General features: G+C 37.3%; 1 protein-coding gene and 1 long non-coding RNA gene across 9 annotated transcripts; both read right to left on the bottom strand.

The window, feature by feature from the left end:
- Window positions 1–29,339: 29,339 nt before the first annotated feature.
- Window positions 29,340–133,376, bottom strand: UBE2E3 (ubiquitin conjugating enzyme E2 E3). Of its 8 annotated transcripts, none has more exons than XM_033423672.2 (7): window positions 132,229–133,376; window positions 129,817–130,035; window positions 128,002–128,052; window positions 50,130–50,262; window positions 46,088–46,235; window positions 32,209–32,244; window positions 29,340–31,751 (listed from the first exon to the last, which is right to left on the bottom strand). In XM_033423672.2, exons 2-7 carry the CDS (start codon window positions 130,008–130,010, stop codon window positions 31,651–31,653), a joined length of 663 nt encoding a protein of 220 aa, XP_033279563.1. In that variant the 5' UTR covers window positions 130,011–130,035; window positions 132,229–133,376; the 3' UTR covers window positions 29,340–31,650. The 8 variants fall into 8 exon arrangements, with proteins under 8 accessions (XP_033279563.1, XP_049568550.1, XP_033279560.1 ...); XM_049712593.1 differs by lacking the exon at window positions 132,229–133,376 and adding an exon at window positions 131,510–131,648; XM_033423669.2 differs by lacking the exon at window positions 132,229–133,376 and adding an exon at window positions 131,075–131,459.
- Window positions 33,340–39,817, bottom strand: LOC117200512 (uncharacterized). Its single transcript, XR_004482099.2, has 2 exons — window positions 36,622–39,817; window positions 33,340–33,643 (listed from the first exon to the last, which is right to left on the bottom strand). It is a non-coding gene; the product is annotated as an uncharacterized LOC117200512 (long non-coding RNA).
- Window positions 133,377–144,179: the final 10,803 nt, after the last annotated feature.

The raw sequence follows: 144,179 nt of genomic DNA, 5'->3' as shown, positions 1-144,179 counted from the left end.
CTATACACTCAAGTATGACAAGTAATCATAAATTTTAGGAACAAAGTGGCTAATCAAATTTAGTTTTAAAAAACCAAGCACATAAACAGCTTACTGATGAAAATCCCACTCTTGATTAGCGAAAGTAATAAGGCCATAAATAAATAAAATACAGATGGTTCTCATGTATAAAAAGCAAAACATTTAACCATATCCTCTAGTGATTCTTTTACATAAATAGCAGATTCAACCACAACTTTATCCCACTGAACTCCGAGTGAAATTATTTTAAAGAATAAGGAGGCTGCACTCTGGAAACGGCTGAATTCATGAACTCATTTATTCATCCATCCAACAAATATTTTTGCCAGGCACTCACTTTTCTAGGCACTGGGCATCTATCTGTGATCAAGATAATCTCTAACCTCATGCAGAGGCAAATCCTAAACAAGAAAGTAAACAAATAAATGAGATAAATAGAGACTGTGGTAAGAGCTACAAAGAAAATGAACAGGTAATATAATCAAGAAAAACTGAGAAGAGCTACTTCAAATAGCTGAAGACAATTCTCTTCCTGGTGTGAAAAGTGTAATATCATTTACTTATGTCATACTCAAAGACACACAAATCAAAGAGTCAAATCTTTGCAGAGCTAAAAAGGGCCTTAGAGATCATTCAACATTATTCCCTCATTTTATACAATAAAACTAAATTTCAGGTGGGTTAAGTGGCTTACTCAATGTCCTATAGCTTTAGCTGAACAATTAGTTTTCACTGTTAAAGAGTGAAGGGAAAAGCCCTGTTGGTATTTATTTATTTACTAATTATTCTATGTTGGTGAGACGTGCATCTAAATGGTATCACTAAATCTGGTTATCAATCTAGTTACAATGGGAAGAAACTATATAAATAATGATCTTCATCTCATTAGATTGTTTTATAACTGTTATGCAGTACACAGACCTGAATATTTGATATCAAGTTTTCACTTTTATTCCTTCATAACAATTTTTCTTTCCAGAATGATCTAAGGAGGCTGTATTCCTTGGATACTAGATACATAGGCAGATGCATAGAAAACAATAGCAACAAAACGCTTTCCCAAACTTTGTAAGAAAGAGCATCACAATATTGAAAATCTATGAGTAGCAGATCTTAAATCTTATTTAATAATAATAGTAGTAGTAGTAGTAATAATAGAGGGATAATGCCATCAAACACCAATAAAGCATTTTATCATTAGTTCCATAATCTAATTTGACCCTCAAACAAAAGAGAATGTCATAAGTTGAATGGATATTATTATAATTCTTCTAGAGGTGGTAAAGTGAGATTCAGAGAGGATAAATGACTTGCCCAAGGTCAAAGAGCCAGCAAGTATCAAAAAGAACTGAAACCTAAGCTTCTCGACCCAAGCTTTGTGCACTTGCACTAGAATACCTATCCCCTCACAAACATGCATTACAAAATCATTGGGTACTTAACACAATGCCAAGATCCAAGGCAGAAAAAAAGACATGGTCTTTGCCATTCAGCAGCTCACAGTGTAAATGTACACACACACACACACACTGAAATGGATCAACTTGCTTGAAGAATGAAAGAAGCATTGGCCCTCGGCAGCCAGTGACTCACTCACAAATATTTTTTTCCCTATAAAATGTCCCATTAGTACATTCTCAGGCGTGAAGGTATTAATAGGTCCCAAGCTAGCTATCTGCTAGCTTTTCTTCTTGCTTTCAAAGGGCCATACGAAAGAATATACCAAAGAAGCACATGTGAGCAATTACAACAGACTAATTTGCTTCCATCATTAACCTAAATGCAGTATATTTAAACTATAATGGACAAACAGAGGCAGCATGAGCTAGAGAAGCGCCCCAGGCATCAAAATGTTTTCATTAACTAGGAAATTTGTCCCACCAGGCTAAAGAAATCCACTATAGAAAGATCGATTATTCCATCATCTTGTGGCCAATATGGCTATTATGCGAGTCCAGCTCAGTACAACATCTCTAACTGCAGATGAACTTAGCCGTTGGGATTGCCAATTGCTCGCTCAGAGACTTGCATGTAAAGCTCTAAAATGGCCCATTACATTAGGTGGTTCGGAGGCATTTCATGATCCTGACTTCTAGAACAAGCATAGATAATTAATAAGGCTGACAGAGCCCATTATTTTTACACTCAAGTGCATCACATTAAATTAACAGACAGAGGCCACATGATGTGTGACATTTTTTCCACTGGTAATCATGTATGTGGTACCACTTGCGCTACCACATTTTTCTCTTTCATGGGCTGAACTCCAATAGCCGGTCACCATGCAGCAATTCTGTCAGCACCCAGTTTTCTTTTTTGTTTTCTTTTGATTTTTCTTAACTGGGAAAGTTATTTTGAGTCATTCTCACTGGTGGGACTCTGACGTAGCGGGAAAAAATTTGAGATAAAATAAAATATTAGCATGAAGAGAGACAAAATATAAAACTAACACTGGGCCAAATGATGCCCAATATAGATGGGAAAAATATATGGCCTTACTGTGTCTGTTAGGAAATAATTTTTGACTATACCCTCATATTTTCAGAAATGGTATTTGCTGCTCCTACTGAATTTTCTCATAAAATGCGGCTATCCTTTGAGGAACTGAAGAAAATATTCTCACCCGCTCTGTACTTTCCAATGATATAATGTGATACTTTATAGATTCTAATTCTCATACATAAAAAAATCAAACTGAGAATTTCTATTTTCAGTAATGATGGAAATAGTGCACTTGTATATATAATGTGGCTCTCATTACAGAAATAAATATTGAAAATGATTGCTAAAATCAAGTAATTCATAAGCATTAAATCTGACTGCAGAACAGTGAAACCTATTTGGGACAAACACACTGAAACACAGATATTCAAAAGTTTGCTTCCATCACAGTCTCTTTGAAAGGAACTGTAAAGCTTTACTGCTGCCATGTGGAACTAAAGGGAGAATGTAATACAAATGTGTAAAAGTGTTCTTATTTCATAGTTACATGGTCTTTCTTTTTTCCCTTTATTCTTTCCTTCCTTTCATCCATTCTTCCATCTTTCTTTTGACCTAAGGTAGTTTACTAGAAATTGACCACCTGACTCATTTATAACATATAGCTCCAGACGACTTTCATAAGTAAAATATCAAATCTACCCTTAAATGCTGAAGATTTGCCACCAGCAAAATATTCATCTGTGTGTACATAACTCATCTTTGTAATGCAACGTCTTCACCCATGAAACGAAAGTTATGAGAAGTATTATCCTTGAAACACTGTACATTTACAAATGCTCAGTACACCTACTATTTCATTTGATGAGGGGATATTTCTGTGGCTCTGGAGAAAAGGTTCATCCCAAAACAGGTTTGTCTAAATTATTAAAAAAAATTATCACTTTGAAAATATCATTTCAAATGATTAGATCAATTAATCTCAGTCTGCAACAAAAATTTCACCAATGGACCCCATCTCCAGCTAGAAAACTCTTCTTCCATACCCCTGCATCATCACTCTCACATCTCCAGCTTCCCATACTTACTGATAAAGAAAAAAAATGCTGGACTTATCCAACAAGTTGTCTTGAGACACTCTCTGCAGAGAAAAGAATAACTTCTAACAATTGTGCTGATACATTGGAAACATCAGCCTTGAAAATGTTCACATGGTGTTCTCTGAGCTTTGTAAGGTAAACTTTGTCCGGGACACTGCTCTGGGCTCTGTGTCTCACTGATTAAGTCTGTCAGTTACTGGAAAGCTGCAGGCTTCTCCCTGTCAGCTCAGGTTTATGTGCAGATAAGTCATGTGTGTAAAGCACACTGGATGCCACACTAACAGATGCCCATAAAACATGAGATACGGATGTTGGGTTTTTTTGGTTACTTTTTAATCTTTCTTTTGGATGGATGTCATTTTTAAAGCCTCTCAGAAATGAAGTCATTTGCAGAAGCAGTCTTAAGCGCCTAATAAGCCAATGTAAATTTTTTACGATTGTCACAGGATTAATTGGGTTACACAGAATTGCCCCCACCCCAAATGCTTTCAAACTTGAGAATGGAAGCATCCCTGCGTAGAGGATGGACCTCACAAGAGGACAGAAACCACTTGACAGAGTGTGATTCAAAAAGATGCACTTGAGAAGGTCACCAGTCCCTCAATAATATCCTCATTGACTTTTGCCACAATGGTATCTTTCTTTCTTTGTGTGTTCGAGACTGCAACAGCTGAGCGGAGGGAAACAGAAAGCATGATTAAGGCACCACAGATAAAATTCATTTTCTCACAATCTTGGTAGGACCTCGCTTGATTATAAAGACACAACTCTATGTAGATAAAGATGTAAAGAGGCTTTTTCTCCGAAATAACTCTCTCCATTAATTCTGAAGCAAGATTACTGATCCAGTTTACCGAATAACTCCTTTTTTCCCACATCTAAGGTCTAATAGATTATAGGCGTTTTAGAAAAATTGGTGTATATAAGATGCTATAGCTTGATTTATATCTATTATTGACTTTCACTACAATTTTAGGATTCAAAAAATATCAGCCCTAAAAATTAATTTAAAAATCACCTTTGAGGGCTTCCCTGGTGGCACAGTGGTTGAGAGTCCGCCTGCCGATGCAGGGGACACGGGTTCGTGCCCTGGGCCAGGAAGATCCCACATGCCGCAGAGCGGCTGGGCCCGTGAGCCATGGCCGCTGAGCCTGCGCGTCCGGAGCCTGTGCTCCGCAAGGGGAGAGGCCGCGACAGTGAGAGGCCCGTGTACCGCAAAAAAAAAAAAAAAAAAAAAAAAAATCACTTTTGAAAACATTAATGGTTGCCTCGACATGCTCTGGATAAGGAAGCCCCACCCCCAGGCACTGCATTACCATTGGCAACGTCTCCCTACTTCTAGAGTCTAGAATGTAAATCGTTCTGCCTCCTCTGAGCCTTGAATCTCATATTATCATACTTTATCAATCACTACTCCTCCCTGTGAATCATTAACCAATTACTGGATCATTTCCCATCATTTCTTAAAGTATTATTTCCAACTAGCTTCCAAAACTTTACATCTTGAGTCATGTTTTAGATTTATAGCTAATCCTCTCTGCTGTAGACTGAATGTGATCCCCACCCTACCCCCACAAAACTTCATATGCTGAAACCTAATCACCGACGTGATGATATTAGAACGTGGGGCCTTTGGGAGGTGATTAGGTCATAGGAGCAGACCTAATCATGTATGGGATTAGTGCCCTTATCAAAAAGACCCCAAAGAGTCCCATTGTCCCTTCTGCTATGTGAAGGCACAGTCTATGAACCAGGAAGCGGGCCCACAACAGACACCAAATCGGACGGGCACCTTGATCTGGGACTTCTCAGCCTTCAGAACTGTGTGAAAGAAATTTCTGTTGTTGGTAAGCCACCTAGTCCATGCTATTCTGTTACAGCAGCCCAAACCGATCAAGAAAGCACTATAACCTGCCCAAATGTGTCTTCCTTCCTCTTTTAATAAAACTTGGTGACTTCTACTTATTTCAGCTTCTCTATAAAGCATTCCATAATCTTTCTGGCTTTTCAAACTTCAAGTCACTTGGGCATCTTGTTAAAAATGCAGATTCTGACTCAATAGTTCTGGATGGAGAGATTATGCATTTCTAACAAGCTCCTAGGTGATGCTGCTGCTGCCAGCCCTCAGGTACACTTTAAGTAACAAGGCTCTAGCTGACAGCTGTATCTACTTCCTCTAAATTCATATAGGGCAGGGCAGGCACCATGCATGACTTATTCATCTTTATATCTCCAGTGAATCACAGAGTACTTGGCACATCACAACATTCAATAAATATTCGTTGAGTAAATGACTGACTGAATGAATATATTCAATGTAACATACACTCAGTGTAACATTCAGTCTGGCGATTAGAAATTCTGCTTAAAATAGAGTATTTTTTACGTACTTTTTCTTTGACTGAAATTTAGTTTTGTGCGGGTATCATATTGTAGTCCTTTGCACCTTTAAAGAGCTACATATGCCCTTTGGGTCCAAAGAAAATAGATACTCAATATAAACATTGATTAAGCTGTCAATTGCTAAAAGGATGGATTGAATAAGTAACTGTCAAAGGCCAACAATCTGCACATGAGCTACCTAGAATGCAAGGGTCATTTGACAAGCTGACCACACTAATAAATGGAAAGCTTCATGTTCATCAAAAGGCTGAGTCAGGGGGCAGAAATGTTAAAATGAGCAACCAGTCAAACACAGACACAGTCAAACACAGACACACTCTAATGAGAAAAGTGCTTCAGTTAGTTAAAATGCCAAGCCAGTGGTTGATATGCTTGGGAATAAAACCAAGCATTATTACTCGGGTAGGCAGATGGTGCTCTTTTTTTTTTTCTTAATTCAAAGCTTCACTTTTGTAAATAACAATGGAGATTGAACAACTGGCACATACCAAGCTTTGCAGGCTGTGTTAAGGGTGTTCAGCAATGAATTTCCTCAACAATTTCTGCCTATGGAGTATTTAAATGTATACTGACCTGCAGTATGATTTATTCAGTATTTCCCGTCTGTGTGTTATCTTCTCAATCTGGACGTAGCCGCCCAGGAGTAGGGACCTTATCTGTGCATATGGGGGGCACACAGTAATACTTGTTGAATAAATAAAATATTTAGATGAACTTGGATAGCACACAATTCTGGTTCCAGATATGGATCTGGTATTAAGCAGAGAAGAATAAGAAAGGTTCAGGAAGCGGAATTTGAGGCATGTAACTTGAGTTGATTCCCAGACTGGAGAGAGACTTCACGTACATTGGATATGAATTTCTTTTTCTTTTTCTCAGTTATACCCCCAGAAGATGAACTAGCTCAGAATTCTGCCAGTGACTAGTTCTTTAAAAATATCATGTCATGTAAATAGATGAAAACTGCAGTGCCCTGAAACTTTCAGAACCACTTCACCATAGTCACACTGACTATGCCATGAGATTACAAATAAACAGGTAAAAATCATTTATCAGTAGGGGCAATGTGCTGTTATCTTCTCATTATATTTGTATATGTACTTGTATAATAATATGTATATATATGGCTCAGATTACTATATGGTTCAAAATATAATGCTTAGAACTCATGTTCTGATCTATTAACTACCTATTCTGTAATTCCTTAGACAATTATGCTTTGATTCTGCTTAAAAAGCATTCTGCAAAAACATAGGGGCTTCTCATACATATAGGATTTAAAATAGAATGGAAATAGCAATCTGTAACTTAAAATTATACATAACGTTTAGCATCATTTAAAATTAGAGCACCAGAAGAAGCAGATTTCCATGGCATTTTCATTATGCAGAGAGGTAAACAACAAATAAGTCATACATGAATATGAAATTAACAGCACGATAATTGCCTTATTCCTAGAGTGTGTGTGATATTAAATCCTCAAATAAACACTTACTTAACCTCATTCTCACATACGGCTATTGCTTTTATCAAAAGCAGCATACCTGGAACACTCAAACTAAGACAGCTTCCGCAAGTCCACAGAAATCACTGCCACCCCCTGGAAATTTCATAGCGGTTTCTTTGCAAGCTCTAGTATTGGAGGGATATTAGAGAATCCATGGAAGTGAGAGGAAATGTAAAAGTCAGTAAAAAAATGCATTTAACATATTATTATTTTGCATGTGACATCATACTTCACTCCTCTGCTAGTTCTTTAAAAAGCCTCATCCGGGTCATCAGCCCAGCCATTTGCAGGGAAGTACTACCACCCCACCAAGGCCAAGGCCAAGCTCTCCCTCTCTTGCACAGACCCCTGCTGACTTGTTTTACAACATTTATGCAGGAAACTGTTAAACCTTATATCTGCTGAATTTTTCCTTCTCTGCAGAAATTCTTTTTTTGTATTTTTCTTTTGACTCTTAATAGCAGCTGAAGTCTATCTTGTGCTCTGGGCCCAGCTTTGCCCTAAGTTTAACCCAAAGTAATGGTTTCTCCATCTTACTCAGAGCCTGAAACTTACTCATTTATAAAGAGGCTTCTGACACTACTGGAGTTTTCCAGTAAGCAAGGGTTAAAGGGTCAGTAATAATGTTACCTCTACGCTTCGAGTATGAAACTGTTAATGTTCAAAGTTGTTTGATGTAACCTGATAAAAACATCTCATCATTTTCCACAAGGCACTCAAATGTAAGGTTCGGAAGGGATGTATAGCCCATGCACTATGACACTATCTTTCCTAGCAAGAAATACCAACCACTTCATTGGAAACCAAAGACTGAAAAATAAAATAAAAGGAAAAACATGAGACAATTATGAGATCCAAAGAAAAGAGAATCCTGTTATCCCGAATAAGCATGTTCAAAAATTATTAAGTTCTATTGTTCTAGTGATGAAATTAGTATGTCTTTGTTGATCTAAACTTAAATTTGACACAATGGGTAAATTTAAGCCTGAGGCTTTTATGCCATTATCAGAGCCTCTGTCAGTGAGTGCTTTAACCTAATTATATTTGATGCAGCAAATCAACAAAACCACTGCTGGTTATGACCTCTGCCAAGAGCACTAGCGAGCTAGACAAATGGAGCTTAAGATGCTATTAGTTGTTCTGTTGCAAAGTTCCAGATACGAGCCGACAGGAGGCTGTTGCTCGACTGGGGCATGCATCCACCAGATGGCATTCTGCACTGGCTTGTGGCAAAGCTCACAGGGATACTGGCACATTTTCTCTGTCAAAATGAAGGTTTTCCAATTACAAGGAGATAATGCGAGGAGATGCAAACTTAATCTCTTGAACAAAAGGTTGCAAGCTGTGTAATAGCCATTTCAGGGGAGTGATTTCACTATTGTTCAATTGATTTAAACATAGCAGATCACAAAATAGGCCATCTTTCCTAATAAAACCAAGGAATTGGCTGCAGTTGATTTTATTTCCTGGAACAATGTTGTAATGGTTTCATCATCTGAGCGAGGCTTCTTTTGAATTAATGCTCTACCACTGAATTGAACCCTGCAATTATTTTTGTTTTTCCCTAATGTGCGGCCAGGTACAAAGAAGCCATTTTTCCTTTTCGTGAGACACAAAATGCCTTAAATGAAGGCTTCAGGTGTGATGTTATAACAGACCCCTGTTGTATACCAGACCACAGAATTTCATTAGGAAGACTAGACATGTTAAATGGTAGGAAGGCACCATTATCATCAAAACCTGTGAGACACTTTAGCAAAAATGTTTGTTTCTTCATTTTCTAACCCAGTGAGCACTGGCAAAAATTGTATGTAGAACTATCAATAGCTATGGAAATAAGGTGACATGCCTCAACACTTGTCCAAAAATAACTGACCCATCAAAGCAAGTCAGCAGGTACTTTGTTGTAAGGTTACTTCTCAGGAAGGGGTGAATTTGCCACTTGACATGAACACGCTGTGACAAAACAGGAGAGTCATTGTATATCCACTTCTGCAAATCCAACGGGGATGAGAGCTTGTGTGTGCGTCTTCCAGCAGAATGTTTCACAGGATAACCATACCGAATACTTTATACAGAATTTCAGCTATCCTTCAATATTTATGCTGGATTCGTGTGTGTGTGTGTGTGTGTGTGGTGTGTGTGTGTGTGTGTGTGGTGTGTGTGTGTGTGTGTGTGTGTGTGTGTGTGATTTAAGAAGGATCAACCAATCCCCAAAATTTTAAGCACAGATTCAGGATATTAAAAAGGACAGGGTAGACTTCCAAACATTAATTAAGCAAACACATACAGAAAGTACTTTCACATCAAATTCCAAAATCATTTAAAACACCTGTTTTACTCATTTAGCTGAAGATCAATGTTGCAAGGTTGTATAAAACACCGAATTGCAGTCAATAGGGTAAAACCACAGTAAGCAGATGCCTTTTTTCGTTTCCATAGGAAGGAGCTGGGAAGTGTCGTGTTTTTTTTAACTGAAAATTCAGTCAGCTAAATAAAGCACGATTATAAAGTCTTAGTCTCCACCGTAACATTGTAAGATCTGTAAATCAGTCAGAAATAAATGCAAGTACTTCAAATCAGAAAACTTAGATTCCTACTGGAGAGCTAAAATTTTCAAGCCATGAGCATTTTTAAAAAGTCTCAACATCAACATAAAGTGGTCTATAACAGCTGTTGTAAAGCTCGACATCAATTTTATGTTGGCTCAACTGCTAAACAGCGATCACAACGACATCCCTTAGGAGGCATTTAAGGGCCCAAGTGGATAGCAATTTAAAAACTGAGCAGAAAAAAAAAACAACAGCAGGAAATCAAAACTAATTCTTAGTCTGTTTACGAAAATACTTCTCCCTATGTTCTTGTACCACCACCTAGTGGTTACGTAGCTCCCAATCTGCCCATTAATATAAACCAAATAGAAGCTGTTGTGATCTTAACAAATGGAGAGGAGAAGAAAGGAAGGAGACAGGAGGAAAAAAGGAAGGAAAACGGGAGGAAAAGAAAAACAGAAAAGAGAATATAAAAAGAAAAAAGGAAAGAGGAGAAGAGGGTAAAACCAAGCAAAAGCAAGTACACACACCATTTCCAGGTCTTAAGATCTAATTCCTCATAAAAGCTATAGAACGCTATCAATTGAAATTAAAATATTTAAAACCATTTTGTTTTGTGCATTTATCAAGTACATGAGAATTCTGTAGTTGAGATGACAACAGCCTGTTTAAAAAAAATGATTGGTGAATTTCTAGAGATTTATCCTACACTACAAAACCTACGGATATATTCCCCTGTGTTTCTGAAGTGCTATAAGTACAAAATTACACAGGTATTTGTAAACCTCACTGTTGATCAGGTTACGTAAATTATGGCACATCCATAAAGTAAAGCATGAAATAGAGCTTTATGTTGCTGTGGAACAATCTCTAAGATATTTGGTTAAGTTGGGGGAAAGCAAGATGTAGAACAATGTGTTTTACAAACTACCACTCGTACGAAAATATGTTTTCTTTTATATGTATACAGTCTCTCTGGAAGAGTAGACAAGAAGCTGGAAAAATTACATTCACAAAGGGGCCCGGGTGAGTTGGAAGCCAAGGTGGGATGGACACTGTTGTTTTGTAGTTATTGCCTATTTAAAACCAAATACATTTTAAACCTAAGGAATAGTACATGATTAAAAGAAACTAAGTATTAATGTGGCTTTTTTAAAATCAATGAAACCACCTCTGAAACTTTCTGTTTGAAGAAAAATTTGTCACATTGAATGTGAATATAAATTTAATCTAAATTTAGTGTAACTGTGACAAAACTGAAGTTTCCATTTTTCTCTATAAAAAGAAATACAGTGGTCCGAAGGAGAGAAATTATTTGTAAAAGGCATAAAATTAAAGTAATGAAATACTAAAACCATTTTATGCTCACAGTTTGACACTCTCTAGAGACCTGGGTTGGGGAATATTCTTTCCAAAGAGTTAGGATGTTTTGGGCCCTCTACTCTGGGCTGAACTGCTTGGACAGTGAGAAAAGGACGTTGGAAGTAGCAGGAGTTGCTCACCAGATATCTCAAAGTAGAAAAGTCAAGAACTATTAGGAGTAAAAAAAAGTAGGGAAGGTATATATAGTCTTTAGTAGAGAAGGAATGCGATCTGGACCATTTGGACTCAAATCAACCTTGACAAAGAACTGTGCTTTTAGACCTTAGCCGTTGTCTTCCAAATGCAGCCACACCCACAGGCACAGAAAGAGGTTGATAAAACTGGCAGAAGAACAAGGTCTATTACAAATTTTTGTGTTAAAATGTTCATTTGTTAAATACAAACATTTAACGTATGCCATTGTTTCTGTAATCCTGATTTAGTCGTGCTTCATTTAGTATTATTCTAGGGGCCTCACAAAATGAAAATATCTGACAAACCCTAGAGAAGACCCTGAGTCCTCAGGAAAGCTAGAAGATAGGTTTAGAAAGGAAAAAGAAAACTCAACAGGTTTTGGATCATGAGAGCTGGGGAAACTGGGACTGGAGAGGGCTATAAGAGGACTAAAGGAATAAGGCCGGCGTGGGTGAGGCACAGACAAGGCAGTGCTTCTACCTTCTACCTAAGAAAACCACCCTAACAAAAAAAGAAATGCATTGGAATCTTTGACTTTTGTTTCATGACCTGATAAAAGCATTCTACCCTTGATACGCCTCTTTTCTTTTTTGTTGATGTTCATATTATTCACTATATTTCAAAGGTCAATATAAGCTATGCCACTGAGATGGTTAATTGCACGTGTCAACTTGACCAGGCCATGGGGTGCCCAGATATTTGGTTCAACATCATTCCGGGTGTGTCTGGGAGGGTGTTTCTGGATGAGATGAACGTTTGAATCTGTAGACTTGAGACAGGCTGGGACCTGGGACCCTTTGCTGCAGAGCTGCAGTGCTGCACTTAGACACACCTCTCCTCCAGCAACAAAATACAAAGAAACGATAAGGGACTAAAAATAACTGTAGGCATGCGCAGTTGGGGCAAATTCTGGACAACAGGTACAAAAAGACCAAAAAACCCAACTGCCACTTCTGAAGAGCTGGGAGCAAAAGCAGGTGTTGGGAGAAAAGCAGGGTACTGCACATGCCTCCCGCATAAAACACCACCAAAGGGGTGGGAGAAACACCTAAGCCTCCCCTCCGGCCCAACTCCTGGACACACCCCTACCCTCACTCTTGGGGAGCAAGCAAGGGAAACTGTTACTTGTTTTCACTCCCCCCTGCTGCAGCAGGGGCCCCAAAAAAACCTTGCCTGAATTCCCTGTCTGGCCTCATCAATTTCTATTGATTAAGGAAGGCCAAGAACCCTGGTCAGTATCAGACTGAGTAGAAGATTGCCCTCCCCAATGTGGGTGATGCTTATCCAATCATTTAAAGGTCTAATAGAATAAAAGGCTGAATAAGAAAGAATTCTCTCTCGCTGACTGTCTTCAGCTGGGATATCAGTCTTCTCTTGCCTTCTGGCTCGAACTCAGACTAGAAGTTACACCATCAGCTTTTCTGGTTCTCAGACCTTCAGATCAGACTGGAATTTCACCTGGCTCTGGGCTTCTCAGTCTCTGTAGTCACGTGAGCTAATTCCTTACAACAAAGAAATACCTACCTACAAACATATATACATACATACATACACACATATGCCCTATTAATTCTCTTTCTAAGCAATCAGAACCCTGACTAATAGGTGCTTAGCACCCTGACTTACAGGTGCTAAGTTCTGTAAAAAGTTCTTAAATAAGTAAACATATAAAATACTTAGTCTTTAAACTACGAATAGATCATTGTTGGGAACTTGGTGTGAAATCAATACTACTACATCCTGTTGAGGGTAAAAATATTCCTTAATTAACATATTATGTGACCCTAACATTGGACATATTAAAATATATTGTTTAATATTTTAGAATATTCAATAATCGGAAGTGACCAGGTTCTCTTTGGGCAAAGGTATGGGGAAGATGATATGTCCAAGAAGCAAAGCAGCAAAGAGATACTCCCATGACGAGGCTGGTCCAACCTCATAGCTTTTGTATAAAATTAGATCAGTGCTCACTAGCATAAGCACTGACCCTTGAAAACAATATAACAAATTTATTTCTGCATTAAATTTATATCATTCCTTCTTATTGCAAAGTAATATTCCATCATATGGATATATCACAGCTTGTTTAAGTGTTCACTTGTTTCAGGACATCTAGGTTGCTTCTAATTTGGGGCTATTACCAATAAAGGTACTATGATTATCTTTGTATAGGTTTTTATAATTCTTTATTTCTCTGAGATAATGTCTAGGAGTTCAATTACTGGGTCATATAGAAGTTGCATGTTTAGTTTTTTTTTTTTAAACAAAATACCAAACTGCTTTCCAGAGTGGTTGTACCATTTTACATTCTCACCAGCAAAGTATGAATAATTCAGTTTCTCTGAATCCTTGCCATCATTTGATATTATTACTGATTTTATTTTAGCTATTCTATTAGGCGTGTAGTGATATCTTCATTGTGGTCTTAATTTGCATTTCCCAAATAGCTAGACTGTTGAATATCTTTTCATGTGCTTATTTGCCATCACTATATCCTCTTCAGTGAAATGCTTCTTCACATCTTATGTCTATTTATATATTGGATTTTTAAAAATGTTTTCAAAGTTTTTTACATATTCTATGTATCAGTCCTTTGTCAGATATGTTTGCAAAAACTTTCTCCCAGCTTTTTTCTCTGTTGCTTTTTTTATTCTCTTAACAGGGTCTTTCCTAGAGCTAAAGTTTTATTTTTGAATTTTGATAAACTGTCTTTAGGGATTGTGATTTTGCTCTTGAGTTTAAGAACACTTTGCCTAGCCCTAGACCCTGAAGATTTTCTCATGTTTTTTTCCGAAAAGTTTTAGTGCTTTATGGTTTACATTTAAGTCCATGTGTTCAAGTAATTTTTGTATAAGGTGTATAAAGTATTTTGTATAAAAACTTAATCCAAAGTTCATTTTCTTTTTTTTTCTTTTTTCCCCATTGATGTTCAATTCTCCAGCACCATGTTTTTTAACATTATCTTTCCTCCATTACATCGCTTTTGCACCTTTGTCCACAATTAGTCGGCATATTTATGTGAATCTATTTCTAGGTTCTCTATCCCTCTGCCACTACCACACAGTCTTTGCTGTGGCTATTTAATAAGTCTTGAAATTAGGTAAATTCCTCCCACCTAGTTTTTTTTTCAAAATGGTTTTAGCTACTTTAGTTCTTTTGCTTCCCATATGTTTTAGAATAATTTTTTCTATATCTACAAATAATCTTGCTGGTATTTTGACAGGAATTGAGTAAAATATGTATAACAATTTGAGGAGAATGGTCCTTTACTACTATGTTGAATTTGTCAATCCATTAACATTGTATGCCTCTACATTTATATAGATGTTTGATTTCTTTCATCAGTGTTGTATAGTTTTCAGCAACAAGTCCTGCACATATGTTAGATTTACATCTAAGTGTCTCTCTTCTTTTGAATGATTTTAAATGCTATTTTATTTTAAATTTCAGTGCTCATTGTTAGTATACAGAAATGCTATTAATTTTATCTTATATCTTATGTTTATATGTTTATCTTATATCTTTTGACCTTATGTTTATATCTTTTGACCTTACTGAACTCACTTATTAGTTCTAGAGGTTTTTTGTAGATTCCTTGGGATTTTCTACAAAAACAGCCATGTCATCTGCAAATATGTACTGTTTCATTACTTCCTTTCTAATCTGTATTACTTTTATTTCCTTTTCTTGCCTTAATGCATGAGCTAGAACTTCCAGCATTACGTTGAATAAGGGAGGTGGGTGTGAATATCCTTGTTTTTTTCTGTCTTATAGGGAAAGCATTCAATCTTTCACCATTAAGTATAATATTAAGTATAGTCATTTTATAGATTATCCTTATCAAGCCAAGGAAGTTCCCCCTCTATTTCTATTTTTCTGAGAGTTTTTATCATGACTGTTTACTAAATTTTGACCAGTGTTTTTTCTGTATCAATTGATATGATCATGTGACTTTTTTCTTCTTTCGTCTATCAATATAGTGGACTACATGGATTAATTTTTAGATGTTGAAACAGCCTTGTATACCTAGAATGAAACCCACTTGGTAATGATGAATTCCTTTTAGATATTGATGAATTCATGGAGCACTGATTGAAAATTAAGTGTATCTAATTGTCAATTGGACACCTGAACTCCCACCCCCACCCTGTATGACCTTCCACCACTCTCATGTAATAGGTACTTCCAAGACAACAGACAGCTAAAGAAAGGGTGAGGCATCTATGGAAAAAGGGGGTATTAAAAGAAAGCCTGAATGCCAACAGTAATATTCCAGTCTCCCCACCTCCCAAACCAGACCATGCTCCAGTCCACATGCAGATTCCAGTCCACACGCAGGCAAACAAGATATACTCCCAGGCTGAAAACTGGAAGATTCCTTTCATTACTAAACTAAACCAAAGAGGAAAATCCTACCTAAACCACCATTTATGTGTTTTTACCATGGAAAATCCTTTTTATCCTATAGTGAAACCCACACACTCAGCGAACACAGCCATGCACACAGAACTTCCAATCAGCTTTTTAGTGACTGACTCTTAAATATAAACAATCAAGAATCACCTGGCATTTAAGGAAATCTGCTGATGTGAAAGAGGGCAACCAAATGAAATAAGCAGAAAAATAAAAATTTGGAAGAATCAAGAACAATGCAGTAAGCTGAAGAAAAGTTAAAAGAGAGACAGGAGATACTGCATTCATGAAGAAAGAGAGCAGGAGACCAGAAAAAGGAATATTCAGAGAACAAGAACGAGCTCTTAAAAACCAAAAACATAATAGAATAAAAGATTCAAAAACAGGTTGGAAGGTAATGTTGAGGATAGAGCTTAGAAAATTAAACAAAACAAAATCAGAGAAAGTATGAAAGCAGGAGAGGAAAAATAAGAAAATAATAGAATCAGATGAGGAATTCTAATATCCATTACTAAGAGTTCCAGAAAACTATTTCAGAGAAAATAAACAGGGAAGATATTATTAAATAATAACTAGTCTGTGATTAGGACTGGAATAGGAGACAGAAGTTTCAAAGTGCTGACTTTGAGGAAAACATTTAAACTGATATGTTAGCTATGTATGAAACTATATTAAGACAAGTTTTAGAGATGTAGTAGTATGGAAATGAGTTAACCATAAGAACATAGAAAACTAAGTAAACAAAATAAAATTAGGCAATGAGGGGGGACAGTAAGTTGTATAAGAAAGGAAATTTAATTATAAAATAATATATTGCATTGCTGTGGAAGATATTTATGCTATCATAATAATGCAACACTAAACATATATTTAACACAAATGTGATATGGTTTGGGGGGAATGGAATGAGGGAAATTGGGAGAAAGTATGGGAGGGGGTAGTGTAAAACTCCATCTTCCATGGTAGAGTGTTGTATCAATAGATAATGTCTCAAATTTGAAAGCCAAGACTGTATAAATGTGTTTTTGGAAACAGAGCTGTATAAATGTGTATAAACTCTCTGTTTTTGGAAACAGAGTTTAAAATCAGAAGAAAAAAAAAGTTACAAGAGTTAAAATTGAAAGCCTGCGGGAAATGGGAATCAGAAGTTGGGGAGGGTTGGAAGAGACGCCTGGGAACCTCCTCATAAGCTTTGTACTATTGTTTTACTTTAACTATAGGTATATTTTATTTTGATTAAAAACTAATTTGAAAATACAGTTGACCCTTGAACAACACAGGTTGGAACTGCTCGGGTCCACTTATATGCCGATTTTTTTCAAAAAATGCTCCAACACCTCATGATTCATTGTTGGTTGAATCCATGAATGCGGAACCATGGATATGGAGGGCTAACTACTGGACTTGAGCATCCGTGGATTTTGGTATCCATGACAGTCTTGGAACCAATCCCTCAGGGATACCAAGGGACGACTGTATAAGTAACAGTGATCACAATGCACTCTGAAAAAAATTTAAGCAATATAGAGTGGTCCGACCAAAAAAGTAAATTTCTCCCCCTTTCCCACTGCCCAAGGTGATGTATCCTCTCTAGTTGTAAAGTGTGTATACTTCAGGGCATTTTTTTCTGCACATGCAAATGTGCACCTAGGTAAAAGAAATGGCTTGGGGGTAAGTAGTTTTTATGCTTAATTTTGTGTCAACTTGGTTAGGCCATGGTACCCAGATATTTGGTTAAACAGTATTATAGATGTTTCAGTGGAGACATTTTTTGGATGGGATTAATATTAAATCATTAGACTTTGAGTTAAGCAGATAATGTTCCATATTGTGGGTGGGCCACATCTAATCAGTTGAAGACATTAAGAGAAAACAGACTGAAAGCCCCACGGGAAGAAGAAATTTTGCCTCTGAGTCCATCTTTGAACACAAATTGCAATTCTTTCCAGGGTCTCCAGCCTGCCAGCCTACTTTGCAAATTTTGCCTTTGCTTCCATAGTCATTTGGACCTGTTCCTTAAAATAAGTCTCTCTTTTGATCCATCTTTCTAATTGTGTGTGTATATGCACACGTCCTATTGGTTCTGTTTCTCTGGAGAACCTGACTAGTATAGGAGTGTTTTTAACGATATATTGAGAATAGACTTGAAAGCTGAGAGGAATGAGTCTGAACTAAGTAATACAGGATATGAGCTAAAGAAATCCTCAGACAGAAAACAGAAAAGCAGAGATAAACTGATTAGGTGTTTCGTGTGATTGCAGTACCAAGAAATGCAGAAAGAGGATCGTTAATATGAAGCATATTTGTAATTTTAATAGTAATTTAAGAGATGACATGCTGGTGGTTATGTTCACATTAATACAGCTGCAATTCTTCTTTCAGTCAAGACAAAAACGGAAGAAAACTTTGGAAGAGAAGCTGAAATAGTAGAAAGTAGTAAGGAGTCAAACTAACTGACTCTCAAATCCCAAGACAGAGCTGGTTTCAAATCCTATTCTGTCTTGAATTTTCTGTATTGTCTTGGACAGGTTATTTCATTTCTCAAATATTGTGCTCCCACACGTATAAAAATGGGCATAATTATACTTCTCTCACAAAGTTATGGAGATAATTAAATAGGAGAAGGTATGTGAATGTAAAACCCACATTATGTTGGGCAAGACGTCATTAACGAGTAATGAATATTAGTTGCTTCCAGGGAGCATTGTAAAGCACACCAGGTCTGAAGTGACTTCTCCTGGCAGGAGGAGTTTTATTCCTCTCTCATCACCACAGGGGAGAGAGGGGAGAAAAGCAGGGAGGGGAGGAGAGGGGAGGTGAGAGGGAGGATCCTGATCACCAGGAAATAAACCAGCTGCCATTTACAAAGCGAATGTAGGTGGAGTGTCCAAGTTAGTGAGACAGAGAGCTTGAGCTATAGGGGCAAGCTAAGAGGACCTGGAGAGAATCCTTTTTGTTCTAGTCCTTGTTCGTCATTGTACGTTCAGTGAAGTTAATTTTTTCTTAGGACTTTCACAGCTGGCACCAGAATTTCTCTTAGGGAAGGAACTGCCTTTGTTCAGGAAGATGTCATGTTTGTGTGCTCTTTCTTTCCCCCTTAGTGCAGAGTATCGTGGAAAGCAAGATGTCAGAGGACTGGGAAGCCGCTCAGCATGGGATGAAGAAAGGGATTTCTCATTTGTCTTTTCCCCTGTAAATAAAAGGAGCAAAGATGGGTAAAGGTCAGAGAGAAGAAGGGAGGAGAGCCAGCAAGATGGAAAGAAACTGGGAAGAGGTGAGAGGAATCAATGAAACCTTCGGTGGTAGAGGGGCCGAGGAAGGACTATCTGATGTGACTGGGCTTTTTAAGGTATTTGCTTTGCAGTGATGCAAATTTGTATCTCCATTGTCTCCCCATTGGACTTTTGTGTGAGGTGATTGCTAAGAGGGGCTTTCATCTGTATGTTGGTACTTTTGCTCTCAGGAGCATATATTTTGAAGATCCCAGGGCAGAGATTTTGCATGTGCCCCATCATCCTCAAGGAAACTGTTTTCAGTGAATTCACTTTTTCAACCTTATTTTTCACTCCTTTTCAAAGCAAGTATTCTCCTACACCTATTTCTCAGCAAACCATCTACCAAACATACTTTTTTCATTATCATCAGAGGTATTTCCACACTCTTCTGCCACCTTCTGCTCCCTATTTAATTCCTATCAAAGTTCAGCCCAATAGCCCTTCTTCCAGAAAGTCTTCCTGATTAGTCCATCCCAGATTCAGTCTCCTCTCCACCACTGCCCCCAACATTAATGGCCCCCAACATTAGGATATATGTATGTGTCATTAATGTGATGATTAATTCCTATCTTTTCATATTTATATACCTTAGTCTCTAGACCAGTTCAGGGAAGGGGCCAGTAAACTCAGTAAAAGTAACCAGGAACATCAGAGCGTGTCACTGTTTAATGTTGTAGAGACAGATGACAAGGAAGTTGTCTGAGTCTCTCAAATTTTCAGCTCTACGTTTTAAGCAGAATCATTCATGATAACAAAATCTGGTTAATTATCATTTCTTTGAGATTTTATACTAATTCTGTGTCACAATGCTTTGGCTGAAACTCCCAAATTAATCTTCATCATCATCACAAGCTACAAAACATGTCACTTGGGGAGGGTAGGACTCGGGCTCCACCAGTGAGCAGAACGGATCTAGTGTGCTTATTTATCAAATGTTCGTCGAGGTACCTCTCAAAAAGCACCTCCCTTTTAGCCCTAAGTGTAGTTTTCTGGGCACAACATATTTTTGGCTGCGGGTCTTCAATCAATACCTCTCACACTTAACAACACGGACGCGTGCATCCATCAAATTATTTTATCGATCGCTCTATCAATATAAAAATAATGGCATTTTGGAGCCAAAAAGCTGTGCACAGAAACACTCTGCTTTTTCTTGGTCACTTTTGGTTTCATATGATACTGTTAAAAAAAATCAGTGATGATATGCTGTGCTCCCTATGGGAAACAGTTTTGCTTCCAGTTTCACTGAGCATTGTTTTGGGGTACCCCTGCACAGCAGTTTACTAGTGCATTACTTGGGAGAAAAATATTCTTGGCCAACTCCAACAAAAATTGCAGACAACTACAGAAATTCAAAAAGGACGCCATGAAAATCAAACACTAGTGTTTTGTAGCATGTGAAATACCTCTCTTAACAAAGCACATATACTTTTAACCAGCAAGAGGAGAGGCAACTTTTTAGAAAGCCATTGCTATCATCTGTGTATCTTGACTGTAGCAATATCACAGGTAAGTAAAAATGACTTCCTTTGTGCTCTTATGAAACCGAGCAGGACCCTGTGGGGCTCCTAGGCATGGAAGCCTTTCAAACATTTGGTAATCAGGGAAGGGAGAGGATGCAGAGACAAGGGAGAAGCAGTCAAGAAACAATTGTGCAGCCTTGGGGGAGGGTCCTGGTTCTGCCTCGAGGGATACACATAACAATCTTCTACAGAACTAAACCCCCCAACAAATGGAAGATGTTAGCATTCTTCATTCCAGAGAAGATCACAGTTTGATAGCATCCAGAAGCTCATCAGGGGACCACCTGAGGTCAGATTAAAGGACTGCAGGCTCTGCACACACCTTGATCCTTATCGACAACCCCGCCCTTGAACCATTGCTGTAAAACTCCTCACCAAATCCTCCTGGGTTGGGACACACAGCTTTTCAGGGCATAAGCCTGCTGTGTCCCCCTATGCCTGGCAAACCAATAAAGCAATTCTTTTCTACTTCACCCAAAACTGTCTCTCACAGATGTAGAGAACATATGGACACCAAGGGGGAAAAGCGGTGGCGGGTGGTGGTGGTGGTGTGATGAACTGGGAGATTGGGATTGACATATATACACTAATATGTAATATGTATAAAATAGATAACTAATAAGAACCTGCTGTATAAAATAATTAAATTTAAAAAAACCCAAATCTGATATTCGATTCAGCACTGGTGCACAGAGGCTGAGTTTTCAGCATCACTTATAGAAGGCAAAAGACCAATAGACGGTTGTAGAAAAAACATTTCTAAGGAGTCTGTTCTTGCCTGTTCCCCTGGGAGGAATCCCTCTGCCATCACCAACACAATTGTAACAGTGGCCTGTCTACACACATCTTGACCAGCTGTTTCAAACAGCATACGTGAAAATCATATGGGACGTTTATTAAAATGCAGATTCTTGGATCACTCTGCAATAATTTCTGTGAATACATCTGGAGTGGGGCCCAAGCACTTGTATATTAGCTTCAGTCCAAACGCAGAGCTGTGGAACCACACTTTAAGAAACACTGCTTTGGATCTTGGACAACATGGGGCCTATGTTCTCAATAGTGAGAAATGGAAATAATGTTGATGGGTCTCCCGCCAATATTGCTCAAAACCTGAGCCAATCTGGGCTCCGAGGTCGTGAATCGTGTCTGCAACAGCATGCTGCGCTAGGGAAGGATGGGCTCTAATTATGAAGACTTCCAGTAAGGGAGGTTTGCTATAACAAGGTCATAGAACTGGCAGTCGATTTGGTACAGAACGTTTGATGCTCAGTGTCAAGGCTCCCGTGCACACTCGTAATTATCAAAACAGCAAAACACTTCAGTGCTGCATTTTTGGTGGTTCAACTGTGTGGATAACTTTCTCTTTAATTAAATAAACAGCATTTGATGTAAATTGAGAAAGTCTGACTGGGCAGGTCGTTGCAGACATTCAGTCCTCACAATAATGATTAATTTGGGGGGCATTTCAATACATAGGATCATCTTTAGAATTGGGGCACAGTGCTAGCAGCATAAGAAGCATCCTAAGATAGTGTGCCTTATGGTCTATTCTCCTTGGTGTAACGAAAGGTCATTGGCTTTGTAGTTGCAGGGTCCTGAGTTTGAATCTTGGTTCTGTCACTTTAGCTTTGCAACCTTGGGCAAGTACTTAGTCTCAATAAAATCTCCTATATTGAGGTTTTTTAAAAAGGAATCAAAGAAATCCCATATGGAGATGACAAGGCATAGCTGTAGTGAGTTCTCACCCTCTCTTACTCTTACTCTCTTCTTTAGTAATACATTTCCTTTCCTGACTGACTGCATGACTATGTAGCAAGTCATCCAAACTAGAAGGTTCAGGGTCATTTTAGAACATTCACCCACTTCTTCCAGTTTTTTTATCCAATTAGTCAGCAAGTTGATCAACTCTGCCCCTAGAAACCTCACCCACACCATCCGCTCCATCAGGCCTTTATACTCGACGCCTCCTTCATCTAGATTGTTCTTCCCCTTCTATTCCTCTATAGGAGAGAGGGTGATGTCTCTTGCTTTTAGAATGTCACAAAGCCTTTGATCATTCAGTGCTGCACAGGCTTCCTGTGGGTGACAAGGCAGCTGGATGCCACACAGTGCTGTCAAAACCACAACACTGCACACCTGCATTGCGCCCTATGGCTCAGCTCCTTCTTCAGCTGGACCCAGGCTCTAGGAGTTAGAGTGACCTTCTAACACAAGCTCTAGGTGGAGTCCTGAAGATGGATACTATCCTTAAAGCATATAGTCCATACCTATCCCTGCCCTCTCTCGAGGCTCCTAAGGCCAGTGCAAAACAATGCCCACTGCCAGCTTACCCCCGGGGCTTACCCCTGAGGAAAGGGAATCACCCATTTCACAGATATCTTAGGTCAGATAAAGTGAAGGCACTGTAAAATAAGTGATTCTCAGAAATCGATATATCTGTGATAAATGATGGGCCTAGATATTAAAGAGTACAATTATACAAAATAGAAAGTGATGACTGAAAGGAAAAAGAATTTCATTGCCTTATTCTTGTTGCTGCCAATTCCTAGAGCCAAGTTCTAAAGGTCTGAATGCCAATTATTTAGAGCACAATTATATACCTGGTGGTGGCACACTTAGAACTGGCAGGAAAAGAAAAGCAGCAGGCACGGACCCCAGGGACTGGTCCATTGTACCTAGTCAGGAAATCTGTCCTCAACTGGGTTAAACACATTTAGGACCTGACAATGGTTAAGAGATTTATTCAGACATTTGCCAAATACAAGACAGCCTCATGAAGTTACTACAAGAAAGTGTTCTGGGATTTGGGTGGAGGCGTGGATCCTTTTGCAACATCATGACAAGGAAGAATTCCACAACACAAGTTGCCTACGGATTTATCGTTCCATCTTCTTTAAGTTCATCTATGGTCAGAAATGCTGATGCTAAGTAAAGAAATAAGCCCCCTATGAGAGGCTGGAGTAGGTGCAGTTAATCATGCAATTAGAGCTAGAAAAAGAACTAGTCAGATTGTCTAGGAAATAGGGTTCCTTTTCTGAAAATAAAGGTTATGAGGAGCTGTTTGCTATTGTACATTCGAAAAACACAGTAACTGACACTGATGGAGCACCTAACTGTGCCAGGCTCGTGTAGAGTTACACTACACTCCTGATGAAACCAAGCGGGACCCTGTGGGATTCCTGGGCATGAAAGCCTTTTTGTACCCTGTTCCTTGTTTGTAGGGAACAGACTCTAGCCTTCATGACCTTCCCTGAGTCCCAAAGGGCAGATTCAAACAGTTGCTGATCAGGGAAGGGAGGGGATGCAGAGACAAGGGAGGGGCAGTCAAGAAACAATAGTGCAGCCTTGGGGCAGGGTCCTGGTTCCACCTCAAGGGAGACACATAACAATATCTTTGACCTCTTTATGATCGTGAAACCCCCAACAAATGGAGTTAGCATTCTTCATTCCAGAGAAGACCACCTGAGGCCAGATTAAAGAAACCAGAGAAGCTCATGGAGAGATTGCCTGAGACCAGATGAAAGGAGTGCAGGCCCTGCCCATACCCTAATCCTATCAGCAACCCCACCATTGAACCATTGCTATAAAACTCCTTACCAAATTCCCCTGGGTTGGGACACACAGTTTTCAAGGGAAGGAGCTCGCTGTGTCCCCCTTTGCCTGGCAAAGCAATAAAGCGATTCTTTTCTGCTTCACCAAAAAATCTGTCTCTGAGATTCAATTCGGCACTGGTGCACAGAGGCTGAGTTTTCAGCAGCACTGACAACCTGTATCTCATTATAGCAACCCTAAAAAATACATACTATTGTGATGTACATCTTACAGATGAAAAATTTAAACCATAGAGAGGTTAAGTAATTTACCCAAGGTTAAACAGCTAACATGGGGTAAAGAGACCATGTGGTTAACTGCCACACTATATGCACCATCTTACTGTGTGATATTGACAAATTTAACTAATCAAATTTTGTCTGCTTCTCATAAACTGGAAAAACAAACCCTTGTTAAAAGCTTTAAGGTAATGATCAAATCATACTTCCTCTCTACGGAGCATAAAACTGTAACTGAGTAGGACACTATGGGGCCTTCCAGGGACAGACCTCTCCTCAATATCCTCTGCTTTAGCTTCTCTCTGAAGTACCTAGATAATAGTATCTGATACACATTTCCTGAGTTGTTTTACAGATGCTAAAACCCACACCATGTAGCCCTCCAGACTACTAGAGCCTAAGGATTGATAATTTTAATCCCTGTAACATGGCCCTGTTACCTCACTATCAACTGATCAGAGAATTGCCCAGAAGCTGATCACATACCCTGGGATGTCCCTCTGTCACCCTGTCTTTAAAAATGCTTTGCTGAAACCCTTCAGGGAGTTCGGGGGTTTTGAGCACTAGCTGTCCTGGACTCCTTGCTTGGCGCCCTGCAGTAAATGCTACACTTTGCTTCACCACAACCTGGTTTCAGTATATTGGTTTTACTGCACGCAGGCGAGTGGACCAAAGTTTGGTTCCGTAACAAAACTAAAGATTTAATTAATCCAGATAACAAGATTATACTGTAAAAACATACACCATAAGAAAAGAGGAAAGGGAGGTACTATCTTGATGAAAACCAGGGTGGGGAAAAGCCAAAGTTTTCCTATTAAAAACAAATTGAAATGGTACAGATGGCCCAAGGTTTTTTTATTTTAAACTCATAAAACTTGTAAAACGTTTTATATCTACAACCCCCTCCCCCAAGTAGCAATAATGCTAAACGTAGAAATAAACTTGATGCAAAACATTTGTTTCTGTATATTTCCTTCATGTCACATTTTAAGATAGGAATGTACATTTTCCTAGTCAAAATCCCCCTTGCCCTCTCTCACAGGAAATTGTGCCAGGGAGTGGGAGAAGTGCTTGCCGGGGCAAAGAGGATCTGGAACATAGGTAGGTAGGACCCAGCCTGGTTGATGAGCACACGTCTCCCTGCCAGAGCTAGGAGAGAATGCTCAGGCTGGGTTGGGTTGAGAATGGTAAGAGACAACTCAAAACAATTTCAGAAGCATTAGAAAGAGTGTGCCTGGCTAGCTAACTCCTTTGATGATGGGCTCCAGTGGAGGGGTTGTGGGCAGGGGGTGGGATGGTGGTTCACCTTTACCAGGAGAAGGAACACAATGGAAGTTTCAAGTCCCTAACACAGTAGTAGAAAACTAACCTCTCAACTATGAAAAATATTTCGTAGCAGATAACTGCTAATCAAAAGTAGTTTGAGCTGCTACCACTATGCTGGGCCCAGGGCTTGCAATGAAGCGTAAGGCATGGTCCTTGTGCACATGCGCTCAGAAGCCCAGGTGAGGACGATGTATAGTCAAATAGACACACAAATAAGAAAATACCTTAGTTACAGACTAAAGCGATTTCTGCTAAGAAAAAAGCCTGCTTATGGAGAGCATATAACAAAGGAAAGTGGCCTGTGTTGGTGGGATATTGAAGTTTTCCCATTTGAAAATCTTTTATAGTGATAGAACAGTTGGTAATGTAACTGAACTACTAACACTGAAAGCTACCTAAGAAATCCATCCATTATAGATGACATAGAGGTTTCTGTAAATATGGAAGGAAAAGAAATGAGCTCTTGATAGATTTATTGAGATTAGCACTGCTAAGTAGACCAGACTCTAAGAAGCAACATTTGACAAATCTTATTCTTGTCATTTCATTGAGTCCATGTTCTTACGTTGTTATGAAACCAAGGTTTCTTAGCTATCTCCAATTGTAATACCCAGCTGTGGCATGGGGTACTTTATTATTGATCAGTTCTCACAAATCTCCAACGAGGTAAGCTAATGTTCTTAAATGCATGCCCGCTGAGAGAAATTTTACAAATCACAACACTCTATAGCTCAAAGAGAGCTACATATTAATAAAAGTAAAGCTGATTTAAAAATGAAAGAAAACCCTATATTTAATGTATTTTTAAAATATATTTTAAAATAATATTTAGCATAGTTAATCTTTGAGACAAATTTTGATAACCCTTAATTATTAAATACTGCTATATGAAGGTCGAGGAACTGTAACCATATTTTCTCATAATAAAGATAACACTCAAAGATACCGAAGGAACTGATTAAAATGGAAAGGGAACTGCTAGTTGCAAACAATAATCTGTTCTGTATTTTAAGCTGTTTCAGTAATAGTTAAGACTAAAATTTCTTTCAAGTTAACTTAAAATACTTTTATACTTAGCCCCATCTTTATCCTTCAGCTTAACCAGAATATAATAAGCATCATTCTAAGGAGACAAGAATGTGAAGAAATTTTTTCCAGTACTCTGCAGATGTTTTTTTCATTTTCAATGTGTTGAATTCTTAAATTCCAAAAACAAAAAACAAACCAAGAAAAACCCCTAAGAATTTCCAAGTTCTTAAAATATTTCTATCAGTTTTTAAGAGATTTTGCCGGGAAATGTCTGCCATATTTAAAACAGTATCAGGGCCTCCCTGGTGGCGCAGTGGTTAAGAGTCCGCCTGACGATGCAGGGGACGTGGGTTCGTGCTCCGGTCCGAGAAGATCCCACATGCCGCAGAGCGGCTGGGCCCGTGAGCCATGGCCGCGGAGCCTGCGCGTCCAGAGCCTGTGCTCCGCAACGGGAGAGGCCACAACGGTGAGAGGCCCGCGTACCGCAAAACAAACAAACAAAACAAACAGTATCATTCCTAACTCCTGCTGTGCATCCATAAGCAGGTTGTGGATTTCAACCAATTCAACCCACCAAGGCCAGGAAACTGATCAAAATGATTTTGAAGTCCCATGCCTACTGAATTTTCTTCTTTATCCTCCAGATACATTAGTATGCAAGACATAATACAAAATCTTGATCCACCTGCGTGTGACTAAGTTTGCAAAGACAAGAAACACAACATCACGAGAGCCTGAAAGGGAGATCTCCTAGATGATACGTTTTGGCAAATATGAGGATGCTGGGCTCACCTTTGCAGCACGTCAGGAAGCGCCCACGACTTAGAACTTCGGCATATGTTGGGGTATCGGGTGCTCTGCCAGGGTTGCAGACGCGGCTCGGAGATGTGCTGTCTAAAGCATTGCTACTCAGTCCCAGGCATCAGCAACTGGAAAGGCAAACTCGCGGCCCTCACCAACTGAATCAGAACCTCTGACGAAGGGCCCAGGACTTTGCTTTAACAAGCTCTCCAGGTGATTCTCAGTCTCACTGAAGGGCAATAACAAGAACTTCTGGGCCCCTGCGTGCTGGGTGTAGGACTTGCTAGAGACAATAGGTGAAGGAGATGAAGCTCCTCCACACCAGCAGCAGGGGCCTCACTTAGGAGCTTGCAATGCAGACTCTCCTGCCCACAACTCCAGTCAGAGCCTGCATTTTAGTTAATTGATTTCCTCTGTGCGCCCGGAGGGTACTCCCTTGGGCAATCAGCCCCTGCCCCCTTCTGCCTGTCTTCTCAAGTAGTAGCTAGAATGCTCTAGGCTTCTTTTCCCTCTTTCCCTTATCAAAATCCCCATTTACCCAACAATTTGCTTCTGCCAGGTGTCAGGGGTGAGAAGTGATTTTTCTGAGCTAATGAGCTTTAGTGTAGAGTTCCTGATAAAACTAATAAAACTCAATGTGTTACTGATTCCTGTAATGTCAGCATTAAAAAGTTAAGATTTCTGGAGATGCCTATATTTTAAGCCCAAGAATGAATCTAATGGTGGGATTCTAAGCACAGTGAGAAACTGGTAGAGAAAATAAAGGTTCTGTGGGAGCTGGAGTATTTGATATGCTACAAATCAGGCATGAGGGAGGCTGAGCTGGTCCTGGTCTTCCCCCTGGATTCCTTACCTTCCTATTTAACAGGAACTGATTGAACAAAGAATTCACCTCCAAATGGGAGCCTATCAACTCCATTCAGCTATCCCCTAGGTTTGTTACAACTACTGAATAACTCTAGCCAACTGTGAGTCCAGTATTCAAGGCGTTTTAGCAGCTCCAGGAGCCCAGGAATTAACTCAAACTGAGGGCACGCCTGGGGTGGGAGTGACTTTGAAGGCCCCATCGGCACCAGTACTTTGCAGCACCTTGTAAAGTCCTGGAACCGCACACTCTTGCGTCCTCCACCCACCCACCCCAGCGCCAAATCTGGAAATCTGTGATCACAGGATGGGATGGTGGCAGGGAAACATGGGTTTAAAAAAGTTTTCTAGGCAATTCCGATACACATGCCTGACTTCTCCAACGGATAATCACTGATCAGTTGTATAAGTTTTATTATTGCCCATGAAGCTTTTATACACAATTCAAGGGTGGCTACACTGTTATTACTGAAACGAGACATATCATAAAAGTACAAGTTTTCTTTCACATATGTGAAATGTTATTTTATACCTCAATTTGATCCATGCATGATTTGAGAAATACAAGTTCTCAACCAAAACATAGGTCCAAGCATGCAAAATCAACAGCTATTCTAATTTTTAATTTTGAAAATCTCTTGAACTTTACTGGCGACTCTTTTAACCCTGCACCGTTTCAAAGGAAAACACAAATTGAAGACAGCTACATTTATTAAACATTTCTTCATCAGTATGAACATCGACAATGCACTGAACATTGCCAGCAAACAGCCTGTTGGGATTGGGGCAATCATTTATTTTCGCTCAAAATTCCCAGTAAGGTTTGAAAATATGTACTTCTGCCAGTTTAACCTTGGTTTCTGTGATTAAATTAGAACAACTGAAGTAAATAAACCAAACCAAATCTTTTGAATTTCAGTTGTTTAGAAGGTACCTCATTGACAGGAAACAAGCCTTTCTAAAGTAGAGATTGTGGCAAATTTTTACAGGACAATAAAAACCATTTTCCCCTTTATATTATAAAAACAATGTTACCACATAGAGAGGGGAAGATTAAATTCACCCATAATCTCACCACCCTAATGTGTTATCTTTTAATCTTTATCCACAAACATTTCTACATAGTTGTAACTTGTGTATTTACACAATTTTGATAAAATCACTATTTAAATCCTCATATACAGGACTGTATGTATACTCTTTAAGAAAATTATACAGTGTAAAACCTACAAAACACAATATGTCCATCAATCCCAAGATACCCAAGAGCTTCAACCTTCCAGACCAAACTACAACTGCGTTTCTTTCCTTCTGCGCTGGAGCATATGAACTATGACAAGGCTAACATTGGTCTGAGTTCACCATCTGTAAAATAGCATAGGTAAAACACTGCTATAAATTTTTAAAGTTATCTACATCGTTTAGCACATTTTCTTTGTGCAATCTTTATAAAACCTTAAAATTACATCTTAATTATCTCCATACTAATTGAATCAATAATCTTCAATCATTCTTAATTATCATTCCACTTTTCTTGAGCTTGTTTTTTAGGCAAAGTGGTTAATACACATGAGAAATAAAGGGCATCTGCACCCAAGTACACTTTCCACGCCAAAGGAGCAAGCAGCACTATTTAGGTAGAGTAGGTTCTGTGATGGCAGAAATACCAGCCTGGGTTTAGCAGATGTCGTCTGTGTGATCTTGAGCCAATCATTTTGTCCCCTTGCACTTCAGGTACTTTACCGTAAAATGTAAAATGAATACTTGCATTCTATCTCTTTGGGGATATCATTGCAAAAACTAGAATATAAGCAAAGCATTTTAAAATCCTCAGATGAAAGGTACAACATTTTTTAAAGATTTCATTTTTATTAGGATTGACAAATATAACTTATTATTAACCTGTATACTAAAAGTTCTCTGTATCATTCTGGTTAAAAAGTAACAGATGAGTTCCCATTTTCAATGTTTCAAGAACAGGTCTGGAGAGCGCGCTGAACTGGTTTCATTTGGTGACACACTGACATCTAGTGGAGATCTATGGTGTGCTATGGAATACCATACACCCCACAATAACTCCACAGTTCTGGTGGGGGCAAAGAGAAGCCAAAGCACCTTTTGGTCTTTATGCGAAGCATCAAGAAAATATACAAATGAATTAAAAAACAAAGGTACACTTCCTGTATATTTAAGTTTTCCCGTGTTCAATTAAAAATACCGGCCAATTCTCAAGACATTTAATCAGAAGTTGTGGGATGATGTGCGGTGGGTAGCAACAAGCTCCTCAGCACTGTAGCTTTGGGAGATGCCAGAAAACCTCCCTCTGATTCAGAGTTTAAAGGAACAACGTAACGATGTGCTCAGCTGCTCTTCTTTTCCTACAACCATGGCAAGCAAAGCTGGGGGTGGGGGGCGGCGATGGGGAAGAAGACAAGGCAGGGGAAGGGAGGGAAGGGAAGGAAAATGTGTGGGAAGTAAGTTTTCTAGGTTTTTCATTACATCCCGTGAGTTAAATTTTGTACCTCTTTGTGGCTAGAATTTTATTAAATCCAGAGGGAGAGTTTCTTTAAGCAAATGTATGTGTAACCTTTCTGGCATATCACGAAACATTTATCTAAACCTGCTCACGCAGTACACTGCATTTACTCTGGAATAAAAATATAAAATAAAATGTTTCTACGATTACACTTAGCTTTCACAAACGTCTAGCACCATCATTAAAGTGTGGCTCTGTGTTTCCTCTTCATCCCTTCCAAAGACTACAAGAAGCATAGCTGAGTGGCCTTGGGAGGAAGTAAATCTGACACTCACATTTTTAACACGTGACTATTTAAATTAAGATAAACAAATATTCACTGGAAGATTGTCACAGTCACATCAGATCTGCTTCAGTACCGATTTAATTTAAAATTTGCCTCCCCACTTCCCCACCCCCTTTAGTGAAACTGGGCAGGTCTGAGTGCAGCTGGTCTACTGGATCCACACCTGCCTGCTTCCTTGTTTCCTACCGAGCTCCAACCACTGGATGAGGCTTCTTGACACCACTGTTTAATGGCTTCGTTATTCCAGTGAACAGGAAAGTTTGAAGAGGATGAATTCTGGAAGCTGGAATAAAGAATTTGTTTTATACTGCTGTGTGCTTAGCCTCTGGTTCTGGCAGACCCTTCCACCACACCTCTTCTGGAGGGAAAAAAAAAAAAAGAAAAAGAAAGAAGAAAAAAAAGAAAGAAAGTGAAAACATCTTACTGTTGGTCTGGAGGAAACATGGGATTAAAAGAAACCTCAAGGATTAGGAAAGTGTGATTTTTCTCTAGAGAAGAACGTGCATGAGTTTGTTCCCACCACACCCAGAATGAGTCTAAATTCTTTAATTCCTTCAGTCTTTCATTTTTGTCTGGGAATCAGAAGAATCATCTAGAAATGATTAGACCAGACCAGCTCTCAAGTGTAAAATCTAGAAGAATCTTACAGCATCTACATTGCTTAATTATAATCAAATACTCTGAAATAGATATGTATCCATTATTGGTCTGTTAAATTTAAAAAAAAGAAATATACTCACTTATGTCCTTCTTGGCAATTAAGAGTAAACTCCAATCTTCAGAGCCCAGAGACAAAAACAAACAAACAAAAAACAACAAAAAAAGATGCGACACAACCTATTAGCACAAGCAAAAACAACGTTCTAACAGTGAAGCTTCATGCTGTACTCAAAAATATAATTATCCATACAATTTGCAATTGTATTGTTTTACTGCTTAAAGTCTCTCCAGACACTTTACACTGCTCAGTGTTTTACTACTAAACAAAATTCTCCCATCATTTTCCCCAACATTTCTGCAGTGTTGTTCATTGTTTTTTGTTCAGTTATATAATTGAGGAAAGTCAGGCCCAGAGAAGTTAAAAAAAAAAATCCACTGACAGAATAAGACAGTACATAAGAAATTTGAAAGCTTAGTTACTCTACCACAGGCTGGTGTTTAATTAAACTATTTTGACCCTAGAGTTCAGAATCTGAAGACCCAGGAGTTAGAGTTGAAATAACTACTATTGCAGTGTTTTACTCATGAAGTAACTATTGTGGATACATCAATGACCTTTAATTACTCTAAGTGATAATACAACTAAAATTTAAAAGTTGTGATCTCTCTATTCATTTCTTTCAAGACAAAGTGTCAAAATATGTCAGGTGGCAACTCTTGGTAATTAGTATTCATATATGTGTAATAAATACTTTATTTGAAGGTAACGTTTTATTTTGGAAATGATGATTTTAAAGATTCCTGGGCAGGACCTGGACTTAAGAGCTAAGGTTACTATCCCTACTGTGTTAAATAAGCAGATTGCAGTGATTTTCAGAGAAGCCGTGAGTCCTTTGGGTGTAAATGTGTCCTCCTAAGTCACTCTTCTAGTTCCGTTGTCCCAGGTATGCCACTACACAGTAGACAGGAACTGAGTCTTCCAGACAACTTCCAGACAAGTTGTAGATGCTAAAGAAGCGGTGACTCTGAAGTTCAGTCCTTGGGTGTGTTATATGAAATGAATCTAGAGAAGTGGTCAGAGTACCTGTGCACAATATATCACTGTCAGAAAAAGAATTTACAGTAACATTATAGAATCAATAGTAATACAGAATGCCCCAGTCTTTGTGATCTTGGCTTCTCTGGAAATGTAGAAAAAATAGAAACAGGTCTGACTTACAGAATCCGAGGAAACTTTTTATTGATCTCTTTATCCTTCCAGAATTAGGAGAGCAGGCAATACAGTATCTTTAGCCCCAGCTCAAAGGAGTAAACCTTTTCCCAAAGCTTAAATGGGATGGACGTTTTCTCCACATCACAGTGCCCTGTCCTAAATCAACCATCAACATCCTCCGTCAACAAACAGAACCCACAACCAAGTGCAGAAGGACGGTGCTTTTGCTGTTTCTCTTCAGATGTCCCCACTGGAGTGTTCTCAGGTTGTGGGCTTTTGGCATCCTAACACCCAGTCTTCCCCTAATGATAACCACAGAATTACATAAATCCTACTTTGAAAATACACGGAGAGAAAATACATTTCCAGCAAATCACTAGGAAAGCTCTAACAAGCTGCAAATAAGGAAGAATACAAAACGATTTCTAATTTAAGTAACAAAATACAGGGCTTTAGAGATGCTATTTATTGCAATCTTCCAGCCAGGCCTTAAATAACGAAATGGCTGTCTTAGCAAGGTGCCTGAGGAGAGGTATTAACCAGGGGAATCAAATGAAACTGAGGAGAGACAATCAACGTGAGACCTAAAAACCTCTGCTCCTTTAGACTCACTTCAACATTTGCAAACCCTCCCCTTTGATGTCAACTCTCCTTACCCTAACAGTTAACTTTAAACCTGGAAAGTTTTGTGCCCATGTTTAAATGTGGCCGAATACTCGTTAATCTTTCTAGAAACATATCACTATCATGAAAATAAAAACAAGTGGTACCATACGCCAAACTGATACACAGTGCTCATCCACTGATTATGTACTTGCCTACACTTGGAATGTCATTTTATGAAGGCGCTTACGTATAGTTAGTAAGTAAGCTAAAACACTTCCAAATATTCAAATCCAGCAAAAAAAAAAAAAAAAAAAAGCACAAAGTTGCCCACTCATCACTGAATTATTCTGGATTGAACAGAAGGCTAAATTTCAGCACTGCCAAATGCTATTAGGCACAGAAGCAATGCACCATCTGTCTTGAAGTAACAAGTATATCAATTCAGATATAAAATACTGGTGTGCCAAGCAAAGTATCTTAAGCAATCTATTTTCTGATGCTTGAAACTTAACACAGCCAGCAACAAGGTTATATGCATCAATACTTTGAACTGCTAGTAGTAAAAGAAATTATAAAAGTGTCAGAACATCAAAGAGTTGTAGTCAGTCCTATGAGCAGGAAGGCCTTGAAGAAGAGTCAGAAGATTAAGGAAGTTTTCTCAATGAGTCACTATTGCTATTTCTCTGAGAAAATATTTTTAAGTGATAGATAGAACGGCTGCCATTGGCCAGAATGACTCTGGTATTTTACTGAAAACCAGTGCATCTGAACCTACTACTGAAATAGATGCTGCTTCATCATATGGGGGCGTACTGATGTCATGACAGAAAGCTGGGCTTCTAAGGAGTTTGGACTGGACTCTGAAAACAGTGGGCAGCCACTGAAGTCTGTGAGCGAGGAGTGTGCTTACTCTGGGAAGATTAATGTGACCTCAGGATGAAGAAAAGATTGGAGTCCTTTGTATAGACAAGAGGGTGACTTAAAAGACTCCTGCAGATAAGGGCCTGAATTAGACCTAGGACTGAAAAATCTGAGAACAGAATCCAAACATGCTATCCTTCAGAAATAAGGTGAAAAGCCAGCAACTATTAGCCTGTATAAGCGTGAGAGATAGTCTAAAGAATATTATGATGATTAATTTAGGTTAAGAAAGAAGAGTCATACCCTATTTAAGTTCAGATAATTAGTTGGGTATAAATGCAATAATCACACAGCAAAAGTACTGTTCAGCAAGACTCAATCAGGAAAAAAGCTGACTAAGTATTTCTTAATTCCTGACTCTCTAGGCAAAATTAAGTGGTTGAGCCAACTGTGATGTTTTGGGTCTGTCACTGACCAGGTTTTCACAGAAAATAAGCTAAGAAGTGCCCCATTTCTTACGTATGAACCTTGGAAGCAGGAAGTCAGGACAGGAGCAGGGAAAGAGAAACACAATAGAAGGTATGAGTCCTGGTCCTTAGCTCACTGCCCCATGGGTTCTCTGGAAATGAAACTTGCCCTTCAAATTCCCTACTTCCTGAGTAAGGTAAAGGGACAGAAGGCCTGGAACTGGAAGTGTCTTCCCATGGAACCAGGGGTAGAAGTCAGGGTAATAGGAGTTGGCATCTCTGCATCCTTCTCTCACTACTACGTTACAAAGTAGACCTGGGGTAAACACTGCTCTATTTTCTAGAATCATCTGAATGGGCAAGAAAGGATTTTTGATAAGCCATTTTCCTGAGAGCTCTCTGTGCTTACCTAGGCCATCTCTTTTCCTGACTAGACTTTGATGAGCTCTTTGGGAAATGTAAGTTTCTCCCACTTCCAGCATGTAAAGCAGCATTAGTTATAAATACTTAAATCTGTTGATTTAAAAATTTAAATCTAGTTAAGTTTGGTGTCAAGGTAGATTCCTCAATGACAAGGAAAATCACTTCAAGGAAAGAAAATATTAAGGTACTCAAGATTCAAGTCAGCTAATATTTGCTAACCATACTTGATGAAGAACAGTCATTCCAGACACTAGCGGAATTTTAATTACTTGTTCATGATTAACATGTAACTATAAAATCAAAGGCCCATCTAGCTAAACAATTCACTTAACCATTCATTTATTCTCTCGACAATAAATGACCACTCTCCTGGGCACAGAGGAGTCACACAGACACATGAGGTCTGGTCCCCCCATCCTCCCTTTCGGCCAATAACCACTTCCTACTTCGTGGAGGAGTAGAAGCCACAAGAAAGCTTCCCATTACCACATCTACCCTCCAGCCTGGACCTATCCCCTTGCCCGCTGCTTGTTCTATTAACTAGGGATGGGATGAGATGTTGCATTCCCAGAAAAGGACAATCACTTCACTTGTGTGCTACATCCCATCTTCTCCTGCCTAACTAGTAGAGCTCAAGTTTCGTGAAGGTCAGTACTGCTTTAAGTGGGGATACTGTGCTTCCCAAGAGCTCCTAGTCTATTCAGGAAGAGAAAGAAATGTCCAAGGGAAGTGCAGGGAGTTTTGGAAACACCCCCAGTAAAGCACAAATGATTTTCTCGAGGACATTGCTTCTCTGCCCTACTCATCCGTTTCTCCCTCTCTGTTTATCTTTCCCATCAACATACGGTATAATTCTCCCCCATCTTAAAAAAAGAAAACTACTCTCTATTGCAAAACTGTCAGAAGTCTACAGTTTCTATTACCTTTGGCACCTACTCCAACAGAGCTTTTGATCTCGCCACTCCAACAAAACGATGCTTGCCATCAGTCAGTTGCAATAAAATGGCCATTCCGGTCCACATCTGCACCTTACGTGGCTCATCAGTCGCATCTGAAGCTGTAGATCATTCCCACCTCCGTGAAACTTTTCACCTCCTTTTCAGGTCCCCACGCTCTCCAAGGCTTCTCCTTTTTACTTCCTGATTGCTCCTTCCTGGGTTCCTTTGCTGATTCCTCGTGTCTGTCCTCAGCTTCTTAATGTTGGAGTGCCCAGACTTCTTTCTTCTCTAGCAGCACTCATTTCCTTGATGATCTCATCCAGTCCCACAGCTGTAAATATCACCTATCCACTCATGAATCCCAAATGTTGTGCCTGGCCCAGAACTCACTCCTGAATTCCAGGTCCGGATGTCCACTGCTCTGACGCCTCCATCTGGATGCTTAACAGGCACTTCCAACTTAACCTGTCAAAAGCGAGGCTCTTCATCTGTCTCCAGTCCTGCTGAACGCCACCACCCCCCACCCGCTGCCCCCAGGTTCCTCACCTTAATTAACTACAACTCCAGGCTTCTAGTTTGCTCAGGCGCCAAACTTTGACTCCTTTTTACACCACATAGTTAGATCTATGAGCAAATCTTATTGGCTACCTTGAACCAGAATCTGATCGTTTCTTACCATCTACACTAATGCCATCCAGGTTGGAGTCATCAGTATCTCTAGCCTGGCTCCCTCTCCCCTCCCCCCCAAGTCTTTTTCCTAATGGTAATCAGAAATTCTCAAACAGGTCATAAACCTATCATTCTTTGGCTAAAAAACCCTCCGGTGGCTTCCATCTTACTTAGAGTACTACCCAAACTCCTCACAAGGCACTCCACACACTACGCGGCCCTACGTGACCTGTTCAGCTGTCATCTTCTTGACTTTGCCTCTTGCTGTTCTAATTGCTGCTTTCTCTGCCCCACCTTCTCCGGGCCCTTGCTGGTTTCGGCAAACACTGAGCATGCCCCTGCCCCAGGTCTTTTCATTTGCTATTTCCTTTGCCTGCAATTCTCTTATCCCTCACCATCTTCAGCTCTTGACTCATCTTTTTGGTGAGGTCTTCTCTGATTACCCTTTCACAACTGCACTGCAACCTCCCCCTTCTCCCTCTCAGCACACTCCCTATTTCTCTTCCCCGTTTTGTTTCTGACATAGCACTTACCGTCATACATATACACTTTTCCCCCCTTCTTAAACTTTGTCTGTCGCCTTGAACTGGAAAGTAAACGCCCTAAGGATAGGGATTTTTGTGTGGTTTGTTCACTGCTAATCCTAAGTATCTAAACCAATGTTAGTGAAATGAATTGGATCCCTGATTTCTAGGGGCTCGTGATCAAGGGAGGTGACAATACAAATAAAATGTGTCATTAAAAAAATTACAAGGGGTAAGACAGGAATAAAGACACAGACCTACTGGAGAACGGACTTGAGGATATGGGGAGGGGGAAGGGTGAGCTGTGACAGGGCGAGAGAGAGTCATGGACATATACACACTACCAAACGTAAGGTAGATAGCTAGTGGGAAGCAGCCGCATGGAACAGGGATATCGGCTGGGTGCTTTGTGACTGCCTGGAGGGGTGGGATAGGGAGGGTGGGAGGGAGGGAGACGCAAGAGGGAAGAGATATGGGAACATATGTATAACTGATTCACTTTGTTATAAAGCAGAAACTAACACACCCTTGTAAAGCAATTATACCCCAATAAAGATGTTAAAAAAAAATTACAGAAGAAAAAACTGTCCCACATGAATACTTAAAATGACCTTTACTATTTGGGAATTGTGTGGCCAGGGAAAGAGTTCAGCAGAGGGCTAATGTGCTCCTAAAAAACGATAAAGGAATCAGGCAAGGGGTGCCAGCAATATCCCTGCAATACAGCTTTACTCCCTCACCTTGTGTTTCTTATAATTACTCTTCTTCATCACTAGGGAGATGAAGGAATGACATGCTCATATAAAGACTTGTCATAAAGCACTCCGGTCTCAGTCCTAGAGAATCTTTAACGTTCCTTACACACTTGCCCCGGAGTATCAGGACCTCTCTTGGTGACCAACAACGCTCAGTAACCTGTTCTCCATGGGTTTATCTCTCTCCCCTCTCAGTGTGAGATGGGCCTGGAGCAGTAAGCAGCCAACATACCTGAATTTGCTTAGCCAACTTACAAAATACTCATGTTACAATGAGAAGGCGGAATTACACTTCTGGAATTAGGGAGCTTCTACCCTGTCACCTTTCAATTACACCTATTGGCTCAGGAATAACGGGGCAATAAAGAAAAAAAGTGACCTGTTTGGTTCTTTGTCCTATTCTATCTCCCTTTCTCACAGAAGACAGAAGTGGGAAAGAAAAACCAAATGAAGAGATTTGGATAATATTTCAATGACTAACTTTCAACACTCCAGGACTGCCCCCCCCCTTTGTACTACTATACAGTACAGTATACTTGTTCCTCTTCCCTAAAATATTTCTCTTAAAAGAAATTTTTTCAAAAGCTACCACTTTTCATTTTTCCTATCAGATACCCCTAAAAGAATACTGTAAGCAGACACATATATTCCATTGTCTTCTTCCTTTTTACCAGTAAAAAGGAATAGGAGAAATATATCAATTAAGACAGTAATGATAATGGGAAATGATGTACATTTTGTAGGACAGAAAGCATTTTGGTATATTTAAGGACTTTTAAAATTACAAGATTCATTCTCCATTTAAAACAAGTAGGCATTAAGTAGGTTATGAAAATAACCCATTGCTACTTCTCACATTTCAAGTTTACAGGAATATCACCTACCAAGTACAAAGCACTGAATCAGTATAATGGGGGATTAAAGAAGACATGACTTATATGCTTTACATGGTCCCTGGATAACCTTATGGAGAAGATTACACCCATGATATAATATTCATTCTTTCAGCAAACGTATATCATGTTATATACTGGGCTAAGATACAGAGACAAGGACTATAGATATTATCCTCCAAAAGCTCACTATCCAGAAGTATGCATAAAGTGTTAAACTGAATATAATAAAGTATCAAAATGCACGCTAGAGATATTGGATATTCAGAGTAGTTTGAAAGACAGTAATTATTTTCAAAGCATCAAATAGTATTAAGAATGTTTAACATCATATAGATTAGATAAAACTTACCTAATTATTATACTAATATTTTCATAGCTAAATCAGCAGGGACATCTGTTTGATTTCTCATTCAGTAGAAAATGGATACACATTAGCAAAGATGTGTTCTCCTCTGCTAACAAGAGGGAAAAATCTATTTGGACAGGAAAAAAACTATTTAAGAATGTATTCATCTCTGCATGCATCACAGTGCCTGAAATGACCTTCAATTAGCAAACTCTTAAAATTTGTAGAATAAACTCACCATGGAGGTCAGTTAAGGTGGTATATAGTATAACCACCCTCCCCCCTCCACCCCTTCCATCCAAAAGAAAAAAGGAAAGAAAAAAGAATTCTTGCCCAGAAGGGCACCTGGCTTGTTTGATCACACTTGGAAATATGTACATGCTTGAATTGCTTCTATTATTTCCGATGTTTGTACAGATGGTGTCTCAAGAGAAACAGAGAGACTGACAGACTGAAGGTACATGATAGTAAAATGGAAAGGTTTCATTAAAAGAGCTGGACTTGAGATAAACTTTAGGAATTGGAAGATTTTGGGGAAAAACTGCTTTTAATGTTCTATGTTAAAAAGACCTGCATAATTGGCTTTAGCCTCACTGGATTTCAGCAAGGTAACCTACAGATACAAAAGATTTAAAGTCAATTTATAGTTCTCTAAATGCACTCATTGGTAATATCTAGGTTGATTCTGTCTGACAAGGTTTTAACACCACTTATCCACACCAGTCCTAGAAATTCAATTCATAACCACTTTGAAAGGACTATCATTCCACTGTGTAGAAACATCCCATTACGCACTGGAGCGGTTCACTTAAATCACTGAAGAACTTTACCAAAAAAAAGGTTAACAAACTAGTTACAAATAATTGTTATTTCAAATAATGCCTATCTACTAAAATGTAATTATGAATTATTTTTTATTATTTCGGTATTACTCGAAAAAACTTATTAATTGAAACATGAAACAAGGGATTTATTTACATATTCTATTCATCTAATGTAAGAAACACTAACTGAAATATAAGTGGATAATTATTGTAGAATCATTAGCTCAACCCCTTCAAATCATTTGCAATGGTTTTATGAAAATTATTAATGCTTCAAATCATGCCATGATTCTGTCCAAAGACCACAGTATGTTAGCTGAAGATGTGCAAATGTACTGCATTAACATGACTAGGACACAGGTTACTATGTGATGCCACAGGACTGAAACTGACTTGAGTTTTACAATGCAGTCATTCTTGTATTGCTGTAAGAACACACATGGGCAAGTAGAGGACTGACTCCAAGTACACAGCACCTCCACGTCCTTATTAGAAAGACTTAACATACACACGGGCCAAATCAAACCTACGAATTTTATCCCTGTGACACGTTAGGATATCCTAGTTTAGGAAAAAAAAAAAAAAGGCAATGTCTAGATAACTAATGTATCTTATTTTGAAAAAGGTCATCATTAAATGATTGATAAATTTATCAATATATATCTTCTGATGTGGTCATGTGATGCACGGTTAAATAAATTTAAAATAACATCGTTTATCTCATTTTCCAAATTAAAAAAGGGAAGCCAGTGATATTAAAAGTATTATGATCAATGTCTGAGACAGAATATAAATAAACATACCTCGTATTCATTGGAATCAATTAGTAAAGGCTTATTTTGTAAGGTTCCATTTGAGACTAAAATAGAAGATTAAAATAAGGATTGACTAAAATGCAAAATTGTACTTTATCTTATAGATTACCTTTCAGAAGGTTTCTAATTTATGTATACCCGCTTTTACATATAAACATATATATATTAAATACTAACCGTAATGCTATAAACAAAAACTCTTAGCCTAGTGGTAAAGAATGGGGGCTGTACTTCCGCATCATACTGGTTGTGTAATCTGCATCCAGCTCTTTAACCTGTCCGTGAATCAGTTCTATTCTGTCAACTGAGGATCATCAGAGTGTCTCTCTCCTGAAGCTTTCTGAGGGATATTAAACAAGATGAGGCACCTCAGTAACTAAGTGGGGCCTGGCATGCAGTGGTTTGTGCACTGCATGGCCCCTCTGAGGGCACACAATCATAATTAGAACACTCCAGGCTCAACAGGGTACATGGTGCTGTGGCCATTCTTGAGTACTTACAACATTACATTTGGACTTGTAAAATTTGCTCTTAATGAATAAGAAAAGGTCTAGGTTTTAAAATATCACAATTTACATCTAGAACAAAGTTCCATGGGGAAAAAAAAACCTATTTGTAGTACACATGGATGGACATCTACGTAACTGGGAAGTGGATCAAAAAGAGAAAAGATTTTTTAAAATTCAGAATTTTAAAAGAACCTAATAGTAGGAACCGAAATGATGACTTATTACTCAGTCCATTTGAAACTGTGGCCTGATCCCGGCAAGAGAAAGTGGAACAAGCATAACAAATTTTGTAAGATTTAGGATGACTGAGTTTGAGGACTAAGGACTAGTAGAGAACAGGGAAATAATGAAATTAACTTCTTTGAGTTTTACATAAGAGATGAAAGTGTCTTATTTAAGGCCACAAAGGTAGTTTGTGGAAGAGCCACAAATATTTTTATGTCACCAGTTCTCTCCACTCTGTCCCAGGTGAGTATGGGACACAGCCTACAAGTAAACAGTTTGGTGGTAGTAATTAGGCTGATAGCAAGTGAAGGAAGTCAAAGGATAGCATCTCCAAATATCCTGATATTCAGTATGATGAATGCTTTTCTAGGACTAAGAGAGAAGTTTATTAACCTAGGATGCAGAATGTACAATATTGGAAGTGGATAAAAACTACTTTCTACAGCTCATCTACATAGAAATCCTTATAGCTTACATAAAAGATGCCCATTCTCATCACATTAACTTGAACTCAAAATAGTAAAGGCTCAGAGGTTTTCATAAGCCTAAGCCTGTTTGGTGTACCTCTGTAACGTGGAGAGATTCTTTTTGGGTTTTTTTTTGGCGGGGGGGCGGAGAGGCGGGTGTGCGTTAAGTGAAAGACAGATATAGAAGTGTTTATTTTTACCCTGATTTAAGACTTCTACTAACAAATACTCAAGTAGGAATCCATTATTCTTTGTGAGGGTATATACAACTAGAAATGTTTTACTTTATTATCCTGGAGCAATGTATTTTTATGCTAATAATTCCAGCCTATAAATTTTAGGGTAGTATTTTATTTCCATATTTAGGACTGGAGAAGACATTTGCCCATATTCCACAACCTTGGTTACATGACCAGAGAATTACCTCAATAACTATCCCAGTCATAAAAAAACCATTTATACTCTGTTGACCAATCTGAATATTGAAAAATAAACTCCTATAAGAAATCTAATATTTAATAATTATAACTAGAAAGAAGGAATTCATATAACCTATTAAACCCTTAAAATTCCCTATTCTTTCAACTGAGAAATAATGCCACAACTGCACAGTAATCCAGAGTTCTAGTCTACCTTCAGGGCAGACAAGGGTTTCTATGTTCATCTCTGTCTCTGCCTATATCTGTTGGACAAGTGCATAATAAGAATGGTAACGCACACCAAAAACACCATGAAAATTCAAGAACAGGATTAGAAGTCAAAAATGCATGAAAGACACAGAAGAGCTACCAGATTAAAGTTATTTGACAATGCTGCCCAATGGTGGACAGAAGTCATCATTCTGGAAACAAAATCTTGTAAGCCAGGATTTCATGTTATTTTTGGCTCAAATATCATATTATCAAAGTAGAGCTTTATGTTTTTTTGAGACCAATGGTTAGAAAACGCAGTTTTGTATATTTAAACTCATGTATTCTCTCATTAGGACTTAAAGGAAAAAAACTCTACACATTTATACGATTTCAAATGTTTTCAATTTAATAAATGATTTATTTATACTAGTCCTCTGTAGTTAATCTTCATATTCACATTTTTATCTCATCAACAATCATCTCAGACACACCTTCTAACAAGACTGACTTAAAATATTACGACAGGAAACTATGCCTTCAGGAGCATGTTTATTGTGTTTGAGATGATACATCAGGTGCTCTCTGAGCTACAAAGGGTAAAAGGAAATCCTCTCGATACAAACTGACAAAGGTAAAAGGTAAAACATTTTTCACAACAGCATGAACCACATACTCAGAGATAGATCTGGGTTTAATACAAATGACGTAATTCCTAGTCATCTACGGCTACTATTATAACTTCATACAGATAATGAATTAGGCTAAAATGCACTATAATATTTGGTAGACTTCAGGACCAGTATCCTTAGTACATCACAAAATACACTTTGATATCCCAAAGAAGCAAGACTTGCAAGTAGGCGTTTTAAACGTAACTAATCTACAGCTACAAAGTTCTACTCTTGATAGCATTTACCTTTTTGGGGAGTCTCCCAGTCTCCAAAGGATAAAAGCAGAGAGTAGAATCAGTATAACATATACACAGAAGTCCGTATTGTAAAGGCTATAAAGATTTGCAGCACAGTGAGAAGATGCCTTCTGCTCCTTCACACTGCATACAAATTATGTGAATTATGTTGCATATCGCTTGGTCCACTGTCTGGCTATCCTGTCATGTTCTGCTCTGTTGGTCAAATACTGAGTGGCTATGCTTCCAACCAGAGGATCCGCTGGAAAAGTGGAAAGAACATTAAAAGATATTATATGGTGTCTTAAAGGTTCAGTTCTAATAGTCTACTGAACTGAAATGCTGATATTTCAGCAGCAACTTGATATATAATGGCTAATTTCTCAGAAGAAAAATGTTTAAAGTAACATAATCATCTTTATATTTTAATATTAAATTAGAAAAGCCTCTTTAAAAAATAAATGTTGAGTTAATAAATCTGATTTTTAAAAATGTGTATGCCTTTAATATACAAAAACTATTTCACTCAGCATTTTATTGAACAATAAAAGTGTGCTAGATGATTGTATTTGTTTTTCTACAGATATTTAAAAATTAATTTTTCCAAACTCAGATTCAGAATGAAATATTTCCTTCATTCTGTACAATAACACGACTTAAATCATTACCCTTACCTCCATTTGAAAGCTTACTTGCCATTTTGCTTTAAATAGTACTGAGTGAGAAATTGAATCTGAGATGTAAATTTTATTTTGAATTTATTTTTCAAAAAAGGTGTACTATGTACAACATTTGAAGTACACCAAACAACAGCCAGTAAAACGTAAAGCTTTCTTCCCTCCTGACTCCAACTACTCAGAAGTTTCTCTTCCTGGCAAATAATTTATACCTGTTCACAGCATTTCTACCCAGAGACATTATACACATTTATAAGCATTTAGAATATTGTTACGCATGTGTGTTTTTTTTTCAGTGCCTTGCTTTTTTACTTAATATATCTTAGAGAGTTTTCTCTATCCATTCACATAGAGCTACCTCGTTAAGCTACATCCTCTATTAATGGATATGTAGGTTATTTACAATCTTTTGCTTTAATAAAAGATGCCACAATGAATATCCTTCTATATATCATTCTATCTATCTATCTACCTATCTACCTACCTATCAATCTGTATTTTGGGTATATGTATAACTGCTAGGCCTAATATAACAGTAATAACCTTTGGTGATTGATTAAATATTTAGGAAAAATAAGCCAACTTCTTTAAAAAATGACCACTTAGTAAGAGAGCATATGTGAAATCCCAGGTCTAAACATTATTTTTTCAAGTCAGCTGCCCACATTAAAGATCATGTGTGGCTGTTAGGCATTTCTTACAGATTATGCACTAATGACTTTACCTCTGAGTTCTTATAATCTAGTCTAACTCTCTCATCGGCTGTCATTTTAATATCGACTATTACCACATTTAATACAACCAACCATAATCCGAAAAGGAAGGGAGAACAAGAAGCCCTTCATTACTGAGAGGCTGCGTTAAAGCACATGGCAGCATGGAGGAGCAAGAGAAGGTGGCAGTGGTGTAAGAAACATTACTTTACTCGCGTCAAAAGTGGTTTGTACAACTCCATTAATTTAGAAAACAGAGAGTCACCGATGACAGGCAGAAAATAATTATAGGGTAGTATGCCATTAACAAATTAAAGGAAGTTATTGTGAAACTTCTGGTCTATTCTAATTGAAATGGCATTGATAATTTCCTCAAAAAGTGTTTTATGCTGATCTTTCTACCAACAGCATTTACTTCTCAAATTCACTTTAAACTGAAAAAAAATGCAGTTTTTGTAGCCTCACTGTATGTGTTAATAAAAATCTGCTTACCAGGGTTGCAGTCTGTCAAAAGAGAACAAATTGACAGCAAAACCTTTGAAATAGTCAAAGCAGGACTCCAGTTGTCTTTAAGGATGTCCAGGCAGATGACTCCCTGACTATTGATGTTGCAGTGATAGATTCTGGTGCGGAAAGTAACCTAAGGGCAGTGACATTAAAGACAGAAAGAAAATAAAAAGCTTTATTACCAACTAAAACTCTCACTAGCAAAAATTAAGTGGAACATATCACAGATCATAGCAAACAGCATATAATTTCATCGAAGAGCTAACAAACGCTAGGTTTAAGTAATAGCAAAATTAAATGGTTTTATTTAATTCAGTTCAAAGAAATTGTTTTTACCCAGTATAGCTGGAACTATATTGCTTTTAAACCAAATGAGTCGCTGAATTGTTTAAACAAATGATACGGTAATTCTATGAATGTATGTGTGGGCATGCACTCATACACCACTATTTAAAGACAGGAAGTGAGGGAGAACAGAAACGTTTTGGTGCAAAGGTAAGAGAAACTAGTGAAGAATTTTTTTAAACATAAAACTAAAGTTACGTTAGTTTCTTAGTAGAAAAAGGTCACCAGCTTAGCTAATCTCTTGCCATGTGTCAGAAAATACTGGAGAAGGTTGGTGAAATCACCAGCCTTTCTATTTCTCAGACTTTCATTTCCACAAATGGCTCACTGTCTTGTTAGACTGAGACAGTAAAATGAAACAAGTAAGGTCTTAAGCTACTGAATAAAGGAAACTATTATATCCTTGAGATATGTGAAAAAAGAGAATAAACCATAGAAACAAACACCAGTTTCAAACAAACACAAACACAAATTGGGTGGTTAATTCTTAATTTGGAGTTGCAAAGAAAAAAGACAGTTCCTGATCCCTTGGAACTAGCAATGTACTGTGATCTCCCAAGTGGAGTCTGGGAAGAAAATGTTTAAAGCACTCAAAAGTGTATTTCTGATAAGGACGCATAATTAAAAACAAGAAAGAAACCACTGGTGTAGTGGGGAAGGAGGAGAAAGAGACCACAGTAGTCCTCATTTTATCCACATTTTTGCTTTCCATGGTTTCAGTTTTGGACCCCTGAGGTCAACTGGGGTCCAAAAATATTAAATGGAAAATTCCAGAAATAAACAATTCATAAGTTTTAAATTTTGTGCTATTTTGAGTAGCATGATGAAATCTTGCACTGTCCTGATCTACCCTGCCTGGGTGTCCAGCATAATCCTGCCCAGTCAGTCTACTAAGTAGCATCTTGGCTATCAGTTCAACTGCTGCAGTATCGCAGGGCTTGTGTTCAAGTCACCCTACTTTATTTGATAATGGCCCCAAAGCTCAAGAGTAGTGATGCTGGCAACTGAGATCTGCCAAAGAGAAGCTCTAAAATTCTTGCTTTAAGTGAAAAGGTGAAAGTTTTTGACTTAATAAGGGAAGGAAAAAAAATTCTACACTGAGGTTGCTAAGATCTATGGTAAGAATGAGTCTTCTATCCATGAAATTGTAAAAGGATAAAAACACTTGTGCTAGTTTTGCTGTTGTACCTCAAGCTGAAAACGCTACAGGCATAAGTGCTTAGTTACGATGGAAGAGGCATTAAGTTTGTACAAGATATTTTGAGACAGAGAGAGACCACAATCACATAACTTTTATTACAGTATATTGTTATAACCGCTCTAACTTTATTATTAGTTATTGTTAATTTCTTACTGTGCCTAATTTATAAATTAAACTTTATCATAGGCATTTATGCATCGGAAAAATAGCATCATATAGGGTTCAGTACTATCTGTGGTTTCAAGAATCCACTGAGGGTCCTGGAACATACCTCCTGAGGATAAGGAGGGACTACTGTATATAACTCTAGAACTGTTCTAACACAGTACATACTAGTTACACAGAGCTCTTAAAGTGTGGTTGTAAGAATTAAGATGGGCTAAAAGTGTAAAATACATACCAGATTTCAAAGACAATATCAAACAGAATGTAAAATATGGCGTTAATGATGCTTCTATTGATTACATGTTGAAACGACGATATTTTTGGATACACTGGATTAAGTAAAATATTATTAAAATTAATTTCACTGTTTCTATAAAAAATTACACATGTAGCTTGCATTATACTTCTATTAGGCAGCCCTGCTCCAGAATATGGGAATAACGTATGTTCATATCATTGACAGCTGACTACTCAATAGATACGCATGGCTTACAAACACAATTAATACTCTGATTCCTTTCAGCTTCTAACAATCAATGAACAGAAGAGAATTAAATTTCTATTATTCTTCAAGAAGTTCAACACCTTATCTGAACTTCAAAAATAAGCAGAACTGTAGAGAAATAATTATACCTAAACCAAGATAACAGCAGAAGTCTTATTTCTTTTTCACTTGTCCAACTATAGATCTGAAGAATGCTTCATAATACTGCATAAGATATCTTAGGGAAGAGGAAGGAATCAACATTAAAGGGTTAGAAAATAAAAATATTGAGACTTTAGCAAAAAAATTAACATGCTAAATTAATAGCCATATTAACCAAAATAATTATGACAAATCATATACAGAAGTATGCTAGTCAATCTCTATTTTCCATTAAAAGATTCTAAGAAAAATGTCTCTTCCTTTAACAAAGTTTCCCTCATGTATAAAAATTTCATAAAAACTAAAATCTTGCAAACTTTTTTCTAATTTTGCTACCACGTTAAAACCAATTTCCAATATGAAAAATGACGGAAGTAGAAATAAGCCTCACTATAAATACAGTCATGTGCTATTTTGCTAAGGTTTTGTTTGCTGTAATACAGAAAACTTAAGCACTGAAGGCAAACTGAATAGTTAATGATATATTGGCTTTTAACATGTGTCATTTTGAATGTGAATACAATCTGCAGTATTGTTAACATGAGGGTTTTGTCCCTTTCTTTGATTGATCTAGCAAGAGATACTCGACATACCCGAGAACATTAAATAAGACAATCATTTAAAGATCTTAGGTTCTGATGGGACCACAAAGTAAAGCACTCAAAAACTGACAGCTGTAGTTGAGAGCCAATACCTCTAGGTGATAGGGAAACTTGGTATCTGCAATTTGAGGTAAATACCACTAGGTGGAACTGTTGTTACCTCGTTAGATAAGGGAGAACCGATCTGCCTTCTTTAAAAAAAAAAATCCTTTATTTTTACACACACACACATAACAACACACGTGCACGTGAGGCAGGCATTAAATCGCTACATATATTTTAAATAGTGAAGGGAACATAAGGAACTAGGTTGACAGTTAAGGGCTTGATAACACTTCTCCCTGACATGTCAGAAGTCTTTCTAACTACAGCATAATTATGCTCAGGCTTAATACTGATGGTAAAAACTGCTGGCTTGACTATTTTATTGGGAGAAGTCAGAGGTGGAAGCTAATCAAATAACTGTTATGTTTAAGACTTGAAAAATAATTGCCAGTGATCACAAGACACAACTCAACCCTTCTCGCTGTTATCCACCTAATTCACATTCAGAGACAACAGGAGGCCTACGTCACCCAGCCGCCCTCACTCCCATTAATGCATCATACTTACAGAGGGCACAAAATAAGTCTATTAAATAGTACTAGTTCTCTCTTCTTTGCTATAGGTTTCTAGTCTTTGCTCATCTATAAAGATAGGGTATTTAACACAAGATTCAAGTTACTTAACTCTTCTTTCCGGAAGCTGTCAGACAAATTTACTTTTTATCCCAACAGGTTTCTTAAGCAAGGTTCATAAGATACTTTTTCTCATATCATAAATCTAAAATTTATGTGCTTACTGATGGGCAAAGTGGCATACTTTTATTTACAATTAACAAACTCTCTGCTGATTACAAAGTTATTTGTAAAAGACACAAATCAATTACTTCTAGTTTTAAAATCCTTGGTTACATGAGAGTTTCTGTATAATCCATGAAAAACAAATAAAAATAACTGCATCCATCCCCTAGAATAAACTGACTGTGGAAAAGGATAAGTATTAAAGAATGCAATTCTAGGTTCTTACCTTTGGTGGCTTAAATGGATAATCAGATGAAAATGTGATATCCAGAAAAAACACACCACCTTCATATACAGAACCTGGTGGACCAAGTATAGTCGATCTCCATTCATAAATGTTATCTCCTTTAGGCCCAGCACTATTTAAAAGAAATTAAAAATCAATGTGTATATCTGTGATCAATGAACTTAACATCTTAAACCAATTAAGTATCAAAGGTAAATTAGCAACCTAGAACAATAAGAGATAAGTATAAAAGAAATTAAGTCTCAACCAACTTGTGCATGCATGTGTGTATAAACATATTTGGAAATATTTCTAACTTACAGAAAAATCACAAAAACAAAGAACACCTGTATAACTTTATCCAGAATCTCATTTTGCTCATTTGCTTTATCAACTCCCTCTCTCTCCCTCTGCATCTCCTCCTCCTAAAAAAAAAAACCACACACACATACACAACACACACACACAAAGTGCTTTTTTTCTGAACCATTTGAGAGTAAGTTGAATGTATCATGGCCCTTTCCCCATAAATATTTCAGTGTGCATTTTCTAATACAACTGCAATATAGCTACAATTTCAGTAAAAGTAAAATCTATACAATACCTACAATCTGCAAAATAATGTTGTCAACTGAACCAATTACGCCTTAGAAAAGAATCTTAATTTTCCTCCAGATACAAGATCCCAGTCTTGGGATCAACCATCTATATATCCTGTGCCTTTAGTCTCCTTTAATATAGAGCCTTTTAGCCTTCCTTTGCCTTCTATAATATTAATATTTTTGAAGAATACAGTTTTTCTTTTAATAGAATGCTCATCATTTGGAACTCGTCTGATGTTTCCTTGTGATTAGATGCAGGTATTTCAGTCCTGGCTAGAAGAGAATGTAAGTGATGCCGTGTTCTCCTCAGGGTGTCACATCCAGAGGCACACTGGTGATGTTAATTTTCACTATCCAGATCAAGTGCTGTCCAATTTTCCTACTGCAACCAATAAGCAACCTTTGCAAATACCCACACTCTTCATCAGAATTTCTCCCCTAGATTTAACATCGACTTGTGATTCTTGGCTAAACTACACCTTACTATGATAGTGATAAAATCATAATTTTCCAACGTCAGCATTTCCTCCACATTTACCAGCTGGCCCCTGAGCCCTCTCTTCTCCTGATTCTATGAATATGTATGTGTATTATTGGTGAGGTCTCATGGATTCCTATCTTTTTTCCTAATGATTTAGAATTCTTACTGAATTTAATTATTTTGACACTCAAATCACCCCAGATTTGGCCACTGGGAACACCTTCAAAATGACCCTGTATCCTTGTGATAGGCCACCATCATTTTTTTGAACACTTCCTTACTTTCTGGCCTAACGATATGTTCCAGGCTCCCATCCTTGGAATCTGCCATTTCTTCAAGGAGTCCTGGTTCCTTTTAGTGGGAATGTTGTTCAAGGTCTGTCTGAGTGCTTGGTGCTACTAAACCCCAAGTACATTACATTGTGTTCAACACCATCATTTCATTTATAAACTACAATGAGAGATAATTCAAATAAAGTCTAAACTCACAGTTATTTGTTAGGAAGACACATCCAATACCCCTTAAACCCTTTTCAAATTTACCTTACAGACTTCCATTTTTCTCTAACCTTTACACTATAGACTAACTTGACTTTCTGCACTGTTATGTATAAAGCTTTTCTTCTTTTAAAATGACCATCAGTTTATAAATGATCTGCATGTTTGATTTAACTTTTTTTTTTTTTTTTTTTTTTTTTGCGGTACGCGGGCCTCTCACTGTCGCGGCCTCTCCCGTTGCAGAGCACAGGCTCCGGACGCGCAGACCCAGCGGCCATGGCTCACAGGCCCAGCCGCTCCGCGGCATGCGGGATCCTCCCGGACCGGGGCACGAACCCGTGTCCCCTGCATTGGCAGGCAGACGCTCAACCACTGCGCCACCAGGGAAGCCCCATGTTTGATTTAAAATAAGTGCAAACCAGCACTGATAAAGCAACCACACTAACTACAATAGGACATTCAGGTATACATTAAATGATTTAACTATAGCTTATTAATTCTGTAAAACATACACTGCAGACTGTAAACATCAAGTAGGCGATGCTATCAATAATCACTCTGACAACAGTTCATACAGAAAGGGTGGAGAAAACTTGACGATATAATCAAAATGTTTACAGGATGTTTCAAAAACCTGTTTTTAAGGCAGATATATATGAACTATAAAATCTTACTTTTATGGCCTATTTAGGGAAAATACACTTTTGAAAAATACTATTTTCTAAGTTTTAAGTATACACAGCAACTGGAACTAATTACAGTAATGGCTCATTGTTCTGTCATCATCTGAGAATCAGGTATATTCCTCAAGGGAATTTTCACTGTAACTAAAAGCATACAAAATGAAGTATGAATTTTGTTTAAAAAAAAGAAGTTTAAACTGATTCAATGGCATTTCCTTTTCTAAGTTAATTTTTCCCTTGATGACTCAACGTAATCGTTATAAAACTAAATTATAGTATGAGACTTTTATAGTACAGCTGCTATACTAAAATGTTTTAAACTACACATGTCACACACTGATGATAATAAAGATGATGACGATGGTAACAGCAGCAGCTAAGGTTTACTCCATAATAAGCCAAGCATTTGTCAAAGCACCACAGTGTATATCTCATTTAATTCTCCTTACAAATCTATGGAGTAGGTACTATTATTACATTCCTATTTTTAGATGAGGAAACTAAAGTTGAGAGTTAAATAACTTTCTGTATGTCCCACAGCTACAAAATACTCAGAGAATTTGGACAAAGTCTGAATAAATCTCTATTGACTTCAATAGTTTTGCTATATTTGTATTTCCTCTTATAATTTCAGTGCTACTATGTGTAATTTAATCTCCAGTCAAGTTTTGCAAACACTTACTTGGGTAGGAACCCAAGGAGAGCAATTCTCCAAAGAAACCAAATTTCCTCGGTGATATTCTTTGGTTCTTGGCAGAAGAACTATGTTATGCTTCAGATGGCTGGGGATTACTATATTTTAATGAATCACGGAATTTCAGCATGAAAAGGATCTGGTTGAAGCCAAACCCCTCCTTTTACACTTGAAGAAACCAATTCACAGAAAGTAAGCGATCCATTTTAACTCTGCTCTGCCAGTTGGTAGAAGAGCTGGAATTCCCACACCAAGTTCTTGGTTCTTAAATTTGCTGTCTTCTCAGTTATGCTATTCTGCTACAAGACACTAAGGATATGGTTATTGCAGCAGGATACGAAATGTGACTTTCCCTACTGTTTTGGAGTAGACCTAGTAGGGTTGCAGCTTCTGGCTGTGTTCTAAGGAACCCAGCCTAAGGTGAGTTAGGGCTAAAAATCCAGCTCTTGCTGGCTGCCTTGTCTGGAATAAGAGCCCCCATTTTCCTTCTCACAAATCAAGATGGGGGGCTGGGGGCAGTAAGGAGGGGGTGTGTGGGTGTGCTGGAGGCACGACTGACTCCACCCTAATTCAAACGTAACATTTTATAGGCTAGTAATTGACCTGCCACTGAGGCTTCACAGCTGAGTAGAAAATGGGTGCTAAATGCTGACAATCTCAAGATAGGTGCTAGCCACACCTTTTCACTAGTTCTCAATCTTCTCTCTTTTTCTTTTCCAAAAGGACAACACTCCAGCAATTCTACACTCCATCCTGGATCATCTATTTTTCCCTCTCTGGTGAATCATGCCCACAAGAATGCTACAAGCGCCACTTCCCCAATCTTTATTTAAAAACTAACCACGATTCCTTTACCCCTTCCAGCTCTCATTTCAATTACCTCTAACAGGCTCTTAACTCCCGCCGCCACTCCACTGAAACAGCTCTCATCCAAGGTCACCAGTGACCTCATCACTAGACTCGACGCTCATTTCTCAATCTTCATCTTATTTGACTGGCCCAGCAACATTTGACACAGTTGGTCACTTCTTCCTCCTTGATACACTTTCTCTGCTTTGTTGCTAGAATAACATACTTACTGGTTTTCCTCCTAACTTTCTTGGCTTCTCCTTCTCAATCACTATTGCCGTTCCTTATCTCCCTAACCTCTAAATATTGCCAATCCTCCAGAGCTCAGTCCTTAAACCTCTTCTCCTTTCTAACTACATCTACTCTTTCGTTGATCTCCTGCAGTTTTACGGCTTCCAATAGCATCAGTAAGCTCTGAACCTACAAACCTGTATCTCTAGCCTACATTTCTATACTAAATTCCAGAGCTATACATCTAAATGCCTACTAAACACTCTTTATTTTGAAATCTAATATTTTGTATCCAGTAATTTTGAAAAGTTTAACATGCCCCAAACTGAATCCCAGATATTACAATTCCTCTTACAAGCTTCCCTAATTCAGCTAATGGCAACTCTTTATTATTTTAGTTCCTCCAGGCAAACACCTAGACCTCACCCTTGACAACACTCTTTCTATCCCACCTCCTGTAAATTCCACTGGTTTTATCTTCAAAACATACCTCAAATTCTACTACTTCTCCCTACTCCTACCACCTCAACCATAATTGAAAACACCAGCATTCTCTGTCTGGTTAATTACAGTAGCCTCCTTGCTTCCACTTGAGACCCTAAGCCCCACCACAGTATTCTATTCTCAATGACAACCAGGGAGAGCGATGAGTAAATCAGATCACGGGACTCTGGTCAAAACCCTCCAACGGCTTACCTCCTTATTCTGTGTTAAAGTCAAAGTCTTCTGACCTATAAGGCCCATCACCACCACCATCCTTCTTATCTGCTCCTCCTTTCCTCGCTCAACTGGCTACAGCAACCTGTTTCTCCAACTAAAATGTACATTTCCACCTCAGGGTCTCCGCACCAGTGTCTCTGCCTGGAATGCTCTTCCTCAAGGTACCCACATGGTTTGCGCCACCACCTTCTACAGGTCTTTTTTGGCTCAAAAGCCACCTTCTCATTGAGGCCTTTCTTGGCCACTCTGTCTAAAATGTCACAGTCTCCACACATTTCACCCGCCTTTCTATTTTTTCTCCATAGCATCTATCACTCTCTAACATATATTTTATCTATTTATCTTGCTTATTACTGTCTGTCTCCCACTAGAAATGGAAGCTCCATGAGGCTGCAAGATGTGGACCAGGCTCTTCAACTTACGGTGAAATGGGCTTTTTATGCCCTGAAAATCAGATGTATTTTAATAACTCAAAGTGACTAAAGAGTTGTGGGATCTGCCCAAGGGGAGAGGAAAGAGAGATCTCATGGAGCAGTGGGCCCCAACCTTTTTGGCACCAGGGACCGTTTGCGTGGAAGACGATTTTTCCAAGGACCAGGGGTAGGGGGGATGGTTTCAGGATGATTCAAGCACATTACATTTATTGTGCACTTTATGTCTACTATTATTACATTAGTTCCACCTCAGTTCATCAGGCATTAGATCCCGGGGGTTGGGGACCCCTGTCATAGAGCATGTTTAATGGCAGAGGAAAGGGGGAAGCAGAAAGGGAACTTTTCCTTAAATGGGTATCCCCTGCTTTTAAAAAATTCCCTTTATGCTCTTTGCTCTTACGAAAGACTTACATTAGTACCTGTTTTCACCAACCAAAAGAGATCCAAAGAAGATTTTCGCTTTTACAAAAACAGGTGAAAAGCAAAAACAGCGTTCAGTCTGTTCTGCAGTGAACATTTTAGAGACAGGGAGAGCGGCACCACCAAGCTCCTTCCCCTGGAACTACACTCAGCATCTCAGCATCAAGCCTCCATAGCTTTGAACTGTGTCTGTAAGCATCTGTGCTTTATCTCGATTTATTTTGTGCAGCCATTAGCAAGATGTGTCCTAAGGTAACTGCTTCTTCCTTTACATCATTTAGGCTTACAAAAGGTTTTATAGGGACACTCTACTTTCAGATAGTGGGGTAAACATGTACTAATTTCATAAGAAAGGGTTCATTTACTTAGTAATTTACTTCACTGATACAGCAGAAGTAACATTCATTCCAGTTCTGAGTCAAATTAGAAAAAAGCAGAGACAAAGTTAACAGGGACTTTGTTTACTGCAACCTCAATATTTTGCTAATGCCAAATAGAAAGATCAATTGTTAAATTTCAGAATTGAGGACGTAAATTTTTGTTTAAATACCACTAAGAAAAAGAGTAGTATTTTATTTTACTGTTTTTCCCCTGCAAACATTACTTTCCTCCCTTTAAATACCATGTTTCCCATAAGCTATTATATCTTCTGCACAAAACAAACAAAAGTAAAAGGCAGGCAGAAAGTTTAGATAGAGTGACAAACTTGCACCTGGGAATTTTCTGTTACTAGCTGCTCTTATTGTTAATGAGTAACAATATTTTAAACATTAGCAGCAAGAGGACTGATCTTAGCAAAATCCATTTTCTCATCACTTGACTATTCGTTCAGCAATTACTGTTACTGCAAGGGTCATAAACACTAGCCTTTTACAGCACTGGAGTGATTCCCCACAAGAACTCTCAAATGCTTATTTAATTTAATAACAGATTCCCTTTTACAAATATCCTTTTCTTAACACAATGCTTTTTTATACAATTTTTAAATCTCATACTAAGCCAAATGCAAAGATTTACACTAAAATCTGTATGGTTTTTATCCCTATGGCGATCTTAAGAAGAGCTGAATTAAATTCAAGGAGAAAAGAATATAACAGATGTCTGACTTAAGACGGACATAACTATGAAAAGTGGTGTACTGGTGAGTGTTCCGTCCTAAACCATTAAATTGTTAAAATAAATATACCCGTGTGTGTAGTGTGCATTTAAAAAAAAAGTACTAATACAAAGTTCTTATTTAAGCGTGGGTTTAATTTTACAGCTACAGAAATGAAAGAGCTTGAACTAAGATGCCATATTGGTATAACTTCAACAGACCTTATCCACCATGACTAAATTTTAAAATACTATATATTAGTATAGAATCTGTTAAAATACAAATAAAATCAAAGAAGAACTAAATAAATGGAGAATACTATATGTTCATGGGTAAGAAAACTCAATACTGTCAAGATGTCAGTTCTTCCCATCTACAGATTCAATGCAAACGCATCAAAATCCCAGCCAATTATTTTGTGAATATCAACAAACTGATTAGAAAGTTTATATGGAGAGAAAAAGATCCAGAATAGCCAACTCAATATTGAAGGAGAACAAAGTCAGAGGACTGCCAGTATCCAACTTCAAGACTTACTATACAGCAACAGTAATCAAGACAGTGTGGTACTGGCAAAAGAATAGACGAATAGATCAATGGGACAAAACAGAGAGGCCAGAAATAGACCCACATAAATAAAGTCAAGTGATCTTTGACAAAGGAGCAAAGGCAATACAATGGAGCAAAGACAGTCTTCTCAAAAAATGGTGCTACAACAACTGGACACCCATATGTTAAAAAAATGAAATTTAGACACAGACTTTACACCCTTCACGAACATAAACTGAAGCTGGATCACAGGCCTAATATAAAATGTAAAACTACAAAACTCCTAGAAGATAATATAGGAGAAAACTTAGTTGCCCTTGGGTATGGTGACGCCTTTCAGATACAGTACCAAAGACACAATACAGGAAAGAAATAATCGATAAGCTGGACTTCACTAAAATTAAAATATTCTGCTCTGCAAAAGACAACGTCAACAGAATGAGAAGACAAGTCACAGACTAGGAGAAAATATCTGCAAACAACACATCTGATTAGGACTGTTATCCAAGATACACAAAGAACCCTTAGAACGCAAAGAAAAAATGAATGACCTAATTAAAAAATGGACAAAAGACATGAACAAAGATACTGCACCAAAGAAGATACACAGATGGCAAAAGAACATATTAATAGATGTCCAACATCACATTTTGGTGTGGACTGAGTGTTTGTGAGTTGTCTCCCATCCACCCCCAAAGTTCATGTTGAAATTCCAACGCCCGACGTGGTGGTATGTGTGTGTGTGTGTGTGTGTGTGGGCGGTGGCTATGCGAGGGAATTAGGTCCTGAGAATGCAGCCCCCAGGAACGGCATTAGTGAGTGCCCTTATAAAAGAGACCCCCAGAGTTCCCTTGCTCCTCCTGCTATGGAAGGACACAGTGAGAAGACAGCCATCCACGAGCCATGAAGCAGATCCTCATCAGGCACCAAATCTGGAACTTCCCAGCTTCCAGAACTGTGAGAAATACATTTCTGTTGTTTACCAGTCACTCAGTCCAGAGTATTCTTGTGAGAGCAGTCCAAATGGACTAAAACATCATTAGGGAACTCCAAATTAAAACAGCAAGATGTCACTACACACCTATATGAATGGCCAAAATCCAAAACACTGACAACACCAAATACTGGTGAGAATGTGGAGCAACAAAACTCTCATTCATTGTTGGTGGGAATGCAAAATGGCAGAGCTGCTCTGGAAGATAGTTTGACGGCTTCTTACAAAACTAAACGTACTCCTACCATACAATCCAGCAACTGTGCACCTAGGTACTTAATGAATTGAAAACTTATGTCTATACAAAAACCTACACACGAATGCTTATAGTAGCTTTATCCATAATGGTCCAAACTTTGAAGCAAACAAGATCTCCTTCAGTAAGCGAATGGATAAAGTGGTACATTCAGATGGTGGAACATTATTCAGCCCTCCAAATAAATAAGCTACCAAGGCATTAAAAGACATGGAGGAAACGTAAATGCATATTACTAGAAGCCAATCTGAATCATACATACTGTATGATTCCAACTATATGACATTCTTGGAAGTCAAAACTACAGAGATTGTAGAAAGATGAATGGTGGCTAGGGTTTAATGGGGAGGATGGGATGAACAGGCAGAACATACAGGATCTCTAGGACAGTGTAACTATTCTGTATGATACTACCATGGTGGATACATGTCATTACACATTTATCCAAACCCACAGGATGTAGAATACCAAGAGCGAACCCTAATGTAAACTAAAGACACTGAGTGATAACAGCGTGTCAAATGTAGGTTCATCAACGGTAGCAGATGTACTGGTGTGGTGTGAGATGTTGGTAGAGAGGAGGCTGTGCATGTGGGACAGCAGGTACATGGGTACTCTGTACTTTCTGCTCAATTTTGCTGTGAAGCTAAAACTGCTCTAAAAATAACGTTTATTAATTTAAAAAAATACAAATGAAGTTTAGAACAAGTAAATGTTTCCATATTAAAGCAAAAAGTACTGTTTCTTTAAGTGCTGGTTTATAGAAAGAGTTTGAAACACAATAATGTGTTTTAAAATCAGGTAATTTGGAACTCTGGATCACATTTTAACCACAGTAATATAAATGGTGGTTTCAATGCTGGCTCACAAGTCAATTTAAACCATTTCCCCCATAACTTTAAGTGAGGTACCATGTATGTGAAGATCCAGACTTTTCTTTTACTAATGGAGACATCAAGAGTACCTATCCTCCCCTCCAAATTGCTAATGCCAACACCCACCACCCTTTCTCCTCCTAGTGCCTTCTACTGTCTCTTGGCTGAAGCCTATAGAGTTCTACCTTCCCTGTGGCACAGGAAGGTGGAGTGGGGGGAGAAGGTATGCGTGAACTAGACTAAACCACCTTTGTACTGGGAAAATGTGTCCCAACAAGAACAGCAGCTGCAGCAACAGCAGCAACCATGTGCACTGACTGAGCATTTGTATGTTGCCAGGAGTCACTACATTAAATGCTGTATATCTCATTTAATCCTCACAGTAATACTATGAGATAGATACTGTAACTATCCCAGCTTCCCAGATGAGAAAACCAAGGCTCACAGCAGTTAAATAGCTTCCCCTAAATTCTCATGGCTAATACGTAGGCAGACACAGTCAGCCTATCTAGAGAGAATACAATCTTAACCATATCTTTATTCTTTCTTTCCAAACTTCAATTGTTTTATAAGTGAACAGGTCTATTCCTGACTGCTTTGGGAAAAGTTTTATTTCTCTAGGTTGAAAGTAATTAGGAGATCACCATTTATTAGGGAAATATAAGACAATGGGAGAGGGGAAATGGCTTAGGAAACAATACAGGCAAATAATTCCACTAACTACAAAATAGACCTAGAAATCTGCTAGCAGTTCACAATTATCTTCCCATTCCCCGCCCTCAGAGTGACCTCTTTCTGGTACACTTAAGGCCTTAGGAAGTCTGTGGTACATATTGCTTATTAAGCCATACTGTGCCTTGTTGAGCATATGGATTCACTTTGAACCTGAAATATGTATTTGAGCCTTTGCAAAATTTTGCATACTTTCCACAAGACGAGTCAATGGAGAAAACAGAAACAAATTCATTCATTTATTCATTAAAGATATGAGTGTCTACTATTTTGTGCTGAGCACCTGTGCAGGAAACTAAAGATATAAAGGCCACTGCCTTCAGGGAGCTTACTGCCTACCTGGGTAGATAGTGATTAGTCAAATGCTAGCACACACACAAATGCAGCAGAAAATGTGCTACAGAGGAGAGGTATACGTACTTTGCTGAGTGACAGGAAGATGTGACCTAGTCAGGAAGTTTAGGGAGGATTCACAGAGTTCACCAATGTTTGAGATGATATTTGAAATTCTAAGTGGGAGTTAACTAGGAGAAGGTAAAAGGGAAGAGCTGGGGAAGACTGAACAGCATATGTAAATGCCCTGAGGCAGTAAGGAGCAAGGTGAATGGCAGCGCCTGGAAGCTAAGTCTAGTGTGGTAGAGACTCAAAGAGAACTGGGGGGTGGGGTGCGGTAAGAGATGAACTGAAGAGGGAATTAGTAACAAATATCCGTGCAGGACCCTGTTAGTCTATATTAAATAAACATCTTGTCTTTATCCTAAAAGCAACAGGGAGACATCAAAATATCTTAAGCAGGGAAGGGGGTCACACTAATATTTACATTTTGAAAACATTCCTTATATTGCTGTGTGGAAAATGGTCTGGAAGAGGACCAGAGAGGCTATGTCAGTGGACTACTGTGATAATTCAGGTAAAGATTATGGCAGACTGGACTAAGGTAATATCAGAGATAAAGGGAAGAGGATGGATTTGAGAGGGATTTAGGAAGTAAAAAATCAACCAAATTTATGTTTTTGGAATATGGGAGGTGAGGGAGAAGGAAATATCAAGAATAGTTCATAGTTTTCCAGACTGTACAACTGAGATGGATACAGATACCTTTTACTAAGATACAGACAATGAAAAAGGAGCTGGTTTTGGACACACTAGGATTAAGCTGCCTTTGAGATACACAAGAAATAAATATGTCAATGACGTGTGTGTGTGGTGGGGGGAGGTGGGCTGTAAATATAAATTTGGGAGACCTTGGTACACAGGTGGTAACTAAAGTCCTGCAGATGGGATGAGCCAGACTGTGGAAAGAATACAGAGTGAGATGAGGAGATGACACCTGGGATGAGAGAACCACACATAAGTCATGATAATATATGGCAGACCTGTGACAGGTGTGTAATAGAGGGACAAAAAAAAATAAATGGGAGCAAAGCAGAGGAGACATTAATTACATGAAGAGATATGGGGGAAAGCTGGGTTTGAAAAGGATGTTATAGACTAAGGAAGACTTCATCTGGTAAGGACATGGGGATCATACCAGCTCCCTGTGAGGAAAATAAAAAAGTAATTTGGAAAGATCTCTAAGACATATGTTAAATGGGGTTGGTGGGGGAACAAAAAAGAAGAAACAGAAAGAAAAAGGAAGGTACAGAACAGTGGATATGAAAAGCTATCTGCATGTGTATGCTGGCAATATAAACAGACTCTTTCTGGAAAGATACACAAGAAAATGGTAATAGTGGTTTCCTCTAAGAATAGTTCTCTACAGTAGAAAGAAAACCTACTTTTCACTGTATACTCTCTTTGTTCACTATGTATAAAAAAAAAAAGTATTTTTTTTTACTTGTTTCTTAATTTAAAAAGTAAGGGGGGGGGGTTGGAAAAAAACAACAGAAAACCCAGTGCGTAAAGCAGTAAGGCCACAGGAGAAAATCTAAACCATAAAGGTTTTTAAATAGGCAGAGTGAATTTGTATGATATGCTGTTATCCTCAATGCTAGCACTCTGGCACTAGAGATTTCCTAATTCTGGAATAACAAAGATTTAATAACAGCTTTTAGATATCTTAGGTAGCACCCTTTCCCCCATTCTTTGCACATTATAAAGTCTAGAGCTCATCCAAAATTTAAGCCATTTTGCCAATGCATTGTAAATCTGTATCACAAGTCAACCATATTTGACAGGATCATGTCATTTTAATTTACCACCTTCTACTTTAAGACAGAGTATGACTGGGTAAAATACAACTAACAAGCTGATAAATGTACCAAGCTCTAGTCTAGTTTATCATGAAGCTTAAACTAAGCACAAACTCTAAAAGTACCTGTTGTTTTTTTTAGTTTTTCTATATGTTTTGTTTTGAAGTTTGATTTGAGAGCCAAGTATGAATTGTGTTGTGTGCCGCATCTTTGTTCAAAACTTAATAATCCACACTGAATCCCTGACCCGCAAAAACCTTTCAAAATTAAATAAATCTATTTCCTGTTTATGTTCTGTTTTATGGAAGATCTTTTTCCTTAGCAGATAATGTAATTATAAAGCTTTATAATATAGATAGTACATATAGATATAAAACTGTAAGTGACATACTCCCAAAAGTCAGGGCTAATGATTCATTTTTGTAACATTTACTGAGTAACCACTATATGCTGGGCACTGTTAGGTACTGAAAATAGTGATGAACAGAATAGACATGACCTCTGCCCTCACAGAGATTACACAAATACTAAACAAACACCACAAAATTATTAACATGAAATAATACTGGATAAATGCAAAGTTACTTACATAAGCGGAACATCTCCCAAAAAGGGTATAGGAAAAAGAGTACTTAACAAACTGATCCTTTTTTTTGTCCTAACACATCTAAGGAGTGGGTTATACTCCTGTCAGTTGACACTGGTTCACTCCAGTAATAGGGGGAGAGGGAGGGAAGGAACAGTGTGGAGAAAAACTCCCAGGTGATTTTAATAAGCAACCCTCTTAAGAACTACTAAGTTGCCGCAACTAAAGATCCCGTATGCCGCAACTAAGACCCGGCACAGTCAAATAAATAAATATTAAAAAAAAAAAGATAACTACTAAGTTCACTGATGGTATTACTACAGCTGAAACCAGGGGTTGCAACTCTGGCTTCCAAGTGGAATCACCCACGGAGCTCTAAAAATTACTGACTCCTAGGCTGTAGCCCTGAGAGATTCTGATTTTATCAGTGTGGGAGTGTGCTGTGTGATCTGAGCTTAGAGAGATTTAAAAACTCATCAGGTGATATAAAGTGCAGCCAAGATTCAAAACAACTTGGGGGAGTAGGAGATCTGACATGCAGAAGAATGGGAAATGACAGAATAGAAACACAAGAAAATATTCTAATTCTCAGATATGACATAATTATCTAGGCTGTGTAACTGTTACTCTTATTGTACAGACAGATGTTAACAGGCTACGATAACTTCTTGCCAAAATTCATTATCATCTTTGGATTATAGTGAATTTATGAAGGTAATGCTACTCTGGTTGGGCTCAGCCAGGGGGATGCCAGCCTCCCTGGACAACTTCCCTATCACCACCTCAAAAAGCTACAATGATAAGCAGCAGAATACAACAAGTTGAAAAAAAAAAATTTGTCAAATGAGAAAATGTCTCAAAAATATTCTTACTCATATAAGGCACAAATAATTTTGCCTATACATTTGTCTCTAAAAAGTAAAATGTTTTATGATAGTTTAAGATCCTTGCTCTTGCTGTTCTCTGCTTTCTTGCCTTTTCCCTCCCTCTCTGATTATAAACAGAAGCAGACTTAAAATCATAAATACCGAGTAGAGCAATTAGAGATGGGCAAAATACTATTTAAAATAGTATATTTTGCATTTAACATGTATCATTAAGTCTAGAACATTAATCAGTAACATCACTAGATATTATTATGACCACCGTGCTATAAAATACTTTTAAAACAGACCTGAACAGTTTCAGACCTGCAACTACCATTTGAGGTCTTTAGTAATACCATCTAAAAGAATATAAAACAGCAATAAGGTTCACTAAGAAGATCAAAAATATATTAATCTATGTGACATAAAACAGTTCTATTGGCATAACACTGGAATATTGAAACCAGGTTAGAAATGTGAAATTAGAAAAGCAGTTGCTGCACTGTAAGCTAAAATACTCCTTAGGGTAAGACCTTACAGAAAACACAACCTCCTACTGATGTTAACCCTGCATTCTCTATCACCTTGAAAGATCCTTTTTTTCCCCACTTCCATCTCTTACTATCTGGGTTTGCCCTAAAGTTCATCAGTCTTTAACTACCCTACTTTTTGTTATATATACCACAGATATCATTACACACACTATATATATTTATTGCTTAGAGATAACTTATTTCACATGAACTACATATAGATGGTTTCTAAATCTTTAATTGTAGTATGCATATTTTGCATTTATCACTCTGCTTCTTCAAGCACTACTTACTGAATGTTATACTTATCTGTCCAACTGTCACCTCAAACTCAACAAGGTCAAAATAATCTTCAAAATAAAACCTGGCCCTTCTAAAGACCAAAATTATAGTACTTGATAGCAAAAGTGTGGGAGGAACAGTCATGCTCACACATTACTGATGGGAGGAGAGAGGAGTATAACTTTTTAAAGGTTAGCTACATGTCTCAAGAGCCATTTGATCAAGTAATCCCACTTCCAAGAAGCTGTCCTAAGAGAATAAACAGAGATGTGGATAAAGATTTTTGTACAAGGAGGCTCAAAGTAAATTAACAATGAGACTCAAATGTCCAACAAAATGGTAATAGTTAAATGACGTGGTTTTCAATGAACTAGAATGTAGTCACTAAAAATCAAGATTCTGAAGATTTACTGACACTGGAAAATGCTGATACCAGATTAATGTGCAAAAAGGTCACAACACTGTATTAGTAGTAATCAAAGTGTAAAAAATATGTATATATATCATACTTTAAAGAGGATAGATGGAAACATTAACAGTGGTTATGTCTATACTGAAATCATAGTTGATTTTTATTATGTATATTTTTTGCTTTTGATTCCTATCAAATATTCTATAATAATTATACTTTTATAATCAGAAAATAAATGTTATTAAAAAAATAGCACTTTCACTTATTGTTCAAGTTATACAGACTTGAGTTTTAAGCTTCCTTCTTCTCCCGGCCCCATATCCAATCATTCAACAAGCCCTTTCAAGCAATCGTTCTTATGACACAAGAATGGAAGTAGCAAACTAACTGTATTGGGAAGGCTTAGAAATCCTCTGGAATCCTTGGAAAAATTCCTCATGTTTTTGATCATGCCATTTCTCCCACCTCCATGATCATCCCTGTCTCTTTCAATATACTTTATTGGAATTAATTAATAAATAGAAAGCCCTCCCTAATACTAAAGTGACTTCTCCCTCCTTCTGAACTAATTTAATACACACTGCTGTTTGGTTTTTTAGTTAGGTTACACAGATAGAGGGGCAACCAGAAGAAGAGCACAGCAGCTTGAGGTCAAGGCAGAAAACATGAAACATGTAAACAACCCCCGAAGGCACCGAATAGTAACATGTTACACAATAACAGCCTTGAGTTAACAGGACAAGACTGAGTGATGCTCAGTACATATTCTGTTTCCCAAGACAAGTCAAACATTAATTTTCAAACATCTGGAAAACTTAAAATGTTCTTGAAAACTGATGTGTTAGACCAAAGATACATGACAACTAAATGCAATGTGGTATCCTGGAATGGATCCTGGAACCAAAAAGAGAATATTAGTGAAAAAAACAATAAAATCTGAATAAAGCCTGCAGTTCAGTTAGTAGTAATTTACCAGTATTAATTTCTTAGTTTTGACAGATATTAACAGGTTTCACAAGTATTTTCTCATTTCCAATTGCTTTCTATTGCCTAAGGCATAGGCACCATTACAGTACTAAGTCAATAGTGCTAAGGTCTGCCCAGATGAGAGAGGAAGTCTTCTGCTTCACACTCCAATGCTCTTCTAGACTACGTTGCCTCGTGTCCAAGTCTTGGTTGTCATTCAATCCACCGAGTGAAAGCACCAGCCATGGAATGAATATAGTTCTATTTGACAAAACCTTATCACAATTTGCAGTATTAAGAATCCTTTTGTTTCACGGCACTCACAGAAAACCCTGACATCCATTTTAGCCATTAGTACATAAAATATATTTCATACTAAGCTTGCATTACTGTTCAGTGCCCCTGTGAGGAGAGGTAAAGGGCTTTGTCTCAAGTGCTATTAAACACTCTAAAATCTACTTTAAAAAGGAAAAAAAAAATGTCAGTGAATCTTTGAAGCACTACTCTTCACTGTACTTCTTTAGAGAAAAGGAAATGTGCTGAAGCATCAGAGGAAACACTAAGAGGCTACTCGTGAAAATTCAAGTCTCCCGTTCTTCCAAGGTAAAGACTATTTCATTTACTGCACAGTCCAACTCTTTTGATCAACCTAACAATACGATAGTAAGGAGAATACTTTTATAAAAATCCCAGAAACTGTTTTGTTAAATGACATTTAAACTATGATTACTTTGAATATTATAGTTGCTGAAAAGTGATTTCCTTTGTCATCAGGCTAAACAGTTTTTCCAGTATTTTAACTTATGATACACCTGAAAGCTCTAGTGATTACTCACCCTCATCCTTTATATAATACTTTACACTAAATAGAGATTACAATTTCTTCTAACCTTAGAAGTTTAGATGTTATAGCATTTTTATATGTCCCAAAGCAGCTAGTATAATGCTTTCCACATAACATTTAATAAAATGCTTGTTGAGTAAATGTCAAGCATGATAAAAGGCATCATGGCACAAGATTGATTCTTTATAAAAATATTTTTTGTCCTATCCACCAATTTTTTATTTTATGTACATCAGAAATCAGGCACTGTAGACCGTGGTATGGATAAAAAAGATAAATAAAATGCCACATAACTAAATTTACAGAATGGTTGCAACACAGTGTAGCATGTGCAGAACTATAGACAGTTCAATGTCCCATGGAAGGATGAAGGAGGATGTATGAACTCTGCTTAACTGTGTAGAACAGAAGGCTCTATGCATGCCTGAATATAAGGCAATCCACCATTTTCCCAGTACAAAGAGAAAAAAAAGTTTTTTCCCTCCAATCTAATTACATCAATTTTTAGGAATCTCAAGCAAACAGTCAGCCATTTAAAATATTCACTAGTTTTGAGATATTTAAAATCACCCAATAAAATAAGAAATTAACTTGCAAATAATGCTTTTCTCTACTCATGTTTCATTAAAATTTTATTCAGCTCCTTGACATCAGTGTCCTCACCATCACCAGAATCCTTTTCTAGAGTACACGATTCTTCACTCCTAAGTTATCGAAATACAGCATTTTTTGATTCTACAATTGACACCATTATCACAAATTTTATGGTGGCCAAAAGTACGACTCGTACAATCTTTAAATGTTTTTTCGTTCAACCTAAAAGCATATTCATTATAAACTCAATGGGACCACTTATTATATTCCTTTTTACATGTTTTAATCAGCTTTGTTGAGTTATAATTTATAATAAAATTCACCATTTTGAAGCGGACAACTGGTTAAGTTGCAACAAGTATATATAGTTCTGTAACATCACCACAATCATCATACAGAACATTTCCACTACCCCAAGAGTTTCCTCATGTCCCTTGCAGTTAATCTCCTCTCCCCACCCCTATCCCCTAAGAACTACTGATCTGCTTTCTGCCATCACAGTTTTTCCTCTTCTAGAATGTCATATCAGTAGAGTAAGCAGAGTAAGCATATAGAGTAAGCAGAACTTTGAGACTGGGTTCATTCATTTAGCCTAATCCCTTTAGACTCATTCATGTATCAGTAGTTCATTCTACTACACAGATATATCACAATTTTTATTCACTCATCCAGTCTGTAGACACTGGATTATTTTCAGCTTTTGGCTATTAGGACTACAACTGCTGTAAATATTCAAAATACATCTCTGTAAAAACATGTTTTCATTTCCCTTAAGTAAATGCCTGTAAGTGGTATTGGCGGGTGTATTCGTTTCCTAGAGCTGCCATAACAAAGAATCACAAACTGAGTGGCTTAAACAACAGAAATTTATTCTCTTCCAGTTCTGGAGGCTAGAAGTATGAAATCAAGGTATTGGTAGGGCCATGTTCTCTTGAAGCTTCTAGGAAAGAACCTGCTCCATGTCTTTTTCTTAGTTGATGTTAGTGCCTGTAATCCTCAGCAGTCCATCTCTCCCCTCTGTATCCTCCTTGTCTCTCTCCTCTTCTTGGGAGAACACAGGTCATACTGGATTAAGAAATCCTTACTCAAGTAAGACCTTATATTAAGCTACAATGACCCTATTTCTAAATGAGGTCACATTCTGAGGTACTGAGGGTTAGGGCTTAAACATACCTTTGGCGGGGGTGGGGGGCGCGGGCACAATTGAAACTGAACAATGAGTCATACGGTAAGTGTACGTTTATAACAACAAATTGCCAAACTATTAGTCAAAGTGGATACACCATTTTGCCTTTTCAACCGCAAATGTATGACAGCTCCAACCACTCCACATCCTCCCCAACACTTAGTATGATTTTTTTTTTTAATTTTAACCATTCTAGTCTGTGTGTAGTTGTACCTCACTGTGATTTTAAATACATTTCCTTCATGACTAATAATGTTACGCATCACTGGAATTTATACAGTTTTGTAGGTGGCATGTACATTCAATCTTTTGCCCATTCTGAACTGGTTTGTTTTTCTTATACTTAAGATATAAGAGTTCTTTATAGGTTCTGGATACAAGTCTTTTATCAGACACAGGTTTTGCAAATACTTTCTCCCTGTTTGTGGTTTGACTTTTCATTTTCTCAATAGTTTTCTATTTTGATGAAGTCCAATTTACCCGTTTTTGTTCTTTTATTTCATGCTGTTTGAGGCCTAAGAAATCTTTGCTTAATCCAAGGTCATAAAAACTGTCTCATATGTTATGTTCTTGACGTTTTATTACATTAGCCTCTACATTAAGACATGACCCATTTTGAGTTAATTTTTATACATGACGCAAGGCAAAGGTCAAGGCTCACTGTTTTGCACGTGGATATGCAGTTATTCTAGCACCATCTGTTGAAATCCTTTCCCTAATGAATTGCCTTGGCACATCTGTCAAAAATCAACTGACCATTTTTGTGTTGATCTATTTTGGGGCTCTCAAGTCTGTTCCACTGATCTATATGTCTATCCTTATGCCAATACCACACTATCTTGATTACTATAGCTTTATACAGTATGTCTTGGAATCAAGTAGTCCGAGTCCTCCAACTTTGTTCTTCATTTCCAAAAATTATAATGTCCAAGGTGGTACCAGTTGTATCCAGCCAGTACTTCCATCCTGTTCATTTCAATTAAAAATTTGGTATTTCAATGATACTACTCAAGAAAATGAGGATTATGTCTCTGCTGTTTAAAAAATGTACTGTATTGATATTACCTACCACACTGGAGACTTAAATATATAGATAAGTATAAATACGTACTTCGAGTGTGTGTTATGTGGATATATACACACACTTACTTAAGTATGTGTGTATATACTTACTTTAATATATACCTCTAGAGTTCAATATCACATAAAATAAATCTTGAATCCAAAGACAGCTGACTACTGAAGGATTAAAAAAATTCGTTATAAGCATATATTGCCCATTATGTGACCCTCCTCTTGTCCCCATACTGCCATTGCCAAGAACCCTGGGAACATATAAAGTAAAACTTGTATTAACAATAATAATTATTTTAAAGTGAACTCATACTCTTTAGGAACATATTTAAAAATCAATAGAATGATGAAAATTCTTGCGCATAAAAAAAAGAAAAATTACTAGTTATAAGGACTAGTTGTTCTTACAACTAGTAATTGTGGCAGCAAAAAGAATACCCCAGGAAAAGGAATATTTTATGAGTGTGTGTATAACAAATACAAATATTCTTATAAGGATATTTTATATATATCATTATATATCCATCCTTATATACCTTATATATCTATGTCCGTCTATCTCCATATATATACTTTCATATATATCTTTGCATCATACAAATCATCAAACAGCAGGTACCTTAGAAATTTTTCACTTGGAGTATTAAATTTTCATTGCTGAAAATGGTTTTGTCCCTTAAAGAGGATGCACACAAATACTGCAACAAAATAGTTCTTTTGCTATATATACACAAAAATTAAAGGTTATGAATACTAAGCCAGAATTTTGTCATTTACCTACATAGAATTTATTTACCTGGAATTATATAAAATACTAGTATCTTACCTTACCCCTTTCTCTACCTTTCATAAATTACAAGTCTCAAACCAATTCCTCCCTGAAGATATTATTATATATCCTTTAACTTTAGAAAAATTTCCATGACAATGATAAAGTTGTGTTTTCTATTACTAAAACCATTTCACCTGTCCTTCATATTTTGTCCTCCTCAGTACCTGCTTTGAAACTTCAATATAAATAGAAATGAAATACAATTCAAAAACATACTAAAATTTGAGTAGGGCATAAACTAATATTACATCATGCTAGCTCCAAGAAATTTCAGATAGTGTTAGATAATCCTAAAATTACAAGAAACATTTGCCCATAAATTTCAGTGATTCTGAATCATAGTTGGGAATAAGGAAGCACACTTGAAAATTATATTTTTTCAATCTCATTTCCTTTGCATGTCCAAATTATGGTGATACACTTAAAATTTTCTCTTTTACATTCAGAGACTGTCAATTTTTCTTATTCAGAAAAAAAAAGAAATACCTGGTAGAAAGATTGAGAGAGTTAACTATAAAGAAATGCACACAAATGAGAAAGTTCTAAGATGCAAAGAACATATGCAAAAACAGTGAATGAGTCACTGTAATATTTTTTGAAACTTCATTATCCTATCCATACTATCTATGTTACAGAGGTTCCCTTTGATAGGGGTTATTTGAATAAGTTAGTTAAATGATTTTTCTGTAGTCTATATATATGAAAGAATAATATACATTTTTATCAGTAGAAGCTGACTCTACAGAGAAATAAATGTCACCAATTAAAAATTAATGTTGAATATGTTATTTCATACAATTACTACCAGATGAATAAGTAGGGCTGTGTTCTATTTTTCCTTCCCTTTGAAATAATGAGGTTCACTTTAGCTTTCATAAGATATTACTTCAATATGAAAGTTCAGAGATGTCTCCCAAGGAAAACTGAACACAGAATCTGCTTAAAGTAGCACTAGAAGATTCTGCTTCTTCAGAGAAGAAAAACCTCAGAAGAGTGATTATCAGTAGGTTTTGGTTTCCAGGTTTTGCTATTGGAGTCCTTCCCTGATGTAGGTTTCCCATTGCAGAAAATAACTCTTGGATGATAAACACAGGTTACATGGAATTTCCAAAGTGGCATTTGTGAGCCTGGCAAACTCTGAGTTAGACAGAAACAATGGCATTTAAAAAATTGTTAGTCTGGAACCATTTCAAATCAGGAAAGGAGCTAATTGGAGTTAAAATGTTCCAAAGTCTTTGTGTTACTTGAGAGGCTGTTAAGATATTAACTTAGAACTTCTTTAAGTACTTAGAACTTCTTTAAGTAGGCATGGTAAAATTTGAAGGGAACCGTAAGAAAACAAAAGGTGTGTATCTTCTAAAAATAAAGAGGAAAAAAAATGAAAAAAATAAAAAGAAACTAATAAACATGTAAAAAACCTACAATAAATTTAAAAAGGGAGAAAGAAGAAGTGCAAGAAGGTAATAGTGAGACAGGGACAGGAAAAGACAGAAAAATAGGAAGTACTAAGTAGATAGTAGAAACAAGCCCCAGTCCAATAAATATAAATGGATCACTTTTCAAAGACTGTCAAAGTGAATTCTCTCTGTCCCACACACACATACACACAAAGAGTAATAAGGTATTTTTAAAAGACAAAACCCAAAAGCTATAAAGATAAATGTTTCAGGGAATTCCCTGGCTGTCCAGAGGTTGGTACTCGGTGCTTTCACTGCCATGGCCTGGGTTCAATTCCTGGTTGGGGAACTAAGATCCGCAAGCCAAAAAAAAAAAAAAAGATAAACATTTCAATTTACTGAGGCATATGATTTCAAACTTGCTTTAGCTAATAAAACAGCCTCAAGATACACTGCTATGGGAGAGATTAAACAAATGCACACATTTTCATGCTTGTTTTTGATAAGTAGGAAAAAAAAAGAAGATATAAAATATCTGAACACACAATTACTGAGCTTTATATAATGGAGACAAACAGAACCCTAAACCTAACAATCAGAGAAGACACATTTTTTGAAACATACTGAAAATACTTACAAAACCTAACAATGTATTAGGCCCAAAAGCATATCTCAACAAATTTTTAGAAGCACAGTATCAGAGGAACCACAAAAACAGTACTTAGAGGTAAATTTACAGTTCATAGGCTTACATTACAGAAGAAAAGTTGATGATTAGTGAGCTAAATACTCAAACTAAAAAAAACTACAAAGAGAACAACAGAATAAGCTACAATAAATAAGAAAGGATTACAAAGTTAAATTAGTGAAATAGAATACAAACACAAAATAGAGAATCAACAAAGATTAAAAGTTTTTTATTTATTTTGGCCAAGACTAATGAAATATACAAACCTGTGACAAGACTGACTGAAAAAAGGCACAAACAACAGACAAGAAAAAAATCTTAGACAAATGGTCCTACTCCTAGAAAAATATTAATATAACTTACCAAGAGAAACAGACTATGAGAATACTGCTATAATCAATTAAGAAGTGGACTAGTAGATAATCTCTACCTTTTCTTTATGCCAAGCCACTCCAAATATAAAATTACCAGGTCCAAATATTGTTTTACAGAAGAGTTCTATTAAATTTTAAGTAGATTTTAAGTAGATCATTCCAATCTTAAAACTCTTTGAAGAACCAAAAAATTTCTTCTGAGACCAATATAACCTTGATATTAAAAACAGGCTAATAAAGCAGAATTTTTAAAAAAGAGTTAAAAGCTAATCACACTAACGAACATAGACGGAAAACTCTTAATAATAAACCACATCCAAAAGTGTTTATATTAAAAAGGATGATACATCATGACCAAATTGGGAATGCAAAGTTAGTTTGACATTAGAAAAATTATACAAATGCAATTTCTCATATTAATAGACTAGAGAAAAAAACACTATTTCTTTCAATAGCAGATAAGCATTTGATGAAAATTTTAATACCCAATGAAGAGTTTCCATAAGAACAACACAAACAACAAAAATACCGTCTTAGAAAAATAGAAAAAAGGACTTCATTAACTGATAAACAGTAATCTTTCAAACATACACATCAAACATCACTTTTAAAGACAAAAATTTGTACCACTCTGTTTAAAATCTCAAACAAGACAGGAAACCCACTTATGACCTAGTGGATATTACAGTAAGATAAAGAACTAAATGAAAAGGGATTAAAAAGGAAGAAAGAAAACTGTCATTTGGAGATAATAAAATTGTCTATATAGAAAGCACAAAAAATGTTTAAGTAAATTATTAGATTTGATAAAAGTGTTGAGGCAAGGTTGCTAAATACAAGGACAGAAAAAAAAGTCAACCTAATTTATAAATAGAAGAACAGGAACAAACTGAAATTTTTAGATGATGTAATTTACAATACATATCATCAAAATTCTGAATACTTAGGAAAAAATCTAGTAAAAGATGTACAATACTTACATAGAACAAGTTATAAAACATAACTGTAATCAAAGAAGTCCTAAATTAATGCGGTAATGTATATATTCATGGACAAAGAGATTCAACATTTTTAAGAATTTCACTTCTCTAATTTGATAAACAAGTTCAATAAAATTCCAATCAAGACCACAAAAAGAATTTTTCAAGAATTTGATAAGCTGATTCTCAAATTATATGGATCAGTCAAGCAGCTCCTGATGAAGGAGGCATGGATTCTTGCCCTAACAGATATCAAGACCCAATAGAATTTTAGTAATTAAAACAGTACCATGTAGTATCTGTGAAGAGACAGAAAATCTGATCAATAAAACAGAAGAGCCCAGCACGGAACCATGCACAGAATCATGAAATGACAGAAATGGTACTTTAGTCAACAGAGAGACTATTTAATAAATCATACTAGAACAGTTATCCATACGGGGAAAAATGCAACTGGACCATGAACTTACACTATCCAAAGAACCAGTTCCAAATAGATTTAAAATAAATATGAAGGACAAGACTTTAAAAATAAAATATTGATAGTATCTTCAAGACCTTAGAGCAGGTGAAGAGTTCTTAACCATGACCTAAAAAAGTTCTAACCATGTAAGAGAATGATACACATGGACTAGGGAAAAAAAAGCAAGAAGTCTGCAGAGTGTCAGTATTGATAAGCATATATAGCAAAGAGAATTACTGCACTCTGCTGATGAGACTATATAATGGTGCATGATCAATTTAGTGTTATCTTGCACGGATGAACACACACATACCCTGTGACCCTAATTCCACTCCTAGATATACACGTAAAGAATTTACTCACATATACCAGAACACATGTTAAATAATCATCACATTAAATGTGTTCATGACAAAATAAACATTGAACACTTGATATTCCCTACTATAGAATATATCAAGGTATTTTCACATAATGAAATATTTAGTATGCAACAGTGAAATTTAATGAACTACAGCTACATGCCATGGCTCAAATAAATCTTGAAACACAATTTAAGAGAAAAAGGAGTTTCACTTCCCAAAGATGGCAACACTTAAGACCTGTACCTAAGAGAAAGGCCCCCAAAATATCAGCTCTGAAAGGCAATGGGACATATGTCCTTGAGACCCACAAGGCTATAATGAAATGAAAAACAGGTCTTAAAGGGCACAAAGAGACTCACCAAGGCTATCCCACAGAGCCCAGCACAGAGCAGCTGACTGAAATACCCTATCTTTGCATAAAAGAGGTCATCTGCTTATCTTGAAAGCTTCTACCTGAGGGCAGGCCTCTAATTTAATACACATCTAGGGGCCTACAGAAATTCTCCCCAAAGAACAGGAAGCCAACGGGTATCATCTTCACTCTCTCCTACTTGACTCCAGGTTGTTGGTATCTCCAATCTCCAAGGAACTTGTGCAGAAGTCTGGCGCCGCCCTCATACCCTGGATCTGATGGCCAGCAGGGCTTGTGATCAACAGATGGTAGCAAACAAACAATTCTTAATTGGCTATCACCCCAGGGCTCAGGGCAGAGAAAGCACACAGAAACACTCATCTCCCAGTCCTCCCCAGAAAGAGGTATATCTGAATACTTTAAAAGATACTACCTGAGAATTTAGCTTCCAATTTGCCTGAATCTAGGTGCTGATTAAGAGCCTTCCCCTTGGGACACTGACACACCCTGAATTACTGGGAGCAACTAAGAACAAAGTAGGCTGGCTTGTACTATTTCAAGGTTTCAAAGACAACTAAGAGCTAGGGCAAAGTTAAACAATAAAGTTCATCTACTACACTAGGGCACTACTCCTTTAAGAGATGGCTGAATTATCTAATGCATAGAAACCAACACAGAGTCAAGGAAAATGAAGAATCAGAGGAATATATTCCAAACAAAAGAATAAGATAAAATGTCAGAAAAAGACCTTAATGAAACAGAGATAGGTCATTTACCTGATAAAGAGTTCAAAATAGCTGGCATAAAGATTCTCACTAAAAAAAAAAAAAAAAAAAAAAAAAGATTCTCACTGAGGTCAGAACAATGTATAAAGTGAGAATTTCAACACAGATAGAAAATATTAGAAAATACCGTGCAGAAATCACAGAGCTGAAGAATACAACAACTGAACTGAAAAATAGAATAGAGGGGTTTCAACAACAGACTAAATGAGGAAGAAAAAAGGATGAGTAAACTCAAACAGAAGGCAGTGAAACTTGGGACTTCCCTGGCGGTGCCGTGGTTAAGGCTCTGCATTCCCAATGCAGGGGGCGCAGGTTTGATCCCTGGTCACGGAACTAAGATCCCGCATGCTGCACAGCATGGCCACCAAAAAAAAAAAAAAAAAAAAAAAAAAAAAAAAGGGGGGGGGGAAGGCAGCAAAACTCATCCAATCAGAGCAGCAAAAAAGAATGTAAAAGAGTGAGGATAGCATAAGGGACTTATGGAAGATGGTCAAGAGGACCAATATTAGCATCACAGGGCTCCTAGAAGGAGAAGTGAGAATCCACTGGACAAAAATTTAAAAATATACAGAAATCTGTTTCATTTCTATACACTAATAATGAACTATCAGCAGGAGAAAATTTTTAAAAATTCAATTTAAAATTGCATCAAAAAGAATAAAATACCTAGAAACAAGATAGAAAACCCATATATAAAGCCACGCACATATGGTCACCTTATCTTTGATAAAGGAGGCAAGAATATACAATGGAGAAAAGACAGCCTCTTCAATAAGTGGTGCTGGGAAAACTGGACAGCTACATGTAAAAGAATGAAATTAGAACACAAAAATAAACTCAAAATGGACTAAAGACCTAAATGTAAGGCCAGACACTATAAAACTCTTAGAGAAAAACATAGGCAGAACACTCTATGATATAAATCACAGCAAGATCCTTTTCGACCCGCCTCCTAGAGAAATGGAAGTAAAAACAAAAATAAACAAACGGGACCTAATGAAACTTTAAAGCTTTTGCACAGCAAAGAAAACCATAAACAAGACGAAAAGACAACCCTCAGAATGGGAGAAAAGATTTGCAAACGAAGCAACTGACAAAGGATTAATCTCCAAACATACAAGCAACTCATGCAGCTCAACACCAGAAAAACAAACAACCCAATCCAAAAATGGGCAGAAGACCTAAATAGACATTTCTCCAAAGAAGATATACAGATTGTCAACAAACACATGAAAAGATGCTCAACATCACTAATCATTAGAGAAATGCAAATCAAAACCACAATGAGATATCACACCACACAAGTCAGAATGGCCATTATCAAAAAATCTACAAACAATAAATGCTAGAGAGGGTGTGGAGAAAAGAGAACCCTCTTGCACTGTTGGTGAGAGAACAGTATGGAGGTTCCTTAAAAATCTAAAAATAGAACCACTATATGACCCAGCAATACCACTACTGGGCGTGTAACTTGAGAAAACCATAATTCAAAAAGAGTCACGTTACCGCAATGTTTATTGCAGCACTACTTACAACAGCCAGGACATGGAAGCAACCTAAGTGTCCATCGACAGATGAATGGATAAAAAAGATGTGACACAAAAAAAAAAAAAAAAAAAAAGATGTGACACATATATACATGGAATATTACTCAGCCATAAAAAGAAACGAAATTGAGTTATTTGTAGTGAGGCGGATGGACCTAGAGTCTGTCATACAGAGTGAAGTAAGTCAGAAAGAGAAAAACAAATACCATATGCTAACACATATATATGGAATCTAAAAAAAAAAACAAAGAGGTTCTGAAGAACCTAGGGGGCAGGACAGGAATGAAGACACAGATGTAGAGAATGGACTTGAGGACATGGGAAGGGGGAAGGTTAAGCTGGGACAAAGTGAGAGTGGCATGGACATATATACACTACCAAATGTAAAATAGATAGCTAGTGGGAAGCAGCTGCACAGCACAGGGAGATCAGCTCGGTGCTTTGTGACCACCTAGAGGGGAGGGTGGGAGGGAGACGCAAGAGGAAGGGAATATGGCGATATATGTATACATATAGCTGATTCACTCTGTTATACAGCAGCAACTAACATACCATTGTAAAGCAATTATACTCCAATAAAGGTGTTAAAAAAATAAAAATAATTTATTAAAAAAAAGAATAAAATACCTAGGAATAAATTTAACTAAGGAGGTGAAAGCCCTGTACAATGACACTGATGAAACCAACTGAAGAAACAAATAAATAGAAAGGTATTCTGTGCTCATGGATTGGAAAATTTAATATTATTTAAAAGTCCATACTGTAAAAAAGCAATCTAAAGATTCCACAAAATCCCTTTCAAAATGCCAGTGACATTTTTTCACAGAAATAGAACAATCCTAAAATTTGTATGTAACCAAAAAAGACCCTGAATAGCCAAAACACTCTTGAGAAAGAAGAAGAAAGCTGGAGACATGACACTTCCTGATTTCAAACTTTATTACTAAACTATAGTCATCAAACCAGTACAGTACTGGCATAAAAACAGACATACAAAATAAATGGAACAGAATAGGGAGCCAGAAATAAATCTATACATATACGGTCAATTAATATGCAACACGGGAGCCATGGGGAAAGGACAGTCTCTACGAAATGGTGATGGGAAAACTGGCAGTCACACGCAAAAGAATCAAATTGGACCACTATCTTACACCAAATACAAAACTCAACTCAAAATGGATTAAAGACTTAAACATAAGACCTCAAACCATAAAAAGCCTAGAAGAAAACACAGGCAGTAAGCGGCCTGACATGGATCACCAAAAGCAAAAATAAACATGTGGACCTACATCAAAAGTAAAAGTAAACAAGTGGGACGACATTAAATTGAAAAGAGTTCTGCACAGCAAAAGAAACCATCAACAAAATGAAAAGGCAGGGACTTCCCTGGTGGCGGCAGTGGTTGGGAGTCCGCGTGCCAATGCAGGGGACACGGTCAAGCCCTGGTCTGGGAAGATCCCACGTGCCGCGGAGCAGCTAGGCCCGTGCACCACAACTGCTGGGCCTGCGTTCTGGAGCCTGCGGGCTGTAACTACTGCTGAGACCCACGCGCCTGGAGCCTGTACTCCACAACAAAGACAAGCCAGCACAATGAGCTACAGAAAGCCCGCGGGAGGCAACAAAAAAACCCAACATAGCCAAAAATAAATAAATTATTTTTTTAAAAAAAGGCAACCTACAGAATGGGAGAAAATATTTGCATATCATATATCTGACAAGAGGTTAATATCCAAAATATATTTTAAAACAAATACGACTCAATAGCAACAAAACAAAACAAAAACGAAAGCAAACAAAACAAAACAAAAACATAACAAAACAAAAAAAAATACCAGAATCTGACTTTAAAATGGGCAGAAGATCTAAATAAACATCTTTCCAGAGAAGACATACATGGCCAACAGGGTACACAAAAAGGTGCTCCACATCACCAATCATCAGAGAAATGCAATTCAAAACCACAATGAGCTATCACCTCTTACCTGTTAGAATGGCTACTGTCAAAAAGACAAGAGATAACAATTGTTGGCACGGATGTGAAGAAAAGGGAAGACTTGACACCACTGATGGCAAAGTAAATTGGTGCAGCCACTATGGAAAACAGTATGGAAGTTCCTCAAAAATTTAAAAATAGAACTACCATATGATCCAGCATTTCTACTTTTGGGTACATATCTGAAGGAAGTGAAAACACCAACTCAAAAAGATATATGCACCCACACGTTCACTGCAGCATTGTTTACAAGAGCCAAGATATGGAAGCAGCCTAAATGTCCACTGATGGATAAATGCATTAAAAAAACATGGCGTATATATAATGGAATATTACTCAGCCATAAAAAAGAATGAAATCTTGTCATCTGTGACTACATGGAGGGAACTTGAAAGTATTAAGCTAAGTGAAATCAGTGAGACAGAAAGACACATACCATATGATCTCACCTACAGGTGGAATTTTTAAAAAAATGATACAGAGACCAGATGGCTGTTGCTGGAGGCAGAGGGATGGAGAGCAGGCTAAATGGGTGAAGGTGGTTAACAGGCTCAAACGTTCAGTTATAAAATAAGCAAGTCCTGGGGATGTAATGTACAGCCTGTTGACTATAGAGAATAATACTGTGTTTTCTATTTCAAAGTTGCTGAGACAGTAAATCTTAAAAGTTCTCATCAGAAGAAAAAAATTTTAAGTATGTGTGGTTACAGATGTTAACTTGACTTATTGTAGTGATCATTTCCCAATAAATACATAAATCGAATCACTGTTATACACCTAAAACTAATATGATGTTAAACCTCAATTATACCTCATTAAAATTTTTTTTCAGTTTTAACAAAAGAGAAAAAGAAGATTGTAGGAGTCTAATTACATTATGATACCAAGTATATAGTGCTCAAAAATAAGCAAAAGATACACTGTTTAGGAATATACAGAGAACCTATATTTTTAAAGTAGCAAGGGAATAATTTTTAAAATCTCATCTGGGTGAGGGGAAACAGAGGAGTGGATATGGATGGACAATATAGGTTCAATGATGTATTCTAGTCCCTTAGGTAGGTGAGAGGTCATCAGTGTTTATTTTATTACTATGCTTTATAGCATGTTACATCTATTTTTTTCTATGCATTATGTAGTGCACAGATAATAATAGTATACTTACAAACAAAATAATAGAGTATAACTTTTCTGCAGAATCAAATGACTAGGAAAGTAGTTACAGCAATGTTAAGAGTGCGAGATAGCAAACAAAACCTAGCTGAACTACATTCAGCTTCAATACTTTATTTAAAAAGTGATACTAGGAGAGAATTTGGGCTTTTCTATCACTCTAAAAGCCTTTAAAAGACACAATATGCTACAATTCTCTTGCATCTCATAATTATATAACACTTTCCCCCCAGACCTTCAAATAATTTTAAAAAACCCAAAATGTCTAGCCTCCATAATGCTCCAATGACAAAACTTTTAAGAAGTCTACCCATAAATGAATTGTTTAAGTTAAATCTCAGAATTAAATGGCTTTACACCTAGGAATTCCTGCTAAGATTTTTTCATTTAATGGGTCAAATAGTTCTACTTTCAAATTTATTGGGTATTTTAAATCATGGTTAACCATGCCTATCATTTCAAACAAGAGGTTTGGCTGGCCATGATGCAGTTACTAACTTCTTAGCCAGAAAAGCAAAAAGCAGGATACTGTTACTATAAAACTTGCCTACACTTTTTGTTACAGTCCATCTTATATTCTAAGATTTAATTTGTACACGCATGCACATACGTATACATACACGTGTATTTGTTATAAATTTGAAATTAACATGAGTTATAAAATATATGACCTTTAATTTTAAAAGTTGCAGGTAACATTTTAAAGGAGTACAGATTACCTAATAAATTTTGAATAAAGTTTCACTAAACATGCTGATAACATTCATAAATGTAGTTTAAATTAGGAAAGAATAGATAAAATTAAGTTTGGATATGCTGCACAATGCTGGTTCACAAATCTTTTTACTAACAAATAATTAGCTTCATAGAGAGATATTTCTGACTGATTAGATAAATCCAAATCAAAACATCTAAAATACAATTCCCTAGGTAACTGGTTATCAGTTTTATGTTTCCAATAACCACAGAAATTATACAAAATGTCACATGGTCAACAGACTCAAACTGGACATAAATTTCAATCAATATCAAATAAATACAAGATTACTGACAATTTATGTATAACGGATCCAATACTGGCATTGCCACAGATTTAATTAAACATAACCATATTGACTGACACAACAGAAGTATAGGCAGCCCAGTCAAGGAAATGTAATCTACTTGAAGTGATGGTCGAACAAATCTCATACCCCAAATTAAAATTAATGGCATTGCTGCAACTTGAAGAACACTAATTTATCCTGCTTAATTCCTTTGAAACGCAGCTTTCCCCCCATCTCTTTCTCTTTTTCTCAGCCTCTGGAGGGCATTTTTCCAGGATTATCAAAAAATGGTTTAAAGATCTAATAACTCCCTGACAGAAAATATACCCACAAAGAGAGGCCTCTTTCTTACCTGCAGACAAACAAGACATAGAAGGCACGAGAAATAAAAATTCTCTATGAGCCCACAGGTGTCTTTTCAGGGAATTTAACTGAGGGAGTTACCTAGGTTTATTCAATGTCTTCTTAAATTAAAAAAATCAGATTACAAGAAAATGCCAAAACAATCTATAGAATATGTAAGCTATTGATACATTTACCTGTTTTTCTGTTTCTATGAAAACGTCTAAAGTATTAGGCTCAAATCATTACTTTCAAAATTTATGACTAAATCTCCCAAAGGATTTGAGTTTGCTGTTTCAATTTTTTCTGCTGTTTTAATTCAAACTATTTATTCATTATCCCAACACACTTGATCCTAGAGCAAAAGTCTCTTCAGTTCTATCATCACTTTATTAACTACTCTGTTGACCCTCTAAATGAAGTAAAATTGCTTCCTGGTATTATTCAAATGTTAACATTATTGAACATTAAAAATAATTTTTATACATTTTAGATAAAATGTGAGTACAAGTTTACTGCACAACTTTCCTTAAGTCCATTTCCTGCTCTCTTGAAAACTGTTTTCATATAAAGTTTAATTATCTTAGAGACTTTTAAAAATAAAAAAGGACTGTACACTTACGTTAGAATTATTCTTATAGAAGACAAAATGTGAACTTAACACTTTTTCTTTTTTTTTCTCTTTTATTAAGTCTTTACCGCTAACATATGTAGATGTAGATGTGACTCTGGAAGATCATTAATAGCCGATAATATGATCCAAATCCAGAATTAATTTAATGACCCAGTATTTCTATCATTTCTGAGACAAGTTCAATAACACAGCCACTTAAAACCAAAAAAAAAGTGACAAGTGGTATTTAACAACTATGATTAAAGGTACCTCTTAGATAACTGTTCTAAAAGAATATCTTTAAATGCATATATTATAGCAATTATACCTGTTTTCACAATAAATACTGAAGGAAACTACTGAAGTTATCTTGGCCAACAATGCTATTCACATTTTAACATTAACTACCAGGAAAAAATAGGTAACATCCTCAGTGACAAAAATCAACACAATGACCCTGTGCAAATTATATTTATTTGTAAATAAAATACTAATAAAAATGAAAACATTTTCAAAAAGTAAACTTACTGCACTATCTTATATGCTATTAAGAGCAGGGTTTCTGATTTATGTAGGAGAGTGTTTAGGCTAGTGAATACATTTAGTAATTCAAGCATATTGAGCAAAGTGGTCTGATCTCTGGACAAATGTGTAGACCCACGCTAAATCCGAAACTGTACCTCAAAACACTGCTGACCCTAAAAATTACTTGATATTATTAACAATGTTTTACAATTGGCTGTACTGTCAATGGAATCATGAGAATTATTTTGCTGTTTTTCTACTTTTATTAGTGGAGCTGATATGAAACAGTATGATAACACACATCAGAAAGACCTACTTTAGAAGCTACTCCATCTGAATTACTACAATTTAAGCAAATTACTCCAAGTAAAAAACAAAAGACACCTTTATTTAATTTCTATTAAAGACTTCGGGGGAAAGACATATTTGTTTCTTAAAGTGTACAGCTTTGTTTATGAAACTGTGACATAAAATTACCTTTATAGAAATAAATTTCTCAGTGACAGATGCCAGGTGGTGGGCACACAAGTAGTCACTAAAATTTTTAGCTTTGAGTAATAGGGGAGACCCTTCCTCCCCCAAAATACATCAGAAATATATCTACATGTAGAACAGATCCTACAGAACACCTACTGAAGGCTGGCAGAAGACCTCCAACCTCCCAAAAGGCAAGAAACTCTCCATGTATCTGGGTAGGCCAAAAGAAAAAAAGAAAAAACAGAGACAAAAGAATAGGGACGGGACCTGCACCAGTGGGAGAGAGCTGTGCAGGAGGAAAGGTTTCCACACACTAGAAGCCCCTTTGTGGGGCGGAGACTGTGGGTGGCGGAGGGGGGAAGCTTCAGAGCCACAGAGGAGAGCGCAGCAACAGTGGTGCGGAGGGCAAAGCAGAGAGATTCCCGCACAGAGGATCGGTGCTGACCAGCACTCAGCAGCCTGAGAGGCTTGTCTGCTCACCCGCCAGGGCAGGCGGGGGCTGAGAGCTGAGGCTCGGGCTTCAGAGGTCAGATCCCAGGGAGAGGACCAGGGTTGGCTGCAGGAACACAGCCTGAAGGGGGCTAGTGTGCCACAGCTAGTCGGGAAGGAGTCTGGGAAAAACTCTAGAACTGCCTAAGAGGCAAGAGACCATCGTTTGGGGTGCGCAAGGAGAGGGGATTCAGAGCACCGCCTAAATGAGCTCCAGACAAGGGCGTGAGCCGCGGCTATAAGCTAGGACACCAGAGATGGGCATGAAATGCTAAGGCTGCTGCTGCAGCCACCAAAAAGCCTGTGTACAAGCACAGGTCACTATCCACACCTCCCCTCCCGGAAGCCTGTGCAGCCCGCCACTGCCAGCATCCCGTGACCCAGGGACAACTTCCCTGGGAGAATACACAGTGCGCCTCAGGCTGTTGCAACTTCACTCTGGCCTCTGCCTCTGCAGGCTCACCCCACATTCCATACCCTGCCCAAGTGAGACAGAGCCCCCTAATGAGCTGCTGCTTTAACCCTGTCCTGTCTGGGCAAAGAACAGAAGCCCTCAGGCAACCTACATGCAGATGTGGGGCCAAATCCAAAGCTGAATCCCAGGAGCTGTGCAAACAAAGACAAAGGGAAATTTCTCCCAGCAGTTTCAGGAGCAGCAGATTAAATCTCCACAATCAACTTCATGTATCCTGCATCTGTGGAATACCTGAATAGACAAAGAATCATCCCAAAATTGAGGCGGTGGACTTTGGGAGCAACTGTAGACTTGGGGTTTGCTTTCTACATCTAATTTGTTTCTGGTTTTATGTTTATCTTAGTTTAGTATTTAGAGTTTATTATCAATGGTAGATGTGTTTACTGATTTGATTGCTCTCTTCCTTTTTTTTAATATATAGATACATATTTTTTCCTTTTTCTCTTTCTGTGAGTGTGTATGTGTATGCTTCTTTGTGTGATATTGTCTGTATAGCTTTACTTTTACTATTTATCTTAGGGTTCTGTCTGTCTGTTTTATTGTTTTTTCTTTTTTTTTTAGTATAGTCTTTAGCACTTGTTATCATTGGTGGATTTGTTTTTTGGTTTGGTTGCTCTGTTCTTTCTTCTTTCTAATTTTTTACCTCTTAATTATTTTTTATTTTAATAACTTTATTTTATTTTATTTTACCCCTCCCTTCCTTTTTTCTACCTTTTCCCCTGAGCTGTGTGGCTGAAAGGCTCTTGGTGCTCCGGCTGGGTGTCAAGCCTGTGCCTCTGAGGTGGGAGACCCGAGTTTAGGACACTGGTCCACCAGAGACCTCCCGGCTCCATGAAATATCAAACGGCAAAAGCTTTCCCAAAGATCTCCATCTCAACACTAAGACCCAGCTCCACTCAACGACCAGCAAGCCACAGTGCTGTACACTCTATGCCAAACAACTAGCAAGACAGGAACATAACCCAACCCATTAGCAGACAGGCTGCCTAAAATCATAATAAGGTCACAGACACCCCAAAAAAACCCCACCAGACAGACAAGATCCAGCCTCATCCACCAGAAAACAGGCACTAGACTCCTCCACCAGGAAGTCTACACAATCCACTGAACCAACTTTACTCACTGGGGGCAGACACCAAATACAACAGGAACTACGAACCTGCAGCCTGCAAAAAGGAGACCCCAAACACAGTAAGTTAAGAAAAATGAGAAGGCAGACAAACACACAGCACATGAAGGAGCAAGGTAAAAACCCACCAGACCAAACAAATGAGGAAACAGGCAGTCTACCTGAAAAAGAATTCAGAGTAATGACAGTAAAGATGATCCAAACTCTTGGAAACAGAATGGAGAAAATATAAGAATTGTTTCACAAGGACCTAGAAGAACTAAAGAGCAAACAAACAATGATGAACAACACAATAAATGAAATTAAAAATTCTCTAGAAGGAATCAATAGCAGATTAACTGAGGCAAAAGAAAGGGTAAGTGACCTGGAAGATAAAATAGTTGAAATAACTACCACAGAGCAGAATAAAGAAAAAAGAATGAAAAGAATTGAGGAGAGTCTTAGAGACCTCTGGGACAACAGTAAACGCACCAACATTCGAAATAAAGGGGTCGCAGAACAAGAAGAGAAGAAAGGGACTGAGAAAATTATAGTTGAAAACATCCCTAATATGGAAAAGGAAATAGTTAATCAAGTCCAGGAAGTACAGAGAGTCCCATACAGGATAAATCCAAGGAGAAACACACCAAGACACATATTAATCAAACTATCAAAAATTAAATACAAAGAAAAAATATTAAAAGCAGCAAGGGAAGAGCAATAAATAACATACAACGAAATCCCCATAAGGTTAAAAGCTGATCTTTCAGCAGAAACTCTGCAAGCCAGAAAGGAGTGGCAGGACATATTTAAAGTGATGAAAGGGAAAAACCTGCAACCAAGATTACTCCACCCAGCAAGGATCTCATTCAGATTTGATGGAGAAATCAAAAGCTTTACAGACAAGCAAAAGCTAAGAGAATTCAGCACCACCAAACCAGCTTTACAACAAATGCTAAAGGAACTTCTCTAGGCAGGAAACACAACAGAAGGAAAAGACCTATAATAACAAACCCAAAACAATTAAGAAAATGGTAATAGGAACATACATATCGATAATTACCTTAATAGTAAGTGGATAAATGCTGCCACCAAAAGACAGAGACTGGCTAATAGATATTAAAAACAAAACCCATATATATGCTGTCTACTAGAGACCCACTTCAGATCTAGAGACACATACAGACTGAAAGTCAGGGGATGGAAAAAGATATTCCATGTAAATGGAAATCAAAAGAAAGCTGGAGTAGCAATTCTCATATCAGAACAAACAGACTTTAAAATAAAGACTATTACAAGAGACAAAGAAGGACACTACATAATGATCAAGGGATCAATCCAAGAAGAAGATATAACAACTGTAAATATTTATGCTCCCAACATAGGAGCATCTCAATACATGAGGCAAATGCTAACAGCCATAAAAGGGGAAATCAACAGTAACACATTCATAGTAGGGGACTTTAACACCCCACTTTCACCAATGGACATATCATCCAAAAGGAAATACATAAGGAAACACAAGCTTTAAATGATACATTAAACAAGATGGACTTAACGGATATTTATAGGACATTCCATCCACAAACAACAGAATACACTTTATTCTCAAGTGCTCATGGAACATTCTCCAGGATAGATCATATCTCGGGTCACAAACCAAGCCTTGGTAAATTTAAGAAAATTGAAATCGTTATCAAGTATCTTTTCCGACCACAACGCTATGAGACTAGATACAAATGACAGGAAAGGATGTGTAAATAATACAAACACATAGAGGCTAAACAATACACTACTTAATAACCAAGAGATCACTAAAGAAATCAAACAGGAAATCAGAAAATACCTAGAAACAAATGACAATGAAAAGACGATGACCCAAAACCTATGGGATGCAGCAAAAGCAGCAGTTCTAAGAGGGAACTTTATAGCCATAAAATCCTACCTCAAGAAACAAGAAACATCTCAAACAAACAACCTAACCTTATACTTAAAGCAATTAGAGAAAGTAGAACAAAAAACCCCCTAAGTTAGCAGAAGGCAAGAAATCATAAAGATCAGAGCAGAAATAAATGAAATAGAAACAAAGAAAACAATAGCAAACATCAATAAAACTAAAAGCTGGTTCTTTGAGAAGATAAACAAAATTGATAAACCATTAGCCAGACTCATCAAGAAAAAAGGGGAGAAGACTCAAATCAATAGAATTAGAAATAAAAAAGAAGTAACAACTGACACTGCAAACATACAAAGCATCTTAAGAGACTACTACAAGCAACTATATGCCTTAAAATGGACAACCTGGAAGACATGGACAAATTCTTAGAAAAGCACAACCTTCTGAGACTGAACCAGGAAGAAACAGAAAATATAAACAGCCAATCACAAGCACTGAAATTGAGACTGTGATTAAAAATCTCCCAACAAACAAAAGCCCAGGACCAGATGGCTTCACAGGTGAATTCTATCGAACATTTAGAGAAGGGGTAACACCTATCCTTCTCAAACTCTTCCAAATTAAAGCAGAGGGAGGAACACTCCCAAACTCATGCTGGAGGCCACCATCACCCTGATACCAAAACCAGACAACAATGTCACAAAGAAAGAAAACTACAGGCCAATATCGCTGATGAACATAGATGTAAACATCCTCAACAAAGTACTAGCAAACAGAATCTAACAGCACATTAAAAGGATCATACACCATGATCAAGTGGGGTTTATCCAAGGAATGCAAGGATTCTTCAATATACGCAAATCAATCAATGTGATACACCATATTAGCAAATTGAAGGAGAAAAACCATATGATTCCAATAGATGCAGAAAAAGCTTTCGACAAAATTCAGCACCCATTTATGATAAAAACCCTCCAGAAAGTAGGCATAGAAGGAACTTACCTGAACATAATAAAGGCCATATATGACAAACCCACAGCCAACATCATTCTCAATGGTGAAAAACTGAAACCATTTATTTCCACTAAGATCAGGAACAAGACAAGGTTGCCCACTGTCACCACTATTATTCAACATAGTTTTGGAAGTTTTAGCCACAGCAATCAGAGAATAAAAAGAAATAAAAGGAATCCAAACTGGAAAAGAAGTAAAGCTGTCACTGTTTGCAGATACATGATACTATACATACAGAATCCTAAAGACGCTACCAGAAAACTACTTGAGCTAATCAATGAATTTGGTAAAGTAGCAGCATACAAAATTAATGCACAGAAATCTCTTGCATTCCTATACATTAATAATGAAAAATCTGAAAGTGAAATTAAGAAAACACTCCCATTTACCACTGCAACAAAAAGAATAAAATACCTAGGAATAAACCTAACTAAGGAGACAAAAGATCTGTATGCAGAAAACTATAAGACGCTGATGAAAGAAATTAAAGATGACACAAACAGATGGAGAGATATACCATGTTCTTGGATAGGACAATCAACATTGTGAAAATGACTCTACTACCCAAAGCAATCTACAGATTCAATGCAATCCCTATCAAACTATCAATGGCATTTTTCACAGAACTAGAACAAAAAATTTCACAATTAGTATAGAGACACAACAGACCCTGAATAGCCAAAGCAGTCTTGAGGGAAAAAAATGGGGCTGGAGGAATCAGACTCCCTGACTTCAGACTATACTACAGAGCTACAGTAATCAAGACAGTATGGTACTGGCACAAAAACAGAAATATAGATCAATGGAACACGGTAGAAAGCCCAGAGAAAACCCACTCACATATGGTCACCTTATTTTTGATAAAGGAGGCAAGAATATACAATGGAGAAAAGACAGCCTCTTCAATAAGTGGTGCTGGGAAAACTGGACAGCCACATGTAAAAGAATGAAATTAGAACACTTCCTAACACCACACACAAAAACTAACTCAAAATGGACTAAAGATCTAAATGTAAGGCAGACACTATAAAACTCTTAGAGAAAAACACAGGCAGAACACTCCATGACATAAATCACAGCAAGATCCTTTCTGACACACCTCCTAGAGAATTGGAAATAAAAACAAAAATAAACAAATGGGACCTAATGAAACTTAAAAGCTTTTGCACAGCAAAGGAAACCATAAACAAGATGAAAAGACAACCCTCAGAATGGAAGAAAATATTTGCAAACGAAGCTATGGACAAGGGATTAATCTCCAAAACATACAAGCAACTCATGCAGCTCAGTATCAAAAAAACAAACAACCCAATCCAAAAATGGGCAGAAGACCTAAACAGACATTTCTCCAAAGAAGATATACAGATGGCCAACAAACACATGAAAGGATGCTCAACATCACTAATCATTAGAGAAATGCAAATCAAAACTACAATGAGGTATCACCTCACACCTGTCAGAATGGCCATCATCAAAAAATCTACAAACAATAAACGCTGGAGAAGCTGTGGTGAAAAAGGAACCCTGTTGCACTGTTGGTGGGAATGTCAATTGATACAGCCACTATGGAGAACAGTATGGAGGTTCCTTAAAAAACTAAAAATAGAACTACCATATGACCCAGCAATCCCACCACTGGGTATATACCCTGAGAAAACCATAATTCAGAAAGAGTCATCTACCACAATGTTCACTGCAGCTCTATTTAAAACAGCTAGAACGTGGAAGCAACCTAAGTGTCCATCGCCAGGTGAATGGATAAAGATGTGGTACATATATACAATGGAATATTAGCCATAAGAAGAAACGAAATTGAGTTATTTGTAGTGAGGTGGATGGACCTAGAGTCTGTCATAGAGAGTGAAGTTAGTCAGAAAGAGAAAAACAAATACTGTATGCTAACACATATATATGGAATCTAAAAACACACACAAAAAGGTTCTGAAAAACCTAGGGGCAGGACAGGAATAAAGATGCAGATGTAGAGAATGGACTTGAGGACACGGGGCAGGGGAAGGGTAAACTGGGAGGAAGTGAGAGAGTGGCATGGACATATATATACTACCAAATGTAAAATGGATAGCCAGTAGGAAGCAGCCACATAGCACAGGGAGATCAGCTCGATGCTTTGTGACCACCTAGAGGGGTGGGATAGGACGGGTGGGAGGGAGACCCAAGAAGAAGGGGATATGGGGATATATGTATACATATAGCTGATTCACTTTGTTTTAAAGCAGAAACTAACACACCATTGTAAAGCAATTATACTCCAATAAAGATGTTTAAAAAAATTTTTTTTAGCTTTGCTGCATGTTTAAACATTTTCATTAACAAAATGTTGAGAAAAAAATTGGAAAAAACACTGACTCATATCTACACAGCAGCACATCACAATTACATCTTTACTATATTTTATATACAAGGATATTGTGTGCATAAATGTGTGTGCATATATATAGGTATAATGTGAAGTTTGAAAATAAATTGAGGAAAAGTATTAAAGTATAATTTATAGTTCCACAATTCTATTTTATTGGAGCTTTACCTAATCTTGTTATTGCTTGTTCATTTCATGATGACTGAAACTCAGTTCCCCAAATACTTCATTAAATGTTCCCTCCTTTTTGAAAACTTTTCTGGATTATTTTTCATGCAGTCATTCATGCTCAATGACTGCAAAATGGTAGGATAGTAGGATGGAGTCTCACTTTTCCCTGATCAAGTCTTAACATAATCCATAATGCACTTTTAAGAGTCAATCTTATATACACTGTCAACCATTTTCTAAGAAAAAGTCAGTCAAAAGACTATTCTTGGGGGAAGAAAGATGAAGATATTAATAAATATTAAAAAAAATAATCCTTTGGTGACTCACTGCTCAAGTCCCCATATCAACTTTTGGCTCATAATGGAGGACTGAACGTACATGTTTCTCTCTTCCCCTTCCTGACTTCTTACAACGATAGTAAAAGGGTGGGGAGTGACTAATTACATCGATGATAAACAGGAATGCTGGGAGACGTTACAAACATGAAAACTATGAAGCACGGGGTTTTCAATTGCTCTATCACTCATGACAGTAAGGGGCAGGGAAGAATAAAATGGGTCTGCTTAAACAAAGGATGGTAACAATAGTAATAATGATGACAGCTAACATTTTCTGAGCAGTAAGTTAAGTGGTGGGCACTATTTTATGTATGTTATATGTATTAGTTAATTTAATTCTCTCACCAAAATCATGATTGTATTATTATTTTCCTCATTGTAAAAAAGAAACTGAGGCACAAAAAACTTAACAGAACTAAAGTCACACATCTAGTAATTGATCTTACCAAGATAGACAAGAGTCCACACTCAACCCCTTTGCTATACTGGATGCCCCTGATTTACACCCAGAATTACCCAGAGGTTGTCAGAGTGCAGTTGCTTAGCTACTGCTGAGTCAGGTAGTATAAGGGATGCCGCACATTGGCCACACTGGCCAAAGTCCTCTGTCATCTTTCTGACGCCACACAGCATTTCGTGATTCCTTGAATAGCAGATTTCTTATCATCAAATGAAAGGGCAAGGTATTACATTATATTTACTTATTTGTTACAAATATCATGGATAATGGAGATTTTTGTGGTTATATTGTTTGATAAATCTAAAGATAGAGTTTATTTACTGTAAACATAAATTTAAGAAATTAAGATGAAAAGTCTCTGAATCCAACTTTAGCAATTTAATAACAACCCAACTCATTCTTTCACTGTTCAGTAGGCAGTTGATCCTCATTTATTCATGGATTTTATATTTGAATTCACCTACTCCTCAAAATACATTTATAAACCCCAAATCAATCTAGCAGTGCTTCTGCAGTCATACGAGGCATGTGTACAGTGGCAAAAATTTTTAGTTTCAGCTAAGGTAGAACAAGACAAAACTTGCTTCAGGACTTCCCTGGTGGCACAGTGGTTAAGAATCCGCCATGCCCATGCAAACCCTAGTCCGGGAAGATCCGACGCGCTGCGGAGCAACTAAGCTTGTGCGCCACAACTACTGAAGCCCGCAGGCCTAGAGCCCGCGCTCTGCAACAAGAGAAGCCACCACAAAGAGAAACATGTGCACCGTGACAAACAGTAGCCCCCGCTCGCCTCAACTAGAGAAAGTCCGTGCGCAGCAACGAAGACCCAACACAGCCGTAAATAAATAAATAAATAAATAATAAAAACTCTGCCTTCTTGTTTCAGCTCTCATACTGTAAACAAGTCCTCTTTTCGTGGTCTATTTAGTACCACGTTTTTCCCATTTTTTGTGCTTTTTGTGGGTGACTTGCTGTTTGGAATGGCCCCTGAAGCATAGTGCTGAAGTGCTGTCTAGTGTCTGTCCCAAAATGCAAGAAGGCTCTGATGTGCCCTAAGAAAACATATGTGTTACATAAGCTCTCTCCAGTCCTGAGTTATAGTGCTGTTAGCCACCGGTTCAATGTTAATAAATTAACAGTATATATTAGATAAGGTATCTTTAAACAAAAACATAAAGTTATTCCTTCATCTGTTGACGAAAAGGTAACCAGAGGCTCGCAGGCAACTAATCCTGTATTTCCTTTAGACACAATGGTCCAATATTCACTAATTCAGTCTTTGTGGCAACACTAAAGAACATAACCACTGCAAATAATGAGAACTGACTGAATTTTTTTCCTACCACCTGATAAGTCTTCTTGAAATGGATTGAGCTAGCAAAATTAATCTTATTTTCAAGACAATCTTAATGAAAAGGTTAAATTTCATAACTATCAGATAACTATTAAATATTCATTTAAAAAGTACTCCATAATTCCTAGATTTATAGTATATTTACCATAACAAACATTAATCAGAGGATATCACACATTCCCACTTAAGTTCTAATATTATTAAGACATCTTACTGTGTTTTACAACTGTACATGTTTTACAATTTCCAAAATGATACACACATTATTTTATTTTTACAGAAGTTGTGAGTGAGACAGGGCAGCTTTTTCCCTTAACAAAACAACTGATCAAAAGAGAAAAACTAGTGGTTTCATTTATAAGGAAGACCTAGGTCATGGATTCTCAGGACCGTTACTCTGAACCTGCAGGTATACTTAGAAATCATTTAAGTTAAAAAAACAAAATCCAAAAACATTTTCCAACCTACATATGATCCTTGAAAAAGATGAAGTACAAACTAACAGAAACAGAGAGTCTACAAGAATATTAAGAAATCCATCGCTTCAAAACACTCCTAAATTTAAAACAAAACAAACAAAAAACCACTACTAAGTTACTTTACTTGGTTCCATGACCACAGCTGTTAATGGATATAGCACATCTAAAAAGAAAAACTGTTAACTAGGGGGTGGTAGGGGTTTGCAATTATGTGAATAATTAATTTTTAAAACCTGAATAAGGACAGAAAAATGTAATTTAAATGAATACATAATTTCAAGAGGGAGAACAATACTCCACTGGGATTAATATTTTGTTTGCCAGTAAATACCACAATCTCAACTAATCTCATGTTTTTTAATTCCAACTATATTATTATATATGCAAGTCCACAGAGTGGTATATTGCTGTAGCAATGATCTACTCCATTATTTTTGTACCTGTTAAACCATCTTTCCTGAAATTACTGCTTTTTATGCACAGTAGTCTATAAAATTATTGACAAAGTATACAATAACCCTTTTATTAGTTTCAAATGCTTATACATTAAAATACTGAGACATTTCCAAATAAAACATTATGAAACAGGAAGGATAAAATTCCCCCTTTCTTTTCCACCTTTTATCAATCTCTGAATCTAAAAATTTAATTAGAATTGTAATCTACCCAGTCAGCTACAACCACATCATTGGATTTTATACTCACATCAAGGAGTTCCTGGATATGTTAAGGTGAATTTAAAGTTTTCTACTTCCTATGACTACCTAATATTTTTTTCTTGTGCATTACATATGTAACCTACTTCTAACTGTTCACCTTCTTTCTCTTAGCGTTATATGAAAACTGGTTTCAACATTTCTCTGAATCTACTGTAAGGCTTTTATTTGATCTTAGATAACAGAAACAAACAGAATTCAGTAATGTTTGCTCAGCAGATGGAAAGGTGGTAGTGGCAGTGTTGAAAGATTTATGAAATAAGGAGTAAGAGGACAATAATCTGGTTTTAGTACATGAGGACTTACGATCATAATCTTATCAACAATTAAGGGTTGAACTGTGTTTCCCCCCAACCCCTGGCAAAAGATATGTTGAAGTCCTAACCTACAGTACTTCAAAATGTGACCATATTTAGAAACAGAGTCATTGCAGAAGTAATTAGTTAAGGTGAAGTCATATTGGAGAAAGGTGGACCCTTAATCCAAATGGCTTCTATCATTTTAAGAAAAGAGATACAGAGACACTCAAGGAGAAGCTGGCCATGTGATAGTGGAAGCAGAAACTGGAATGATGCATCTACAAAGCCAAGGAATGCCAAGGACTGCCTGAAAACACTAGAGACTAGATGAAACAAGGAAAGAGTCTCTCCTACAGGTTTCAGAGGGGACCATGGTCCTGCCTACATCTTGTTTTCAAGAATTTCTAGTCTCTACAACTGTTAGATAATAAATTTGTGTTTAAAGCCACCACAGTTTGTGGTACTTTGTTACAGCAGCCCAAAGAAACTAATATATCAACCTTTTGAAAAAAACTACCAGTAAATAGACTTAAAAAAAAAAGTCACTGTACATTGTGCCCTCCAATGAAAATAAATGTTGATATAATTACAAATGAAGCCCCCCACTCCTGAAAGTTCTGTAGTTACTATTATTCCTTCAAAATGTGAAATGAAAATAAAATCCATGTTGTGCTTTCCAAAGTAACAAACTGAAACAAGAAGCTAAAAAGGCCACTGTGGGACTTCCCTCGTGGTACAGTAGATAAGAATCTGCCTGCCAATGCAGGAGACATGGGTTCAATCCCTGGTCTGGAAAGATCCCACATGCTGCGGAGCAACTAAGCCCATGTGCCACAACTACTGAAGCCCGAGTGCCTAGAGCTCGTGCTCTGCAACAAGAGAGGCCACCAAAATGAGAAGCCCACACACCTCAACGAAAAGCAGCCCCCGCTCGCCACAACTAGAGAAAGCCTGCATGCAGCAACGAAGACCCAACACAGCCAAAATTAAATAAAATTAAACCTTTAAAAAAATAAAAAACAAAATAAAAAAAACAAAAAAATAAAAAACAAAATAAAATGCACAGTGCATTTTGAAAGTTTGAAAGTATATATATAATGTAGGGAGGAAAAAGAGATTAATGCAAAGTTAATATGTTTCTGAGTGACATTTATGGGCAGCAAATTTTGAGCACTATCTGAACATGCTCCAATGATTTAATGTCTGTCAACTAAGAATTTCACGAACCCACATTCTCATAAATTTTAGAGCTGGAAAGAAACTTCAGAGTTTTAGTATTTTCAACTTCCTCATTTTACAATGAAAAATCTGAGTCCTGAGAACGTAGATCTCTCCTGCTCTTAGCCCAGATAATCAATTGTCAGGAAAATGATTCTCCCCTACACAAAAAGCATGAGCTTTTCTAGATCCTCCAGATACTGGGGAAAAAAAAATTATATATGTCATACTACTACCCTACGTCCATTTATTGATATTACTATTGTATCAAATCAAAGATGAAGAATCCTAGCAGAAGGGAAAACCAGAATGAAAAAGCCCTAACTCCTGCAATTAAAATCATTTCCTTCTTCAAGCTCTTCAGAACCTGCTTATTAAAAGGTCTAATAAAAGAACAAACATAAGAAATTGAAACAAAATACAGAGCTGTCAGCAAGTAAGAAGGACACACAGTTTTTAACTACCTACACTCCCCTGGGTCCTCCGGCACAAAAGCTAATAATGAATAGATCATCTACACTGAAATATGTATATGTGTATATAGGTATACACACATGCACACACACACACACCACCCCAATAGATATATAGTACAAAAACTGTGTCTTCCTATAGGTCAAACATATATATGTATACGTAAAAATATTAACCACATGTGTAAACATGGGTGCTTGTGTGTTTACGTATGCATGTACATTACCAGTATATAGTCCTCCAAGAGGGACAGAATCTTTAAATATAAACACTGTTCTTTAGGTTTTACTGGCATAAAGTACTACTGTAATATAACCTTTTTTATTAGTTATTTAAGAATATTCATTTTAGAAGAGATAGCCAACCAAGTACCAAAAGCAAAGCAAATGAAAGTCCAACAGGCATGAATGAAACCAAAGCAAAGCCACTTTGGCAGTCTCATTATAAACAAAATTAACTAGGGTGATCTTTGAGGTAGAAAGAGAAAACAGAAAGTAAAGATACTGTTGAAAGGAAATGGAGAAAAAAAGTAAACCAAGCTCGCAAGCTGGAAGATGATGACTGACAACACGAGGGATGGGATTTCTGTAACCAAGAAAATCTGCCGTCAGTAGGACTCAGTCCCTCAGGTCAATAGCTCTCTTTAGAAAGGCAGCCTAAATCCCCTATTCTCTGGCTATCAAAGCCCTCTTTTTAGTTGGGAGTTGAAAGATAAGGCAGGCTGAAGGAGCATTCTGGATCTAAGTATTATTTAAACAAGAGATTTTTTTAAAACCTTTTATTTACCACTTTTCAAATAAGCAACATATGAAAGGAGTACTTCTACACAAATTAGATCAGGGAAGAACCCAGAACTATGACAGATTAATCAAATTTAGAATCAGTCACATTTATCAAAATGGTAGTATACATACAAACTATCTCCCCTTGGAGAAAACTGCCCAAGCTGCAGAATTTATGGTCTTGTCTTAGAAGAAAAACTGTTGTCTTAGTACAAGAGAGACTCATACTTGGTCCCCAACCCTATGCCCCCAACTCATCCTCCAGGGTCCCAACCTCAGATGTACCCAACTCTAAACTTTCATTTCTGAGCTCGCCTCACTGGCCCTGCCCTTGTCCTAGTGGCCCCTCTTAGGCCTCAGACTTTACCTGCACACTTTTGTAATCTCTGGAGAGTCCTGGCCACTGTCCTGCTTTAATCTGGGCTCCCAGTCCTATGCTTCGTCCAGATTTCCCAAACCCTTTGGCCCTCCTTCAGGCTTTACACTCTTTTTCCCTGTCCCATCCTCAGCTCCAGGCTTTCCTATAATCCAGGTTCCATCTCTGGTCCAATTCTGTCCTCTACCCTTGAGCTCTCTTTTAAATCAGACCCAGGTGCTGCTTACCCTCTCCCCTCATCTTCTTGTTAACTAGGGTGATACAGTCCTCAGATGGGATCCAAACTGCTAGTCCCAAACACACCTATTCTCTGAACTGTTCTGGCATTTCCAGGCCTCTAACACAAAGAAATTTCTTTCTCTCTGGGTCCCTGATTCTTCCAACCTTTTATAAATCTCTCTAAATTATTAAATAAACATTTCAAGTGTCAAGCCCTTTCCATTTAAAAAAGAAAACAATTTTTAAAAAATCTCTTTACTTCATTTTCCTCTGCAGCTACTGGCCTCAGTCCCCCTCCTCTCCTCCTTAACCACACTTCTTAAAAGAGTTGACTCATCAGGCATCTCCATTCCTCCCTTCCCAGTCACTTTTCACACCACTCCAATTTGTCTTCACTTCCACTCGTCTACAAAAACAATTTTGTTAACGTCACCTCCAAGAGGCCAAATCCACAAAATATTATTAAACCTTCAACTTACTTGACTTTTATGCACTCTTGAAATACTATCTTCCTTAGGTTCCCTTGACATACTTATATTCTTCTTGTTTTCTTCCTACCTCTCAGGCCAGTCCTTTTCAGTCCTATGTGCTAATGTAGTCTCCTCTAATCAATCATTTAAAGATGACATTCCTCAGAACCTTTCCCCCCCTTTTAATCTTCTCAGTTTACATTCACCTAAGTGAACCTACCCATACCAATTGCAATCTATATACCTAAAATTCTCAAATAATTATTTCCAGCCCAGACTGCTTCTCTGAACTAGACTAGCAGCATTCCATTCCCATTGAATGTCCCTCATATAACTCAAACTCAGTATGTTCAGAAATAAACTTAGAATATTCCCAACTCAGCCCACCATAGCCACTGAAAACAAAAACCATTGAAAACAAAAACAAAATCTCCTTCCCCACTTTGGTCTTTATACAAAATTTCCCATCCCAGGATATGACACCACATCCACTTGACTGCTTACGTCTGGAAGATGGGAGTCTTCTCTAACATCCCATCTTCTTTACCATCCACATCTTTTCAATCACTAGATTCTGTCCATCCTTCTGGCCTATCTCTTACATGTATCCTCTTCTTTCCACTCCCACCACCACCACCACCATCATCTCCCTCCTGGACTACGGGAAGTTCACTGATCTCTCAGCATCCTCTCTTCCTCTCCCATCTTGAAAATGGATCCTCCAATCTAATCAAGCCTGCAGATAACTTCAGCCTGCTGATACCCTGACTGCAACTTCATGGAAGATCTTTAACCAGAATCACTCAGCTAATCCTCTCCAAATTCCTGACTCACAGAAAGTATAATAATGTTTGCTATTTTAACCACTGAGTTGTGGGGTAATTTATTAAGCAGCAATAGATAGCTAACAAAACCCCTATGGCATCTATCATAACAGTTAGTATTTTTCCTTTGTTGCACTTAATATATTTGCAATTAAAAAAATTAATATATATGTCTTCCTGACTAAAAAAGGAAGAAGCATATGGACAAAGGCTGACTTGTTCACTATTATATTCTCAACACCAAGTAATGTCTGATACATAGTAGGGACGCCAGAAACATTCAATGTGAGAAATGTCAATGTTTACCAATATCTCTAAATTCATGACTACAAATGTGTTATTAGATAATAATAAAACTTTAGTCTAAAGTATGACATCATCAAATGGCTTAACACCTTAATTCAAAACATAGATGTTCATTACATATATATGTATATAAAATGACAGATATAGGGGTATGTATGTGTGTTCAACAAATTGTTAGTGTTCATGGAATATACTGCATTTTTTTACTAATCAGATCTTCCAAACTGGCTTCAGGCATAACAAAGAGAGTACTTCGTTGTTAAATGTTAAACCTCTGTGCGCTTACCTGACGATGTGCAGTTGTGTAGATAAACGACTTAAAATCAGTTACACACACATAAACATGAATCCATGAGAGTGCACGCACTTGTGCGTGTGTATGTATACAGACACACACACCTCCCCCCACCCCAACCATGTTTGTTTGTTTTTAAAAAGCTAGTAAAGTACCTAATTATACAGCAAACTACCTAGGAAATAATGTTAATCATCAGAGAACACTGATTCAAATGATAACTATAACTGACAAACATCTTGGCTCTCTATCAACTCAATAAGACAAAATAAAATATTTGCCTGGCATGTTTGAAAATTCCTAGCATACCCTATATATGTAATAGATTTGTTAAAAACCAATCTAACTGGTGTTGTTAATCTAATGAGGATTGCCACACAACAAAGGAATACACATACTATTAAAAATTATCATTCTTGGCAAGGGACAAAACAAATCTGTAGCTAGTGACCAATCACACTGCTTTCTCTCAAAAGAAGACAATAATTAATTTTCCCCCTCCCACCTAATAACTGAGTCCGCTACCTCACAGTGGAACAAAACAGATCTGCCCTTACACATAAAATGAAAGTCTAATTCTGAAAACACTAAAGTGACAGGAAAACATGATGTATTCTATGGAGTCCACTTTGCCTAATAAGCCTCACTCAGGGAATTTAAGAACAAATAAATACAAACCATTGTTCATAATGTGCAATTAAATAATTGGAAAAAATGTTACAGTCAATCTTTACCATTTGTTCTTCCTAAAAGCAGCTAAAAGGAAGATACACGGCTCATTCACTTCAAAAGCTAAAATAAAACAATAAATAATGTTATGATCCAATTTTTATAACACTACTTGCCAAAGGATCTCAGTGATTAAACTGTTACAGATCACACAAAGCTGGCATTAAGATGAAAGCTGAAGAATGGAAGAACATTACCTGGCAACTAATATAATTAGAAATGATGATTCTATATCATGGTTCCTTTGCAGCTACTGGGTTATCTTTCTAAAAGAAAATTTTGCTTGAGGAGCACTAGAAAGAACAATGGACTGGAGCCTGGCGATCTGGACTTCTGATCAAAAATGAGTCAATACCTCATGGCCAAGTCACCAAATCACTCTTTGATTTTACTAACAACATTAGGGGCTAACAGTAAGTCAGTCCACAAAGGCCCTGTGTTTTATGATGTGCAGTTGAAGTAATAAGTCTTCAGTAGTAAGTTTTAACACAGGGCACTCACTAATAAAGAAATCAGTATTCATTTTTGCAGAGGCACCCAAGGCACACATAAAAGTCTGAGACAGATTTGAATACTGCCAATAAGCACATCCATGTAAGAGTAAAATGCAAAAATAAGAGAATATAACAAAAACTACAAGCAGGAGGTACATGTTCTTCTATAACATCGTACTTCTTTTTATCAGAAAGAGTTTCTTTTCCCCTAAACAGGTTTTAAGAGTCACAGGCTGTTTCAGCTGTTCTTAACTCCCACTAGAAAACACTATTTATCCAAACGGAGAAAAAGGAAAAGTATAACATGATATTGAGAAAAATTCTACTAGCTACTGTTTTCCTTTTATATCTAACTGTGAAAATCAAGTTCACATGTAACTTCTGAATCCATTCTTGGGAACCACGAAACAATTATCAAAATCTAACTAAACACCAATCCTAACAGAATTTTTACACCATAGTGAGGAAAATTTTCAATCTGACAGGAATAGTAAAAACCTGCATAGTTCCTGCACATGATCTCCCTTTTAGTAGTAATAGCAGGAACCTACTATAACTGAGGAGCACACAAAAAGATTTAGGGCAGGCAGGCACACCTGGAAATACATGAACATTCCTTTGAATTCTTCTACAACCAATAATATCAACCACTACTCTTACTTTAAAAAGAAATCAGCTAAAAGCAACCACCTCAAAAACTAACCCTTCAATGTTATAAAGGATAGGACAAACAAGAAACAGTACAATAACATGTTAGTAACCAGCTCTAAGACACCGGAAATTCACCCTACTACTGATTTCTTTGAAAATAAGAACTACATAGGACTTTCCTGGTGGCGTAGTGGTTAAGAATCTGCCTGCCAATGCAGGGGACACGGGTTCGATCCCTGGTCCGGGAAGATCCCACATGCCGTGGAGCAACTAAGCCCGTGCACCACAACTACTGAGCCTGTGCTCTAGAGCCCGCAAGCCACAACTACTGAGCCCACATGCCACAACTACTGAAGCCCGCGCACCTAGAGCCTGAGCTCTGCAACAAGAGAAGCCACCGCAATGAGAAGCCTGCACACCACAATGAAGAGTAGCCCCCTGCTCACCACAACTAGAGAAAGCCCACACGCAGCAACGAAGACCCAATGCAGCCAAAACTAAATAAACAAATTTATTTAAAAAAAGGAAAGAAGAACTACATAGAGAAACACAATAATACAAAAGAATACAGTCTACCACAAATATATATCCTCTAATTGTTGTACCAGTACCATACCAGAAGTAATACTTCGGTAGACTTTCATCTTACTCTGTTTCTGGTAAAACATTACCATGATCCAGAAAGGGTAAAAAAATGGATGTAACTAGAATCCCAACAACCACATATCTGGCTAGATTAGGACAGAACAGAAATAGTATTTACGATATCAAAATACAAATACATTAAGAGGACAACTGATGAAGAATAAAAAATGTATTAAAGAAACTGGAAAAGTTAGTTTATTAAAAAATCATAAATTGTAATTTTATGATAAAAAAAGCATTTATAAAGTAGCTAAGTGCCAATGTCCTTATTAATACCACCCTGCAAATCTAGATATCAACATATCCTTAAAACAGTGTTTCTTACATTTCCTAAATAAATGAGGGCTAGCACATACTTTAGAGTACAAGAATCCAAAGACATGTTCACAATCAACACTTCAGTAGAACAGAAATACTGAAAGGAAGAAATTTATATTTGTTCATGACTTCAGGCAGGTGTATATACTACAACAGACTAAAGCCATATGATAACTTAATAACTCATAGTATCTCTGAAGATAAATGGTAGAAAAGATAATTTATTTTTTAGTCACTTATTTTGTAATGTGCCCAATCTGTCAACATTAAAAATAGTACATGCCTAGGAAAAATAACACATTAGCATTAATTACTGAGGAAAATCAGGATTAGATAGGACATTCTTTCAAAAGGAGCAGGCAGGTGACAAAATGTCAAGAGTTGGCTAAAAGGGAATTCCCTGGTGGTCCAGTGCTTAGGACTCTGTGCTTTCATTGTTGATGGTGCGGGTTCAATCCCTGGTCGGGGAACTAAGATCCCACAAGGCACTTGGAAGCCCCGTGGTGCGGCAAAAAAAAAAAAAAAAAAAAGAGTTGGCTAAAAGAAGTAACTACTTCCTTCACCTTATACAAACAGTATAAAATACGCTGTTTTAGAACAACTGTCTTTAGCACTGCCATAGTATTTTTAGCATTGCCATAGTATTTAATGCATCAAGACCCGGTGTTATTCTATTCAACTAATTTTATATTTCCATTGGAAAATGAAACAAATTATAGCCTGGTCTGATGAGGAACAAGTATTGTTAGACTGAATGACTCTGTCAAACTATATGGTCATAATGTATCAAATTATTATTTCGAATTTAGCTTTCAAGAGATTAATCTATCACCTCTCAGTAACTGTTTAATGTTTGCTTGTCAGAAGCTGACCTGCCTTAGCCATGCCCAGTGCTCTTGATCTGCTTTAAGTATGCCCTTTTTCCAACCCAAAGCCACTGAGGATTTCCCTTCCCACTCCACTATCCTCAGCACATGAGCCAGGCCCAAGCTATCGCTCAGCTAGAACCCAGAGCTGACCCCAGCACTCCCCTTAATGGCTCAGAACCGGGATACTTTTCCTTGTACAATCAGGGCTGCAGTATACATTCCTGGACCTCAACTGGAACTAAGAACACATTTTCCACCAGTACTCAGCTTGTAGGCATACAAACAAAATGTCTATGGCCACTTTAACAACAACTTAACAAGATCAGTGCAGTACAGAAGTTAAGAGCATGAACTCTGGAGCCAGTATGCCTGAGTTCAAATCTTGGTTCCACCTTTTACGAACTGTGTGATCCTAGGCAATTATTTTCTGTCTCTGTGCCTCAGTTTTCTCTTCTTAAGTGAGAATAACATCCATAAAGCTGCTGTGAGACTTGGAATAATGCCCGGCAATAGTGATTGTTCAAGAAATATCAGAATTATTTACTTGCAAAGCATTCAGCCAAGTCTCATGTAGAAAAACAAAACCCTCATACAAAATAACTGCCTGACTGGTACAGCAATCATATTTGTCTATACTGTAGAGACTCATGGTGTCACAACTGGTGATTTTATCATTAAGGCCAAAGCTTAAATGATTAGATCTTGACACCTGTCAAGCCCTACTTTAAAAAGCCAGGCTATAGACTATTCAAAATACTATATTTGTTTGGTTTTATTTTCAGTGTATGCTTGGGGAACAAACGCAAATTGACCTGTCTATTCCTGAAGAAGCTTGGATAAAGATTTAAGACTCCATTCACTATGGCAGCCACTAGCCACATATGGTTATTAAAATTTAAAATAAGTAAAATTAGGGAGGGACAAATTGGGAATCTGGATTTAACAGATACACACTACCTTATATAAAAAAAGATAAACAAGGCCCTACTGTATAGCACAGGGAACTATATTCAATATCTTGTAATAACCTATAATGGAAAAGAATCTGAAAAAAATGGGTATAATAACTGAATCACTTTGCTGTACACCTGAAACATTGTAAATCAACTATACTTCAATAAAAAATAAAATAAGATTAAATTACAAATTCAGTTCCTCATTTGCACCTTTTAAGTGCTCAGTTCCCACATGTGGCAGATCAAACATTATAACCACTGCAGAAATTTCTTTGGACAAGGCTGTTATAATCGGAGCCCTGCAGCAGCACCACTGCTGAAAAGGCCTCCACGCACTGTCTTGCCTCCCAGGGAGTGGTGACACGAAGAGCATATCGAGGCACTGCCCCTCCAGAGGAGGTAAAGCTGGAGACCAGAGCTGACCCAAGGGAAGGTCCAGTGGACTAATTAATTCCAGCTCCAATTTTCATCTCCTCATTAGAGAACAATGTTCTAGAGCTATTTACCCAACTATTTCCAAGCATAAAGGAAAAAGAGAGATGATCAATTTTTACTGTTTTACTTAGTACACAGTTTTACTTCACAGTTCTACTTCCTCTCCTTTCCCCCAGTTCAGTCTATTCTAAAATAAAAGTACTAATGAGGTTTGTTTACCAATGAAGAGTAACAGCTGGGATTGACTAAGTAGCTGTGTGGGAAACAAGCTGGTCATGTTTCTCCCCATGCTATCCTGTCAAGATGAGGAAAAAAGACAAATTGAAACAAGCTAGCTGATTCAATTTGACGCAAGAACTCTGAAAACTGGAAGCATCCGGTCTTTTCTGTTTCCCATCTTATTCAAAGGTGTGGTAGGCAAATTATAATTCCACAGTTCTGAAATCACCACAAACTGCTAGAAAAGACAGAACTATAAACCCTCTTGCCAAATCTGGGTCAAAGGAGTTGTAACAACTTTAAAGGACTGGGCGATGACAGAGATCTGAGACTACCTGCCTCAAAATATTACCTGTTCAGAGATGTCTCAAGCTAAATTAGTTCATTGTTTCCTAACATTTCCAATGCAGTATCCTGCACAGCTTTTCAAGTAATTTTATTCTGCAATTTTGAAAATGTTGAAGTACTTTTAGTAGTATCTTACCTCAAACATTACTCTTTCAAAAATCAGTCTTCTCTGAAGTATTAGAGGGTCTCCAAAAGGTTTCCAACTAATATTTATTATTGGCAAAACACAACTGCTTTGAGGTTGGGTTGCCTTATGATGAAAAGACCCAGAGAGCATTGCCAAATAGAGCAAATAAAAATATAGGGTGGTCTCTCAGAATTATTTTTCACAACTGCGTATGAATCTACAATTATCTCAAAATAAGAAGTTTATTTGAAGAAAACCCAGGACACCCAGTTAAAACTGAATTTCATATGAACAAGAAATATTGTATAAGCATATCCCATGTGTATTTGGGACATACTTATACTAACAAGTTATTTGCTGTGTAACTGAAATTCAGATTTAATTAGGTGTTCTGTATTTTATCCCGCCACCCTAGACTCAAAAGGATTAAAGGCAAAGAGTGGAAGTCGACAAAATCGGAAATCACCATCAATATAGAGAGTAAATATAGACAATGGGTGGAGAGGTGTGTCTTTAAAACATGCAAAGACATGCCTGAGAGCAAACCCTAAGGCTCTGAATCTAATGCCAGTGCAAGAGAATCCTGTCGGAAGAGGTTTTTTTCTACATTAGTTGTTCTCAATTCTAGATCCCACTCAATTTTAACCTGTTGACACAAATCCCAAATAGTGCCACAGACTTGTGCCTCTCTACCCCATCCAGTTCTGGCTTGCTCTGAGTCAGGGACTCTAGAAATGCCTCTGATTCTGTTCCTACAGAAGGGCTAGGCTTGGAACCTCTTCCTTCCAACTACAGCAGCCCATCCACTGGTGTTTAGATGAGTAGCTCCTGGTCTAGTTGTAACTATACATACATGCCGAAACCTTGGCTACAGGTCTTCTAAAAAACTGCCAGATGCAGTTCAAGACATCTGGCTGAGGTTTAACCAAGAAATAAACTTGTTTTGGTAAAGTCATTTAAAAAATAACCCAACCCGGGCTTCCCTGGTGGCGCAGTGGTTGAGAGTCCGCCTGCCGATGCAGGGGACACAGGTTCGTGCCGCGGTCTGGGAAGATCCCACATGCCGCGGAGCGGCTGGGCCCGTGAGCCATGGCCGCTGAGCCTGCGCGTCCGGAGCCTGTGCTCCGCAACGGGAGAGGCCACAACAGTGAGAGGCCCGCGTACCGAAAAAAACAAGTACTCTAAAGTACCAAGCAGGTAATGTAAATTACTTAAATAAGCCAGCACACTTGAAAGAGTCGGACTATGGTGAAATAAAGAATACCTGCCACCCCAAAAGAAATGCACATTGGATTTGCTACTCTGCCCCACTCACCTGACTTGCCACTTCACAGTTGCAGCCCTTCTCATAACCTATACGCCTACCCCAATATCAGGGATAGGCATGAACCATAAGTGCATAACATTTCACCCTTACTCCACTCATCCCATTGTGACTGATTCAATGATGAACCCAATTAGAGTTATGGAGATGCAACTGGACTTCTGACAGAAATACTGGGGCCAGTAATCTCACACTATTTCATACTGCAACTGAACCTAAAGGATGTAACTGGGAGGTACTAGCAGTTATTCTATAACCACAACGACAAAGCCTGTACAATATTGGAGTCAACTAAAAGGAAACAGACCTGGCAGATGGAGAGGTAAGTCAAGACATTGAGGACATGCCTAAGGCCAACTCTACCCTGAACTTTCCAGTTACGTGAGACAACTTATTCAGTTGTGCCATTATTCAGTTAATGCCAACAAATTAATGCTTTTCTCAAACCAGTTTGGTTTGAATTTTCTACTACTGCAACCAAGTGACTCTCGATACAGGCATTCAAAATCAGTTTTTTAAAACAGTTCACACAAACACACAATGCTACGTTTGGCTTACAGGCTGCCGGTACGCAAGTATATGCAAATATAAACTCTTGGGTTTTATTTAAATTTTTTTCAAAATATTTTCTTTGTAAGATATAGTATACCTTAAGATTTCACATACCAGTACTAGCCTTCAAAACTACATCTGGCAAAAGGCCAAGAAGCAACAGCAGCCTTGATCGTCACTACATAATATATATTACTTTCTTACAAGTATAGTAGACTATAATGCCTAGGTCTCTTTAAAAAGAAACAAGCCCTAAGCACGTGCACACAACACAAGCATAAACTGACAAGTATTCACGGAGTACTGTGCTAAAATGATTATGATCATCTCTTCACGGCCACCCCACATACACATTCTCACACACACAAATACACACAGCCGTGCACTAAGGCACGTGCCCACACACACACACACACACACACTCACACCTGATGCCGTCAGAATATCTAAGGCATTGTGATGAACAGCATGGCTTTTGGGATCAGACAGACTTGAGCTTGAAGCTTGCTTCCACAATTAATTAGCATGTTTTTAGACTAGTTACATAATCTCTCAAAGATTTATTTACTCTTCTCACTTTTAAAAAGATGATTATAATATCTCCCTGAGAGAACTGAGAAAAAAGATAAATACATGTACATTACCTAGCAAAGTACCTAGCACAGTCAATAAGTAATAGCTATTGCATCAAATGGGCATGCATACCTGCAATTAAGTGACACCTGTCATAATTCAACACATAAGAAAAAATGGTATAAAAATATAAAAGATTAGAAGCCTTGGAAAACAGTCTGGTTCTACCGTGTACTATAAGCAAATTTTGTTTCATGAAGTTTTTAATATTCAAATTAAGTGTTCAAAAACAGCAAAATGACTATGGCATTAGGGTAGTAAATAAAAATCACAATCCAGAAAAACAGAGAACTAACTATCTTATTTAAAGTTTACATCAAATAAGGTCCAACTGTAATTAGATTAAGTCAACTTTACATCTTGAGATAATATTATCCCTCCAGGAATTAAGTTCTTAGAAAATAAGACACAAATAATTTGAATTAAGGTAGTACTTCTAAAAATGCCCAGAGTGAGAACACCATATTTGCTCATTAGAGACTGTCTAAAACATGAGTGCTAATGGCAAGATTATCCGTAACAAGGTAAAAGAGTTACAAATACATAAGCTTACATTTGCTTAAAAGGTGTTAATATAAAAAATTAAACTCACAACAAATGACATCTCAGCTTAGAAAACCAATAATAATACATTTAAGTCCAATGTAACCTCCTTACTAAATAAACTCCTCCATCTAGGAATCCTAATTAAGCCAAATATACTTCCTGTCACAAAAGTGATGTTCAAGACATACTCTCCATTCACAAAAAGGAAAGATTCTTTCTCAAGTAAAAAGGATGCGCATACTACCCTAAGACAGCAATAATGAAGAATCATGGGCAGAGAAATATATTTCAAAACAGAATCCCTTGGAAAACAGCTTGCATTTCTACACTGGGTGCTGAGCTTTCTTTTAGACCTTTCACATCTAATTACCTCCAGCCATGAAGGGTTATTAATCTTACTTTTACAAACTGGGGTGTGCCCCAGTTCTTAAAATCTGTGCACAATAAAAAGTGGTAAGAGGGAGTAAAAGACAAGTTAACCCATGACAGAAAGACACGGCAAACATTCCAAATCCATGCTGTCCAATACAGTAGCCACTAGCTACCTATGGCTATTAAGCACTTACAAAGTGGCTAGTCTGAAATGAATTATGTTGTAAGCGTAAAATACAGACCAAATTTCAAAGATTCTGTATATATTGTTTACATGTCGAAATAATAATTTTGGATATCTGCATTAATAAAAACTTTAAAATTAATTTCACATTTTTTTATATTTTTAATGTTACTAGAAAACTGAAAATTACGTATGTGACTTGCATTATATTTTTATTGGACAGCACTGTTCTAAGTCATAGCATCTAAATCTATTAGTTTAGAGGACTTTCTTCATTTGTAATCATTCCTAAGTTTGTCTTTAACAACAAAAAAGAGATAAGCATCTGTCAATTTACACAATCTACATTTCCTGTCCCACCTCCGCACTTTTCATACAACCTCTTAGGACTTGTTAACACCAGTGAACACTACAAATACAGGATAAATGTAATATATAATATAGATTATATACTTGAACATTATGCTGTTACTAATGTACTAGTGCTTTTGTCATGCAGCCAACAACTGATACACATTTTCATCAAAACAGAAATCCATTAAAACAAATCCATTTCAAGAGGTGGTTAGTAGGCCAATCATAAAGTCAACCTAATTCCCAGAATTTTATTTGCCAGCTAGGCGTGGAAGGCCACATGTAGTTCCTACTAATGACAACTGGGCTTCTGTGATAATGTAATTAATGCCTGTTGCTTGTGATACTCAAGTCCTTGAATCCCCAATGTGCAACAGCTAGAAAAGTACAACTTCCTTGTAAACTTCCATTATTAAAACACAAAGACATATATAAACGTCACTTTTTTTAGTCACCGAGTATTTAAAAGTGAGAATAGCACTGTCTTATAAAAGGTTTAAAAAGGTAAAATTATAAAATTTCCTCATTCTTATTTGAAAATAATATATTAATTGATTTGAACAATGAACTGCATCCAGATCCATTTCCCCCTAGGAGCATCCAGTGTCAATTAGTTACCTAAGTCTCTAACCACTACAACTCACGTTACAGCCTCATCTGTTATGCCTCTAAATCCCAACTCCTCTTTTCAGTACTCTGCAGAGATTTCCTATTGCCCTTCCATGTCAGGATCCTTATCTTCAATTTTGAGTTTCATTAGGCTAATCTCTATTTTTTCTCTACTCTTCCGCCTATTCCTTCCATTGTGCTTGAACAAACCTACTGATCTGGTGCTCCATTAACCCACCCCTTCTCCAAATCTTCTCTTTTGTTATATTTCCACTTCTTGTTCCCCCACACATTCGTAAGGGGGAAAGTCAAGGCAAAACATAATTTTATTTTTCTTTTCACCAGCTATTTAAGAAGCTCTTTTAATTCTACTTTCAACATGCAAGCTCTCAACTTTCTAAAGGGTATAAAGTTATTTCTCTCCCAAGTATCTTTCCTGAATAAGTGACAAATTTTAATTTGTTTCTTCATACTAATTTACAGTAAATGTAATAATCCATTTATAAAACTAGAGCTTGGAAGAAAATTTGTGGTCCCCAAACCTCCTGAAATGTTACACATAAGTATCTGACTTTTTACAGTATATTTAAGATTTTCATCCATATGGAGATTATATTGTAAAAGTTGTGATTAACAATTTTTATTTATTTATTTTTTATTTATTTATTTATTTATTTTTGGCTGTATTGGGTCTTTGTTGCTACGCACGGGCTTTCTCTAGTTGCGGTGAGCGGAAGCTACTCTTCGTTGTGGTGCACGGGCTTCTCACTGTGATGGCTTCTCTTGTTGCGGAGCACGGGCTCTAGACGCGCAGGCTTCAGCAGTTGCAGCATGCAGGCTCAGCAGTTGTGGCACGTGGGCTCTAGAGCACAGGCTCAGTAGTTGTGGTGCACGGGCTTAGTTGCTCTGCGGCATGTGGGATCTTCCCGGACCAGGGCTCGAACCCATGTCCCCTGCACTGGCAGGTGGATTCTTAATCTCTGTGCCACCAGGGAAGGCCGATTAACAATTTTTAAAATCACTATTCATTTACCTCAACTTGATTTAATAAGTACTCTTAATTCCATGTTTTGGAAAGTTACTTTAACAGATTTTTTTAAGGTGTTTGTTTAATATACTCTCTGTCAATCTGAACCTGTATTCAACAAAACTTAAAAAAATACATATGTATCTTCCATGTGCTAGAAACTGGGCTAAATGCTGATAATGAAAAATGCAAAAGATGGCTGCTGAACACAAAAATTTAACTCTTATCAGAGAAATAAATCAATTACCATGCTGTATAATATTTTCTTATTCTGTCCCACTCATCACTGCTATTTGTGGACTAGAATTATTTTCTTGTACAATTATTGGTTCTAATACCTCATTTTTTCAAAATGTTCTTCCATAAACATGCCTGTTTATTTTTCCATATAACTGCTATTTACCATTACATGTAACATATACAAGGTATGTAATATCTAACTCACTAAAAAAAACAGGTGAAATAGGATTATTATCCGCATTTCTGAGAGAAGAGTTAAATAACTTGCTCAAAAGCTCACAGTTAATTTGTTGGAGCTGGGACTTGAACTTGTATTTGTCTAACTCCAGAGCCCTTTATCTGGGTCAGCTGGACTTCCTGGATGTACAAAAGGACAGTTTTTGCTCGTCTGTTTGTTTTGCAGGCAGGGCGGGGCGGTGGGGGGGGGGGAATCTTGTCTCTGCTTTCCCAATAGTTGGGAATTTTATAGTCACAGTTATTACCTAACTATAATGGTGGCACCTTTGGTTTCCCCCCACCCCTAAATTTAAAAGAACTGTTCGCAAGTATTTTCAACAAATAGAATATTGGCTTTTTGTTAAAGAGAAGCATATTTTATTATTTTAAGGAAAAATTCTCTTCTACTTCACTGTTTAACATTTGAGAGTCAGTTAAAATATACCAAATGGCGCTCAACATCAGGAGCGTTTAGGAAAATGCAAATCCAAACCACAAAGAGATGCCACTTCACACCCACCAGAATGGCTATAATGAACAAACAAACAAATAAACAACAGAAAGTAAGTATGGCAAGCACGTGGAGAAATTCGAACCCTCATACATTATTGGTGAGACAGTAAAGTAGCACAGACTTTGTGAAAAACAGTTTGGCAAGTATACGACCACAATTCCACTCCTAGGAATGTACCCTAAAGAACTCAAAACAGGTATTCAAACAAATGCCTGTACACACAAGTTCACAGCAGCACTATTCACAACAGCTCAAAGGTGGAAACAATCAAAATGTCCATAACTTATGAGTGGATAAAATATACCAAATGCTTTTATTTCATATTGTGTTTCTTTTTTAAAAAAAAAAATTGAAGTACAGTTGATATACAATATTATATAAATTACAGGTGTACAATATAGTGACTGGTAATTTTTAAAGGTTATACTCCATGTATAGTTATTATAAAATATTGGCTATATTCCCTGTGTTGCACAATATATCCTTGTAGCTTATTTTATACATAATAGTTTGTTCCTCTTAATCCCTTACCCCTATGTTGCCCCTCCCCCCAATAACCACTAATTTGTTCTCTGTATCTGTAAGTCTGTTTCTTTTCTTTTTTTTAGTTATATCATATTATGTATTTCTTGAAACGCTCAATAACTTTTCTTCTTTAGCCTACTGTTGTGATATATCAGAGGACTGGGAACTGCCATTCTTCAGTCTTGCAACAAACTCCCTTTGTTTGAAGAGTATTCTATTTTTACAAATTTTTTTTTTAAAGAAGATGTTGGGGGTAGGAGTTTATTAATTAATTTATTTTTGCTGTGTTGGGTCTTCGTTTCTGTGCGAGGGCTATCTCTAGTTGTGGCAAGTGGGGGCCACTCTTCATTGCGGTGCACGGGCCTCTCACCGTCGCGGCCCCTCTTGTTGCGGAGCACAGGCTCCAGACGCGCAGGCTCAGTAGTTGTGGCTCACGGGCCCAGTTGCTCTGCGGCATGTGGGATCCTCCCAGACCAGGGCTCGAACCCGTGTCCCCTGCATTGGCAGGCAGATTCTCAACCACTGCGCCACCAGGGAAGCCCCTGTTTTTACAATTTTAATGCAGGGAAGCCCCTGTTTTTACAATTTTAATGCTCTTTGTTCATCAATGAAATTAGACCATTGTCATTTTGGCAGTACTAGTATCATGCTTGGGGACTTAGGTCATATTTGCCTCAAAACATGTTTAAGGTAGTTTGTCATCTTTTCCTATGCTCTAGAATAAAAGATAACATGGGAAAGAGCTACCACTTGGAAGTTTAAAACATCTTAATTGTAAATCTATAGAGAAAAGTATTTAATAAAAGTATTAAGCATAAATTTTTAAAAGTTATTTTACAAATAATCTAATTCATGTTTTCAAATGAATCATCCTCTGTTGATTATCGTTAAGAGACTGCTGTTGAAGTTTGTTTGTTTTAAATTTTCTTCTTTTTTTTTTTTTTAAATAAAAACATCTAGTAAGATTTAGGGATGTCTCTGGTGCTTTTAGCTAATGCCATCTTCCTCCAAAGTTGCACCTTATTAAGTTCTGATTTACTTTTATTTTCAGCTGTTCGCACTAAAATTTCATGCCCTCATTAAGTCATTAGCTACACACACATACATATACATATACACATGGCTCTAATGATTCTCACACTCCTCCCACTTTTACCAATCTTTTGCATTATGACACAGGCATAAGAGAGTGCACTCTCATAACGTAAGAGAGTGCTTACGTTAAGAAACAGCTAGCCATTAAAAACCAAGTAAGAAACACAACCTTAACTGTTCTCTAGCTTCATAGAGAATAAATGGTATTTCATTATCTCCCCTGTCCCTTCCCAGCTCTCCTCATCCCAACAATGACCCTAAACCTCAGAGCACTATTTCTCAAAAAACTGATTACAGTGTAGCTAGTACGTGAATCCTAGGACATGCTTCTCAAAATGCACATTCTCAGGCCACCCTTGGACTATGAAATTAGAATCTCTGCTTTGGACAATGCTTGATTACAAGAATGTTTTGCTTCACCAAGCCTAACCAGAACACTGCCCACATATAGCATTAGGGTAAGGTAACCCTACAACTTATCATACTAACTGGGATATTTCTGAAAGTGAAAGGAAATGCTATTAACAATTACACCAAGACAAAAGATATAAACCAGGATGTATGGTCAAAGTAGGGTTCCTGTGGTATGCCGCACCTTTGAGAATTTGGCTAGTTTCAGAACTACTTTCAACTTAGGAGTTCATTAACATTATCCTAAAATGTAGTGCAAGAGTATTATACTAAGAGGTGAAAATATAAAGAAACATAAGATCCACACCCAGTTCTGGTGCACAGTTCAGTTAGAAAGAAAGGGCATGTGACAAGAGGCGATAAGTAGCAGAGAATAAATAAGTAAGTCTCTCAAAAGAGAGATATGCAGGAAAGGCTTCACAAGATGTAGGATTTGAAATGGGCCTTAAAGGAGCACTACTGTTTGGTGGATGAAAGCCATTCTATGCAGTGAGAGAAGGTAAACAGAGATGCAGAACCTAGAAACCCATGTTATGCCCAGGGGGTGGGAAACAGACCACTTTTGCCACAGCATAGCTTTTATACATAACAGAAATTAAAAATAAAGATAAGTTAAGAACCAAATGCAGAACATTTTGACAGACACCCACTAAAATTCCTGAGGGAATTCCATAATCAAAAAGCAGCTGTGACACAATGTGGCATGAGTGCCCAGGGGAAATGAGAAGGGATAAAAGATACAAGAGTGAAAAAAAAGAATAATACCCCACATAAGAGGAAATACTAAATACTTAAAGAAGAGTAATTAGGAGAAAGAAGCGACATTTCAGGGACATCAAAAAGAAGTTGAAAGTAAAAACATATAAGAAGGCAGGCAGTTAAAACAAAAAAGAAATTAAAAATAAGTCATATGAAGAAAACACTGACAGCTAGATTACCAAATAGCTTTTTCAAATAAAACAGAAGAGGAAAAGCCAGATTACAAAAAGATGAAAGAAATACAAGACAGAAAAGTGGAGATGTGGCTACATATATGGCTCAGTAAACTAAAAGATAAATGGGCAGCCAGATAGTGGATAAGAAGAGAAAAGATGACAATTAAATGGGCTTAAAAAAAAACCAAAACTCTCAGAAACAGGATAAGGTTAATAATTGGAAAGAGACTGGAGATAAATGAAAAGTAAAGGTTCAGTTTCAGGCAATGGGCTAGCAGAAAAATCCTGTTAAGAGCAAAGATTTTCCTGTAAATAAAATCAAATTCACTCACAATAAAAAGATCAAAGGAATATACAAAGATACATATTTGCCAGAGAGTGTGTATATGTACACGTTAAGGTCATACAAAAAGCTTAAATTTAATGAAAGATTTCAGAGTTTGGGGGAGGTGTAAAAAAAGTAAAATGCTAGAGGAAGAAAATATCTATTTTTTGCATAGAAGACAATTTCATATGCAGTAAAATCATACACACTTGGTCATGATAGATTTTACATAAGAAGTCTATTACAAATTATACATTACTTAAAGCAATGCTATACAAAAATATTTTTATTACAGCATTATGATTTGCTATCATTATAATGTGGAATCTAGACCAGTAATTTGCAACTGGAAATGATAACCCTTCTTCCCCCCTAGACATTTGGAAATGGGAGGAGTTGGTTTCTGGTGGCCACAATACTGGGAGAGGCCCTTCTAGCACTATGTCAGCGAAGTCCAAGGATGCTCAGTGTCTTCTAAGGCAAAGCACAACCCAGTCCAAAATGCCAAAGTGGACACCAATAAGAAACACTGTAAACAGACAAAGAAGGTCGCTTTTCTTGTGCATTCTTCTTGTATATTTAGATAAAAATGAACAACAAAGTTCATTTTTAAATTTAATTCTTGTGATAATTTGATTCTGATAAAGGTCTTTGCATTCCACCTTAATCAATTTTAATTCAGAACTTAAGAACAGACATAGAGTTCTAATAAAGGAATTTTGGTTATTCTAATGCTAAGACATTGATTATCCCTTGACAAATGAAGATGTGGCCAGGAAAATATGTTATGTTTAAAGCAATAGTTTCAGTAAGTATTCAGTTTTAAAAATAACACCCAGGGCATTGGTTAAGTTGAATAACATACATTTGCATTTTTTTTTACCACCAAATATGTCCATGCAACTTTTACACATCCAAAGTTTCCTAAGGCAAAGCAATTTAAGTTGAAGTTTATTTAAAATTAAGAAGGTCTGTAAGGACTACAGCAGCAATATACTGAAGTACTGCAATGGAATGAAACACAACAAATACAAGTTCACAATGAGTCTGAAAAGGATAATAGGAAACCAACTCATTATTCTGAAAAGGAAGAAAAAAATAAATCTGATAAACAAGGGGAAGAATTAACCACTTATTCTGCCTTCACTATGTAACTCACCAGATTGGTAACCAAATGGAAGATGTGGGTAAATTTCTCTTAAGAGATGTATTCCAATGGCTACCAGCATCACAAAAAGACAATCAGATCTTAAGTGTTTCCTGATAGAAAAGCTCACTACAACCTATAAAGCAGTTTTGTCAAAAGAAAAAAAGGAGGGGGGCTATCAATCCTGAATATGAACAAGCCTCTTGACCTAACTCCCAAATTTACAGGAAACACTGAACACAAAGAAAGATATTATACTATGACTAAGAATGCAATAAGCAAATCCAGACTTAGAAACTCAGCCCTATTTCATTAAATAAATTGCAAAAATGAAAAAGAGAAAGACAAAAACAAAAAAAGAGAGAACTTATAGATTGGAAGATACATAAAAAACATCGACCAATCACAGTGTCTCTACTTTATTTGGATACTGATTCAAATTAGTTGCGAAGAAGGAAGGCAGACATCCCTGAGACATTTGTAAATTTGAACAATGACTGATTCAAGAATTTTGATATTTTTAGATGTGTTAATGACATTGTGGTTAAATTAAAAGAAGTCCTTACCTTTTGAAAATGCACACTGAAATAGCTGTTCTTTAAAAATGCAGATGAAATGATGTCTGAGATTTGCTTCAGTGTAATATGGGAGGGTGAAATGGTTTGGTGTTATAAATGAAACAAAATTGGTCAAACGTTGGTAACTATTGAAACTGGGTGAAGGCTACAAGGGTATTTATCACACTAGTCTGTTTACTTCTGTATATGTTTCAAGTTCTCCATAATAAGTTAATTTAAAAAAATTAAGAAACCTCAGCAGGAGGGAAAAGCAATCATTTGCAACATATTTATTTTCGGGCTTATAAAAGAACAAAATGAATACTTGGCATAGTCCTCTAATGGATATGGGGATATTAAGCATCTGGGAGGATATAACAGAAATGTCTTTAAAAATTTTAAACAGACACTAATGTAAATAAAATAAAGAAAATCTAAAGGTGCACTAGTTAAAACCATCACTGAATTCCACACGGGTCACAAGCATTTAAGTTTGTGTTTAAACCCTTCAAATGCCAGATTTCCCCTCTTTGTGATAGCAGGTAAATTTACTACAAGTATTTACAAATCCAACAAATATTACCAATACCCTTAGAAACAAGTGTGAAACAAAAAACCATAAAGCCAAGGCTTTATGATGCCCTCTATATTTTGTTGTTGTTACTGTTTAAATTGAGAAGACTACAGAAAGCAGTAGGAAGCCATAAAAAATGTGTAGCCACAATCTTCTGAGATTGATTCTCTTGGGGACCCTAAATAAATGGATTCTTGACTTACTAAAATTTAATGTAAAAAAATGATCCATTTGTAAAGGACCTATAAGATGGTAAATGGCAAAACAAACTACAAATAACCACCCTCAGAAAGGGAACGAATGGTGTTTATAAAAAGCGAGTCCCATGGATATAAAGGGAGAATCATCATGATGATTTATAAGTAAAGGAAAATAAAATAAAAAGGTAACAAAATTCATGTTTCCCTAGGCCTTTCACTCAGACCAAAACATGTGGAGCTATACTCCCAAAAGCAATTTCAGACTAGAGATGTCTTTATTTTTCCCCAGACAAGCTAGAAGTTAAACAGAATGACAAAGTATATTTACTCTGGGACAGTGAAGCGGCAAAGAAACTTCAGAATGGCAAAACTGGTCCAAATCCCTCCAAAACAGACAGACTAAACCTTGGACAATGAATGAACAAGGCAATATTGCAGCTCCTTTCAAAGTTTTATCTGTTGCAAATAACCATAAAATTAAAACAATTATTATTTACAACAAGGACCAAACAGGAGGCTGGGATTTTAAAAATTTAATAACTCTAGAAATTTGACCCTCCTGCTATTACTTAAGGTTAATCACATCTAACTGACCATCACATCGAAAACAGGTGCTAAAAACAAGCTTACACTATTTCCTTTTATACCCTTATAAAACTGATGAAATGTCAACAGAAAGAAAAACCTGAAAGCTTTAAATTTTAATTTTAATACAGCATTTAGACAAGATGCAAGACACAGATTTGATTCATAAAATTCATTTAGTTTTATCAATCTAAAATGAACTATATCAACCTAGAAGGTCACACTGAAAACATTAGGTCTGTTTTGCTAAGTGGAACAGTTCCTCTTCCAGAGAGACTCCTAAGAAAAAAGCAAATCTCCATACTATTATCTGGAAATATTTTTGTATAAATTCACAAGTTTAGGAAAAATAGTGTTTAAATAAACTATGAAACGATATAAAACAAGACAAAATTAAGAGGGATCTAATATAAAGCCAAATTTCTATAAAAAGTCAGATCTAGTACCAGTATTAAAAAATAACAAGTGCACATGTTGCTGAGAAATCAGCATTAAAATACTCCTAAAATCCTATGTGATTAGGACTTTTCTCCATAAAGGTAGAAATTCTCATCCATAGATTTTTTTTCCAACTTCAAAGCAATTCATAAACATAGACCGCTTCACAATACCCCAGACAAAAAAGTAGAGGCAGATTTAAAGTCTCATTGCTTTGCCCAAAGAAAAGCCTTACACAAGGAACTACAAACCAGAGAACAAAGATTTGCCTTTTCCATTACGATCGTATTCAATCCCTGACCTTCTTCCTTACAAGGCAAGAGAATAACCAAGAAAGCTGGCAACTTGGGGAATGCTCCTTGAAAAGAAAATGCTTCTGAATGATTTAAAAAGAAGAAGAAGAAAAAAAACTCAAGGTGAGCCTAGCACCCTCAAGCCAAAGAAGGCAACTCTTCTTTCTCCAACTCACCATCTGGACCTCACTTGCCAGGTTCTAAAACCATACAGTATTTTGGATCCTTCAAGAGACTATAAGCAAACAAATGGGATGTACTTATACTAAACATGCACCTACAAACCCTTAAACAACTCTGAATGCTTTTACCCAATTTCTCAAGCAGCAGTGTACAAAAGCAAAAGTGCTTACCTTCACGTAAAAAGTAAGCCTAAAGGGCTTCCCTGGTGGCGCAGTGGTTAAGAATCTGCCTGCCAATGCAGGGGACACGGGTTCAAGCCCTGGTCCGGGAAGATCCCACATGCTGCGGATCCCACATCCCACTTGTTGTGGAGCAACTAAACCCGTGCGCCAGAACTATAGAGCCTGCGCTCTAGAGCCCATGAGCCACAACTACTGAGCCCATGTGCTGCATCTACTGAAGCCTGCACACCCGTGTTCTGCAACAAGAGAAGCCGCCGCAATGAGAAGCCCGTGCACCACAACGAAGAGCAGCCCCTGCTCCCCTCAACTGCGAGTAGCAATGAAGACCCAACACAGTCAAAGATAATAAATAAATAAATGTATTTAAAAAAAAAAAAAGTAAGCCTAAATTTTTGCCCTGGAGCTGTTATGTATATGCACTACATGTGTGACAACTCTCAGATTAGCTTTTGAAATCTTAACAAGAATGATACTTCAAAGGATTGTTTTGGGAATTAAATAAAATAGCATATTAATAGGCACTATACTATGGAATCCAGTAGTGTCAGGCTGGGTGCTCACTTATTCATGAAGTATATATCCTTTGTATATAGGGAGAGAAGTCGATTTCTCACTGAATATCCATATGCTCCCTGACATTTTCCAGCCACCTTGCAGTTGGTCGAGGCCATGTGATTAATTCATGCCTTACTTCCAGACCAAAGCACGTAACAGTCAGCCAGCACATGACCCTCTAGCTATCTTGCCTGGACACATGTTCCAAATGGCAGGGCTACAAGATGTAAGCTGCACAGATCTGAGCCAACACGTGGAAGAGCTAACCAGGAGAGTCCCTGGACCCGAAGAGGACTTCATATAAGTGAGACAAACGTTTATATGTTCATGTTACAAGCTTTCTAGGTTTGTTCGTTAACGCAACACAGCTTAGCAAAATTCAACGTCTCCTTTTACAGCCTAACTGCACTCAAATGCTAGACAAAATGCATACATAAAAATGGCAAGTCCTGAGCTTAGGTATTAAAGGATATCTTCCTTTCTGTGTAATTTTGTATATCCAGAATGAACAGAATGGTTAAAAGAGAATTCTGATAGCAAAGTAGAAAAGTAATCCAATGTACACAGAATAACTTAAAAAGAAACTGATACTTATAGTTTCATCTTAAGGAGAAAAAAATTCTAAAATCAAGAGTCTAAACTTTTTTCTAGTTAAGCACACAAGTTATACAAAAAAAACCAAAAAGCAACAGTACAAAAATAACAACTGAGAAACTAAAAACAGCTATCAGGAAACAGGTAAAAGAAAGAAAAGCTGAACAAGACTTTAAACGTCCTTTCACCATGAGTAAAATAGCTGAAGTCACTTGTGATTGTAACAGAAGTATTATAGAGCCACAATTGCTTACCCGCAATTCTGGAATATCCCAAAAGCTCTAAAAACCAAAGATTAAAAAAAAGTAAGTTTGGAGAAAAATAATTTGGCAGCAACACCAAACATGAACTAACCAAAAACTATCTGTAGTGTCTATTTATCCCCTTAATATGAACATTCATACAATTTGACTGTAGAAATATGAATGTGTTTGATTATGGAGTGCTTCTCCAGATCCCACTGGCGGTGTTACATAAAACACAACAAATGTATCACATTCCCTTTCTACAATCTTAAAATTTCCAAATTCTCAAACATTACTGGCCTCAAGAGTTTGAAATAAAGGACTGTGGACTTGTAACAATAATAGAAGTAAATAATCTCTGTATTGTCTTAATGATCAAAATCAAAATCAAATGAAGAGCATGGCTTTCTAACCTGTTTGTAGTTCAATCAACGTACTGAATCCAATTGAATTTTGATGACTTTCCAATGGTATTTCTACTTGACGATACTTCAATATTCCCAGTAGCACACAGATACAACCAGCCTAAAGCTAAATCATGAGAGGGTATAATTAACTAGAAGGAGACTAGTTAATTAAAAATATGCTGTAAGCATTTCTGGCCTCAATAGACCATAATTTAGCAGGTACTCAAGGTAGCCATTCCTGTAGGTTCACATAAAAAAAACAGACATGTATCAGATAACATAAGATAAACTACAGCACAAGAGTAGTGGGAGATGGGGACACCAACTCTGAGGAAGGTACAGGAGAATGTATTCAGTAGGCATCACTAGTAAGATAGGAAAACAGTAAAAAAAAAAAAAAAAAAAAAACTATGTAAAAATTAAAGAGGCAAGGCACTGGAATAAACATCTACAGCAGGATTTCTCAACCTCAGCACTACTGACATTTTATAGCCCAGATAAATCTTTGTTGGAGGGAGCTGACCTAGGCATTACAAGGTATTTAGCAGCATCCCTAACCTCTACTCGCTAAATTATCAGTAGCAGCCCCTCTTCCCCCAGTTGTGAAAAGTCTCTAGGCATTGCCAATTGCCCCCTAGGCCAGGGTGGGGTGAGGGAATAAGAAGGCAAAAACTGCCCCCAGTTGAGAACTGAGGCAAGAGAAATATTAAAAGTTTAAAGATGTTTATTCTTCTAGATTCTAAAATGCCAAATATACTTCCTGTTAAAAGCAGTATGGGAAGGGAAAAAAACCATTTTCTATTTCTCTAGATCTACAGTGGTTTTATTCTGTTTTTAATCTTAATTTTGTAGGAAAGACCAGAATGGCAGATCAAGTTCTCTGTTATCAATCGGAGCGCCCGGCACTCTAAGGAACAATGACTTGTTGACTTTCTTATAACTAAACATATCCATCTGCTGTTACAGCAACTTATTCAAGGAGAGAAGAATAAGGTACCAGTTGGTTATGTATAGAAAGGAACAAAACAATTTGAGTCTTGCATGCAGCAGCAAAGTAACCATGCAACTTTTTAAATGCACAGTTTTCACACACTTTCTAATTACATTATCTGCACTTAAATTAACAGATCCCTAATAAAAATGTGACCTTTAGATGGGGAAGAATATTATTTTCAATCACATCATTCTTTTGGAAAAAATTTTTAGTCACAACAGATCTGAGTCCTTCTGCTACACTGGCATATATGAGGGAAATAATTAGCTTTACTGTGAATCAATTTCCTTTTATAATAAAAATGGTAACAAAATACCTCTGAATAATCATATTAAAAATTACAATTATGAAAAAGTAAAGAATATATGGGATATATAATAGATTTTCTCCAATCCAAACTCATTGTTTTGCCTGGAATTTCTATTCCTGTCAATCTGACAGACTTCAACTTATTTATTAACTTAATAAATCTTCACATGAAAAGCACTGTGTGAAGACAGAAAAATGTTCAAGACAATCCTTTCAAAGGACTACTAACTCTTGCAGAAGGTAGACAAACAAGTAAATAATTATAGTATATAGTATTAACATACCGGATTCATGTATTGATATTACAGCTGTGCTGAACCAACTATTAGCTTATTGAAAAATAAAACATTTAAAATTATCAGGAATGTCCAAGTACCAAGAAAAATCCTCATGATTTTTGAGGTCTATGCTGATGCCAAAATGTAATTAATTAATAATAAAATAAGAACTACCCTTGGTAGATGACCACAGTAGAGTGAGATGGAAAACACCTTCAGTCAGAGTAGTTCTATACTTATCTATTTCACAAATTGAGCGTCCAACTGAGATTTAATTTTTATAAAAAGGCAATTGCAGGATTTTTTTCCAACAGTTGAAAACAAAAGGACTAGATGATTAATGGCACAATTTTGTTTTATAAAATAGGGTACCTTCACATAGCACACACTGGCTAATATAAACTGGCTAATATTGTTGGCTAATAACAATCAAATGTATAAGTAAAAAAAAAAAAAAAGCAATCTATCCATATGTGTGGGAGGGTTTAAAACCAAGTATTGTATAAGCAACCAACAAAGCTATGTAGATATCACATTATTTTGATCATGACCTGCCTTCATACACCAATTAGAGAAAGCTTCCAAAATCTCTCCCTAGATCAGAGAGAAGGAAAGAATGCTATGTTTAGGTAACGAGTAAACTGTATCAATTCAGAATCTAAATTTTACAAAAACATTGATATAATCTCATTCTCAATACAGTAAAACTACAAATTCCTACAATGGAACATTTAAAAGGGAAAACATACCTATCACCATTATTTTAAAATTTTTTATTATAATTTATTGGACAGTCAGAGCATTCTCTACTGAATTAAGTATCATTAACCTTATGCATATTCCTTTAAAGAGGATATACTATTTGTTCAGCTTTACCCAATGTTCTTAGGTTTATTTTCTTTTTTACTCAAGTTCCAAGGAACTGCTTTTACTAACATCAAAAAAACAGCTGCCTGACATAGTCTCAATAAATAGGTGCGGAGCTGATTAAGATGAAATTATTCCTACAGTCAGATGCTGATGCACTGGAGAAAACGCCAGCACGAGTGAAGGCATACTGCTATAAACTAGCTCTTTAACCATGCTACGGCCGTTTTATTGACCAAGTTTACATTGTTAAAAAAATTTTAAACATATTAATTCATCTAATCCTCACAACAAACTTATAAAGAAGGATATCATTTTAATCTTCATTATACAGATAAGAGACTGAAAGACAGAAATATTCCATACCTTATCTAAGTTAACATAGCTATTAAGTGCCAGAGCAGGGATCTGAACCCAGACAGTCCAGTCCAGTGAAGTTCTATCTTCCCTAGAAATGGTGCAAAGTGGTGGTAATCCTCAAAGGGAGATGGAGCTCATCCAGTTAGACAATTAGGCTTACAAATAAATCAGGGCTTGCCAACTTCTGGTTTAGAACTTAACTGCTTCTCTTAATTTTTTTTTTTTAGAAAGAAGGAAATGAGCAAAACTTGCAAGCATTAGTACCTACTTTCAGGTTTCGCATATTAATACTATAACTTGATACCGTCACACCTCCCTCCCAATAAGGTCTTTCCCACACTCAAAAACTATTTACAAATGTCCCTGAATACCTACTTTAACACAGATTCAATCTGAACATATTAAAGAATATTTTTGCAGAGTATTTTTCTACTTTCTCAGATACAGAAAGAATTAGAGGCTAAGTTCAAAATCCAGCACCTTTCTAAACTTCCGCCACCTGTCAAGTCCTGAGAGGACAAGGACACTCTTTGGATGGAACATAAATGTCTTAATAGCACATACAATTTCCCTTCATTCTCACTGGTGTATCAGCTGTTTATACTCTAATCTGGAATACAGTAAAGAGTATGAATTGAAGGCACTAAATGTCATATCCCTATGTTTAGAATGCTTTGGCCTAAAGCACTCCAATACCTAAAAATTGAAATGCCATCAAATCATTGGAAATAACATTTTATCAAACTTTTATACTATTGGGAGAAGAAATATCAATACTATCAAAATGTATTCAAACATGTTTAAAGCCACACACTTAATTCAGTAATTAAGTCTATCCTATGATCACCCTGGGTGTATACATATTTGACACAGCTATATAATAACTAAAGAATATTTTATTAATTAAACATAGGAAGGAATTTAAGAAAAATCTTAATCAAGTCTGAGTAAGTTTGCTTTTGTTGAGTTTTCTTGTATTCCATTCTACTTTTTCCTGAATGTACACAGACATACTTTACATTTCTTCCCTGAGGAAGAATTAAATGTGTCACGTACTTTGATAAGCTTATAAAAATCATATTCAAAACCATAATGGAATTCTGATTAACTACACATTAAAGTCAAAAGAATTAGGTTTCATAGATTTCAGGCAATATTAATTCACATACTCTAGAATTTATTAATATAGAGTCCCATTTTTAATTAAGACAAAAATTAACAAATTTAAACTGTACGATCATCATAAAGCTAAAATTCTCACCAATGCACCTGTGAATTACAAGAACACGACAAGTATGACACAAGGTAAAAATACAATACAAATTTTAAATTAGCTGTCAAATTCCTAAAATGCCTCCACTAAACACTCACTATTCCAAATTCCTGCTCAAGAACAAGGACTAGATGTTCTTCCACCCAAAAGAATCTGAAGACTTATAGAAAAACACACGAAACTATGTGGGTATTTTACTTGTCCAGCATATGAAGAAAGGCTGTCCCCAAACTAATAAAAAAAACTTCTCCAGTCTCCTACTAAGACTCATATTTTCTGTTTTTTTTCCTTTAATCACTCACACAGTCTCAAAGAAACTCATACATAACAAGAAGCAGAGAACTGAAAGATGTCATTTGCAATAGTTGACAGTGATCACAAGTTGTGACAAGGGAAAGCACAGATGCTGTTTCCAAGTTACTGCACATGGGCAAGCCCAAGGGTTCACTATTTCACTAGCCTAATCACTAAATGTAAAGCATTATTTCATGGACTGAAAGGAAATCTGGTAGATAAAGAGAAAAATAATAACAAGTTAAACTTTCTATCTCCAAGAAAGACTCTACTTCCTCTAAAATAATCGTCAGTGACCTTGTGGAAACATTCCTGGGCTAAACATGTAGAGCACATTTCTTCAGCAACTGCAACACTAAGCTACTCCTCTGAGGGCATCTCACACATCTCTACTGGGTTCGCTAGATTTACACAAGAACACTAGTTTGTGCCATTTGCAGAAAATCAACAAAAACCTTTAAAGAATGTTTGACCTTACATGCAATTTTAAAACATTTAAGACCTTTGAACTGATAGATCTTTACGTCTTTTACAATGAGAAATACCAGAATACACTCTGCCAAGTTAAGTGATTCTTCCAGAGAGCAAATTTAACTTGACCTCCCTAAATGGCTACAGATTTGACACACCATTTAGAAGCCTGAAAGGAAATACTTTGATTTATTTATTCTCTAAAGCAGTGCTGTTCAACAGAAATATAATGCGAGCCACAAATGTAATTTTAAATTGTCTAACTGTATTAAAATGGCAAATAAATTAATTTTAAAACATTTTATGTAACCCAACATATCAAAAATATTAATATTTCAACACGCAATAAATATTTTTCAGAAAATCAGTAAGATATTTTACAAAAGTTCTTTTCTTCATACTAAGTTTTCAAAATCTGATGTGTATTCTACACTTACAGAACATCTCATTTTTGGACTACAACTGAAATGGTCAATAACCACAAGTGGTTAGTGGCTACATTACTGGACAGTGCAGCTCGTAAGCGCTACTTTGAGATCTGACATACCACTATGTTTAAAATTAGTCCACATTCATGTTTCCTTTTTGAACTGAAATGTCTGATTACAAGTATGAGCAAATAAGGATCAGATCACCTTATTGGAGGACCCACTTAACACACATGATAAGAAGCAGTTGGATTATATCCTAGTATATCTCAAGTAGACTTCAGAAATAGGTCTGATCATCACAAGTGAACACAACTTGTAGCAAAAATATAGGTAAAACAAGAAAACATTTTCATATCAAACCACAACACTTCCTTATTTCTAGCAGCCACTCTTGTTCTTGAGTAGGTATCTCCATGCAAATCATCTAAAGACTGGTTTTCTAAGTTAGATGAATTTTGGAAGCCATAAAGTCACTGTTTAAAAACTGAGCACTTTTAAAAAAAATTTTCAGGAAAAAAATTACCAACCAGTTACTATTAATACACCTATACCAACCAACAATCTTAAATTATTCTACATGAGTTTCACTGAAATGACTTCTTCCCACAAATTCCAACTCATTCACTGCTTTTTATACACGAATTTCAAGTACTAAAATTACTAAGAATTTTCCCAAGTAATTAGGCCATTTAATTAAAATGTAAATAATTCCAGCAATGCATTCTCTAGAAAACAGCAACTAAAACCATTAGCTTAGCACGTAAAAAATTTGTCCTTAAGGCAAATTACTGAATAAATCAAACAGAAACAACTATACTCTTGTTTACTGCATTTACATTTTGTAACACCACATTCAGCAATTTCTAAATTTGGAAGGTCAGTTCAGATTGCACACAAGCAGTAACTTTAAAGCTTAGCAAAATTTTAGAAGTTTCTGCAATATACTTCTGAATAAACACAGTATAGAACTATTACAGCAGAACAAAAATCAGCACTATTCATACTAATCCCAGCAAGAAGCACAAAATCATATTCTTAAGTCCAAATTGTATGATACACGCTAAAAAGGTTTTTTTCCACCCAAATTTAATTCACCCAAGACAATTTTTGTTTAATCCACTTGCAAAGCTGAAAAGAAACAAATGTAGCCTCTTCTGCAGCACACATATTCAAGGACAATACATGAATCTCTTGATATTTTTCCACAATTTGAAATTAAAACAAAATTTGTTTCTTACCTGCAGTTAGGAGGAGGATCAAGGGTTATTTCAGCTAGCTCCTTCTGAATTCTGTTAGTGAAATGAGAACAGACAAAAAGGATTTGAGAGAGTCTACAGAATAACCGGGGAATTACACTGCCCTCTACCACCATGCAGTTAAATGCAAGGCTGGCTTCGCCTTCAGTAATGCTAACATGGCTGCTTCCTCTTTGTTCTCAGAGGCATAACCCAAATCCCTTAACAGAAACTTTGCAGCTTTTTTCTCACTTGCTACTATAAATAAGTAAGACATTTACACCTGATTTGAGAACTAGCCCTCCACTAGTACTCAGTAAAGGATATAAAATGTATTTTAAAACACTTTTTACCAAAGAAATTCTCTTTTCAAGCTTATATGCAAATGAGACAAGAAGGGAGGAGGGAAAGCACTAGAATATTTGACAATGACTTCAAGTCACTTTTACCAAGGTAAGAGTTAACAAGCTACTGCAAGTGCACATTAATAATTCTGACAATATTTTATCTGTAAAAAAAAAAAAAACTTTGAAATTTACAAATATTTTTACCAGTGAAAAACTTCCAAAGGATTCTGGCAATCTTATTTAACTGAATCTGTTTTCCTTGACCTTAAGTACAGCACTTAAATTAAATAAATTTGGGAGAAGAGATAATGACATCCCTGAGGTAAGAGGAAAAAACGCAGTCCTTATTTTATTCAAATTTAAAATGCTTTCAAAACTTAAGATGTGTCTAATATGTTCATCAACAAGATTACAACAAATTGAGAATTTTAAATTATCTCAAAGACTGCTGTTATTTCATAAATATTCTCGCTATTAATACTTTGATGTAATAGAGGTGAAAATCCACAGAATATCACTACAGAATGCCAACATTTTATCAGCTTTTATATTTTTTTCTTTTGGTTGTGATCAACAAAAATCAATAAAATGTCGATATTGGTTAATGCTATAGAAGCATTTGATGTATAATTACTAGAAATCATGGGTATTCCACTACTACTACCACTGATGGAGTCCCATTGACAGTCTTTTTTTCACCATTACAGATAACATAAATCAACAAGAAACAAATGATCTTTCACTTATATCCAACAAAATATGTTTCTCCTGCTGTTGAGTATTAACGTGACAAGCATATCCACAAGTTTTAGAGTGAAGAGGAAAAATGACAAAGTTGTCACTCACCAAGTACCACCTAAAACGTAGATGGCTACTTTTCAGTTTTATTTGCCCTCACAAGGACACAGAGCTATATAACCATAGCTTAATTACAAAAAGTAATACCTGGGATGCATGACTTAAAGTAATGTTTGTAAAACTGAAAGGAGATTTGGAGCACAATTTTAAAATCTGCTTTCAAATATAGCCAAGGCCTTGAATTTACAAATTTTCTAGCAAACATGACCATTTCTGATCATTAAGTTTCATGAAGAGACACTGCTGATCTAAGTGTCAATTTCAAGGAAGCCGAATATGACTCATAAAAAGGAAACATCCTCAATGTACCAGCTAATTTGGGTTCACCAAATTTTCCTTGCCAACTCCTTAAACAATCTGTCAGATGTTAGTCCAATCTCTGCTCAAGGACACTCTCACTGAAGTCACCAAAGTACAGAACGAGTTTGCTTAAAAGTCTAATTCTAGGGAGGTGGATTATATGCCACCTAAAGAATGACAACTCATTCAAGTCCAAATAAAACTGAGCGCAAAGGAAATGTTTTCGAACTATTGCTGATATAAAACCAACAAAAGCGTCCGGCCATTTGGAAGACAACCTGACAACGTGCTTAATCCTTTTTTTACACATTACCTTTTAGCACTAGTGGATAACTTAGCAGTGGTTTTGCTAGAGAGTTTTGTGTTTTTCTTCTGCTGGGTGGCAGAAGGTTTTCTTTCTTCTTGTTCTTCAGGCTCTGGAGCGGCTGGGTCTCGCTGGTCCGCATCTGAACTACCACTGCTGGTGCTGGGGCTCTCATCATCGGACCTTTGCCGATCACTGGACATCTTGGTGAAGTTATTTCTTGGAAAACTTTTAAAGAGAAAAGGGGGAAAGAAAGGAAATGTAAGTCTAAGAAATAAGCCAACAGCATTTTCTTCTCTTAATCTTCACCTAAAATCATATTTTAATGAAAACGCTTCAAAAGTGTTCACACATCTCATCGTACAGGAAGGTTACAGGGGAGGTGATGTGTCTCACAACGGCAGCGTTCAGGGCTTTACCGAACTCAAGTTAGAAAACCCACTCACATTTTTTTCCATCCCTTGGACAATCTATCAATTGTCTACTTTCTCAGAAGGCAAGAAACAGATTTGCCAGGGAACTTAGGCAACGAGCATTAATAACATATGACACACTGTAAATAACAGATCTCGCTGAAAAATGTTAAAAAGTCACTAATAACGTCTAAATATTTACACACTGACATTGGTCAAAGCTACCAAATTCCCTTTCCGAGAGGAAAACATACCCTATTAATAGCCCATATGCTTATTTAAGGTGGCGATTCCTCCTCTGAGCCCGTAAGCCTTTAAATACAACACTTAACGAATTTTAAAAAATCAACTAACAAGCTGCTCTGGCCGTTTTCACGGCCAGCAGAGAAGATTCATCCGGCCAAGACCGAGCTGCCACCCTGGGAAAAGCAGAATTCAAACTGCACCTTCTGCAAAGCTCCCCGTGCCATCAAGGTTCCTCGCTCAATTTTTACATCACGGACCGACATTTTGTCCAAAATGTCGAAAAAAAAATTTCAGAAGGAAAACAAACAAACAAACAAAGCCCCAAGAAGTGCAACAAATTTCCGCGCCCGCCGAGGCGAGCCGCGGCCGGCGACGGCGGCCACGCAGCTCCGCGGCCCTTTGTGGGGAGGGCCGCGCGGGGGCCGCGGGCAGCGCTCACCGCGCCGGGCGCCAAGTGATGCGAGCAGCCCGGCCGGCCCCGCCGCGGCTCGCGGACACCGGCGGCGCGGGCTCCCGGCGCGAACAAAGCTGCCCGCCCCCGCCCCCTCCCCCACCGCCGCCGCCGCCCCGGCCGCCCCCCACGCGGCCCCCCGGCCCCGCCGCCTTACCTCGGCCGCCCGCCCGGCCCGCTCGCGCGCCGCTACGATGTGGGGGAGGGAGAGAGAAAAAAACCCTTCCTTAAGGAAATGGAGGCAGCTGGGGGGGGGAAAGGGGGGGGAGGGAAAAAAAGAAGCCGAGGAGGCTCTGGCCGGGGAGTGTGGAACATTGAAAGTCGGAGGGGGTTGTGCAGTGCCGGGCTCCGGCCGGAGGGTGGCGCCGCCCAGCGCCTTCGGAAAAAAGGGGGGGGGGGGGTGGGAGCTCGGCTGGGCGAGGGCGCGAGCTCCCGGCGAGGCGTAGGGGACGCGGGAGACCCCCGCGCACTGTGGCCTCCCGCTGCCGCCGCCCGGCTCGGCTCCTCCCGGCCGCGCAGTCAGCAAGTTCCGAGGCGAGCGCGGGGGGAGGGGAGGGCGCGGCGGCGGCGCGCGTGCTCGCTCGCTGCTTGCCTGGCGGAGGGGCGCGCGCCGCCGGCGCCCGGCGGGCCCGAGCTGTTCCCGCGCGCTCCCGCGCGCTCTCTCCGCGCCTCCCTTCACCCGGGGGGCGCACGCGTCCGCCCGCGCGCGGCCAGGACAAAGAGCGCGGCGGGGACCCGGCGGGCTGGCCCCTGACGCCCTTGGCCGCGGAGCCGGTACCGGAGAAGGCAGGGGCACGGGCGCCGTCTCGCGGGGCCGCTGTGCCGCGGGGTGGCTTCCGGCCTGAGCCCGCCTCCGGAGCGAGGCTGCCCATTGGACTACCCGCCCCCGCAGGCTGGGGCCAGGGTCATCCCCGGGGCTGGCCGCATCTCCTCTCCCTACACACGGGCCAGCGTGGTCCACGGGGCCCCCACGCCTGGGCAAGGGCCCGGGTCGCGTGGACGGGAGTCCCCCGCTGCCCTGGAAGACTGGAGACTAATGGGTGTCGTTGACGAAGCCAGGCACGCAGGCGGAGGAAAGCTGCTTCTTGTCCCCCGTGTGAGCTAAAGGGGCAAGATGGGGTCTTGGGCATTGAAGGAGGAAAAAAGGATTTCGAGACTAGGTGACTAGCCTCTGCTTCTCCTTGGCCCTCAGCCTTCCAAAGAGGAAGGTCCTTCGGATGCTTTGAAAACTTAAAAATTCAGAACAATTATTGAGATGTCCCACTCAAGATTTTTTTAAGTGAAGAGGGACCTTGTAAGGAGGGTTCATACCTGATGCTTTGCTGGATGCCCTTCTGATGTGCCTGCTAGACGCCAGTTCTGGAAAGAGAAGCCCTAAGTGATACTGGGTCAGAATGTCTACACAGAAAAGCTTCAGATGGGGTTAAGGGAAGGTTAGTTTTGTTCTGTCATTCTCTCTTGCAATCTCCAGGTGGACTCTGCAGTTTTTGCCCCAGGCACAAAGTGGCCAGAAGTACAAAAACTTCCTGTTTGCAGCCCAGACCTTCTTCTGCTACTGAGAACTTGCTCCAGTGATGGAGCCCCTAAGGAATTTGGGGATTCCTCTCCCACAAGTGTCAGGGGCAGGGGTGCTGGGAGAATGTGGAGTTCACAGAGGGAGTGACAATAGCAGAGTCATAACATCTGAACTAGAATGAAAGAAAAAAGGAGAAAAAAAGGCTGAGTGAGCCAATATATTTACTTATTTTTCCTCCAAATAGAAAAGTTTTGGTAAATTGTTGCTTACAGTTCTGACGAGTAAGTTACATTTCTGTGATTTTCCAAAGACAACAGTCATTCAGCGAACCTTTCAGAGGGCTATGCCCTAGGTGCTGGACACACAAAATTCACTCATTCAATTACTGTGTGACTCAAGCCAGGTCTCTACTCTGTGCTAGAAGCAACCAGTCCAGAAGGGGAACAGGTCATTAAAGTGTACCAGGTCGATTAGGAGGAAGGACACTCTAGTCAGAAGGAATAGGAAGTCTCAGACAGCATGGTGTGTGTGTTGACAAGAAGTTTCACTGGGCTGGATCAAAGTGTTACCTGTGGAAAGAGCTTGTTAGTGAAAATACAGGCAGAAGTTTCCCCCAACTTTTACACTGTGCTGCTACAGCAAAAGCCAACCAATTTGGAGTTTGGATTTTGCTCTATTTGGAATGGGAAGTTGTGAAAGGAAAGCTATGTATAAAAAAGTGGGATATTTTAGGAAATTTAATATTACATAAGTAAACTGAAGGCCCAATGGCAATTTGCTGATAGGATTAGGGTGGGGCTAGGAGATTGGTAGATAAAGATATTCAGTTGTGTTTGGTAGCATTTTCCATGAAAAAAGAAACAACAGTGGACTGAAAAGCAAGGGAACTGGATTCTAATCTTATTCTATCAAATTCATGTGACCTCAGGCAAGTTACTTTTTTTAAAAAAAATAAATTGTATTAAAAAAATAAAAATAAATTGTATTTATTTTTGTACATATGTATGTATTGGCTGCTTCGGGTCTTCCTTGCTGCGCGCTGGCTTTCTCTAGTTGCAGCGAGCAGGGGCTACTGGGGCTACTCTTCGTTGTGGTGCGCAGGCTTCTCATTGCAGTGGCTTCTTTTGTTGTGGAGCACGCGCTCTAGGCGCGCAGGCTTCAGTAGTTGTGGCGTGTGGGCTCAGTAGTTGTGGCTCATGGGCTCTAAAGCACAGGCTCAGTAGTTGTGGCACACGGGCTTCGTTGCTCCGCGGCATGTGGGATCTTCCCAGACCAGGGCTCGAACCCGTGTCTCCTGCATTGGCAGGCGGATTCTTAACCACTGCGCCATCAGGGAAGCCCAGGCAAGTTACTCTTTCCAGTTAAATCTTTCTTGTATGTAGCAGAAGTGTAAATCCTTGCTCAAAAATTTCATGATTCTTCAATGAGTTTGAAGTCATGGAGTTCCACTCAATATTCACGCAACAGATTACTTAGGAACTACCAAATGCTAAGAAATTGGAGTGAAATATGGGTGCTGCTCTTATTGAGCTCAGTGGGTAGTGGAACAACCAGAAATGTAGACTACACGATGAGAAGTGCTGCATTCAAGGAGTGGACAGAATGAGTGGAGTGTTATTAATTATGAATTAAAAATTAGCAGTGGAATTATTAATTCAGCTTGGGGTTATGCACCATGGGGTGTGGGTCAAAAGAAGTTGCAATGAACTGGGCCTGGAGGGATCAATAAGTGATAATATAGATAATGCTCTGGGCAAAGTACCTGGGACATAATAGGTGTTCAATAAATAGTACTTACCAAATTGTTAAAGTCACCATAAAAAAATGAATGGCTCCATAAGGTGAGGGACATTAGTGGCCTGCCCTCACAGTATTAGGTACTCAGCTACCATTATTCACTTGACTAAAGGGGTTTGTTCAAGAAATTCTTTCCAGCTCACAGCTCTCCTCCAAGGTCATCTGACATCACTATCCTGACCAGAAGCAACTTGTAAGTTATGAATTGTTATCTAACTTGAAGTTCTTCTTCACAGGACACCTGTTTTGTAATTGTTTTATCTTTCTCTTTTTTTTTTTTTTTGCCGTGTCTACCCTTGGAAACAGGGATCATGTCTTATAGGCATTCCTGAGCACATACATATTTCATCTAGTGCAAATTATTCTATGAAGTATGTAATAGAAATTTTTTCCCATATGACCCCTCAAAATAGTACCACAAAGTAGACATCAGCTACCACAAGAAGATTGTTCCCTCTTGGTTTCCTCTTTTTCTCTTCTTGGTATGGGGTCCTTCCAGCTTCTCACTCACAACTCTGAAAAAGGCAGAAGTAAGAGGAAAGATAAAAAATTCAATTGCAGCAGATATTGCCACAAAGACCTCTTCTCTCTTTCCCCCCGCAAATGCTGTGACCAAAAGGAACTGGTCATTACAAGGGCAGACAAGGCAGGACCCAGAATCCTTTAGACTTACCTGGTTTGGGAGTTGCTTTCTCCCATGCCTTTCAATGGGTCTCGATGTTATATAGGTACATGAGTTTGTGTGTGTGTAACCAAGAATTCTACAGGAATATACGTCTGATTTGCTTAATAAGTTTCTGAGTTGAGTGATTATATAAGCTACAGTAGGGCCACAAATCTTTTAAAATCACCCACCATGGCCAACAACATACCTTACACATAATGGATATAGAATACTTATTAATTTGTTTTGTTGATTTCAGAGTGCTTTTGTTTGTTTCCTGCCACACAATAACCTTTCTCAACATCCCTTCCTTTTACCCTTCTTTTTTTCAGGCTGTTTCAGATGCTATCCAGTTACTTGTATCCTTTTGTCATCTGGCTATAAAACTCTCTTTCTATCCATTCAAAAAAAAAAAAAAGAGTTTGGTTTATTAGGAAGTCATTTCCTGGCCCAGGCTTAGTTTAAGAAACCATGATTGCCATTGTTAGTCTCAGTGTCTCTGGACCTCCAGAGTCCAATGCACTGATTGACATCTAGTGTTCCTCCATTGTGTCATGTGTACAAAACCTTCTGTGTGCCAGACCCTGGGCTGGGGCGTGGAAATGGAAAGGTGCATTAAGCCTCTGTTTGACTTCAGGGACTTCAAGGCACAAAACTCAGTGATCATTTCCCGCTTTTCTCCTTTGAGATAACTCTGAGGGAGGGTATATACCAAAAAGGGCTTGTGTCTTTATTCCATAAAGAGCTTGTACACATGAAATGAAAACATAAGCACCTTAATAAGACGAAAGTCATGAACAGATACATTTTTTTTTGGCCACACCGTGCAGCTTTCAGAATCCTAGTTCCCTGACCAGGGATGGAACCTGGGCCCCCTGCAGTGTAAGTGGAGAGTCCTAACCACTGGACTGCCAAGGAATTCCCTGAATAGATACATTTTAAAAGAAATACATTTATTTAAACTTATTTTAACAAAACAAAACAAAACCCTCAACTTTGCTAGGTATCAAAAAAAGGAAAATTAAAATGAGATGCATATCAAAATAACAAAAACAATTTTTAGTGATTATAATCATTGCTGGCAAATTAGTAAAAACATTTCCCTTTGTCCATTTCCAGTGGCAATGAAAGCTGGTACTAGCTGTTTGAAAAGCAGTTTGTAAGTCTGTGTCAGGAATCTTCAATATGTTCATAGCCTTTAACCAAATTTCTCCATTTCAAGAAATGTATCTTAAGAAAGTATTCTAAATGTGGAAAAAATAGCATTGAAAAATTGGAAGTGTCCAACTATAGGAAAATGATTACACAAACTGATTCACCCACACAATAAAATTTGCAGTTATTAAAGTAATACATATGAGGAATATGCAAAAATACAAAATTGGATTATGATAAAATGTTAATGAGGGCAGGATTTGTCCATTTTGTGAAACCAGAGCTTGACTCAATGCCTAGGAAGGTATCTGGCACAAAGTAAGTGCTCAATAAATATCTGTCAAATGAATATGTACTATATCTGTACAGCTAGCAAGACAAAAATATCTGAAAGGAATATACTCTAAAAGGTTAACTAGGGACTTCCCTGGCGGTCCAGTGGTTGGGACTTCACCTTCCAATGCAGGGGCTGCGGGTTAGATCCCTGGTCAGGGAGCTAGGATCCCACATGCCTCGAGGCTAAGAAACCAAAAACGTAAAACAGAAGCAATTATGTAACAAATTCAATAAAGACTGTAAAAATGGTCCACATCAAAAAAAACTTTAAGGAAAAATAATAAAATAAAATAAAAGGTTAACTATGCTTATACTTTAGAGCAACTATGAATAACCTTTTTAATTCTTTCTATATTCAGCAATTTTTTTTTAATGAGCTGGCTACTACTATTATAATGAGGAAAAAATGGTGTGAATAAATACAGAGGTGTACATTTGGTGAAAATAAATACTGTTTTAACTTTTTAAAATTATTATTTTTATAAATTAAAAGAAATGTAAATACAAGTAGACTTTCAGAATTTGTCAAAGTTTTAAGGTTGATATAAGAAAAAATAAAGAACATTTTTAAAATCCATAAAAAGCTGTGTGAAGGGGCTCTTCATTAAATAAAACAGTAAGCTCTGGCTCAAGGACAGATAGATCACTGAAACAGAAGAAGTAAATAAGAATTAGGTGATTTAATATATAACAAATGAGACTTCATCTAAAACATAGAAAAATGAAGGATTATTCAATTAATGATATTGAGGTAACTAGTTCCCAATATGGAAAACATAACTTAGAACCATACCTTATACATCAACATAAATTACAGATGAATTCAAGAGTTAAGTTTTTTAAAAATCGCTCCTTGGGAAAGTTAGAATAATTTGATTACTTATTATAGATAGAGATGAGTTATGATAAGCTATGCTAAAAACCAACAGAAAAAGAAAAATCACAGAAGAAAATATGTATTTGACCAGGTACAAAAATTGAACCCTCAGTATGCTTCCTGACGCACATACACGTGCAGTCACCAAGCTGAAACATCAAAATAGAGCAGTTTGTACTATGAAAAAAGATTAATATACATCACATATAATTCTAAATAGACTTATAAAAATATCAAATCATCATAGACAGTTAAAGGACAGATTAGAAATTGGAGGTTATTGAACTACATGTTGTCTTAAAAATCTAAGAGAGATATATATATATATATATATATATATATATATATATATATATTCCACAAAATTTACAAATCTAAAAGCTGGATGATGCCAAATACTTGTGAGAATATTATGAGAAGGGCACTTTCCTGTATTGCTGGTGGCATTGTAAATTGATATAACCTTTTTTTGGAAAGCAATTTGGCAATGTGTTTCAGGAGTCATAAAAATGTTCATACCCTTTAACCTAGTAATTCTACTTCTGGGAATCTATCCTAAGGAAATAATCCAAAATATTAAAAAATGCCATATGCTTGACAATGTTTACCCCAGTGTAATTTATACTATATAAAAATGGAAACCACTCAAACTGTCCCACATAAAGGCTATGCTTTAGTAAATCATGGTCCATTCACTCAATGGACTGTACGTGAATATAAAATAGTGAGTATTATAACTATCATTTGTACTTCTCATGGTAAATCCTTTTCTGTGAGATCAGCTCATGTCCTACTTACTTAATAAAACTAACAAAGATGTCATGCATCATCTTTTTAACTGTTGTTTTTACTTAACGTTATGTCACTTAAATTTTTCCAAGATGCTTTACAGTATGTCATGTGTAAAATCAGGTTAAGTGTATACTTTCTGCTTCAGAAAACAAACTTGTATGCACAATATGATTGCCTGGAAAATGTATACAAGAGATTTTGAAGAAATATGCAAACAATCATTTTGGGTTAAGGGCCAGTTTATTTGTGATTCTGGCCATCTTTTCCATATTGCACAAGTGGTTATCTAATTGGAAGAGATTCAATAAGAAACAATATGTTTTAATTTGGGGCTGCAAAGAAAGTAGTTTAATTTGCAATGATAAACAAGTTTCCATTTTACTTGAATGTCTTTATATCAAAGAAGTAAAACAATATATTTTTAAATGGGGATATTAATTAAATATGTTGAGTTATATTTTAGTTTTATTCAGGTCTAGATTCTACAGGCTTGTCATTTATAAAAGATCTCAAAGATGTGCCTAGTAAAATGTCAGAATGCATATGATTTTAACTTCTCTGAATTATAACATCCCAAAATAGCTCAGATAAAGTAAATATCACAGAGTGATGTGAGTGGGTTAAAAAAAAGTGATAGTTTTCAGTAAGACTATATACTCAGTGTGTGGTAAGGGTAAGGAGAAACTTGGACTCATATTAAGGAATGACTGCTTAGTAGCAGTACTTATAATCCAAGAAGAGGATATTGAAGTGCTAGACTTTTAACCAAGGAAACAGTCTCAGAGATACCAAATCACTTTCCTCAAGTCTGCATTCGGCCCCCATTTCACTATGCTGTCATATCCACCAGGGCATATGGACCACTTTTCCAAGTCACTAGCTCCTGTAGAAATGTCAAAAGGATATCATCAGAAAGTTCTTAAAAGTGTAACAGTCTTTTCTCACCCATGTTCATAAGCATGAGAAAGAGCTCCGATACGCTGTTATAAATTTGGTAATCTGGTAATAATCACTCATAATATCCTATATATATTGTATAATACTTATCATGGTTTGTAAACAAATATTTTGTGTTTATTTCTTTGATATTTTTATCCCCCTCCTAGAATGAGGGCAGGGACCATATCAGTGTTTTGTGCCTAATACAGTGCCTGGCATATAATATTTAGTAAATAATACCTGAATGAATGAGTGGATGGCCAAATTACCTTCACACTCAAAGTCAGTTGAAGGGACTGTTACAGAATAACAGCAACAACAAGAAGAAAGATCTTTTCCCACTGTCTGACATATTTATGGACATGAAAAGTAGCACAGGCTAAGCACATGGGAGTCCAAAATTATTTAGAGAAATTAAAGGCCAATAGGTTCATACATTCAAATAAATTAAGGGTGTTTGGTATGTGACCCTAAGCTCTGAAATACGTGTCAGGAGAACAATGACCAAACTTCTTATAGAACCATAGTCAGAAAATGAATATTGGCTTATGTTCTTTTCTAAAAATACAGTAGGGCAGCAAAACCTTTTCTAATCTGCTTTATACAGTGTCTATATAGAAGAGGTGGAGTTACGTGTTCTATAAAGCTAAATGCTGGCGACTAAGATTAAAATTAATCAACCTCAATCAATCTCAGACTCATTGGCAGAGGCATTTAAAAGGACCAATGGAAAAATAAAACTGTTATGTATTTGGTCCAACTTTCTCTAGCTCTTAATCAGAACATCATGGTCACTGACCCAGAAACCTGGCATCTTGGGTTCTAGTTCCCATTACATTGTTCATCCTTCTAGATGCCAGGTTCCTCATCAGCAAAATAAGTCTGGAGGTTGTTTCTGATTCTGGAATCTATGATTTATGCTATTGTATAAGTAAGTGCTGTTGAGCAAACTGAATTAACTAGTATGGCTGGTAATGCTTTTTTAAATTCTAGCATTGCTTAATGGCAAGATAATGCCAGCAATGATTTTTTTTAACATCTTTATTGGAGTATAATTGCTTTACAATGGTGTGTTAGTTTCTGCTTTATAACAAAGTGAATCAGTTATACATATACATATATCCCCATATCCACTCCTTCTTGCATCTCCCTCCCTCCCACCCTCCCTATCCCACTCCTCTAGGTGGTCACAGAGCACCGAGCTGATCTCCCTGTGCTATGAGGCTGCTTCCCACTAGCAATCGGGTTTACATTTGGTAGTGTATATATGTCCATGCCACTCTCTCACTTTGTCCCAGCTTACCCTTCCTCCTCCCCGTGTCCTCAAGTCCATTCTCTAGTAGGTCTGCGTCTTTATTCCTGTCCTGCCCCTAGGTTCTTCAAGACCATTTTTTTTTTTGGATTCCATATATATATGTTAGCATACGGTATTTGTTTTTCTCTTTCTGACTTACTTCACTCTGTATGACAGACTCTAGGTCCATCCACCTCACTACAAATAAGTCAGTTTCGTTTCTTTTTTATGGCTGAGTAATATTCCATTGCATATATGTGCCACATCTTCTTTATCCATTCATCTGTCGATGGACACTTAGGTTGCTTCCACGTCCTGGCTATTGTAAATAGAGCTGCAATGAACATTGTGGTACATGACTCTTTTTGAATTATGGTTTTCTCAGGGTATATGCCTAGTAGTGGGATTGCTGGGTTGTACTGGCCAACAATGATTTAAGGCCATATGTAACCACACAAGTTGATTATCCATTAAAATTCAGTTTGGCTTGAAAAAATTTGAATGTGCTTCTTACATAAAGGCTACCATAACCAGCTATCCCTCCCCACCCCACCCTCAGTTATTTTGGCTATATGAATATACCAAACCAGTTGTCAATTTAAGTGGAAAATATATATACCAGTAATTCTAGTTGTTTGAAATTTTCCAAAGAAAATAATGTCATTTCTAATAAGGTTGTTTATATCAGGTGAAATTTCCACTTCTTGGTTAGATTAATTCTAAATTTAAGTTTTTTCCTTGTCCCTGGAGAAATTTCTTAGGAAAAAAAAAGTCCATAACTTACCTATGGCCATTTTTGCCACCCACACAAAAACCCCCACTTGAACTTAGGAAATATAATTATTTGCATATCTGAGCCTTTATTTACTCGTTTAACAAACATAACAAATGCCTTTTCAAGGACAAAGCACAGCGCTAGAAGATGTGTGTCAAACAAGACGTGATACTGTCTCTTCTCTAAAGGGTTTATAATCTAGCAGGATGGTTTAAGAGGGAGGACTTCAAAATCCAAGAACAGGAGTTTCCTGCCTAAAAAACAATAGCAGAATTTCACTCACCTCCTCTTCTTATAATAAGCAGCCCCTTAGAATTGTGCTTTTACTACCTTCAAATACATTAGAGGAGAAGCCAGAGGATGTAAAAGAGGGATTTTATATGCTTATTCAACAAACAAACATGGAGTACCTACTGAACAACTGGGAAAACTATAGTTTTGAATGTAGATGACGTCTTTCAAAACACACACATACACACACACACACACACACACACAGCAGGCTCTGAAGAAGTAAGCACTGGTTGAGTAGATGGAAAACAAGTTCTATCTTAGGATAATTATATGGTTAAAAAAGCAGCAGTTGAATTATTTTTGCATCATAGCAAGTTATCCAGTTTTTTCTTTTCTTTTCTTTTCTTTTTAAGGAGAACAGAGTTCAGAGTTCAACCTTCCAGCTAGGATACTTCAGATACTGGTCTCTTTCACTCACTCCCTGCCATCACAACTGTATCCCCTGTGCCTAGCATGTTGTTGGAGCTCAAGAAATATTTGTTGGATAATAGCAAACACTTCTGTAACACTTAATTGTCTTTTATGCTGTATTTTATATGCACTGGCTCATTTAATTCTCTCAATAGCCCCCATAAGGCAGGTACTGTTATATATTAATGTTACAGATGAGAAAACCAAGGCACAGAGAGAGAAAGCAACTTGCCCAAGGTCACGTGACAAGTGAATGGTGGACTCTGGCTGGGAAGCCTACGCTCTTGACTGCTATGCTATGCCACTTCTAGAAAGTAAGTGGCATTCCGAGTGAGGGGATGGGAGGGAAGAGAAGGAACTAGCATCACTGGCCCCATAGCCAGAAGGGAAATAATTGGGACCCTTGGGACAGGCTGGAGATGTTGACAGCCAGCGAAGAATGAGGAAGTTTTAGGCATCCCATCAGGGTTACTTTTGGACTGTCTTTGGTTGCTGGGGTTGACAGAGAGACTGTTCAATGAGAAAGAGACATGTAAGGAAGCTCTTATAAAAATCAGAAATGATCTGTGGTCCGTTTGGGCAATTTTTCTTCTGCTAATCTCTCTCTAGTTCATTCTTTTTTTAATGCCATTCTCTTCCTTTGTCCCTTTCCTTTACTATCCCTTTTAGCCTGTTATAATCTTGACCTAAATTTTAAATTATTGTATTTATTAAATCAAATGTATATATCATCCCACTTTTCTCTGCACTTCCATTAAAAAAAACAACAAAAGTTATTTCGAAATTGTTCCTTATTAATGCTGTACATGCAGGTCAGTGATTCTTAATAGAAAAAAAAGTCTCCCAAAGTGGACTAACCCTTAAAAAGTGAGAGATTATGAAACTAAATCTTGGTACTCTATCACTTCAATATTAGTAGAAGAGATGGCCAATCTTAAATACAAAGCAGTTCATGCTGAAATTTAACATTTTCTTTCAAATTTTAAAAATATCTCCAAGTTTAGACTAAAGAACATTTTAACATTGATTAGCCTCTTCACTTTATGATAGGATCAAGAGTTCATTTGTGCCTAATGTCATCTAAGGGATAGTTTATAGAATGCTGAAATTTCTGGGTTTCTGAAAAGAACACTAAAAGATTAAGAAATTATATTTGTTCATTTAACTATGTGAGAATATAAAAATAATAGTCATTTACAGGAGTTGTCTAGAGAAAATCCTCAGGATAACTAGGCAATTTGTGCCTAGCCTGGTACAGTATACAGATTAATGACTTAATCTGAGTAAATTTAGTCTAATTAGTAAAAAAGTGCAAATGTTTATACATATATGAGCGTATGTGTGTGTGTGTGCACAGATAGTCAATTTGCTACAAGAACAAGCACTTGTTTGTTAAAGACTGAAAATAAGGATCAACATTGCAGCATTCACAACCACATAACTGGATAAACCACATGACGTAGGTGCTGCAAGTAAGGAATAAGTAAAAACTAGTATCGGGCTGACATCAGGAGCATAGGCATAGGCTCTAAATTGCAGAAGCTAAGTAGCTACAACGTGGTTTAGTGTGGGATGTGGAATGTAAAATCCTAACAAAAGGGATCCCATTTTAAAGAGATTGATTTGGGACGAGTGAAGGTGATATGATATTTATCTCTGTATAGCTTTTTAAAACTGATTTAGTACGGTGGCTTATGGAAGTTAACAGATGTTAATTTGAATGAATATTCATTCGCTGATATCAAGTCCCAGTAGATGACACTTTCCTCTTAGGTCATATTTTCCTCTTACGGAGTGTTTGCTGTTGCGGTTGCCAGTTGTCTATTTAGAAGACATAACACTAAGGAGCTATGTAAAGTGCAGTATTCATGTATAATGATGTAGAGTCTGAACCAAAGGTAAATATGCTAATTAGAAACAGCAATAATGCCAGATATAAACATCATAGTGACTTACCTTATCTTTGTTGACAGCATCATGATAGCTTCTCATCAACCAGTCACGAATTTTCTTTTAAATTACCTTATTAGTATACCACTTGAGCTGGAAAAAAAACATTTATTTAAGAAAGAACATTACCGAGAAGTGAGGTGACTTTAAATCACCATAGGAACCAAATAAAGAACTTTATTGTGAAAAAGCTAAAAAAATTATAAAATTCTATATGAATAGAAATTATTATTATTGGGGGCCTAGCTGTATCTCTACCATTTGCTATACAAAATCTTGCTTTCTTCTACGTGTATTTTTAGAGAAAACAGCAACATCAAAAGTACGGATAGACTTACAATTGTTTTGTTTCATAGATTCATGCATTGGGCCCAGTTTATCGTACCTAAAGTTACTTTGGCTCTGCAAATGATTATTTTTGGCAGAAGTTGTATTAGTGTGTCAAATTGTCTTTTAAGAAAC

This window comes from Orcinus orca, chromosome 7 (genome assembly GCF_937001465.1).
Source record: "Orcinus orca chromosome 7, mOrcOrc1.1, whole genome shotgun sequence".
NCBI lineage: Eukaryota > Metazoa > Chordata > Mammalia > Artiodactyla > Delphinidae > Orcinus > Orcinus orca.
Note: the sequence above shows the minus strand (reverse complement) of the source record. Positions and strands in the feature narration are given on the sequence as shown.

What these genes read in the sequence shown, in the direction of transcription:
- UBE2E3 (XM_033423672.2), bottom strand. Translation starts at nt 130,010, where the DNA reads ATGTCCAGTGATCGGCAAAGGTCCGATGATGAGAGCCCCAGCACCAGC. An exon ending in GATCCTCCTCCTAACTGCAG is followed by an intron (nt 50,263 to 128,001) that starts GTAAGAAACAAA and finishes TCTTTTAAATAG; the next exon opens with TGCTGGGCCTAAAGGAGATA. An exon ending in AATTGCCAAGAAGGACATAA is followed by an intron (nt 31,752 to 32,208) that starts GTGAGTATATTT and finishes TCTTTATTCCAG; the next exon opens with CTTCCAGAATTCATCCTCTT.